The following is a 144,179-nucleotide window of genomic DNA, read 5'->3' on the forward strand; positions in this document are numbered from 1 at the left end:
AAGTACCTAATTTTTATGAGCTTCGAGAACATGATCACGTGACCCCTGTTTACGTTTAGAAGACGATATAACCTCTGTTTTAGAAAATTATTCTCAGTAGAAGCTGGGCTGTTAAACTGGAAGTTGTATGTTGTGCTGTTTGGAGTTATTTCAAATTATTTGGATTCAAAAGGATTAAATGTGGGCGAGGGAGGATTGTAAAGAAAATATTTGAGGGTGTGGATGGGCTTACGTAATAAAATGATTCGATTTTAAAAAAATGTGTTCAAGGTAATTAAATGTTGATAATTACAGACATGAATGAGCCATATCATTTTGATATTATTTATAATATTATGATCATGTTGGTAATCAACAATTAAACACTGGCATTTTCTTCAATGATGAGTATGTACATGAGATTGTGTGAGTAATAAACACAGCATACATAAATAGCATATGTTATCAACTACACAATATATTTTCTACAAAATGACATTTGTTATTAACTACACTGTCTATTTGCTACCTAATAACATCTGCTATCAACAACAGTCTATTTGCTATGTAATAACATCTGCTATCAGCTACACTGTCTATTTGCTACGTAATCACATGCATCAGCTACTTTTGTACAAATCGATTTCACCATCCACTTGCTTGAATTGACAAGTGTGTGCAACAGTGTAATCCTGCTTGACAACATCAAGAGAGGAAAATACAATCAAGAAAGTTTCATTACACTATTAAAGTGTAACTAAATATGTAAGCGCTCCTGAAACAACATATGACTCTGTTCGTGCATTAAAAGTATTCTGCAATTTGCAGGAGCCTGCGTAGAAGAAGTCACAGATTGACTTTGCTGTGGAGGATGCCGATTCTGATTTTTAATATTAATAAAATGTCAGAAATAAAGTGATGGTAAAGTATATGTTGAAGTGTTTTTCATCATACCCACGTGTCTCTTTTTAATTAAGCATTCTTACCATTTAATCTTTTAAAATTCCTATTCAGTTTTCCATCACAGTTAAATAAAAGTGCAGTCCATTTTTATATTTACGACTTTATATTAATTTGCGGGAGTCATCATGCATCACTGCCTTCCAAGAGCACAAACATGTATAATGCTGCATGATTTGTGCACTCGTGTGCCATGGCATCTTATCTCCACTCTTCTATATAGTCAAATGTCTGGTGATATTTGGTTTGTTCTTAATGAAAATGGTGCCGATCTGACATTGAATATGAGGACAATGGCATTCTTCTTGAAAATCCTGCTATTTCCTACTCTTCCTATATGGATCGTAATATTAACATTTTAAAAATGTTTAATTGCAGTTTTGGACTTTGTTGCCAGCAGTGGGGCACGTTTGTTTCAGTAACACAACCAGCTTTCATTCTTTACTTTTCAGTGTAGGTTTTAGATATTGTCAGAATGTTTATGAATGTTACTTTATCACGTTAAACATCAATGTTGTAGTAATATTCCAGCAAGTTCACTAAATCACATTCCCACAACGTTTATTTACAATGTTGCCACGACATTATTGCTACGTTATCTGGGATAGTCTGTATAACAACGAATTATTTTCTATATCGACCTACCAACGAGTTACTTAACTTGGCATGATCTTGAATGACGTAGTAAATCAGCACTTCAGGACACACGGAACTAATTATATGGAACAACAATGGGAACCAGCCTGGAAATGGGTGAACATAAAATAGAGTATATATGGGTTTGGCTGACCAGGATTGGTTAAAAATGTAAGTTATGTTTTATGAAAAAGAATCTTTTGAAAGCTTATCCTAGTTGTAAGTGAGAGAAAAAATAGAGACATTGTTTTACTGATGGAATTTCAGTCCTTTAACAGTCTTGAGTTTGGAACACTCCTTGCTAAAATTAGCAACTGACAATTTGGTGCGGAATTGAAAGCACATGTTTCAAACACATGAAGGTCCAGAAAATGCCGGGGCTCATATCCATTCGTCTACACAGAAGCTGACATCCAGGTTTCATCTATACTGATAAATAAAGGTTTGATCATGAGCGCTCAAAAATGTTAAGTTATTGAATTTTTAATATCATGATGTTTGCATAGATTTACTCTGGGAACTGAATTAGTACCATGAGTCCTTCACACCGATTTACAACTCTATACCTACTTTTACTCACATATCCGGGATGAACTGACATTGTTCATGACACAAATCTATAATCGGTAGTTCATGATGTATCGATTTACAGGCCTGGAGAGAAATTATATATTTTAATGTGCATCTGGAAGTAAGATTAACGTAGCAAAATTGTAAGGTTATTCCGCGAGAGAAAAAAAGCAAACGGAAAAATTCCCAGATAATTTCACAATTCCTTAATTATTATTTCCTTTCTCAGTAAAGGACTTCCAAAGATTTGAAGCGGTCCATTACTCTAATCTCATAAAATCAGACCCTGGGGAGAAAAGTGGGGGAAGTTCTTTTATCTGAGAGAACGTGCCTATGTCAAAAAGTAGTTCGGAAGGTATGCTATAAAGCATTGCTCCCTCCTTTCTATCAGTCTTGGCAACGTCTTGAATGAAATAGACGAGTTCGTGATAACACTTCATACTCCAGATCGGGTTTCAACAAGAAGCAAGAATGAGTTAGGTACCATTCTGTTTGTTTTCGGTTGCCAGAGGAACGCCGTTCAACTCGGTCTTTAATCACAATGTATATTTCTTTCGACAGCCTCAAATGAAAGATTGACTGACAATACACTAAGGTAGGTAATTATTTTTGCTTGCGCTTTTTGCAGAATATATGTAAATATGTGGGGAAAAAGAAACCAACTTTCACAGGTATTCAAGTTTACTTGGTAACGAAATTACAGAAATATGACGAGTACCGTTCTCTCGACACTTTTGAGCTGGCAACGCAGGCTCGGGCTAACAGTTCTAAAGTTTTAAGAGCCTTCAATTTAAATCGGAATTAAGCTAGATTCAAAGAGATATGAAACCCTGACTTGTTCTGTTCAACCACTTAATTTCAGTGATCTAACTTTACTGAGAGTATCGTATTTGATTTTGGGTTCTATTCTTAAGCACAGGTAAAATGTCAAATCTTTTCAGAACAGGGCTAAATGGCAATTTACACCGAGTATTTTATCGAGTACGTGCTGATGTAAATACCGATTCCGTGACTTCGAACTAATTTATCATGGGATGCAAAGTGACAATTATTAGTGAATTTTCTGAAGTAAAATTTCACCTATAATGCTGAGATCGTGCTTCTTTTAATTGGACAAGATGAAAGATTGTTTTGACTGGTCTCTGAAATAGTTCTCTGTTATCTGTCATTTTAAAGTTTTTCGTCGCTTCTAAAAATTGAATGTGCATAAAAGATTAAGTGAAACCAAAAGCTACCCTCGAAGTTAAAAAATATTACATTTTTTTATATTTTGTAAAAGTGTTTAAATCAGGCGGAGGCCATACCTTGCTACTGATTTGAAGATAATTGAACAAGGAAAAGGCCAGTCTCTCAGATTGATTGGAATTTGACATTATTCTGGTGGCATATTGGCAGCTAGACCAATTCAGCGTAGCTTTTCCACAAATAAAATATCAAACATCTGTTTTTGATGTCAAACTTAAAATCGCTTTTTTATTTGAAGAAAGAACGAAATTGTAAATATTTACTAATAAAAGTACATCCGCATACATTATTGGGTGGGGTGGGGTTAATGGACTTTACGCTGTAAAGGTAAGACTGGACAACAATATTTCAGGTTAATTAGTTAGCTAATTGGATTTGCGTGGTTTTCGTACTATTGTACATGTACCACGGGTTTATGACTGCACTGCAGCCTGATAATCAATTCTGGGGGAAGGAATAAGTACCTCATCCCCCAGGCGTGTATGTGCACACAGTGCACTGTTAATTTGCCTCAGCCGTGAGTCCAATTGGACCCTAACGGTCTGAATGTAGGGCTTACGTGAGTGGGACTGGACCCACGCACTTATGTACATTAAAGAATTATATTTACCAATCAGCTGGGTGTCAACCAATGCAACGTCAGTCGCGATTGGCCGGCGACTATGAAGTCACACTGGGACACCTTATTCTGGCCGGTGGAAATTATTCCTATCACCGCCTGTTCAACAATGAAACCAATCGGTGGGGTGTCAACCAAAGCAGTATGCAACATCAGTCGCGATTGGTCGGCGACTATGACGTCACATCGGAGCACCTATCTTTTAGCGGGTGGAAATCGTTCCACATCTCAGCTGATATGTACCAATGTCCTGAAGTGGAAGGGAGGAAAACGATCCGGCAAGAAGGCTATCCGCAGGCGAGTAACTGAACACCAGCCCGTACTTAATCAAATTTTTAGTCCAATAATTTTATGGACCCTAACATAACCAATAATGTGTAAGCCACCTGTGTAATTGAGTCAAATCCAAATAAGTCATGTAATTTTCCTATCTTCTAACTATTCCAATAATACTAGTACATAGTGTACACAGTAAATTGCCCTAACAATTCATTTAAATAATTGTCTAAGCGACAAAAAAAGAGTATAGTCACTGTTAGGTAATATGGTTTAAATTTTGATGCAGGCGACCGAAAAGATCAAGTCAGTTTTATTCTGGTTTGATCGAATTGGGAAATAAAGCCAAAATGTTTCCCTTAAATAAGAGGCAATTTGGATATTAGCCCTTACAAGGGCTGTTATTTATTTCTCCGCAGGAGGGAAGGTGTTTCAGTTTCAGGTGTAAAAGGTCAGGGACCTCAAATGTATTTGATACTCCAGCAACCACAAAAATTAATATGCTGACAAAACTTTCATTATTCGCATCTATCAGACAAATTCGTAATTATGAAACAAAATCCATGTAATATGGCAAAGAAATCATAAAAAAGGTTCTATGTTTTTGGCTTGAAGTTCAAGTTTTGTCACAAAACATTTTTGTCGGATTGTATTTGTGATGCATACAGTTTCATTTGTAGTGTGAAACATTTCTAAACGACAAACAACGTATTTCGTAGCTTGTCATCTTGGTCATTCGGTCATAAATCAAGTAGGAGCATTCGTATTTCGTAAATTGTTTTCTTAGCATTTAGGTCCATATATAAAGGAGGAGGGTCGATATTTCGTAGAGTGTCATATTAGCGTTTAGGTCGAATGATAAATGAGGAGGGTCCATATTTTGCTACATTTCAGTTCCCTAATAACATGTCATGTTAAATCTGGATAAACTGTTTGATGAAATATGGCAGAAGAAGAAGCAAACGCGAAATGAGCAACGAAAGATGGAATATGAGTGACTGTTTGCCACATTTTACAACCATTATCACATGCAAAACAACGACAATTCATACTTCACCTAATATATCAACGTCCCTTTCAACTTTATGTCTTCTGCAATACGTCTATGTTGTGTTGGCAATTTTACAATTGCTAGCTTCCTTAGAAATCATCTTGCTGACTCATTTTTGGATATATTTCAATGTGTCTGTGAAGTGGCAAATTTTATGTCGATCTAACAAGAATACATTAGCTGAGACCAGACAACCATTAATTAGATTTATGAAGACAGAGCGTATCATATCGCCATACTACCGTGTACGGTAATGTCCTTTAGAGGGAGAATTTCGTTCCTAATTAAACATTTGTTTATACAGCAGCCAGGCGGACAATTTAGGACAAGGAAAACTTCATTTTCATGGTAAAGTTGTCACAATTTAGAGAACGCAGAAACTCTGTTACTCAAACTACCAGGTCAAGCTGACCCTGACTTTGGCGCCTCTGGAAAAAGGCGGCAGAGATATTTGATTCTGATTGGTACGTTAAATGAGAGGGCGTGTTCCAACACAAAATTTCATAGGTTTTAATATCGCCCGCATCGAATTTTAATCAGTCTAAGCTTTTCCTACAAGTGGAAACCCAAAAAAGTACGACTCCGGGAATTTACAAGAAATTTCCGTAAAAACAACTGTTGTCCAATAAGGGGACGATTGTCAAAAGGAACCGACGAACTAATTTACCGATTAGAGGGAGGAACGTTGAAAGCAAAGGGAGAAAATAGCTCCAGAGACGTATGGGACGAATGAGGGATGTTATTCTGAGACCTATACGGAGAAGCATAGAGAAGAGTGCAGTGAGACGTATACTCCTGTGACGCAATCCTGCGACGTATTAATTTCTGAAGACTTATTCTGAGAGTGTCCTGAGACGGATGGTAGAAAGTATCATCCTGAGATCCAAGGGTCTGAACAGCGACAGAGGGAGCAAAAACAGACTGAGGACGAGCAGGTTATGAAATCGTACAAGACGTTGACTTCGACTGTTCACTCGATCCTATGATGAACTAAATCTATCAGTAAACAGATCGGCTATTTTATTTAAATCTATTTGCGTTTTCTTTGTATTTCGGTGAAAGTTAAATTTCTAAAGGCAGAGTACATTCCTGATATAATGAATTTTCACAGTGTTTGTATGTAATTGATTAAATTATTTGTTTACATGTACGGGGGCTCGTGTTGGTTTGTTCTATATACCTGCTCAGATCTCTATTTATTCCACCTATAAGTTTCACCACTTATATTTATATTTACTCGAACCGGGCAATAACATCGAGGGCAGTCAACAGCTAGATAACGAAAACCAAATACGGAGGGACATTCACCACCCCCACCCCCGTGTAACAGTGTCTGTCCTATACTTTGAACAGAAACGAATATAGTCTAAAATATGTTATTAATGCTATAGTTAGTGGCAATACTATTGTCATTGTACAGGTAAGAAACAATTAGATTTTGTAACTGTTTCAAGTTCACCTCTATTTTGTGTCAAATCAGCAATTTTTCAAACCTAGCTCTATAGAATGGATTTTAGCGAAGCACTCAGGGGAATGCATCCTACGTGGGGTAAATCTATGTTCCCTTCCACAAACTAAATGTCTCCTGTCTAAAATATTTTCATGTAATGTCTCTGTCGTGTTCCATTTACTCTAATACTAACACTCAGCATTACTCGAAATAATTGCTTAAACCATTATGTTGACTGAGACGTCGAAAAGCTAGAAAGAACAAAGAAGTCGATTAGAATGGGTGGGCCCTAAGTGCGTCGGGTTTACGAATATTTCCTTTATTTATGTATTCCATCATATGTGCTAACGTGTATTCCAGATTTCTTATTAGTGAAAGGCAAATTCATTCGTTTAATCAAATTACGTGGCTATAGATATGCTTTAAAAACTCTAAAATCTTTCACATTTGACATCACGTGTGTTTGCATTATCTTTTCATCGCAGCAAATGAGTTTATTGTTAAAAGTTCGAAGAAACTACAGAAGTTTAAATCGAATCTTTAAATATGTTTCCTACATGCATTATAATATAAATAAGATATATCGGTTAAGTTTCGAAAGAAAAGAAAAAATGCACGCCATCGAACATAAGGGAGAGTTGAGATACTAGTTAAAAATTTCTAGCCTCCCACCCCCTCGCCAAAGAAACCGAACAAACAAAAATGATGCCTTTTCAGCAATATTTTTGATATGGGTCATGCAGCGAATTAAAAAATATATTGCCAATACTTCTTTTATTTCCATGATTTTACCCTCTATTGCCATTGTACATACATTTAAATTCTTTAACTCTTTCAGCCTATGGAAATGTTAACTCAATCAGTTATTAGCTTAGTTTGCCCTTATCGATTTTCTTGAAGCATCACATACCAAATATATAAATAAACCGTTCACTAAGCTTATTTAGGGTTATCGGCCGCATTCGATAAGCTCTTTCCTCTTTCTCCCACGCTTCCCTTCCATTGACGCAAAGGTTTCCAGACTCTGGGAGTGTTCGATTCGTAGGTCGTCTGATAATAGTTCATCGTCTTCCGGTGACTGCTGTTCGAACCATCCTAAACTAGTTGTGTTAGTTTATTTCTGAATTAACTGTGGGATCCAGTTGGGGAGGATTATGTGGGATTTAAGGTTTTATTAACCTATGCAACCATATGTTCTTATGCCAACTTGGCAACTCCAGAACAAAACTTTCTCATGTTGGACCATACAGCAACGCAACGTTTCAACCAATTTAATTGTCACTTTGTTTAATTTACACAGTACCAAAGTAAATGTTGGCTGCCCTTTATGGCGTCCCTTTAAAATCATGTAAAACCTTTTATTTTGATTTTTTCATGAGAAAATTTTATTTAACCAAAAATTCCTCGAGAAGTGCGAATAGCTAAAAGAAGGTTTACAGGCGTAAAAAAAAAAGTTTCCGTTCATGTCGAACCCATCAGCCACAGTGTGACTGTTCAGTTCTTAAATTATTCCTGTTTTACATTTTCTTCAAAGCAAGTTATTTGTGGTAATTAATCAAATGTGCTTGTCATGATATCATTGTGTTTACAAAATATCACAACATGCAAATCCTGGCATCATGCAGTTAAAACGGCTTCTTAAACGTTTCAAATGACATTCGGATTAAAGGTATAGATAAAATTGTGTAATTTAACCATAACAGATCTTTGATGAGGTGACAATAAAATTGTATAAACAAGTAAACCCACCATATTTACTTTGGTGTCAGTAAATATGTTTTACTGTTTCATAAAACGGCATATTCTTCTTAATAATCGTCCATCATTAACCATGTTTATAACGGCGACGCCAGGCGGTCATTAGTTTCTAAGTTATTATTTGCCTCGCCTCACACACCCCACAAAAGATCCGTTTCAAAGCTGCAAATCTCAAGTCCATGAAAGATCTAACGATCTAAATATCTGTAAATCGTTTCATCAGAACACAGGAAATGAAGTTTCTATTTTAGAAGGCGAATAGAAAGTTGCAGAGTATTTCATGCATTTTTGTGCACGCACAGATTGAAAGGTTAAGACAACCTTCGTAAGTTCCTCTGCAGACACACTTTAGTATGTATGTGTGTGTGTATATATATATATATATATATATATATATATATATATATATATATATATATATATATATATATATATATATATATATATATATACACACACATATACATATATATATATATATATATATATATATATATATATATATATATATATATATATATATATATATATATATATATATATATATATATATATATAAGAAATATAAGCTTTATTTTACATAGTGAGCCTGCAGATCAGAAGAAGCTAGATAAACCAAGTCCTAAAATGATGGCTCAACTTACCATCAGTTTTAATTACAATGAGTAATGAATAAATGGTAGCCAATAGAGATCCTGTATTTCCTTTCTTCATATTTTATAATTCAAATTTGTTTCCTAATATATATACAGAAATAGATTAAATATTAGTAATGTTATTTTTTTTAAATAATTATTTTTTTAATAGATTCGAAAATATATAATAATCGCGATTCTTGTGTAGTTAGAATCTACAGCTGCTATGTACATATTATACAAAAGATGAATATATGTGGGAACATTCTATTGGTCAGATACTGTACTTTCTGGCGTCTGGCACGTGGGGGTACGTGTATTACTACATACTAAGTGATATATTTTAAAACCAATAGACAGTATAAGTATCTACACAGCGCTCAAGATGCTAAAACAGACGCTTGATGAATGTAATAAATGTGTTACTGCCAAAATATTTGACAAACAAAATGATAGGATAAGATTTTAACAAGGTCTGGCGAAGTCTTATCTGTATACACATTCATAGTTCAGAAGTCGTGGCATCATCCAATGTAAACGGTACCGTTCTGAACACATTATAGATCCAAGATAGCAATCTGTACAGGAGCTGCCGATACAAAAAAAAGCTGGACAAAATGTCGGTTTTTTATACATAAAACATGATAGAACTAGAAAAATTCGTTTTGCGATTTGAAAGTATTTTATCAAAGGATAAAATAAATGTCTTTATCGTATGTATCTACATTAAAAACATTAGAGTAAAACTGTCTTTAAAATTACACATATACTAATATTTAAGTCAAATAACAATACAGCGACGTACGTCTGTTTAATTTATCCCAAACAGTTCGTATCTGTCCATTAACTTAACAGTCTATTAAGTATTGTTGACGAGGTTTATTGTACTTTAGAATTGAAGTCGATAAGGACGGACAAAAGTCTCGAATCTATGCTGTTAATGTTGATAATGCAAAAACATTATTGAACAATGCTATAAATTCAAAACAAACACTGCAATTTGATTCAAATGTGTCGCTTTATCATCAGTCTTTAAACACGCATTGTTTTTATCACGTTCCTCAGGGACATTATTTTGTCTTATATCTACACCAGCTGATTCCAGAAGTAGACGACATCTATTGAAAATTGGAAAAGCCAGGTCAATACCGTTATTATACTCGTTCACCGATGTTAAATACAGAATATACCCACCATCCTTCTAAAACAAAGATAAGCATAAATGGGATAATCTTTATTATATGTTTCAGATCTAGTCAGGACGGATCTAGACATTATAGTAACGACAGATCCAGGCACTATAGTCAGGACAGATCTAGACATTATAGCCAAGGCACTGAAAGATCAGGACCTTATAGTCAGGACAGATCTAGGCATTATAGTCAGGACAGATCTAGGAACTATAGCCAGGACGAATCTAGATATTATAGCCAAGACACTGGCAGATCTAGACATTATAGTCAGGACAGATCTAGGCGTTATAGTCAGGACAGATCTAGGCATTATAGTCAGGACAGATCTAGGTATTATACTCAGGACAGAGCTAGGTATTATAGTCAGGAATTATCTAGGCATTATAGCCAGGACGGATCTAGATATTATAGCCAGGACAGATCTAAACATTATAGCCAGGACATATCTAGGCATTATAGCCAGGACAGATTTGACATTATAGCCAAAACAGATCTAGATATTAATTCAGGACGGATCGAGACATTATAGCCAGGACGGATCTAGATATTATAGCCAGGACAGATCTGCATGTTATAGCCAGGACAGATCTAGACATTATAATCAAGACATATATAGATATTTTTGCCAGGACAGATATAGACATTATAGCCAGGGTACTGACAGATCTAGACATTATAGTCAGGATAGATCTAGGCATTATACTCAGGACATATCTAGACATTATAGTAAGTACAGATCTAGACATTTCAGTCAGGACAGATCTAGGCATTATATTCAGGACAGATCTAGACATTATATCCAGAACAGATCTAGACATTATAGCCAGGACGGATTTAGATATTCTAGCCAAAGCAGATCCAGACATTATAGCTAGGACGGATCTAGGCATTATAATCAGGACATATCTAGGCATTATAGTCAGTACATATCTAGACATTATAGTCAGGACAGATCTAGGCATTATAATCAAGACAGATCTAGGCATTATAATCAAGACATATCTAGGCATTATAGTCAGTACAGATCTAGACGTCATATGACAGATCTAGGCATTATACTCAGGACAGATCTAGGCATTATAGCCAGAACAGATCTAGACATTGTAGCCAGGACAGATTTATACATTCTAGCCAGGACAGATCTAGTCATTATAGCCAGGAATGATCTAGACATTATAACCAGGACATATATAAACATTATAGCCAGAACAGATATGGGCATTATAGCCAGGACAGGTATGACATTATTGCCAGAACGGATCTAGACATTATAGCCAGGGCGGATCTAGACATTATAGCCAGGACAATCTAGACATTATATCCATGACAGATCTAGACATTATAGCAAGGATGGATCTAGACATTATAGCCAGGAGTGATCTAGACATTATAACCAGGACAGATCTAGACATTATAGCAAGGACAGATCTAGACATTATAGCCAAGACATATATATACATCATATCCATGACAGATTTGACATTATAGTCAGAACGGATCTAGACATTATAGCCAGGACGGATCCAGACAGTATAGCCAGGAAGGATCTAAACAGTAAAGCAAGGACGGATCTAACCATTATTTCCAGGACAGATCTAGATAGTATAGCCATGACAGATCTAGACATTATAGCCAGGAAGGATTGTGACATTATAGCCAGGACAGATCTAGACATTATAGCCATGACAGATCTAGACATTATAGCAAGGATGGATCTAGACATTATAGCAAGGAGAGATCTAGACATTATAGCCAGGACAGGTCTAGACATTATAGCAAGGATAGATCAAGACATTATAGCCAGGACAGATCTAGAACTTATAGCCAAGACAGGTCTACACATTATAGCCAGGACAGATATATATGCATTATAGCCAGGACAGATCTAAAAATTATAGCCAGGACAGATATAGCCTTTATATATGGATATTTTGCAAGATAAAAAGAGATGCAACACGTGCACAAAGCTGTTAATACCATAAATGGGTCATGGGGCGTACCTAAAATATTTGACACTCGGGAGCGAATCCTTCCTTTGTCACCCCCACAAATAATTTTAACATGTAAACACAGAGAAAAATATATTATGGTTGCAAGTAGATTTTTAAACAGTACGGTGCTGTCGTAAGCAAATTGCAATAACTTGTACTTTGGCGAATTTTTCACTTGGTTTGAAAACTTGTACTGGTATTTTAACTATCCAAATGGCACCCACCCCCTCCATCTCTTCTGTGTTTCACCGGAGGCGGACTGCCCCCCTCGAACCCCCTTTAGTACGTCACTGAATGGGTCATTACTTTTTTATTTTAACAATTACACAATCATCGTTCGAAATAAATGGCGTAATTGAAAGTTTCAAAATCTCAAGTCACTCACTGTGATTTATTGTATATACTCACTGATTTACTGTATATACACAATTTGATTTACTGTATATACTCACTTTGAGTTACTGCATACACTCAGTTTGATTTACTGTATACACTCAGTCTGATTTACTCTATATACTGTGATTTGCTGTATATACTCAATGTGATTTACTGTATATACTCAATGTGATTTACTGCATATACTCAATTTGATTTACTGCATACACTCAGTCTGATTTACTGTATATACTGTGATTTACTGTATATACTCAATGTGATTTACTGTATATAGTCAATGTGATTTACTGTATATACTCAATTTGATTTACTGTATACACTCAGTTTGATTTACTGTATATACTGTGATTTGCTGTATATACTCCATGTGATTTACTGTATATACTCAATGTGATTTACTGTATATACTCAATGTGATTTACTGTATATACTCAGTTTGATTTACTGTATATACTCAATTTGATTACTGTATATACTCACTGTGAGTTACTGTATATACTCACTGTGCTTTACTGTATATACTCAATTTGATTACTTTATATACTCACTGTGAGTTACTGTATATACTCAGTTTGTTAAAATGGTAATATTATTCTTTTCATTTAATATTGTTTAAATTGCTCTCTATTTTCTATATTGGCACTCACATTAGATCTGTATAAACTGTTTTTGTTACAATGACGACGACGACGATGATGATGACGATAACTGTTGTTTTTGTTGTTGCTTTCAGGACATGTAATATGTGTAGTTCTGATGTTGTTGTTGTTGTATGTTTTAACGCCATTTTTCAGCACAAGATAGGCTATACATGGCGGCCAGTATTAATGGTGGAGGAAGAACCCAGGAAATCCCCGGAAAGAACCACCGACCCTCGAGAAGCTACCGGCAAGCTTTCTCACATACCCACATTGGCCGAATCCGAGACTCGAACCTACGCAGACAGAGGTGAGATGGCAGTGATCCGTAACGGAGAGCGCTTTAAACCACTCGGCCACTCGGGGCCCCGTGTAGTTCTGAATGTTAGCTCAGACAGATACACAATGGTGGTTATCCCCGAACGTTTTTGTTTGAACATTCGGAGTAGATTTTGATCGGTGGGCATTTTGCGGTGGTATAACATTTAACACTGGGTACTAATATTTAGTCGCGGTATGCCCTTTCAAGTTGAAAATGTTTTCAACGATGCTGCACCACCATTTTCACATATTTAATACATTACGTTTTCCCTCTAATCCAAATTTCTCAGTACGTGATGAGATTAACATCGATGAGGCTAACTGTTATCGTTCCATGTCCCACTGGTCCACTCAGACATTTAAAGACATTACAATTCTGAAAAGCATAGTACCTGCTGATTTCAAGAGTCAACCTTCTTTTGCGAGGAAAATTAAGGCGTTCATTAAGGTCAATGATCATCGCTGCCTGAGTATAATTCAGACTCCACAGTCTGTCTCCGTGGCATAAGCTGATAATAATGCCGACTTCCCAACTCCTCCAAACCATATACATTTATCAATGTCGGAATCTTAATCTGATATTCAGCTGTTGGGGAATAACATGATTCAACCCCTTTGGCCAAACGTTTGCACGAATGTGTTGAGTGTGTCGACTTACATCCTGCGAGCTATTTTTTATTTTAATTAATATCTTTATCTCAGAAACTTTACAAGATTTGTTTCATCTAACTTTTTATATTTTATCCTAAACATTTTTTTTCACTCAGAAGGGGTTGTTTTCTTTTAGATCTGATCAGTTTCTGCCTTATACTTGTCACTATGTAGCCGGACCGCTCCGGTGGCCTAGTGGTTAGAGCGTCCACCTCGGATGCGGGATGTCGTGGGTTTGATCCCCGGCTGAGTCATACCGAAGGCTTACAAAAATAGTACTAACAGCTGCCTCGCTTGGCGCTCAGCATTAAGAGGTTAGTGTTAGGACTGGTCGGCCTAGTGTCAGGATAATGTGACTGGGTGGGACATCATGCTACATGTCTGCGGCATGATGCCCCAATGCTAGATATCACTTTAAACTGTCACACTGCAGACATCGTAGCAATGTGACTAAAAAATTGTTAAAGCTACGTTAAAAATCCAAATCACACACACACACACACACACACAGATACACACACACAAACGTCACTATGTAGCCAGAATTGTGCTGATGTGTCGTTAAGCCCTATACATATTCTATGCTTAGACGAACTAATTACTAGTATTGCATTGGAGATTGAGTGTCAACGTATTAGTCTGTCGTTCTGCTCGAAGCACTTACAGTTCTGCAAGAAAGGAACCATTACCGATTCAAAATCTGTGCGGGCCAGCTCTGGAAGAAAGGGACCATTACAGATTCAAATCTGTGCGGACCAGCCTGATACTGGTTATCACCATGAAACTTATAGAATTGATACCTGGAAATATTTTCTGTAAAAGTCGAGCCCAATATTTTTATTTTTTCCCAATTGGTTTGACATTATTGGTATGAGATGGTGGTGGCGGTGGTGGTGAAAGTCTGCAAGTTTTTGTTGTTTTGGGTTTAACAACATTTTCAGCACATGATGGGCTATACATGGTGGCCACTATATCTGGTGGAAAAAGAACCCGGAAACAATCAATGGAAGAAAGACCGATCCACGGGAAGCACTGGCAATCTTTCTCACATACCCACGCTGGCCGAGTATGAGACTCGAACAGAGACAAGATGTCGGTGATCTGTAAAGGCGATCGCCTTGGACCACTTGGTGACCCAGGGCCCCAAATGTGCAAGTAATTTTAATGACAATATCATAGTTATTGTCAAAAAATCTTTAATTTTGCATGTATCTATGTATTGAAAAATAATACCTTCATTTTTATGCATTTACAGACAAAGAACGCAATGTCACATAATTTAGTCATTTTCAGCCTACTTTTTCGTTTCATTGGAATTAAGATTGTGCGCTGTTGGACATCGTACAATATAACTAAAGCAACACATGTAACATATCTGTTCATGACAAGCTGACTGGTATCACCAACATATATTACACATCTGTTCATACCAAGCTGACTGGTATCACCATAATGTTTCATTTTCAAGACGATTACAATGATTCGAGTATATGTCCTCTTCTTAATTGTTACTAATGTTCCATTTCTTAAAGAGGCGAAGTTTGTTTTGGGGGAATTACCACTTGCTTGAGAGGATCCTGGTCAATCTAACACTTTGATTGTAGTATATCTTCACAGAAGGCCCGTTTCTTAAGATTTTGCAAGAAATATGCAAACATGATGCATCGCCTAAATCAAAGTAAAAATTCACATTATTACTTCGGTAATCCCCACGAGAAAACTTTTATAGGGTTTACTATACTAACCGTTCTAAAATAGAGCCTATACTGGTCACAGTGACTATAACTGGTTGATAATAAAAAGTAAGATTTCAGCAAAAAGAATTTTTGTTAGAGCTAATACTATTTGTTACCGAGAAAAGAGACAATGCTGAATTGATGCGATTTCAGTCTTTTTGCATACTTGATTTAGGACTACACAATACATAAAGTAGCACTGATTCTCTAGGTGTGGAAACTGAAAATACATATAGAAAAAAGAAAAATGCAGCGGCTCACCGTACGTCCTTCTAGCTGCCTCACTAATTTCATTATACGAGCCTTAATACCAATATTCCGAGCTCATTGAGGGCAATGAAGTCTAACAAGATAACAGGCACTTTATCTAGTAAAAACAATATCAAGACCCTTGTAAAAACTGGTTTCAGCAATGAAGGATGTTAGTGATTCATTCATAACAGGAGTTCATGCACCCACTGACCCCCCCCCTCTCTTTCTCTCTCTCTTTCATCTATTCCCCCGAGTCGGTCTTTTTTTCTTAAATAATTTTTAATACACTTCCGACTCTTGCTGACAGCTTTTAAGAAAAGCAACTTATGGCTCGTATTTCCCTTTTATATATTAAATTAGCTCAACGAAGGTGATAATATTTCTAACTATAGTTTATTCATTTAAAAATATGAAGTCTCTTACATTCGTGGTCGTTTCAAGTGAAATTTATTAAACGAGTCGATTAGACTATTGTATATCTTTTGCGAGCTTTGGCGAGCCAGAGATTTAAATAATTCGATATGTTTCACAGATTTTATTTGAAATGTGAGCATATATAAGATTCTCTTTATCACGCGACTAAATAAACTACAGATTGTGTTTAACGAAGCAGGAAAATAATAATATTTTTACACGCCTCAGGATAGTGCGCCTTAGCCTTAAATGACGTCATGAAATAAGTATGCTTGTTACATTTACAAATATTGTTACATAATACTCAAACACCTAATAATCTGAAAGTCATTTATCCATTCGTGTAATAATCTTTATAATTTTTTTTTCCATAAGATCACAAGTTCGCTTCCAAATTTCTTGAATTAAGAGAAGAAAACAATCACAGCTGTTGAAAGAAAGGAACCGCCACGATGTTATAATCATGGTGTGAGAAAATATTCTATTCTGCATATAAGAACCAGGAACAACTAGTTTTACTTCTGGCACAAAACGCAGGTTTAAAACAACAAAACAGAGACTGATTTGTAACTAGTTTTTGTTATTTATTTATTTTTACTCCATTCCTTCATGCCTGCCAGAAAACACGGCACACATCTTAACGTTAACGTAAGGAATGAGATGAAATGTAACATTAAATATAGCGCGTACATCTTTGCCAATGTGCCCCGTATCTACAAAGAAAAAGAAAAAATGACTGTCATTTCTTATTTCTTTAGCTAGAGTATCGCTATTTGAAGACAAATAGAAAAACCATTGACATGAAAAAGACACACACACACAAGGACACACGCACACACACATACACACATCCATCCATCCGTCCATATATATATATATATATATATATATATATATATATATATATATATATATATATATATATATATATATATATATATATATATATATATATATATATATATATATATATATATATATATATATATATATATATTGTAATTGTAAAATTCACTACACATATTTGATCTAATAGGGCCCCGCGCACACAGGGGCCCAGTGGGTTAGAAATTGTTTATTTTTAAAAATATATCTAATGAGAGATATTGTTTTAAAGTGATCGAAGAAAATTTAAAGTTCAATATCATAAAACTTGTTGCTGTTGCTGTTGTTGTTGTGGGGTTTAATGCCATTTTTCAGCACACGATAGGCTATGCAATGCGGCCGGTATTAATGGTGGAGGAAGAACCCGGGAAAACCCCGGGAAGAACCACCGACCCATGAGAAGCTACTGGCAAGCTTTCTCACATACACACATTGACCGAATCTTAGACTCGAACCGACGCAGACAGAGGTGAGATGGCAGTGATCCGTAATGGAGAGCGCTTTAGACCACTCGGCCACTCGGGGCCCCCTAAAACTTGTTGAAAGTGTACTTCCAAATGCCGTGCTCACAGGGGGCCCCGCGTACAAATCGAGGGGCCATATCGGGCCCCGCGTGTAAATCCAGGGGCCAAGTCGGGCCCCGCCTTTGCTAATGCCATTACTGGATACGTTTAGATCACAATATGCCTCCAAATCTCGATCTACTTCTCTAAGTGTGGATTACACCGAATACGTGGTCACAGTAGCCTACCGGTATCTCCATCCTGTTGAAAACTAGAGTATTGATTTTCTTCAAATTGCATGAACCGGAGAGATACGCCTGAATACTATCTCTTATCACCTGGCGATTTGGTCAGTGCAATTTAGACCAATAATTCTGATAAAGCGGATACCAAATGTGATGGATCAATGAAGATCCCATCTTCTTTCCGATCTGAGGCTGGTGCAACTGTCTAATAACATCCATGAATCATTACAGTATAGATATATCTAGATAACACTGTCAGTTTTATTGTGTCAGCTCATGTAGTAATACATGGGTGAGAAATGCTTTACTACTCTCTTCAGGATCGAATTATAATGTGACCGACCTTACCATTGTTTACCGAGATATTGTGTAAGGCAAACATTTGCTTGCTTTTTTAACATAGCATATGACGAACACATGTGGAATTTTCATGTCATGTTTAACCTTCCATGAGGGCAATTTTATTAAATACCAACAATTTGGACTGAGATTTGAGTCATCTGTCTTGGGCAAACTTGAAAAACAGTCGAACATCAGCGTGTCCGAGTTTTAAAAAAAAAAATAAAATAAAAATAAATTTAAAATCAACGACTGTTGCAGAAAGATATACAAAACTAGCATACCATCAATCAAGTTGGCATTAATATCTAAAAGTGATGTTGCAATTTCCTGTGATATTTATATAATCTACACTTTTTTTATGAACTCCAAAATCTTGGACTGGATCATGGAATACAAGTCATTGATTACATCTCTGGCAAGTTCGTGCGGTGCAGGAAATAAGTACGAGATGCGGCAGTTAGCAAATAAATTAAAACAAAATAGAAACAAGTCCATTAAAAGTGCACAATTATTGCATGTCATTAATATAGCAATTAGGAATTACATGAAATACTCTCCCGACAGACTGGGTCCTTATGAATGGATCAAGACTAGGATTATGATGTAAGTAAAAGTCATTCCTATATACGTTATTCACATACATCTTCCTATAGACTGGCTTAAAATCGCCGGGCTTGATCGGATGGATGTGCACTCTGCTATGTATATCAATGCTTTCACTTTATACAAACTACAAAATAGTCTGTGTCACTCAACACAGGCAGCATCGAATAAAATTAAAGAATTTCTACGTTTCAAATATATTTGGGCAAAACAGAAAATGAAGCGTTCATCAAAGAGATACGCATTCGCGCCATGCGCTTTTTCCGAGTGATACAAAAACGATGTTGATGCAAAAAATAGTAGATTGTAGACTATGTTCTACCCTAAATCTCGACCTTAGATATTTTATTATTGCTTATGTTGAGAAGATGCTGCTAACGATCCAGACATTAAACGTTTTCTCATAATTCACTACTATGAATAGCAAGATATATTCCCCTGACCGTCTGTCTTAGATGTCAAATCTATTATCGAAATGTAGAATCAAAATGTCAAGTCTATCAAGCTTTGATTAAATATCAAAGAAACTAAATTATCATAGTTTTGGGATAGGTAAATTTATCCAACTTATCAAACTGAAATACCATTTGTATTAATAAATGTAACTTCATCTTAGGGCATTACTCTCCAGCATGCAGACGGTATTTAGATAGGGCCTCTAAACAGCATTGTATTTGCGATTTAAAAAGTACTTCGTCATCATCAGCAGCAGTGGACGTGTCCCGTATACTTGCACTTCATGGAAAAGTTCTAAAACCCAGACTACAGTTGTTACGTTGACTAATGAAACGCATCTTTACTGATACACTTGACTGTCGAATGCGTAAATTATTGTGGATATTTTTGTTCATCCATAGGAAGCAGTGATTCTGAGTACAACTGTATACCACTCCGTAGAACACTAATATTTTGTAAATATTCCACGACAGGATGGTACTGGTAATGAGTCACATCCATGCGTCTGTATTTGGTGCATTTATGAGCTGCATACACGCTGCATTACGTTTAGATGTTTCATTGACACTGGCACTCAATATTAACTCTTTTCAGGCGAGAGCGCGAAGTTGATAGTGACACTATCAAGATAGCACGATGTGTTTGACAGTCAGTGAGCGGCAAGTACATATTAATGGAGCTAATTTATCGGCAAGAGCAGAAAGTACTTTTTCATTTAAAACAATAGCTTATGTGGACTCCAATGCAGAAAGAATATTAATTATTAAGTTAATTATATTTTGATTGTATATACAAATTTCTACTTTGCTTGTACCTGTTCGAATTCCAAATAAACCTCTATAGATAGATACGTTGTATTACAAATACACCTGTAATTTCTAAACGAATACAACTACTCATCATTATATAGAAGAAGACCAAGTATTTTATACCATGGTAGTCTGAAAACCTTCCTCGTATCCGACACACATATCGGGATCTCAGTCTCAGCTACTGACGATCGATTTGCAGTAGGTGTCAAACCAACGGGTTGCCAAATAGTGCGCGCGATAACTTCAAAAAGATATTGTTCATACTAAAGAATTCAATCCACTGTATTTGCATGACATTTTGGAATTACTTTCACCGATCAAGAGAAAGTAGTCTTACAACCCATAGATTTTAAACTACAAAATCAAATTTGTTTGGTGGGAGTGGGGGGAGGCAGGAAGAGTGTCAAGTTAGTGACATGTAATAACATTATTGTCTGTTAGACCAATACCTACGTCATTCGTGTGAAAAAGTAAATATATTGTTTGCACAGCATATAATCTACAATGGGAGATCGAAGTCTATGTTTTCCGCCTTGGATCCCTTATTACAAGCATTACATGCCGTAAGACACTAACAAGTGCCATTCCTGATGTCAAACACAATCATCTCATCGGCACGCCAGGAAGCATCGTACAGCACGGTTTTACTGCCTTCCTACCAGTCTCCCTACTCTCATGAATGAATCACATGAACAAGGTTATATATTCCTGACCCTTACACCTGCGTTTGTCTACATGTATGTATGCCTCAGAGATCACTAAGGTGACCGATACACAAGGATCTTGTACTTGCTTGAACTGCACACCGCATACAATTTTTGCCTCCCTCAGCGGTGTTTGCTCTTTAATGGCCTTAGTTTGTCCCGTGTACATGGAGATGTCTGTACTGTATGTCTGTCTGCCTTAAATGTGTTTGAAGGATTCATATACAAAGAAGTCGCCCTACTTCGACCCGTGCATCTGTACCTGTCCACGCGTTTGTCTGCTTTAGAAGTGTTTCATGGATTATTGAACAAGTAAGTGGCCCAGTTTATTCTGTGAATGAGTGTACATATTTGTGGAAATCGTTAAGTATCAAATTAACAGTTTTCAAAGAGCATATATTTGATGTGCGCCTCGTACTCAGTGTGTATTTTGAACAAAGTAATTTCATACAAGCATCTCTTTCTGAAATACTTTTATGCAATAAATGCTAACCAGTGCGTTCAACGAGGCGCCATAACGGACACAAGTGGGTCCAAGGAGTTAGTAGCTGTTAAAATTTCAATGTTATACGTCGAGAGTTCCACCTTCACATTTTGAATTTTAAATTTTCGCTGTTGAATTACATGGAGGTGGTTAAAATTCCATTTCCTGTGTTTAAGGTTTAAATTTTTCTGTTGATTTTACAGTGGTGTTTGAAATTGCAATGTTGTATGTTAAGAATTCCAACTTCAAATATGGAATCCAATTATTTGCGTTGAAAGTTAAATTTCATATGTTGAGTTTTTGAAATGTATTTGTTGAATAACACAGCGGTGGCTAAAATTCTATTTCTATGGCGATTTTGTTTTTTACTTTTGTATTACACATTAGAGGGTTGAATTTAAATTGTTTTTATCGACCATTCCAATTTCGCACATGGAATAAAATTATGTCAGTTGTTTTTATTACTTATTTTCAATTACACAGTGGTGGTGTAAAGTTCTATTTCCTTTGTCGAGCAATCCACATAGGCATGCAAAACATTGTTTTATGTTTACGCCTGTATTTACTTTTTAACCGATTTAGTATGTATGATATTACATTAAATGTATTTCGTATGGCTGTCATGGGACGGCTATCTAACCCATTTTGGGGCTAAATTACTGCCCACCCCCACTCACAGCCCGATAAAATGTCTAAACAAGTTCTCAAACGACTTTTATTATGTCAGTAATTTTCCCCTCAAATGTTATAGATGATATTCTTGCAGAAAATATATTAAGTGGTTCCAATTTAGCTTTTCGTTTAGGTCAGCTCCACAGGAACATTTACTAAAAGAGTAACGTAACCATTTTTGTAGATACATCTCGATGAACACTGTTGTCTTACTTTGTATGCAGATACATCTCGGTGAACACTGTTGTCTTACTTTGTATGTTGATACATCTCGGTGAACACTGTTGTCTTACTTTGTATGCAGATACATCACGGTGAACAGTTGTTTTACTTTGTATGCAGATACATCTCGGTGAACACTGTTGTCTTACTTTGTATGTTGATACATCTCGGTGAACACTGTTGTCTTACTTTGTATGCAGATACATCTCGATGAACACTGTTGTCTTACTTTGTATGCAGATACATCTTGGTGAACACTGTTGTCTTACTTTGTATGTTGATACATCTCGATGAACACTGTTGTCTTACTTTGTATGCAGATACATCTCGATAAACACTGTTGTCTTACTTTGTATACAGATACATCCCTCTGAACACTGTTGTCTTGTTTTGTATGTAGATACATCTCTATGAACACTGTTGTCTTACTTTCTATGTTGATACATCTCGATGAACACTGTTGTCTTACTTTGTATGCAGATACATCTCGATAAACACTGTTGTCTTACTTTGTATACAGATACATCCCTCTGAACACTGTTGTCTTGCTTTGTATGTAGATACATCTCGGTGAACACTGTTGTCTTACTTTGTATGTTCATACATCTCGGTGAACACTGTTGTCTTACTTTGTATGTTCATACATCTCGGTGAACACTGTTGTCTTACTTTATATGTTGATACATCTCGATGAACACTGTTGCCTTACTTTGTATGTAGAAACCTCACGGCGATTACTGGGATCTTCCTTTGTATGCAGATACATCTCGGTGAACAGTTGTTTTACTTTGTATGCAGATACATCTCGGTGAACACTGTTGTCTTACTTTGTATGTTGATACATCTCGATGAACACTGTTGTCTTACTTTGTATGTTGATACATCTCGATGAACACTGTTGCCTTACTTTGTATGTTGATACATCTCGATGAACACTGTTGTCTTACTTTGTATGTTGATACATCTCGATGAACACTGTTGTCTTACTTTGTATGCAGATACATCTCGGTGAACACTGTTGTCTTACTTTGTATGTTGATACATCTCGGTAAACACTGTTGTCTTACTTTGTATGCAGATACATCCCGGTGAACACTGTTGTCTTGCTTTGTATGCAAATACATCTCGGTGAACGTTATTGTCTTACTTTGCATGTTGATACATTTCGGTGAACACCGTTGTCTTACTTTGTATGTTGATACATCTCGGTGAACACTGAGATCTTACTTTGTATGCAAATACATCTCGGTGAACACTGTTGTCTTACTTTTTATGCAAATACATCTCGGTGAACACTGTTGTCTTACTTTCTATGTTGATACATCTCGATGAAAACTGTTGTCTTACTTTGTATGTTGATACATCTCGATGAACACTGTTGTCTTACTTTGTATGTTGATACATCTCGGTGAACACTGTTGTCTTACTTTGTATGTTGATACATCTCGATGAACACTGTTGTCTTACTTTGTATGTTGATACATCTCGGTGAACACTGTTGTCTTACTTTGTATGTTGATACATCTCGGTGAACACTGTTGTCTTACTTTCTATGTTGATACATCTCGGTGAACACTGTTGTCTTACTTTGTATGTTGATACATCTCGATGAACACTGTTGTCTTACTTTGTATGTTGATACATCTCGATGAACACTGTTGCCTTACTTTGTATGTTGATACATCTCGATGAACACTGTTGTCTTACTTTGTATGTTGATACATCTCGATGAACACTTGTCTTTGTATGTTGATACATCTCGATGAACACTGAGATCTTACTCTGTGAACACTGTGATCTTTGTAGACATCTCGGTGAATATTGTGATCTTAGTAGAGATATCTCGGTGAAGTCTTTGATCTTAATAGAGACATCTCGGTGAACACTGTGATCTTAGTAGAGATATCTCGGTGAATTCTTTGATCTTAGTAGATACATCTCGGTGAACTCTGATCTTTATATGTTGATACATCTCGGTGAACACTGTTGTCATACTTTGTATGCAGATACATCACGCTAAACATTGTGATCTGATTTCGTAGATACATCTCGGTGAACACTGTGATCTTAGTAGAGACATCTCAGTGATCTTTGTGATCTTTGTAGAGACATCTATGTGAACTCTGTGATCTGTGTCTGTAGATATATCACGGTAAACACTGTGATCTGACTTCGTAGATACATCTCAGTGAACTCTGACTTTTATATGGAGATACATCTCGTTGAATACTGTGATCTTACTTTGCATGTAGATTCATGTCTGTGAACACTGTGATCATACTTTAACTCCCCATAGCTTCACTGAGACCATGTTACTGGGAAGCGGGACCTAACTTTCACTTTTCCAACCGTGGCGTCTGAGCTGTCAACAGTTAATGTTATTGTTAACATTTTTACTTAGATTTCCTAAACCCCGTCTTAGATTCTCTTCATGCGTAGACGAAAAACAAATTGTGTGGTTATATGACTTAACTGACCTGTATAAACTGCCTTACAAACTATGTTTCATTACTATTTTAAATATATTTGATCGTTGCATGAAATATTAAATGCAGAAATGACTAAAATCATTTATGTCACATGTAATATGTCAAATAAAGATTCTGCTTTAATTGTCCCCAGTAATACTCCAAGTCGTGCAAAATTTAGCAAAACGTAATATTAAGCAGAAATAGTAACTGTTAAAATTGTATGGTCCATTGAAGAATTAACAATCACAAAACGTAAGGTGACGTACCTGTAGAAATATCAATGTCATTTTCATGTCACAGTGGAAGAGAAAGGACGAACGGTCCTTTCTTCGTGGCAGCAAACAGCAGATTACAATGCAGGTAATGCTTGCATATGATATTAAGGAGAGGACAATGCCAATTTGTCACGTTCTGCATTGTTAGCACTAAAATATTTTTACAGGTGTGCGCTCTGATTTTCTAGACGAATCAACAAATGATTAGAGGGGGCCCCGACTGGCCGAGTGGTCTAAAGCGCTCTTCGTTACGGATCACTGCCATCTCACCTCTGTCTGCGTGGGTTCGAGTCTCGGATTTGGCTAATGTGGGTATGTGAGAAAGCTTGCCGGTAGCTTCTCGTGGATCAATGGTTCTTTCTGGGGTTTTCCCCGAGTTATTCCACCACCATTAATACTGGCCGCCATGTATAGCCTATCGTGTACTGAAAATTGGCGTTAAACCTTACAACAACACCAACAACAAATGGTTAGAACAGTGAATGAATGAATATATGACTGCAAAGACAATACATACGACAACGACTTTACGACTGTTACATGACATTACAAGACCAAGCACAAGCGCAATCATTTTCTGGAAGAGAATGTTACTAAAGAAAGCAATTTCATTTAACGACATTCTGCCTCTAAAAAGTAGAAATTAATTTGTACTAGATTCGAATTAGAGTCAGTATGGAATAATTTCTTTTACAATTCTATAACATGCACAATCGCCCCTTTTACTCTTGGGTTGAAGTTAGCAGTATACGATCGCCTCTTTTGTCATTGGGTTGACGGTGAAAGAAAGCAATCGCCTCTTTAACACTTGAGTTGAAGCTAGCAGTACACAATCGCCTCTTTTACCCTTGGGCTGGATATTTACATAAAGGTTTTTGCTTGTTTTTCATTTATTAATATTTCCTAAACTTCTTGATGGATTTGTTTATAATAGTATGAGTCATGACAAAGATGAGACAATTAATATGTTGACGTGCACTTTTGCCCCTTTGACCTTAGAACATAAGGTCATGGTCAAAATCAAAGAACATCTGCGCTAAGTTTGTGTGAAAGTTCTTTTTTATTCGTAATCATTTCATAAACCCCTTGATGGGCTCTCGTCATACTTGAGGTGAATAATTATAACGCTACGATCATAATGCTACACCACGCACTCTCACCCCTTCGAGCTTTCGGTCGCAGTCCTATAGAAAATTTGCATTAAGGCTTTCCTTGAAGAGATTTTGTTCTGCATTTGTTTACATTTCCTAAAGACATTGATGGAATTCGTTGTATCACTGGATGGATCATCATGAAAGTCAGACATTTAATACAATAATTATTTACCAAATATGATCTTGTCTTATGAAAAGCTGTCGCAAAGTTGTGACAAACAAACCAGTGTTACAACTGTGCACAACTACATTGCGCACAATAGTGTGCAATGAGCAGCCTATCTCTTTCTTAAAGTCCCCCCCCCCCCAGGTCATTTTCCCAACATTTTGCTGTCTTCGGTTGTAAAATGCCCTTACGTGCTAGAATACACTTTTAATGAGTGTAAGCAGCAATGCGCGTGCTCAAAGTTTAGGCTATTAATTGCAGTTGATTAACACCAAATGAGGTCACTGTTTATCAGAATTGACTGCACCCGGTAACGTGTGCACTTAATCTGACATGTAGCAAAGAATACATAATCAAAGTGTGATTTGTGTTTTTAATGTAACTTTAACAACTTGAATCATATCGCTACGATATCTGCAGTGTGGCAGTTTACAGGGATGTCTAGCACTGGAGAATCTTCCCGCAGACATTTGGCATCATGTCCCACCAGTCATTTTGTCCTGGCTGACCAGTCATAACACTAACCTCTTAATGCTGAGCGACATGCAAGGCAGCTGCTGTACCATTTGTTTAAGACTCTGGTATGATTCGGCCGGGGTTAGAACATGCGACATTCGCGTCAGAGGCGGACGCTCTTGCCACTTAGGCCACTGGAACGGTCACAAACATAAATTGTCTTTGCAGGCAATGAAGTAAACATGAATCATTGGATATTTCAAATTTTACAAGTCAGCTGTTCCCATGGCATATTTCTTAATGTGATAATAGGCAACAATATTTATACTACTGTTGATACTACTACTACTACTACTACTACTACTACTACTAACAACAACAACAACAATAATAATAATAATAATAATAATAATAATAATAGCAACAATAATAATAATAACAACTGCAACAACAACAACAACAATAATAATAATAATAATAATAATAATAATAATAATAATAATAATTAAACCAAGAACAACAATTTATATTATACCAAGTTGCTCTTTTGATTTGAGATAGGCATTTAAAGTTCCCTTTGGGAGGATAATTATCGTGCTCTTATTAAATCCTGTGCCAAAGACTTTAGAGCAGTGCTGTCCAACCCGCGGCCCATGGGCTGATTTTAAATGGCCTGCCAGAGCTCGAGCAGCATATAGTCGTTGCTTTTCAGTTCTCTGCTGCGGACCACGGTTTCAAGAAAAGCATTTTTCAGTGCTCGGATTCGGCCAATGTGGGTATGTGAGAAAGCTTGCCAGTAGCTTCTCGAGGGTCGATGGTTCTTTCCGGGGATTTCCCGGGTTCTTCCCCCATCATTAATATTGGCCGCCATGTATATATCATGTGCTCAAAAATGGCGTTAAACCCAACAACAACAACATTTTTCAGTGGCCCATGGTGTCAAAAAGGTTGGACAGGACTGCTTTAGAGACACTCAAGTTCTTTCTATCTATAAGTGTTCAACAAAGTATAAACGTTTGCCACACGCATGCCAGAAAATTACTTGTATCCATTTTTACAATATTACAATCACTGTCCAGAGAAGCCAATAATGTTAATGTAACAGAAATATTTATAAAAAAAAAACCTAACTTATTCAATCATTTAAAAGAAACTTTTAGAAAGGTTCTTGATTTTTGGTGATAAAAATGAACTATCTAATGAATGCAAGAGGAAACTTTAATACTACTGCTGGAGGCTGAAGGTGTCAGTATCATGGAAACGATTCGAAGAAATTTGTTTTGCTAAAACAGTTGAGGAAGATGGTAGTAATTAAGTGTGCTTACATTTTGTGATATTTATTTGTGTTATGAGTATAATCAAGATCTGGAATATCATACTTTCTAGAAGGCATCTTGTTCTTATCTAGTCTTGACATTTATGGACGACAAAAATAGTGTTATTCAACAACATATATAGTCAGATGAATGGATGACAGACAATATCAACACAAACAATTTGATTAAAAACGGGAAATTGGAATTTCGACATTGGAAATGGAGCTTTCAACCACCGATGTGTAATTCAACAAATCAAATCTAAAACTTTGATATGAGGAATGGAACTCTTTTGATTACAAAATCTAAAACTCGACATTTTAACTGGGATTTTCTACACCAAGAATTTGATTCGTCATATTGGTCTGGAAGTTTACACATATAACATTGAAATTTCAACCAACGGTTTCATGTTTTTTCTGTACCTCTCTGTTTCATTATAGTACCCAATAGTATAATTTGGACATCCCAGTTATCTATTTATTTCTTAATTTGCAAAGAATTTGAAAAGGGAAATAATTATCACCAGAGATTTGGACTCTTTTGCAGTGATTGAATAAATTTTCAGTCCGTATGTCTAGCTGGATATATGTATATATTTTTATTTTCAATTTGGCGTATACATCTCCCATATATGTGCTATGTATTTACCTTTATATTCATACTTACTGGATGTTTTTTAAAAAAGAAACAGAAGAGATAAGCATAATTAATCACTATATTCATGTACAAAATGCATTCAGTTGGTAATTTCTAGCAAAAATATCTATATTGGATCAATTCATTCATGAAGCATATAAATTAAGATATAGATTTTTATTTGTCCAGCAACGTGTTGACAAGAGTGTGTATACTTGCCCGTCTTTTAATTTCCAGATTTTGTTGATTAAATTTTCTAAGTTTGTGTTTTAAAAAAGTTGTATATCATTTGATAAAGACGGAATATCATTAGTGTAGTCTCTATGAGCATGTACATGCTTATCAGAATAAACCATTAAATTAGACTGAATTATGCTGGAGCGAGCTGTCAAACATTAGCCAATTCTTCGCAGTGGCTTACCTTCCTTCTAAAGTATACCACTACGGCCATGGCATAAATTTTGTAGTAAAATGTCATTCGGAGAAAATTGCACGCTTCGATAACTGCGTTATGTTCAGTTGAAGTACCATTTTCTTTGTTGTTTTCTTTACAATGACTTGTGAAGAACGTGAAGATTTTGCCTAATACGGAGAAGGAAAAGGTAAGGAATTCATTACTTTCAAAAATGGAACACACGGCCGATGATATTACAAGGTGACACGCAACAGATGCCACATTATATCGATACGCATTACAATGAAGCACATCCGAACTGCATTACATAGTATGGTTCTTTATGTCTCGTTTATTATCAGATTTTAATCTGTGATTAGAGAAAGAAGGTAGCCTCGTATCCGATGGACGAAGGTTTGACCCAGTGGTCAAAGGTGTGTGTGTGTGTGTGTGTGTGTGTGTGTGAAAAGCAATTAGCAAACGTTTTAAAAAGTTCATTACTTCAAGTTTCTGGTAGTGTTTAACAAGCCTATCAAGAGAGCTCGTCTTTACTTCAAACCACTCGACAGTTAATGTGGCCCCAACAATGCTACCGAGTGTGCTAAGTGATCCTGTCATAATTAATACATTATATTTTAAGCAAAAATGCCACAGCAATGCTGCTAAACTAAGAACGATTTTGTATTATATAATATTAGTATATAGTATAATAAGCATGTCAATAAACTATTTTGAAAACAGATACGAGGTTGAGATTCATGAGTTTTGTGAAAATTCAGTTCAATTATTTCTGCTTCACATCCCTTTGTAACATTTTTTTACAATCATAAACGTTCATAATTGTTGACAATTGCGCTCAGATTTAACGCGAACACGCCATTTTTGAGATTTAAAACGTTTCAACATAGTCTCAGCCATATTGCACACATGCTGAAATTCCCATTGCTTGGTTTTTTAATAGTCTTACGAGACGAATGATTAATTTTACCGACATGGTCACTATTTATGCTTCTCACAGCTCATACTCTTTCATAATGTATCGCTGCCATAATGTTTTCTTGACCACTGCACCGCTCCGGTGGCCTAAGGAGTTAGAGCGTCCACCTCGGATGCGGGAGGTCGCGGATTCGAACCCTGGCTATGTCATACCAAAGACTTACAAAAATGGTACTAGCTGCTGCCTCGCACGGCGTTCAGCATTGGGTTGGTTTGTGTTAGGACTGATCGGCCTGGTATCAGGATATTATGTCTGGGTGGTACATGATGTAACATGCCTGCGCATGATACCCCAGTGCCAGACATCACTATAAAGGAGACTAGAAATCAAAATTTTCCTTTTACGTATGTAATTCTCTACATATTTTAATTCGACTGCAATGTTTATAAATTAAATATCGTAGCGATATGACTGAAAAATTGTTAAAGCTACGTTAAAAATTCAAATCACACGCACACACGTCTAAACCGGCACTGGACGAAATAATTAATATCATACAACAGGTTTTTTCTTCTTTTTTTCTTCTTCAGTAAATAGAACGTGAAGATTAAACATTATTCAAGTAAATTTCAGATTTTTTAAACAACTACAACAGTACTATTGTACTAAAAAAAATCAAAAGAATAAAACTGTCACCAATTAGCTTAAATGAATGATCACTTCGAAATTTTCTTTGCAAACAAAATCGCATCTCCATTTCCACCAAAGACACTCGGCCAGTTAACACCTGACATTCCTCTACCGTATATGAAAAGTTTAATTATCATGATTAAATTACAAGGAATAAAACAAAATATACCAAGCAGTATATGTGGCCCTAAAGAACTAATTCTGAATAAATATTTTATTCAGCAAACAGTGTTACATGCATTAAGGCTTAAACCTAAGGAATAAGGTGGGGCGTAAAACGTGAGAAAAACAGTTGCCACAAGTACGGTAACTTGTGACTGCAGATTTGAACTGTTAAAATTGAGTCCATGATATCGTAAGTAACAACAAAATAGGCATCGTTTATTTTGGTAATCATTTGCTGGTGCTTACGCATACACACACTGTCGAACATGGTTTCTTTGAAGTATGTCCGAAGGGCAGTCCTTTTCACAAGATCAATGCAAGGATAAGGATTATGTTCATTAGTCACACCGGCTTTATCGTTTGCGTACTTAAATCAAAACTTTAGCTATTTTGCAACTTAGCCAGAACTGACCAGAATATGCAAAAGGGGCTTGTCATGGGGGAATAATAAGGCGTATCACATGGAGAAAAGGCACGTCAAATGGGCGGTCGCACATTGGGACAATGGGGGAGGGTCAATAGTCCCCCCCAACTTTGACCTTTTATTTTTTAATCGCTGCTTTTTAAACTGCCCAATTAATAGTTTTTTTTTTATCAGTTCCAATTATTACAGATTACAGTTTATGCATACTACATGTATACAATGCATTTTTTTTTAATTTAAATTTTTTGTAAGATTACTGAAAATTGTGTTTTCTCGAAACACGACAGGTTTAGAATCTTATTTTTAGCAAAGTTTCCATTTGATTAAAATCAAATCTAAAATTCACCTAGGACAGTGGTGATTTGATTTAGATTGTGCCGTGTTAAGGCGTGCATGTCAACATCTTAAAAATACATTTACTCATTTCACCAGCGCAATCAAAGTTTCCTCAGGCAAACAATGTTTGTTTCGACAAGCCTGACGGGCACCTCACTTTGAATACAGGATGGGCTGGGCCGGAACTAAAACCAGAAGGGGCCCAGAGTGTCGGGCTATCAGATTTGTTTTTAGCACTGCTGTTTTTAGATAAAAGATGTGGATTGATTGTTGCATTTTGTGGTCACCTACTCGTCCTTCTGCCTGTTTTCGTAACTCACACATTTAACACTTTTTCCAGGATTTAAGATGTCCAAAGGTATGTCTGGAACAGCGCCAACTTTTAGTCTAGGCCTAGCATTTGCGTATCTTTGAGCTGCTATTTTTTCATGATCCCTCTCGTAACATTCCTTTGAAAAATGTAACGAGCACATAGTGCTGTATGGTGTTGCTTTGAAATCGACTCGTTTGTAATAATGTATCCATTCTTTCATTATGCCTTTATCTTTCGGAAAAGATTTTATTTTTATTTTTATGTCAACAGGCTTTTCTTAATGTTCTATTACACCCGTAAGCAACGCAAAACGGTATTGTCTTTTACTCTGGCAACTCCCACTTGGGCTACTGGAGTCGCTACTATGACGTCACATCCCGAAAGTAACCGAATAGGCGCGGAAATTTTGCATACGAGGTCACGGAAATTCAGCTCATTGAAGATAGGCCAACATTTAAATATTGGCATTACAGTCGCAGATGATACTTCAGAATAAGGTTTTCTGCTATAGTACTTTTATTATTATCCCATATTTCCATTGGTTTCTGGTCTCCTATAAACTGCCACACTGCAGACATCGTAGCGATATGACTGGAAAGTATTAAAGCTATGTTAAAAATCCAAATCACACACACACACACACACACGATCCAGGTGTGAACTATACAACCATATATGTGGTGCGAAACTTCCCAGAGGAGTAAATTACATATATTCGCGCAAGTAAAATTACTTTCATGAAAACTGACATCTCGTAAATACTTTTGGCTCGAGAAAAAGAAATCACCCAAGTTCTGACATGTTTATGCAGACAGACTTTTCCAATTCTTCCAGTTCTCTGTGTGTAAGTAGTAGTGGCGTCCCTGTCACTGCTTAATGGAATAATTTATTAATACCTTACTGTTCTTTCTCCACTTCTCTCAATGACCTAATGAGAGTGGCTCGAATGATTGTGAAAGAGGCCAAATTGATACTGGAGTGTGTTGAACACTTCTGGCCTAGTGTTACAACCTTGTAAACAATTAGCGAACATTAAAACAAGTCAAGGAGCGTGATAGGAGGTAATTGCCGTTTATTTTCTAGGTCCGTTCACACACTAAAACGCGCGCGCGTGTGTGTGCACCCCTATCACACATAGTAATCTATGTATATAAATATATAAACGAACAAAGCGAGATGGTAACTACTAATTCAGTTAATTTTAGAATAATTATTTTATATGAATAATTTTGAAAACGTCTACTTTAAAACGTTGTAAACGGACAATTGCAGTTTTTCTTAATTACACGTCGGCATTCATATTCCCATTGCTTTTCATGGCTTCCTATATGGATCAAATCAGTGTTTCGTTTAGTAAAAGAACCTATCTCCTGGCAAGCAAAGGCTTTATAATAGATTAATTACAAAGACCGATACATAGGCAAACTGATGTAAATACAGAATGGTATTTCTTTATCACTTCACGGAGATATGCATAGAATGACTTTGCAAAAACCTAATTAGAATCGGTCCATTCATCGCATAAGAGAATTCTCTGGTGTACCCGTACCAGAGTTAAAGCAAAATTTATTCACCGCACACGCGAATGCATAATGCAAGAACACGTGCAAGTCGAGGTGATTCGCATGTAAATAATACAAGAGCCTTTGCACTGGATCGTTAATCTTTAATTATTTTATTTTTTCTTTGTTCCGAAATCTTTACGAGTCATTATCCCTACGCTATGCATACTCAGTCGTACGTGCCTTTGATCATAATCTCACATTACGTTTTATATCATGTGAAACTTGTGAGCAGATTAGAATGATTTCAGTGTGGGTTTTTTCACTTTGGCGAGTAAACAGTAAAATTACTCATATAGTATGGTAAATGTCATATAAAGAACCAAACAAATAAAAGATTATATTCATCACTGATCAAAACTCGAAGATACTTTGCTTGGTAGACGACCGAAAGACGTCAAGTTGAGACTAACTAATGCAAATTCGAATGCCTTTGACATCCAGGTTCCTCATTTTGTTTTAAGTCAACACATTTGTATTACTGGTTCCGCTCTACATTATTGCAGTGTTCGATTTTTAAAGATACGGCGTTTCCCAGACATTCCTCTGAGTATCCCAGAATCGTAGTTATTTTTTTTTTTCTTCTTCAAAACAGATCATTCAGTCTTTGTTATTGTTGAAGAAGAACGTTTCTGTCTTTTATTTTGTTGTATGATTGATATGTGTACTTTGTTTGTTTTGGGTAGTATACAGATTGGTTCTCTTTATATGTGCTTCTGTCAAAAGACTCCCTCTTAAACATTGTTTCCTTGATTTCGGAGGTAAATTCAGAGGAAAATAAATCTAATGAATAACTTTTTTGTTTTCATTCATTTCACTTTCAGAAGAATGTTTGATCCACTCTGAAAAATTATTCTCCCTGTCTTATTAACTGCTCAAGCTAGTCTACATTGGAGTAATTCAAATTCATCTCTCAGTCACATGAAAGCGGCCATTACGATCAGATTTCTTCAGGCAATGCGTTATTCCCGCATTACCACACGGAACAGATTTCATTCACAGTACATGAAAGTAGCATACAGGCATGCCAACAGTCTATCCATTGTACTTGCTGTAAATACACACAACTTCACCTTATAAGTGTCCCTCTTTCAGAAGCACAGAATAACCGTGGAGTGGAAACATAACAACAACTTGAAAATAGGTTTATGAAAACTACAATAAAGATGTTCTGCACCAAAAAGTGTTATCATAATACAATCTGAATAGAGATTATTCGTAGGAGCTACTCACAATTTAAAACCAGGACTGCAATCTAAAAAAGGAAGTGGGAATAACTGCAGTGGTGGTGAAAGGAAGGAGGGGGTAGGGAGCACCTAGACCTAGTATAAATTCAGCTGCCATCAAGAGATATTTTCTCGACCAGGGCCAATTTCCTACTTAAGAAAAGATACAATCTCCATTTTTTTCAGTGCGCCCTCGTCCTTTCATGCATATATATATCGTGTTAAGTGTTTGTCTTGTATGTGTAAGTTGACTTTTCCCCAGACGAAAGCTTGTTTAGCCCGAAACGTTGGGAAACCGTTTTAAATTTGCGCAGTTATCAATTTTCGTGTATGTATGTATGTATGTATGTATGTATGTATAAACTGCTAATAGCCAAATTAGTCAAGCAGTTGGCACTTTGTTATATATATATATATATATATATATATATATATATATATATATATATATATAAACTGCTTGACTAATTTGACTATTAACAGCTTATATGTATATAGTGCCACTCTTTCTCTCCCTATCCATACTGGCCGTTTTTAAGTCCTGATCTTTAAAAGCTTGAAAGTGGGAAGCCAAAGTATGGCATTGGTCAGTATAGCTATAGCAACACAGAACTAACATTGCCTTAGGTACCGTGTGATGGTATTTCACAGTGAAAATACGGAACGCCAAAGTTCGCACATCATCTAAGTACAAAAACACAACATATAAAGAAGTTTATAAGTACAAATGCACATCATATAAAGAGGTTTCCACATCATATAATACAATTGTCGTCTTAAGACAGCTCTGGCGTTCCATAAGAAAATATCTATGCAGCTTTTATAAAAGGAAACAAGACAAGGCATTCACAGACACGTGTCTTTGTCAGATGGAGGAATAAGCAAATACAGCTCTAACTGCATTAACCAGGAACGTCTTGAGGGATATGTCTGAGCCCTTTAAGAAAAAGATCAGATACATTTCAGCAAAATGTCTGTATTCTTTTACGTACCATGTGATATTTAATTGGAAATCTATAACATTTTCAATTAAATCAAGTTTACTATGATATATATATATATATATATATATATATATATATATATATATATATATATATATATATATATATATATATGCTACTTTTGTATATAGGGGTGCAAGCTTGGTACAACTCGATCGTTGTATGGTAATTACATGATACGACTCAATAATCATTGGATTTAACGTACAATGCAACACTATATAACTCAGTCGTCACCGTATGTAAGGTACCTTACAACCTATCTCTGCAGCAGACTTCTTATCATCATATGACGTCATTAATACAATGTTTCTTTTATATGTTTCATAGTGTTGATACTGCACTTCGCATCATTGACTTACACAGGAGATAAGCGTGAAATGAAAGGCTTCCGAATGAATTAAGTTGCACATACACAATTTGAATCCATATTTAAAAGTAATGCAACAACGCTGTCTACGCGTATCCTTATTTTGTTTTCATTTTATATGAAATATAAACATTAGTAAATTTTATACCTTCTGTTTACGCTGTTCATTTGCATTTATATTTAGGTCGTACTTCCAACGTACTTTATCATAACAGGCGCAGCTCTTACTCACTGTAGTCAACCATAGGTCACATTTAAGTTCATACGATTTATACGTTTCTCCTTCCCCAGAATTTTTTCACAGCTCGATAAAACTTTACGTATAATTGACACCACTATCTATCTATATGCGAATGATGAACATCGTATTTATGGACCTTCCTAGCCCCTACCTTCAATGCATGGCAATACATATAAACATTTCTGCAACAGCTGTAATGATATATATCTACTATATCTTGCAGGGTAATCTCAGCTTTATGCTTTTTTTACGTAATTATTTTCTCTCCACCTCCTGTTCTTTTTTTTTCTTCTAAAATGAAGGCGTTACTTCTAGTCATAACCTACATGCTTTGAAACTGAGAAATGATTTATTTTCAGTCTTTATACAGATTCAAAATAATACGTATTAAAGTCATCCAATACATCCTTATACAGATTCAAAATAATACGTATTAAAGTCATCCAATACATCGTTATGCAGATTCAAAATAATACGCCCTGAAGTCATCCAATACATCCTTATACAGATTCAAAATAATACGCCCGAAAGTCGTTCAATACATAGTTATGCAGATTCAAAATAATACGCCCTAAAGTCGTCCAATACATCCTTATACAGATTCAAAATAATACGCCCTAAAGTCATCCAATACATCCTTATACAGATTCAGAATAATACGTCCTAAAGCCATCCAACACATCGTTATGCAGATTCAAAATAATACGCCCTAAAGTCGTCCAATACATCGTTATGCAGATTCAAAATAATACGCCCTAAAGTCGTCCAATGCATTGCTATGCAGATTCAAAATGATACGTCTTAAAGCCATCCAATACATCGTTATGCAGATTCAAAATAATACGCCCTAAAGTCGTCCAATACATCGTTATGCAGATTCAAAATAATACGCCCTAAAGTCGTCCAATACATCGTTATGCAGATTCAAAATAATACGCCCTAAAGTCGTCCAATACATCGTTATGCAGATTCAAAATAATACGCCCTAAAGTCGTCCAGTGCATTGCTATGCAGATTCAAAATGATACGTCTTAAAGCCATCCAATACATCGTTATGCAGATTCAAAATAATACGCCCTGAAGTCATCCAATACATCCTTATACAGATTCAAAATAATACGCCCTAAAGTCGTTCAATACATAGTTATGCAGATTCAAAATAATACGCCCTAAAGTCGTCCAATACATCCTTATACAGATTCAAAATAATACGCCCTAAAGTCATCCAATACATCCTTATACAGATTCAGAATAATACGTCCTAAAGCCATCCAATACATCGTTATGCAGATTCAAAATAATACGCCCTAAAGTCGTCCAATACATCGTTATGCAGATTCAAAATAATACGCCCTAAAGTCATCCAATACATCGTTATGCAGATTCAAAATAATACGCCCTAAAGTCATCCAATACATCGTTATGCAGATTCAAAATAATACGCCCTAAAGTCATCCAATACATCGTTATGCAGATTCAAAATAATACGTATTAAAGTCATCCAATACAATATTAATTAGCAGCACAATCTAGGTTGATTTTCTTTTTGTTATTGTTAGACGTACCGTCTGATCTTTAATAAAAGTGTTGCTACTATTTTTGCCATTTGTCATGCATCAATTTAAATTGAATTAAATTATTGAGAGTAAACAAGATATGAAATTCCCAGTCATAAAATAAAGTGTGTTAAAGATTGACACTCGTGGATTAAGCAGACAGTATTTCCATGAATGACATTTAGGAGCTATATGGAATACGACCATCGTCTCAGTTTAAAGTTGCTTAATGCTAAAAGGCAAAGTTTTTTGTTTGATTTCGCTGCTAAAATAGGCATGATATCCTATGATATGGCCACAAAAAGACCAACAACCCCAACTGTATTGCGTTATTGTACTCTTGTAAATATTAAGAATTATAATGAAAAGTATGTCAAAAAACATCTAATAAACAGTTGATACTGTTTTCTTGAAGCGTTCCATATGAAAAAAATATGGTTAAAAAATATAATGTGTATATTGTTTTAAAGAAAGAATCAAAATTACTTTTCTTTAACAAATTTGTTATCCTCGATTAGGTGTTAAGATGCAATCCGTGCGTGCGTGCGTGCGTACGTGCGTGAGTACTGATGTACTTACATACATATTTAATGTCCTTGAACTCTTCCTATACCGCTTGAGTTGGAGACCCGACACTTGGTCTAGTAATAGCCCAATGGGCGTAGATTGGACACCTGAAACTTGAACCAGTGATAACCCAGTCTGTGTAGATTGGACACCTGAAACTTGAACGAGTGATAACCCAGTCTGTGTAGATTGGACACCTGAAACTTGAACCAGTGATAACCCAGTCTGTGTAGATTGGACACCTGTAACTTGAACCAGTGATTACCCAATCTGTGTAGATTGGACACCTGTAACTTGAACCAGCGATAACCCAGTCTGTGTAGATTGGACACCTGAAACATGAACCAGTGATAACCCAGTCTGTGTAGATTGGACACCTGAAACTTGAACCAGTGATAACCCAGTCTGTGTAGATTGGACACCTGTAACTTGAACCAGTGATTACCCAATCTGTGTAGATTGGACACCTGTAACTTGAACCAGCGATAACCCAGTCTGTGTAGATTGGACACCTGAAACATGAACCAGTGATAACCCAGTCTGTGTAGATTGGACACCTGAAACTTGAACCAGCGATAACCCAGTCTGTGTAGACTGGACACCTGAAACATGAACCAGTGATAACCCAGTCTGTGTAGATTGGACACCTGAAACTTGAACCAGTGATAACCCAGTCTGTGTAGATTGGACACCGGAAACTTGAACCAGCGATAACCCAGTCTGTGTAGATTAGACACCTGAAACATGAACCAGTGATAACCCAGTCTGTGTAGATTGGACACCTGTAACTTGAACCAGCGATAACCCAGTCTGTGTAGATTGGACACCTGAAACATGAACCTGTGATAACCCAGTCCGTGTAGATTGGACACCTGAAACTTGAACCAGTGATAACCCAGTCTGTGTAGATTAGACACCTAAAACCTGTACTAAGGATATTCCTATAGGTGTTGATTGGACACCTGAAAACTAACCAGTGATAACCCTATGGATGCAGATTGTGAAATTACTTCAAGAATTGTTAATCACGTCTGTGTATGATGTAACATAAACTGAAACTGTCTTAATTTTTTAAAAATGTATATTGGTGATCAATGATCTAAATGTCAACACATGTCCGACTGGAGTCCCTGCTTGATGGCCTTGAGTCTTTAAGCTCCTGGGTCAACACATGTCCGACTGGAGTCCCTGCTTGATGGCCTTGAGTCTTTAAGCTCCTGGGTCAACACATGTCCTACTGGAGTCCCCGCTTGATTTCCTAGAGTCTTTTATCTCATGGGCCCTAACACTGAACTTTATGAGAGCCGAACGCTATTGCCATGTATACCATTGCTAATCACAAAAAGACAAATGTACATTTTGTTGGACACGAGAAGATAAATGTACATTTTACTGGACACGAAAAGATAAATGTACATTTTATTGGATACGAAAAGATAAATTCATACATGCAACTGGCATTAACTACGGAGTTCGTCTCAATCCTTAGTGACTTAAACCTTGAGTCATAGGTTGAAAACTGTTGGATCTCTTCCGGATTTTCATAAGGTTCTAAATTCATCCAGCTATTATAAGTACCAAAACATGAAGTTTATTTTGGAAACTACGGAACTCTCCACACCTGTTACTACTTGAATTTTGTAATAAACAAAGTAAAATCACGCAGGAAGTATAGATTTTTATCACTCGTAATTACCAAAAAAGTTTGAATTGACGTATTTCAGTGCTCTATGAAGTGTCACAGTTTGTCTTTTTAGTGTAATTCAAAGTGAACGGTTTAAACGTAAAAGAAATATTTTTCTGAAATAAATAATTTCCGATCCGAATCAAAATACAAATTTGAATACCGTTGGCCTTTTCAGTCAAGTCGAGACAGAAACCTCAGATATAATTCGCCACCATTAAGAATTATATTAGGAACAACTTTCGCATGGCACAGTATAGCGGCGGAAGGCGAGGTTTTATAATCTGTGTTAGGCATATTACAGTTAAATGGGTGAAACTTATACAGCGATCCATGGAGAAAAAGAACCATGATATAGTTATAACGCGTGAGGTTAATAATACCAAAATAGAATTCATAGCTTCGTCCATGTAACTTTGTATGTTTGCTTGTTTTTGTTTTTTTTTTTTTGTTTTTTTTTGTAATTGAACTTTTAACACATTATTGACTAGATCAAACATTGGAAATGGGGGCAAAGAGCCTTTTCGAGAAACACAACGATGCAACAGGACTCTCGACCCTTTGATTCCAAGTCCAACAATTGCCTACTGAGCTTCCTGTTCCTTTCTAATGAAAGACCTTACTGTTTAATTTTCGGTAAAATATACCTCTGAGAACAGACAGTGTATGATTTTCTCTCTGCGTCCTTGCTCAATTATGAAGCAAGTAAAACTATACAATGGATAAAAAAAAATTGTAAAGCACATTTGTAATATTTTGCGCGCATCAGACAGCTGATATTTCTTTTCAACGGAGAAGTAATTCACAACAAACTGCTAATGAGATTTCATCAAAATAATTACTGCATTTACATATGCTGTTACAAAATATTACACGAAATACATGTCCCAGAACTTACCATCTCCTTTCCAATCTTATTCAATCTCTACGTTTGCTTGAGCGTTTATGTGCAGCTTTTTTGTTTGCTTGGTCGTATATACTGTCATTAAACTGATGGTACCTTTAGGCAATGAAAGAACAGTATACCGTCTGTACTCGCTAACAAGATGAGTACAACTGCGAAAGACAAAGATCCTGATCAGCTATAGCATAACGTGCCTGCGGATCAGGGTCTATGTTGTTTGTTCTACTGATTACTCCTGACAAACTGCACATAATCAAATCGGTCGTGGCATAATGCGACGGCAGGTCTGGGTCTATGCAGTTTGCTGTTGGACTCGACTTATAAGCGAGTATAATCGGTACTTAGAGAATTATAATTTGCGTTCTGTGTGTGGCTCCTTAATATGGTAGTTATTTACTTACATCAGATATATTTTCTAAATTACATGTAGCATTGCCGTTAAAACAAAAGATATAAAAACAGACAAATAAATAACTCATAATAAAACAGATGGGTTACTTGTAGACTATAATGATTCAAACATGAGTGTTTGTTGTGTTTTTGTGTGTGTAGGAGATACTCTATTTTTATCTGATAGTTCTGTCGGACTAGCGCGTTCTGTATGCATTAGATTCGCAACGATTACAGCTTAGAACAAAATAGGATAGATACAGAAACAGACAAACAGACTGACTAACGCATTAACAAGAATTACTGCAAGAAAGCAGGAAGACAAGCAGATGTGTATATAGACGGATTAGATGAATGGCTGGACGGTTGGAATGATACATTTTTGCGACCAGAATTAAACCATTCATCTCTCTCTCTCTCCTTATATATATATATATATATATATATATATATATATATATATATATATATATATATATATATATATATATATATATATATATATATATGCAAGGTACGATGCTGGATTTTGCCCTATATTAATGTTAAGAGTTGAAAGTCACCGACTAGGTATGTATCTATTGGATTAACCTATTAATACGAGAATGGTCATTAGTTGTTACAAAAGGTCCATAGAAGATAATCATGCGTCTTTTCTGTGACCGCGCCGGTGGCCTAGTGGTTAGAGCGTCCGCATCGCGGGTGGCGGGTTCGAACCCCGGCCGAGTCGTACCAAAGACTTACAAAAATGGCACTTACAGCTGCCTCGCTTGGTGCTCATCTTTAAGAGGTTAATGTTAGGACTGGTCGGCCTGGTGTCAGGATAATATGACTGGGTGGGACATCATGCTACATGTCTGCGGCATGATGCACCAGTGCTAGACATCACTATAAACTGTCACACTGCAGTCATCGAAGCGATATGACTGAAAAGATTGTTAACGCTACGTTAAAAATCTAAATCGCTCACTCTTTTCTGTGACTTTAAGCGCCAAGGCTACTCTCCTCGCCCACTCTACAAATTTCGCACCAGGATTTCATTCGACATCAAATGTACTTCTTAATATCGCGGTGTTTAAAGGTGAATGCATATATAAAAATAATGCACAAGATTTGTTTACATGGTAGCCAAGACAAATTAACTTACAGTATTAGGGTATAATCCTATTCTAGATATAAGTATGATTTACGAGTTCTGCGATCATTTATATTCTCCTGACGAGACTTTAATTGACAGTTCATTCTTCATTATGGAATCAGAGCGGGCACCTGTTTTGTGATAAATTGATACAGCAGGAAGGAAGAGCTATGTGTGACGTAAATTGACCCAAATACCACAATGTACTTTCAGTTCTATCATATTATCTTGGCATACCCATTTTAATTATTTAGATAAAAAAGAAGCATCTTTCATACTCGATTTAGGAGCCAACGCTGTACACGTGTTGCCAGATAACATTGACATTGATCTCAGATTCTAACAAAAATATAACTGAATCTAATAAGGGCACTCTACAGAAAAACTTTTCTAAAACATTTTGATGATTTTTTAAATCTAGGATGGCGGTTATTTATTCGCAAACTTAATAATTGGCAATTTTTGTTTAATTAGGCCTACAAGGTAATTAAATTATGGCTAGATATTATTTTATTGATCATGGATCTATATTTGATATAATATTTGAGGTCGTACATTTTGACATGATCCATACTTGCGATCTCATTCGGATACCTTTAAACCTCTAAAATTTATCCATAGCTAAGACCTAGGGTTTTAAAGCGCTCACCGTTCCGGATCACTGCCATCTCACCTCTGCCTGCGTGGGTTCGAGTCTCAGGCTCTGCTAACCTGGGAACTTTAGAAAGCCTGTCAGTAGCTTCTCGTGGGTCGGTTGTTTTCCCTGGGGTTTTCAGCGTTCTTCCTTCACCAGTCATACTGGCCGTCATGTATAGCTTATCTTGTGCTGGAAATGGCATCAAACCCTACAACAACAACGACAATCCACAGCTAAGCATTTTTCTTATACGTTACGCATGGTTTCAGACGTGCATCAGAGTAATTCATCCTTCCAAAACTAATATTTGTCTCTATGGAATTTGCCCATAAAATACACCAACCACTTCAAAAAGTTCAATTAAAAAAGACTCCCACCAATCTTTTAAATAAAAAAAATAAAAAGGAAAGTAAAAAGAGTTAATTAAATGTCTTAATGTCTTATGAGAATAAACACCAAATCGGTCTTTATTTTCCTTGCAATTTTACAGTTAGAAAAGTACAAAAAGCAGAATATTGCAAATATTGCAAGACTCCAACAACAAATGAATGAAACCTGTTGCTCGATAATAACTACATGAAAGCCACTGAAGGAAGATATTAAAAGTAAATAAATGCAGCCATCGTAATTATACACTGATTGTAGCACTAATACCTTAAGATAGATACATGTACATAGAGAGGAATGAATACATACATGAGAGAGAGAGAGAGAGAGAGAGAGAGAGAGAGAGAGAGAGAGAGAGAGAGAGAGAGAGAGAAGGGGGTGGCCTGCTGGTGATCATTTAGTGTAGATCAGGTAAGATGAGAAATGCATTCAAATATAGGTAATACTTTGTCTTTAGAGCAACAGTTTCTAATCCCTTGTTTCAAATAAATGCGGTAGTTTGTATTTTTTTTACTTAAGATTTGAAATGAGACGATCGAAAATACAGTAAAAATAATTTGCCTAAATTACTACTCATACTGCTTCTGCCTTTCTACTTTTGTATGCAAATTCCTTCTGGAATTTAAAGCACATCACAGCAAAGACAAATGGTCCACATTATATATCGTTATTATTATTGGTGGTACCAGCAGCATACTATATTATTCATAGTTCATCTTCACAGAGATGTTTAAAGAGATAGTGACTACTTAAGTATTATTTTAAACAAGTAACTTCTGGTGTCAATGATCTGGACACAGAATTAGACTGCTTTATTTACCGATTAACCGCTGTTTGTATTGCAGATGATTTTGTAAAAGAAATCCGTGAACCAGTCTACGATGAACCTGTTGATGGTGCCAAATTTCCGCCAAGAAGAGGAATTGGCTGCATAAAAAATTGGTTCAGAGAGCGAAAGGTCAGTGTCATTGCTAAAAATATAAATTTAGCATGTATACATACACGCTTCTATATATTCATCACTCACTTTAGTTGATTGACCGGTGGTAGTACATTAGAAGGTATGTGAAAAGATAAAGCTTTGGAAAATAAACTGTGCAGTCTTAAAGCCTAAGTACTCTAACATGGTTGGAGTGTGGGATAATTCTTTTTGTATTCTACCATTTTGTGCCTTCCAACAGGTAAACTTTTTGTACTTTACCATTTTGTGCTTTCCAGTATTTAATTTTTTCTGTGACATGTGTGTGTATATATATATATATATATATATATATATATATATATATATATATATATATATATATATATATATATATATATATACATATATACACACACACATACATACATTGCTTGTAGCTGACTGCGATCTGCGATATTATATTAGTTTCTTTCTTCGTAAGCAGAGTAAATCTAAATCTGGCACAAACAAATTGGGCATTGTCGTACATATGCATCTATAACAACATGCGTTTGTACATTTTAATGCATATACGTGTGTGTTTTGTTATTCCATTAAGCATACTCGGTAATTATTTGTCATTCACAAGTGACTAATTTAACTGTACATATTTTTCATAAAACTCGTATTAAAGTAGGGGTCATGCCTTACTTATTTCAAATTTTCGGTCAAAAAACATATAACTACTATTTCAAGATAAAACCGTTTTGTTTTACTTTGTATTGCACATATATTACGATTCAGCTGTGATTAATGCATAGGGACTGTCTATAAACTGGAAATGGTTCTTGAAAGCGATATGTGCGTATTAATACGCTACAATTGTACATAACTCTAGGAAGAAGAATAAATAGGCTTTTACGATACGTATCACTTTCTTAGACCTGTTTTCATGCCAAAAAGTGTGCGAAAACAAAACAAGAGTAAAACACACTATTTGAAGCATCAGAATGTAACAAACAGAGGAACTAAACAAACAGTTGAAGATCACATACACACTTCGGTACACATATACATATATGAGGGCGCTCAATTTTTTTGTCGGTATATAGCCATTTCGTTGCTAATATACGTACGTTAACACGAATCCTATCATCACCTGGCTCTGTGGCTAAATGCGTCTATCCGATGATGTTAGGATCTTAAACCCACCATGGCATGTACCACCACGCCTTTGTACTTTGTGTAATTTTGTGATCAAGTCTATCTAGAATTTGCCGTATTTTATGTATGCTTAGATATGTATAATTCTGAGAGAGAGAGAGAGAGAGAGAGAGCGTATGTACTGTGGAAGCTACATATATTGACAAGAAGGGCAGCAAGGGAAAAAGAATGAAAATAAAAAACAGGTCAAATATTGCGTGTGGTCGTACATAACCTTCAGCTGGACCAGGAAGGATTTTTATCCGCTTGCTTTCCATACAAAACTGCTGTCTCGCGCTGGTTTATTTCTCTTTAAAATCAAGACCCTTGAGCATGATCAGTTTAATATTAAACAATACTGTGCAAATGGATTCGTGACCGGAGTGGGGTAAAGGAGGGGACATGGTTTGTAATAAATCAAATGCTAGGAACTGTTAACATCCCTTCTTTCATTTATAACCACATTCTTGAGAGTTTCGAATATTTTCTTTTTTGCTGTCCGGAGTTTTGTCACTTCATGCATATTTGATATTTTTTTCCGCGGGCGTTACAGTTACAGTTTAAAAATTCTGCCACATAGAAACTTTGTCCTCTAACTTTTTTTTGGTACTGAATTCATCTACTTGATTTGCCACTTATTTATTCACCGTCCGTGCAATTCAAACGCGCATAGTACTTTAGTACCTTTTTTTTTTTTTTTACAAAGGTGGTATAATTTGCAGAAAATTACCAAAGTCAAGATTCCTTTGATGAGTTTTAGCCTTGCGTCTGATATTTTGATAATGTACATCAAGCTCAACCTCACCGTTACAATATTACGTACTTTGCTTACTCTCCAAATGAAAATAAACTGATAATTAAGATACAGAGTTGTTGAGGTGGAATTAATATAGATATGAGGTTGTTAGATTGAATTATTAACTTACTCCTCAGTTTTATGATTTCAAAAAAGACAGCTGTCTTTAATTACATTTATCATTTAGCTCGCTTATTTACAACTATTATTTATGCTTTCATCGCAGAATCTCGTCCTTGATTCTTTCATTTTTTTTCCACATATGCAAACTGCGTATCGTGATTGAGATTGTCCAACAGATTAGTTTAATTTTAGATTAATTAACGGCAAAAACTTGTATTGCCAAAAAGGGTCACACTGTCTTCAAACTCAGTATCAAAATGTTAACATACACTTAAATAGACCTTCATTCATGCTTTACTCGTCGCTCCGATCGTGATCTTCATCTTAACATATAGTTCTTTAACAAAAAAAAGGCAGGCAGTAGGATTTTTTTCTTCATTATCAAAATCAAAGACCGATACGGATATAGAACAAGTTAATCACTTGCAGGAATGAGTCAGACAGTATTTTCCGATTGGCTGAACGCCAGTGACGACATCATAGTAAAACTATTTATTGAGATTTTCATGAAATAGAGTACACTTCATTTATTTTTCTTTTACTGTTTTATATATGATCATTCGCAAGCATTGCAAAATTGTACTTCACCCGAAACATTTTTTATTTTGTCCTGGAATGCTGGGCAAGTGAGTTTTCTGACCCTGATCTCGACAACCATAATGTAAGGCTGTGATACGGTAGCTGCTTCGTAACGTATAACAACTGATGGTAGGCAATGAAAATACGCAGAAGCACACGACTTCTCTTAGTGGAATCAAGATTATGCACTAATAGACTTAACACGCCACTGTACATCGTGTTCTTGACATATGCTAAGGTGTTTCTTTGGTGTGGATTAATTAACTACGTCTGATCATATTTCAAAACATTTCCCTGGGAAAGACTCCAACTTTTTACTGGTAACAACATATGCAGACATTGCAACATTGAGGCAATCAAATACAAGGTGGTAATTACGGTAAGTAGTATATTTGCAACTTAAGTTTGAAAACGACATCTCTTTTTCTCTTTCTCTCTCCCTCTCGCACATGTTTTAGTAGCTAAGCATTAACAGCTGATTGTGACTAAGAAACAAGATTCTAACGGAGATTAGCACACACATGATTTGAGAAACATTACCACGCTAAGACCCATGTCAGTGAGTACTGTTGACAGCATCAAATACCGTTATATCCGATATATAACAATCTGTTTTGTGACGGGTAGCCGGCCTGCATGAAGTTTGTTAGAATCTTTAGAATCACACTCAGCATTTTTTTTTATGTCATTCGAAAAATCTAATAAAAGTATGATGTACAGTAGTTAGAAGCCTTTGAATTAACAATAAGATCTGTATAAGTTCCGGAAATGGAGGCTTTGATTCGTAATTAGAAGGACGAGGGCTCGATTCCCACCATCAGAGCAGCCCTAATAGGCTTAAGTGGTTTGTCCTTGATGAAATAATATTTCTTGCCTCGTTACGATATAGCCTTAAATGTGCTGATGTGCAGTAAAAATAAATCAAATCATTACGTATTTTGAATAGACTCATCAGAATGGCTCATTTGATATCAAATTTTCAATACATAAGAAATATATGTATAAAATAGTTACCAATGTATATCCAACGAGAAGCAGTTTAAAAAATTTTTATTTACCACAAATGTGTCTGGCAGTTGTTAGAAATTGTCCAAATGAAACAAATATCATTACGTTCGGGCGTTATGATTCTTATTTATTTCCAAACATTCACATAGAAATACGATTTAACATTTGCACCATGTGTGTGCCAACTCTCTCTTTCTCTCTCTCTCTCTCTCTCTCTCTCTCTCTCTCTCTCACACACACACACACTATATATATATATGTATATATATATATATATATATATATATATATATATATATATATATATATATATATATATAATATTTTAGGGTGTATAAATGATTACAGTATGATATAAATGAAAACAAATGATTAGAAACACTTTCTTCTTGAGGAAAAGAATAAAATTATGATGATAATATAATAAACTGAACCATTCTAGAAATTTACGAATGATATTTAAGTACACACTTTCGACGAAATTTAAAGCAATATGCAACTTCAATTTCCCCGTTTATTCTTGTCTGATTTTTCTGTGCTTACAACTTTGTATGTTTTTGATAAAGTAAAATAACAGAAAATTCGAGCGGGAATATTATAATAAATCACCTGTGTTTGATAAAATACGTATTCGTTGACTGAAATATCACCCTGTGTTTGATCAAGAACGTATTCATTGACTGTATTTGAGCAAGTACGTATTCTTTGACTGAAATATCACCCTGTATTTGATCGAATACGTATTCATTGACTGGGAAAAAATACAATTGATTCTTCCTTTGCGCGATGAATATGGTACTTATTTAAACATTGTTTGTAGGAAAATATGAATTGTGCCTTTTTTTAAATAAAAAAATGAAATTATTGTGCCAATTTTAAATGTGAATTGACAGGAAGGATGTTTTGATTTTATTTAAAACAACTTCGATAAATTTCACCGTAAAATTCATGCAAAAGTATTTAGTCGGAAATCACCTAGCAGCTGTCAAGCGTACCTGAAGAAATTGGCTTCGAATCAATATGCATTCATCTACGATCTATGTTTACTCAGTAACCATTCCATTGGTTTAAATATAGGATAAACTATGCTGTATATTTAACGCAAGAATCATTGAATGTCTAAATATATCTCTGGAATGACCACTCCTTTGAAAACATCTGCACATTTTGCAAAATAGGATAGGGTATTCAATACATAAACCGTCAGGTTTTTGTGTGCATGTATTACATCTAAATATAAGCGAATAAGTCCGCATTAAGGCTGGTAGATATCCATTGACTGGTTCCCTGCTTTTTCCTTATTGATGCCACCCAGAACGCATCGGACGTTTCTACCTACAGAATGGGTGAGTGCATGATTTATTTCGATATTTAACATAGCTTTAACAATTTCAGTCATATCGATACGATGTATGCAGTGTAGCATTTTACAGTAATGCATATCAATGGGGAATCATGCCGCAGACACGTGGCATCATGTCCCACCCAGTTGCTTTCTCCTGACACCAGGCCGACCAGTGGTAACACTAACTTCTTAATGCTCGACGCCAAGCGAGGCAACTGTGTACCATTTTTATAAATCTTTAGTATGACTCGGCCAGGGTTCGAAACCGCACCCGAAGCGGACGCTCTAAACACTTAGGCCACCGGAGCGGTCTCTATGTACAGAAAGTACCTGGATGTAATTCTGTTGTCTACTCACATTTATATGGTGATTACAACAGATATACAGAGACTGTCGACATTTTGTTCTCGTTAGATAAAACTAGACTTGGGAAAAGATATCTTAGAATACCGGCGGCATACATTTCATTAGAACAATTTATCAAACAATTAGCAAAATGATACGCGTTAGGGAATAAAATGAATAATTTGTAATTTATAACTGAAGAATTCGTATGTAACCTAAATATAGCAAGCAACGCTCTAAGAAGATAAAACAATTAACTACAAGAATAAAACGCGTGAATTATTACAATCCTAAGATATTATTATAACAATGCATTGTGAACGGATGAACAGACAGAAATGGGAGGCGTGGTGACTCACTGGTTATGGTGCTTTGCTGCCGTGGTGTTGTCTTCACATTCTAGACTTGTTATTCCCGTTGTGCAACCAAAATTAACTAAAGCTATTAGGCCAAACACTTTCAAAGTGTTAGAGCCCAACCAAACTAGAAATTATTTGGTGCTTCTAAAGCTCGTAAACACTTTTGAAAATGAGACAATCACCGACGAAGCATTTGATTAGATGACGTGATTATAGAGATTTACAGCTGCAAGCTGTCACGCTGTCTTGCAAATAACGATCTGAAAGTCTTTGGACAATCGGGTTGTTTTCCTGATATTTGAATTTGCTGCAGTAGGAATACGTATCTTTTAGGAATTTGTCTAAGTGTATAATTTTCATTGCAGATAATTATTTCTAAGCAGATAATTATTTCTAAGAACTTTACCACATTTGAGATTCTGAAATATGACAGTTTTGATATGTGTGGTCAAAGACAGTTCAACAGGTACTAGTATTGTTCTGTCAAAGTGCCTGAAGCATTTGTCACCTGTTATCATGTTTATGGTATTATTTTATGGCATTTCATGTATATTGAATACCATTAATGATAAATTAGTTGAAATGTTTAGTTTTTGTGTTTTTGCTTATAATAAAAATTAAACAATATCCAAGCAGTTTTTTCTGAAACACTTCTCATAATAATTACTGATAGTGAACAAGTACATGATCATAGAGAGAGAAAAAAATAAAAATAAAAAGCAAACTATGATTTCAACACGCATGAAAACCTTATGATTCTGTAGACCACAAAATAAAGTTTCGTCTGTAAACTCTACTTTTAAAAATCTTGGATGATCGGTTATGAGCAAGAGACTACCGTAAACTCTACCTTTAAAAATCTTGGATGACTTCGGTTATGAGCAAGAGACTATGCATATTGATCATCTCATTATCTTGGGGGGGGGGGAATTTTGATCAGACTGTTGTAAAAACAATTGAAATCGACACGATGCTTACAATGTTACATCGTCTGTTGAGTCATGTTAGTCAGATGCCAGGGACAAGGTCGTCTGTTAAGTTATTTAAGCCTGGTGCCAGGGACAAGGATGTCTGTTAAGTTATTTAAGACAGGTGCCAGGAACAATGTCGTCTGTTAAGTTATAAAATCAAGGCGCCAGGGAAATTGTCATCTGTTAAATTATATAAGCCAGGCGCGAAGGACAAGGTCATCTGTTAATTTATTTAAGCCAAGTGCCAGGGAAATGGTCATCTCTTAAGTTATGTAATCCAGGTGCCAGGGACAAGGACATGTCTTAAGTTATGTAATCCTGGTGCCAGGGGCAAGGTCATCTGTTATGTAAGTCAGGTGCCAGGGACAAGGTCGTCTGTTAAGCTATGTATGCCAGGTGCCAGGGACAAGTTCATCTGTTAAATTATGTAATCCTGGTGCCAGGGACAAGGACATCTGTTAAGTTATGTAATCCTGGTGCCAGGGCAAGGTCATCTGTTAAGTTATGTAATCCTGGTGCCAGGGACAAGGACATCTGTTAAGTTATGTAATCCTGGTGCCAGGGACAAGGACATCTGTTAAGTTAAGTAATCCTGGTGCCAGGGGCAAGGTCATCTGTCAAGTTATGTAATCCTAGTGCCAGGGGCAAGGTCATCTGTTAAGTTATGTAATCCTGGTGCCTGGGGCAAGGTCATCTGTTAAGTTATGTAAGCCAGGTGCCAGGGACAAAGTCGTCTGTTAAGTTATGTAAGTCAGTGGCAAGGATTGCACATCAATGAGCCAGACTTTATTTGTTGTAAGTCCTGTATATAAGACAAATAGGGCGAGAAATACCATTCTTGTAAATCGTTTTCCAGGCAAATGTAAAGGACTGGACAGTCATGCTTTAATCATGTGTCGCTTAGCATAAGGTTCGTCATATTTGTAAAGGAGAACCACATATGTTCTAAGACGGCAGAGAAGTTAAACGAGAATGGAAAATAACACTACATTCTCTCACTGAAGTCACTTTTAGGTCCCTGGTATGACGAGTGATCTTAGGCGCTCGCCTTCACAGATCACTCACACATCTTACCTCTGTCCGCGTGAGTTCGAGCCTGGGCTTGACAAATGCGGATATGTGAGTAAGCATGCCAATGATTTCCTGTGGGTCGGTGGTTCTTCCCGCCGTTTTCCTCCACCAATATACTGGCCGCCATGTATATAGCCTATAAGTACGGTTGACCCTCTATTAATCGTATAGTATCCAACATACGTTGTAATTAGGTTTGCGAAAAAGACATTTCCTTAATAATTTTCTTAGTTGTTTTTAGCATTTTCTGTTACAGTTGATATGCAATTAGAGTTACAAGAATTACATGTAACAATGTCATAAAGGAAAAATAATTGCTAAGGAATGTTTTAAACACTTACGTTTTTATAAGCTAGATGTTTTAGCTAAAATCGGATGGGTATTATTAGTAATAACATTTAGTTCACTAAAGGAAAAGAAGACGCATATTTTATTGAAACATAGGTTCGACATAACGTTTTAAATATCTTTTGTATATAACCAGTACAATAGTATATTGACTTTAGCCCTTTCAATCTTCACATTTCGTTCTGATTAGCATTATTCAATACTATGGAAACTTAAATTTAGATTACAACCATAAGGACTAAAAGAGGGAGATAGTACCGATCATGAGCTAAAAAAGCTGTATATTGCTCAGACAATACATACATACATACATACATACATGCTTACGCTCACACTTTCAAATCCGAATTTGGCTAAAGAACAATTGCGCAAGTACTGTATGGAGGAATTCTTCTCTATTAAAGTTATTTAGTTGACCAATTGTACCATCGCTACATTCTCATGATTTCCTCATCCTCAAATTTTACAAAAGCTACATTAATACATTTAGAATAACGGAACTAAAAATAAGTAAGTTACAGTTTAGACAGTGTGCATAGCTTATTTACTGGTTTGGTTTTTGTTACTTCAGGCATTCCGTACAGTAGATGGATAATTGTCGCTTGAGACCTCCTGACCAATTCAGGTTTACAGGCCCTTAGACCCTTCCAGTTCGCCATATATTGTTCTCACTATAGATTTATTGTGTACGTGTGCATCTGTGATTGTAATCCCCATGTGGACGGCAAAGCCAGCAACATATTGATATACACTGACAACACACACATGATTTATTATTAGAAAATTGCAATGAGCTATAACATAATACCACTGGAAACCATAAAAGTTGACATATATAGGATTTATGAAAAAATTAACATCTGTGGCAGTTGCAAGAATTAAATGATCGGATCAATGGTTTGTTTGTAACGTCAAAAAAAATATTAAATTACTTTTTAGGTTGAATGCGTCAGATCAATTCGTCAAAGAGGCCCTAAAAGTAATAAATAATTTTTCAAAGACGTATTCAGAGCATCTAGATAAATTAACTTTGTTAGAGACTGAGTTGGAGTGAGTACGTGGAAAACTTTGGAAGAATATAATAGAACATTGGATTTATGCAGCATCGAGGAAACGGCCGTGGAGTTTCGTTGCCGTTTCCGTTTGCGATTCCTTTGTCATATATTTGGGTCTTGCATTGGTGTTCCAGACACTCAGTCATATTATACCGGAAAGGCAACAGCAATGATGGAATTTGGCATGATGATGGTGTAGCTGATGGCAAAGTTGTGTTGTCGAAATGACATTGTGTATGCCTGTGATAACCTCTTCGATGACTGCAGAAGCGTGACTGTTGATGATTTTGACTTCCTGAGGTACGCCAGCGTTATGACTTGTCACGGTAACCACAAACTCAACAGACCAACGAGTACAGCAGTTATCATGATAAATAAATTCCTAAGAAGGTGTCAGCGCACCAAGACACGTCATTTGTGGCGTTTCACACTTGAGTTCGAGTACATGGCATACAGCTCACTGGTACAATGATATTTGACCGTTTATGATTGTCTGAAGGTTCTTTGTGGTTAAACGGTCATCATAAGCCCTCGGAAGAGATCTTGTTTGACTTCACAAGCAGCCATATTGCACGTGCATGTCACAAACTGGTCATACATACACATGTTTGAAAACGTTGATACAGGTCTGCAGATTTCCCAGAAAGTGTGTGTGTGTGTGTGTGTGTGTGTGTGTGTGTGAGTTTGATTTTAACATAGCTTTAAAACAAATTTCAGTCATATCACTACAATGTTTGCAGTTTGCCTTTTTTTTTAGTGATGTCTAGCACTGGGGAATAATGCCGCAGACATGTATCATCATGTCCCACCCAGTCACATTGTCCTGTCACCAGGCCGACCAGTCCTAAAGCTAACCTTTTAATGTTGATCGCCAAGCGAGGTAGCTGCTAATACCATTTATATAAGTGTTTTGTATGACTCGACGGCGATTCGAACCTGCGACCTCCCGCATCCGAGGAGGACGCTTTCCCAGAAAGACTTTGCTACGTTGTACCAGGTTTACTACGTTTGGTTGGAACGCCTGACCTTGTTAACCGGTCGATATGGCTGTATGAGGGTCATTGAAGCCTCTGTAGAAAAGTAGCAACCATTTCTCATAATTGAATAGTACGATTAAAAATATTGTAAAATGACGAAGTTAAAGTTGGTCTTATTGAAAACCAGATCGAAAATTAAGAGCGCAATACGAAACTCTTTTATTTTTAAGAATGGGGCTTTCTCTGCCAAGATTAAGTGGAAATGACTCATTGTGGCACACGCAAATTCAACATAGCAAAAGAATACCTCAGTAACGTTAAAAATGTCAAAGTTTTTAGGTGACGCAGATGCTAAAAAGTGGTGAGATATTTCCGTTTGCAGCGGTGATGCCAACACTGTTGTCGGCTGAGGCTCCTTTGGTTGCAAAAACAGCTGCGTTAGAGGGCATTCAAACTGCATCCTAATGGCTCAGAAAAAGGAAGCTGGTGGACGTATAGCGTCTCGAGACCGCATAAAAGGAAAAGATCTTCGACTACCTGTGATAAGTCTCAAAATACACTCCGTAAAAGGTCTTTGATTGTGGACACGCCGTTGACGGCCATAAAAGCGCGTCAATTGACTAATTTTGATTTACGCACGATGACAAAGTGAGTCAAATATTTTGGATGTGTGTGCATGCGGTATGAACTTGTGTCAATGATCTCTTGCACGTGTGAAACCGGCATCGCGAATCCTGGATTTCCCAACAGGATCCGAAACGCATTGGGTAGGATACATAGTAACACCTCGACATCTTTTGTGTTTTGACTCGTACGGGCATGCAAGCGCAGCGACCTGGTGTACCACCAAAGCCTATTTGATAGAGTTGAGCGAACGGGTTATTGCTGACATTTTTTTGTTTTGAGCGAGTTAGTGATTTTCAAAGATCAAACTGGAAATCACCAAACATTTAACGCGGATATAATGGATGTTGTTTTCAAGCCGCGAGGAGCAATCGCAAAAACATGGCCGAAATGACTGGTAACCCGGGAGTCAGAGACTCCGGTGTATTGGTGGAATTTATTTAAAAACGTTATGCCCACGATGCTAATACTGTAACCAAACAGTGGCATCTGCTTTCATTGATACGTATGGTAACTTTATGGATCGTTGTTGTTGTTGTTGTTGTGGGGTTTAACGCCATTTTCAGCACACGATAGGCTATGGATGCGGCCAGTATTAATGGTGGAGGAAGAACCCGGGAAAACCCCGGGAAGAACCACCGACCCTCGAGAAGCTACTGGAAAGCTCTATGGAGCGTAGTTAAAGGAATATATTAATAAACGAAACGGAGGAAAAAACCGACGGCGTAGGAAATTGTCGACTTGTTGCGGTACTAAAGGGGATGGCTTTAATATGCATAAGCTGCCCATCTTAAAGATGCAGGAGTCAAGGATTGTATTTGTTCATTTTAACCGGATCTTAAACGGATCTAGAGGTGGAGGGGGCAGGGGTACAGTAACAATAGTGATAAATAATTATTGGTTTGTTGGTACAGTAGTATTATCAACAAGGATGCTGTTATAAAATCTTTCACATTATCGGGATTGTGTGTCGCCGGAGGTGAAATTTAGATAGAATGACTCAAGATCTGTCCGACGGGTACTTTACCTTATATGGTGTTTGTGTTTAAGATTTATCAATGCATATACTTAATGGATTTTAAATAGCCACGTGATGACGATTTCGCGGGTTTTACCGAGGGGCGGTGGAGCAGATGAGAGGGATAGCTAATACTGATGCGAATTTTGTTCCATTTTTCGACAAATATCTGCTTCAAAGTGGTCTTACCAGACTCTCATATAAACTCAGATGTAATCTACGCAAAGCCAGATCGTTGGAACTACAATGGTGTGTCAATACAAAGTAGAGGCCAGCTTGGAATCATTGCATTAGCACGCGTAAACGTCAAGATAGGTCACCGATGGGCGTGAAATCCTCCAGAGACTGTTCTTATGACGATGAAGTAAAATGCACCGAAGAACTCACACAGATTACATTTTCTAAAAGGTATGCCAGACCAATATTGAACCGGCGAGGAAAAGTAAGACCAAATAGGCTGATATTCACCAACGATGCACTTGTCAACGTAACAGTTATTGGACGAAAACGACCGTTAGAGGCACAAAACAAATGCGTAGTCGGTGTATTTCAAGGCGATCATGGTGCCAAGCCGCCGAAACACCATCATCGGGGACATGACGTAAAAGTGAAGAAAATAATTGGTTGGAAGTGCATGTGCGTCATCCACCTGGACAAGGCTAATTATAGACTAATTCTACTTCAAAGTGACAGACAGTATTAATAAAAGACCTGTAATGGACCATCAAAGCTACCAACGCGAACATAATCAAAGCGAACAAACAGAGAGATCAAATCACAGAGAAAACCATTTTACCTGTGAAATATAAACGTGTGTATGTTGTCGTGGACGCTGTTTGTGGACACTCCGCGACCTTGATGTTGCTGGAAATCCTACTACGGCATAGTTACATCAATTGAAATTGACGTCGGAGACAAAATAGATAGTAACCGTTGTGGCTAGCTGTACCAGAATTTTTTTTTTTTTTTTACGGTTACATTCGTCAATACCTGTCTATTCAGAAATTCTCGTGGTCGCCCGAAGTAGTCACAGCACAATTGCCAATCTGGACTCGGTTTCCATCAAAGATAATACATTTCCCATGGCTGCGGACTTCGAAATGGTGCTGGTCGAAATTAGAAAACCACCGACGTCTTCGCCGACAGATATGAAACCGGGGCGCTAGCGAGCCCAGATAGGTAAATGATTTACAGGCAGTAAAAGTCGAGTAAAATGTTGACAGCGTGTATCAATCTGTAGATGGATTTACCATCCCAACGCGTAGTATAATTACAGATGTACAAGTGTGCAACCGATCTTCGGTGAGTTAAGTTACGGCGAATTAGGTGTTGTGGGTCGGTAAACGAGAGCGTGTGAAATGCCCATAATACCTCTATTCGTATATAGTTATATAATGAGACTGTACCGTGAAGTTATATCATAGGACTTTACAGTGTAGTTATATAATGGGACTGTACCGTGTGACTTTTCTTTTCTCACGTAATATCTGGGTTTTTTTTTTCAGAACATGTAGGGTTACCCTTTATAAATAAGATAAGTCTTATGATAAACATGTGTGCACATAATGAATGCCCAATCCCTTATATGTACATAGAAAACGCTGATGAAATGGGACTCTAATAACAAGTACGACCTTATAAGTTCAATAACGTTTTTCTTGTAACTTTTGCAGCTTATAGACTAAATACTGATAAAACCTTTAGACCTGAAAAATTGTTCATACCCTACTATAGTTGATGTTCTCGTAAAGTGTAAATCACCTTTCTAACAGCTAACAGAACAGACCGTAATGGGGAATTAGGAATGTACAGTGATAATATAAAAATGTACTCGCTGCAATAATGGGATAATATAAAAATGTACTCGCTGCAATAATGGGTTTATGTCTATCTTTGTGAATCGTCATAGACGCCATGTAATAAAGCCAAAACGTTTGAATTTGGAGATTTATGGTAGAATTTTCCGATTTTGGCTTACATGTTGTACGTGACCCATCTTAAAATTGACATCTTATTGTAGCACGTTTCACTATGACGACAGCAACAAATTTTACATTTTCATACCCTATTTTATATTGACGCATTTCATAATGAAAAACGTGGCTTTCTTATTCTGATTACATGTCTCTTATGGTCAGGACGTATAACAGCTTTATTTTAATGGAGCATGCCGCATGTTTGATATTTTTTAAAATCTCTATGAATAATAAGGATGCTGTATGTTACCTTCCTCAGCAGAATAACGGTAGGAGCAAAGATGCACATTTTCTTTCCACAATTACATTTTTGAAGGCTATGGATCAGACGGACACATGAACAGAACGGTAGATCGTTTAGACAGAGAGACTGAAGCTAGTAAGGAAATGCATACGGTAATATGTCGATTATCCGGACTCATCCAGGGACACGGACGTTAACCTGATACCTGGTAATCCGAATGCCTGATAAAACTATACACAATAAATTGTGTTTCCCAAGGACACTTTTTTGATTCCTAGGATCGAAAAATCAAAACAAGTAGCGTTCGTGTCATTGACTCTACTGTGTACTATAAAGTAGATAGATAGATAGATATATAGGTAGGTAGATAGGTAGGTAGATAGATAGATAGATAGATAGATAAGTAGGTGGGTGGATGGATGGATGGATGGATTAGTTATTAGATGAGTTGATACATTTGGAAAATGACAAATTTCAATAAAATTTCTACGTATTTACAAGTGTATGGATGGATGAACGAAGAAAAAAATACCGTGTTTTATGATTTACAGCAGATGCAGTTTATTTCAGCAATTGTTTCTCAGTGAACTATTTGATAGATCTGTACCTTAGATTTTGACGATTATTATAAACAATAAGGAATAAACCAGTCTACAAGAAGAAATAAAGCAATGAGCACGAACTAACAAGTCATGGACCTACCACCTATAAAAATAGAAATACTATAGCACGCATTTGCATCGAGTCTCTTGCTCAAAACTTTCAAAATAATCATTTAGTCGTTTGTGTTGGGTTTCTTCTTCTTCTTTCAATTGCGTTGGGTTAGTAATAATTTTCAAATGATAAGATGGTAGACTGGTTTATTCCTTATTGTTTATAATAATCGTCAAAATAGTCCCGGACTTGGAAATGATAACTTGGAAATAATAACATGGTAGTCCATGACATGGAAATAATAACATGGCAGTCCATGACTTTGAAATAATAACATGGTAGTCCATGATTTGGAAATAATAACATGGTAGTCCATGACTTGGAAATAATAACATGGTAGTCCATGACTTTGAAATAATAACATGGTAGTCCATGATTTGGAAATAATAACATGGCAGTCCATGACTTTGAAATAATAACATGGTAGTCCATGATTTGGAAATAATAACATGGTAGTCCATGACATGGAAATAATAACATGGCAGTCCATGACTTCGAAATAATAACATGGTAGTCCATGATTTGGAAATAATAACATGGTAGTCCATGACTTGGAAATAATAACATGGTAGTCCATGACATGGAAATAATAACATGGTAGTCCATGATTTGGAAATAATAACATGGTAGTCCATGACTTGGAAATAATAACATAGTAGTCCATGATTTGGAAATAATAACATGGCAGTCCATGACTTTGAAATAATAACATGATAGTCCATGATTTGGAAAAAATAACATGGTAGTCCATGACATGGAAATAATAACATGGCAGTGCATGACTTTGAAATAATAACATGGTAGTCCATGATTTGGAAATAATAACATGGTAGTCCATGACTTGGAAATAATAACATGGTAGTCCATGACATGGAAATAATAACATGGTAGTCCATGATTTGGAAATAATAACATGGTAGTCCATGACATGGAAATAATAACATGGTAGTCCATGATTTGGAAATAATAACATGGTAGTCCATGACATGGAAATAATAACATGGTAGTCCATGACATGGAAATAATAACATGGCAGTCCATGACTTTGAAATAATAACATGGTAGTCCATGATTTGGAAATAATAACATGGTAGTCCATGACTTGGAAATAATAACATGGTAGTCCATGACTTGGAAATAATAACATGGTAGTCCATGACTTGGAAATAATAACATGTTAGTCCATGATTTGGAAATGAAAGGGACAAACTGTGCCGAAATGCTTTGTATCCTAACTTATTATAGCTACTGGCATATATCAACAGCACTTATCTTAGCGATAAATTACTGCACTTTATTTGAAGATACAGAAATTCTATACATCTTGAATTTTATTCAGATTATCATTGGCCATTGTCAGTTATATTTGTCTTTATTTTCTTCTTCCTACCTCTTTTCCGTTCATTTTGTCTGCTTGTCTGTCTTTCGTTTGTATGTAACCTATATGAATATCTAATGCAGTTGAAGAATACTTTTCAGAATATTATAGCATGGCAAAATTTACGCTCGGTAGAATCTGATATTATTACTGCGCAATAGTCTTCTTTCCACCCACCTCCACCCTCTCAATAATGTAGAAGATGACCTATGCGTCCATGTGCATGCCTTTTAGAACAGGAACTGTAGTGGTTGACGTGCCGGACTCGGGTCTTAATCCTATTTTCTAAAAAGCCCGTGTGCTTAAAAATGGCGTTAAACCCCACAACAACAACAACAACTGGTGGAGGAAGGACCCTGGAAAACCGCCGACACACGAGAAGCTACTGGCAAGCTTTCTCACGTACCCACGTTAGCCGAGCCTGAGACTCGAACCCACGCAGATAGAGGTGAGATGTCAGTGATCCGGAACGGTTAGCAATTTAGACTACTCGGCCACTCGGGGCCCCTATACATGTTCTTTGAAAGACAAACTGTTTATTATGACCGCGGTATTTTACGATCTGTACGACATCTTTGTAGCTTGATTAGCAGTCTTGATACACTGGGAAGGCTCTGACTAATTGATAGACATAAACTTTATCGTTTATTTATTTCTCGTAGATTCCATATTTACTTATTTGGTATGATACAAGACGGACGATAGATTCGAGTATGATTAAAAGTACAGTATTGTCATCCCATGCAACGTACATTTCAATTGGATAACGATGGCTGTGATAGTTATCCAATAGAAAGTTTTAAGTTACATGTGACATACTCTAACCTTCAAATTTGTAGTCGTACAAGGTTTTCATATAGCTGGATGAAAAAAAAAGTAATAGGATGCTATATGTAGCATGCATGCAGCCAGGCCAGGCCCTATGATGTGCGGGGCCCAAAGCAGCATCCGGGGCCCATGGCAGGAAGCGATGAGCGGGGCCCCAAGCCCCAAAAATTGCATTGTGGTGTTGATTTCCTGAAAGCGCGGGACCCAAGGCGATTGCCTCGTACGCCTTGCCTAGGGCCGGGCCAGCATGCAGCATTTTTATGTTTCTAAAATAGTGTTGGTCATAAACATTGGTGTATTTAAACAAAAGAGCAAAAAGAGAAATAGTACATTGAAAATACAACTATTATGTTGCCAGTAAATACGCTATTATGATCTGCAATGAATATGGGTGTGTATGGTTTGTATGCCCCCACCCTTTTCAGCTGACAAATGACAACCAAATCTTCTACCTTGATGACAATATGATATGAATTAAACCTTTGAAACACCGAGTACTAAGACTTGTTGGGACACATGGAGTTAATGATCAGAATACTGAGACTTGTTGGGACGCATGAAGCTTATGATCGAAATACCGAGACTTGTTGGAACACATGAAGATAATGATTGATAGGATACCGGCTGACAATAGATAAACCTGCATCACTCTAAGTTTCTGCTTTAATATATACGTGGATTATTATATCATTAGCGTAAAGTATAACATTTTCCCGATAACTATTTAATCACTGAAAGAAGCCTTGGTGGTTCAGTGGTTAGCGCACGAGATGTCAGAAGCAATGGATCGAATTGTGTCGAGAACAGCCACAGTTTGTTGCAGTTGTGTGTCTCTCAGGGCAAGGCACTTTAAGTTCGTTGCGTCGGTACTAACATTCATTTGTGTTGAACATCAGTCAGTCAAACAACAAAACAAATATATAATCACTGTCATGCCTTCTCTTGTCTATCAATGGTTCGTTAGGCTGATAAATTACTTATCAGATCGAAAATCAACTAATCAGTCTATTGTGCGGCAAGATCTAAGCACGCATGCATGCATTCATCTAAACACGCGGATTCACGGATTTATGTGTATATGTTTGCATGTAATTCAGCCATCCATTTCAGGGACATATGAACTTAAATATTTGAAAGTATGTATCTGTGCAATACAGAGAAAAATAAGTATTATTTTAAAAAGGAAGTGGTCATGCAGCATAAAAGCTACTAAAGTTGCCAGTATGGGTGGGGAAAATGATAAGAAAGGTTAAATGATAAAAAAAAATAGACAAATACATTTACAAATATAATTTTGGTATTTCACAATGTATTTGCATTATTCCAACTTATTTTAAATCAAATATCATTTATATGGTATTTAACAAGGTATTTGCATTATTCCAACTTATTTTAAATCAATTATCATTTATATCTTTCATTTGCTAATTTCGGTACATAAAAGGTAAATACTACATCATCATGAACTTTAGACGAGTGTTTAGATCATGGACAAGCATAGAAGTAAATACGGTAGATTGCGCAAGGAAAGACAGTTTTCAGAGCAACACTAACATGGACGTAAATACCCTAAACGGTGCAAGGCGTGTCCTCATTGGCTATATACAGCTAGTAAATGACCAATCAAATGCCAACTCGTGTCAGTACACAGGCTTTTCTTTCTTCAAAATTATTTGATGCACTGGTTGACAGTTGGTGGAATTTGGTTTGAGTGTATTTTCAGGGTCACGGGGTTACTTGGAATATGTTTTTATTTTTTTATGAATGTAATTGTCTGAGTAATTGCTTGTGCAATGAGCGTATTTAGACTATATATTCATTGTGTATTTAAAACTATTCATTGGGTATTTTGAACTATTCATTGAGTATTTTTACTATTCATTGGGTATTTAGATTATTCATTGGGTATTTTGAACTATTCATTGGGTATCTGGACTATTCATTGGGTATTTCGATTATTCGTTGGGTATTTAGACTATTCAGTGGGTATTTAAAGCTATTCATGGGGTATTTAGAAGTATTCATGTGGTATTTAGAGCTATTCATTGGGTATTTAGAGTAGTCCCTGGGTTGTCATTTAAAAACTTAATAGAATTCTAATTTGCAGTGGATGCACTGCGTGAAATCTAAGCGGTCGCTACATATATACATATGATATATGATACTATGCTTGTTCAGTAAATTAGGGAAATGGACCCATTTCATTTCGATCTTATAAATTATCTACATGTGTTCAAAGTGAGAGAGAACATGATAATCCATTTAAATCGTTCCAGTCAAATTTAAATAATTCCATTTCCTTTATTTTCCTCTCTTAATCTATGTTGCATATATATCTTGTTTGCAATGAGTTCTCTCACTCATGTGTTTAGATATTGCGTTTTCTTTACGTTTCTTTATATTTTTATATATATGTGTATGTGTGTATATATATATGTGTGTATGTATGTGCATATATGTATGTATATATGTATATGTGCATGTATGTGTGTATATATATATATTTTTGTATGTATGTATATGCATATGTGTATGTATGTGCGTGTATGCATGTTTACATGTGCATGTGTATTCATATGTTTATATTTGTGCATATGTGTATGTGTGTATGTATATGTATGTGTGTATATATGTATGTATGTATGTGTGTATGAATATGTTTATATATATGTGTATGTATGTGTGTATATGTGTGTATGTACTCATATATATGTATGTGCATATATGTATGTATATATATGTATATGTATATATATGTATATATATATATATAGTGTACTGTAAGTCCATTAATGTCAAGCTATGTTCCTATCTTTTCTGTATTAACGAAAAATGAACCGAATGAAATCTCTTCTGAAGAGGAAATAAAGAAAGTCAGTCAGTTAGTCATACATACATTGATACATACATACATACATACATACATACATACATACATACATACATACATACATACTGCATAGGTAAAAAGGTTTGTGCGTTTTGGTTAATATTGAGAGAGAGAGAGAGAGAGAGAGAGACTAATATCCCGTGTTCTTATATCTATACATGCTACTGGGAGCGCACCGCATAGTCATGTTGTCTGAAAAAGCTATCTATTTTTCTTTGATTCCTGCGATTATTTTTGTACATACATCCTTAGTTCTTATGCTTAACTAATATTCCGTTGCTTACGACATTCATATCTGTTTGATAACACATGAGGTTTCCCGCAGTGGCATGTTATAATTTTTATATTCTCCTCTCAAAATAATGTTTAATATCATAAGAAAGCGAGACTTATCACAAGACAAATCTTTCTTCTGTTTTGATAGTTATATGAACATCTATCGCTATATCAGCTTTTCAGGACTGACTTATCTAATATTTGGTACTGAATGGTTATTTCCAGCTATATTTTCTTATTTCGCTCTTTTTCAGAAGATGTTAGCCTTTGAGCTGGCGGAAATTACGTCACCGGCACGCGGAGAGCAGCAAACATTGGCAAGTGATTAGATGTTTTTTTCCCGTTATCATTGGTATCAGGGTGTTCACTAATATCAGAAGAAAACTGGCTGTTCCGGCCTTGAATCAGGTAGGGGTCGGACAATTTACATAGTATATATATATTGTCGAGATTATATCAGGCCCTCACAGATTGCTAATGAAAGCGATGGAAATAGTCACCGAAAGAACAGATTTATTCCTACCTAGAATGATTCTAACAGATGTGAAATCATGATGGAGCGAGAAGAGTTATAGCTTGTGACAAGTTAATAGCAGAAAACGCTTTCCAATACCTGATAACATCGAGAAAGTTGTACTTTTCTTTCCTCGACATGGCTAGTGGGAATAAATTAATGAAAGAAATCAGTGACCAATTCCTGCATTGTAAAATATGTCTGGAGTCCTATAAGGATCCCAAAACACTAGTGTGTCTACATACCTTCTGTAGTCATTGCCTACAACAGCACGTGGATTCGGATAGCAGCAGAAGTTCCCGCTTTATGATTTACAACAGATACATTACCTGTCCTCTCTGCCGAAGAAAGACCGAAATTCCTTCCGGTGGTATCAAACGTCTTCCAGATAATTTTCTTTTGTCTAGCCTGACAGATGCTGTCGACAGAAGACGACCCAGTAAAATCCCGCCTTGTGAAATTTGTATATCAGACAAGCGGCGTGGAAACGAGGCTTGTTCCAAGTGTCTTGACTGCGCCAAGCTGCTGTGTAAATCGTGTGTAGAATTACATTTAACAACTCGAGTCACTCAGAATCACAGCTTGATTGATATAGAAGGGGAGAAAGATATAGAGTGCAAGACTCATCCAGAGGAAATTGTTAGATTCTATTGCGAACCGTGTGATGAGTGTGTATGTGTCGTCTGCACATTTCAGGAACACAGGGACCATGAAATCTCTTCATTTAGTGATGGATTTTCGAAACACAAGAATACATTGGAGGCATTGCTCTCTCAGTGTAAAAATAGATTATCAGATGTGCAAGATTGCTTGTCTCTGATAAGAGACTGTGAAAGTGTTTTAAAGGACACACGAGAAAACATTCGGGATTTGGCTATCAATTATATTTCACAGGTGCGTTCGACTGAGAAGAGTCTAATTCAATACGTGGATGCTCATTTTGGTGGTGATGTTCTTAGTTTTCTACAAAATAAAGAATGGCTACAAGAAAACTTCGAGGGTTTGCAAAGTATTTGCAATCTCGGAGATATAATTATGAACGACAAGGGGATAGAAATTTTACTTTTGAAGAAAGAGTTACAGTCAAAATTATCTACACTTCTTGAACCATCCTTGCCTCCAATACCAGAAAATCTGGCACATAAAATTAAGTTTGTTCCAGGATCAGTAAAGCACGGATATCTAGCTGTCATGAATGGGAATATACACGAGCTAGAAACGGGTAACGAGAAGGGATCACAAGGAGACAAAAAACACTTGTATAAGATGATGGTCCCGACGCAGGAGATTGAAACACAAACGGAGTTTCCTCGTGATTCTGACTTGGTTATGGCGGAAACACAACTACTTGAATCACAACATATGAATGGAATAACCGAAAGTGGTAACAGTAAAACTGCACAAACTACCTACTTGCAACGAAGATCACTGTCAACCAGTGATGTCAGCGTCAACACGACAACCCTTGCATTGTTAGATAAAGGACTGCAAGTGTTTTCGGGTGCTGGAACTACTAGTTCTGGCATCTGTGTGAAATGCTGTGCTGAGCTTAAGAAGGAAGCAGACCTTAGTTCGATACCGGTTATTGATGGAGATCCGCCTAAAATTCAGGACATAATAATATTCGATTCTGGTGACAATAGTCGCAGACGACGGCGAAGTTTCATCCGGAGTAGACGTGTTCAAACAGACATGTCTTTGATCGACGACAGGAATGGGGATGAGACCTTACTGCGTGTGTCAAGTCATGACAGCTTGAGTTCGAGCAGAAGCCATAGCAGGAGCCCACTTCGTTCGGTTTCTGAACCCGTAGACGTAGCTGATGCTGCATGTGACCCAGTTGAATTTGAACCGATCCTCAAGAAACCTGAAATGTGCTCTAAAGCAACGTTAGCAAAGTATCCAATTCGATGTGTCAGGACGAATGATACAATGACAAATACAGACTCTATCCAGTTGGTTGACAGTGCCACAATAACATATCCACAGCTACGGGCGTTTGCGTCGCAGACAAATAGTTGTGTAACAGTAGAAAAAGGCATTGCCACAGATTATGCTGGGCAAAGAAACAAAGGAACTTCAACCCCACAAGTGACATATATCGATAATGAGACAACAATGCCCACATTAACATTTGAAAGTTTGGGGACATGGACAGATTTAATACAAACAACCGAGCGGTCTGTGATCACAGAATGTTGTGAAACTTATGACCGTGGGACAGACATGCCACAAAAGGTTTACTGTGAACAGGGCGTGATGGTTTTACCAGAAACCCGGACAGTGGATACCATCACACTGCCTATGGAGAAAGACATGCTCGCCAATTGTGCAGGCACAGACGCTGAAGTGACTCAGTCTGACATAGACAAAAAATCGAAGAAGGAGAAGGAGAAAGCCAAAAAGAAGGAGAAAGAGAAGGCCAAGAAGGAAAAGAAGAACAAAAAGGAAGCACTTAAGGTTACAAAAGTTGACGTTTCCACTGAAACTGAGGCAGTTAAACGATCCGATAAGGAAACTGGTACTATTCGAGCATTATTTAAGGACCAATGGACAGTCACCCCGCGACCGCAGATGATTAATACGGGTATTAGTCCGGCAAGGCCGGCCACGATGGAGGCGTCGGTCACAACCAACCCTGTAACTCAGATGGACCAGTCAACATACACAGAGTTCATACTGACGAAAGATAGTCAAACGGAGACTGTTATTGTTGTCGCAGATAATGAAACGCTGACGGAGAGAGTGAATTTCGAAGATGCGCAGACGTCTGTTGATATTACAATGGACACTAACGAGACTATGACGGAAGCTCAATGCTTCACAGAGACAGCCGTTGAAACAGACAACGATTTATTCACAATGCCATTACTCGGTTGCAAGTCTATTGCTGTAGGTCTGGATGGAACAGATACTTGCCAGATCTACGCCAACATGCCTCTTCGGGAACTGGTCAACAACGATACACTCTCTATATTCGGGTCACCTTTTATCATGTCAGACAAAATATTTACGGATAGGGCGACGTCGCCATCCCCACCGGAAACTAAAGATTGTGGAACAATGGCCCATGGTTTAACAAAAGAAAGGAACTTAATGGATCGTAACACTCAAACGTCTTTGGTTGCGATGTACGATAAATGTATAGCAACGTCTGGTGAATTTGAAGAAGATACCGAATATAAAGGCCCTGTCTACACAGAAGCAGCAACAATGACAGACACTCAGCCATATATTGGATTATTAAGTGAAATGGACGTTGACGAAATATTTCTTGTCCCTGAAATAGCTCTAGACTTCTCCAACTATTCTGCATATGGAGCATTGAGAACTTTCGAGGAAAACTTTGTTGAGGAAATGATGACTGTGTGTGAGGCGGGAACGCAGACGTTAGTATCGTCTGCACTGATTGATATTGACTCACTGCTTGTTCAAGATCTTGAAGAAGGACTTGTACTGTGTAAACCTAGGGAGGGTAACTTGGTTGACGTGGCTGTGAATACGGTGCCAAAGTTAACTTTCGAGAAAGAAACATCAACCCCAATCAGACATATGTTCTCAACCAGCACAATGACTATGCATTTTCCTAAAACGGATAAATCTACCAACACTGGCCATATGAAAGCTTATGCGGAGGCTATGTTTGGTGAGAAACAAAACTCAGCAAAGTCACCAAGAACAAGTCGCGCCCCTTTATGTAATCGGCCTGAAATGAAGGATATGGCAGTTGTTACTGATTCGTCTTTATTGGACGAAAAAATGCTTGCCTGTATAAACAAACTGAAGAATGTATCAGAAAGACTTCATAGTCCAACTTCCAAATCTCTACCAGAGCCTCTGCCATGGAACAAAAACGTTGACACAGAGCCTGGCAGAAGTTCCGAGTCTACCATTAACAAAACAACCGAAGAAGAGCGTCGTAAAAATGTCATGGAACTTCTGCAGCAAACCAGTGCCCTTCTTAAGCAAAAAGATGGCACGTCTGAAGGCGGCTCAGGTCGAAAGGCACAACCGATAACAACACTGAAAGGAAAAGGCGCTATCAGTCCCAACGAACACGAGAGTCTTAAATCCAAGGTCGGAAATCAGGCAAATAACGAGAGTCGTCTACCTCATTCTAGGCATTCTTCTGCTCCAGGTCGCATTGCAACTGTACCAGCTCAGATGATGAGGAAATCGGGACAGCAGTCACCTAAGGTCCAGAGTAAAATCCCAGTGAGCAATAAGTCACCACCATCACCGGAATCACCAGAATTCTACTCAACTGTGCCAAAAACAAGACATCATAAACGTCCACTGCCTGCAATTACCGAAACAAGGACCCCATCTTCTTGTTCAGACTCCTCAAATTCGTCATTTGTTTCAGCAAAGTCTGCAAACTCTAACTCGTCCTCCGATAAAGCGATGGACTTCAGTTCCCTCAAAATAAAGGTTCCACCTGCACGGCAAAGCAATCAAGGAGGAAAATCACCACCTGCAATTTTAACAACTGTAGAGGTTATTCCTACCATAGATGTTGTACCAGACACGCCAGATCGTGAACGAAAATCAAGTTCTTCGTCTGAACAGCTTGAAACTGCCGAACCACAACAAAAGAAGGGTTTCATCGAAAAGTTGTTTTCGAAGAAAAAGAAACCTCAGGAATCGAGACCTAGGTCTCCGAGCAAATCACCAAAACCGGCCAGAAAGGCCCAATCTCCAGACGACTCTCCAAAGGAGGCTAAGAAAACTGAAAAGCCAAAACCGTTTGTATATATGCGGTCTAGGATCTTCTCTATTCAACAGGACAACGAGGACCAATTCAAGAAACAGACCGTCAGCAAGTACTGCCTGCCTCAACCATCACAAGACCCTCCATTGGAGTTCGCCACAAGTTATCTCAAGAAATGAAAACTTGGTGTAAAGGACCAAATTCATTAAAGGGTTTTCGATTTGTGTAGAATGCATGAAGAAATATGTGTCACTAGGTGAAAAGTATAAGATATAGATTATGTATCATTCATTATCCAGTGTTTGAAATTTTAGTGAAGAATTCAGTGTTCGAGAAGAATGATCGAATAGATAAAACTGTTCAACTGTATTCAGTCTAGCCTCATTTGCATATCATGTAAAGTCTGGAACTAATTATACGAATACAGGGAAATCAGGACCTAAGAATCTATGTAAGATAGGCAAATCTGAACCTAATCATAGTTGTAGCACAGACAAATCAGGATCTATTCATCCATATAATACAGGCAAATCAAAACCTAATCATTTATGTATCATAGGCCAATCTGGGCCTAGCCACCCATGTAATACGGGAAATCAAGACCTAATCATTTATGTATCATAGGCCAATCTGGGCCTAGCCATCCATGTAATATGGGCAACATCAAAACCTTGTCATATATGCATCATAGGCCAATCTGGGCCTAGTAATCTTTGTAAAATTGTAAATCTATGTGCAAGCAGGCTAATTTTACTATCTTGAAACCTTCGCCAGGAAAGGTTATTAACAAATTTCAAACCCGTAAATGGTATATACACCAATAAATGAAATAAGGAAAATGTAAAACAGTTGTGAAATCTGTAAATACTATAAGTTTGCTATATTTGTGGTTCTTACATTGATGGGGATTTATGAAAATTACCGGGTAAAAAACATCAGTACTGTATTAGATCGTATTATTCGTCTATTTTTGTGTCCATACTCCCAGGTAAAATTTAAATTGTTGATGAGGCGCTTGATAAAGATGTTTATCTATTTGATTTGTTTATTCAAAATCATCACATTAGCAGTGGCGGCTAGAGGAGACGGATGAGAGGGGCAATATCCCCTGGGCGCAATGCTAAAGTGGTAACTTCGGGAGTTTTTTTTAACCTGAAATTTTCATAGTATTTCACCTTAAACTTAGTTTAACGTGGGCAATACTTCATAAATCATATTTTTGTGGTGGGTGGGTCGTTCGTTGTAACTGACTTCTCTGTAGCAAAGTACAGGTTCCACCTAAGAATACTGCCCCCCCCCCTCCGCACCACCACTGCTTATTACACAAGCAATATTGGCACTATACTATTGAAATAATGAAGATTTCAAGAACTTTTTTCAAACGAGAGGGGAAAGTATAAATACAGTTAACAATATGCATTATTGATAAGAAATAAGATACGTTCTGTGATTTAGCGACTTCAAATTTTTTATTGTGCAAATTGACGTGTTTAACCACCAAGAATAACACTATTACGATGCCACAAATATTTGGTCAATTCAGTTGGTAGATTTGTTTATTGAAAAGTTCTTCAGTAGTTTACATGTTTCAGAATAATAGATATCATTTTGTTATTGTTTGATGATAATTTCCTTATTTCATATCCAAAATGACACTTTTGGATTGAATCTCAATAAACGTACCAATAATAATAATAATAATAATAATAATAAATCAACAGGTAATCTCACTCAGACGAGACTGAAACTATTCGACTCGATTTAAAAATAATATTTTCGAATGAGTATTAATTTAAGATTGCGAAATAATTGTTTTCTTGACCAAACGGCAGAACAGTGAAGTGAAATGTCTCTCATCAAACATTCTTGTAATTCGGTCATTATGCCTTTGTCGTACATTACGTCATGACGTGATATTTGGAGACATGAGGTGTTATTACGAATGTTCAAACTGCTCCCTAGGTGGCACTAACACTTTTGTTGAAACGCTACTGCCACAAGTTGATATTTGCAACTTTCTAGCATAAACTTTTTAATTGTTGCTTAATTTCCAAAGGCAGAAAATATAAGAAAATTTAGAAATTGTTAGTCATGAGTCAATAACTCTGCCACTGTTTTTTTTCTTCACTTTTCATCATTTTTTCCCTCTACAATTTAAAGTAGAAATAAATAAAACGATAAATCAGAACGAGGTTTACTCCGGGGTCATGTAGTGTGCTGGCAATGGCAATGTTCACCTACGTCAATGGAGAGCAGTTTGAATCGTGTTAGAAATAAGTTATGATATTTATGATATAGATGTTTTAATTAATAAGACAGTAGTCATGCCATGTATTCTAGTTTTTGACTGAATTCGATACAAAATTTGCTTCGTTTACAACCTTAATATCTATCTTCTCAGCATGGACTCGTAAACTGTGTGTGTGAACTTGGAAACATCAAGATGTGCCTGCATGCTATTTAATTTGCTCAAAGATAATTCGTTATCAAGGATAAAAGAGATGCAAATGATTCTTTGGCCGAGCTGTATGGAGCTTAGCACGGGATTCACCATGCACAGACTATTTGTGTAAAGGCCTATCCTACGTGCCTGTGGCTAATACCAAATCCAGATAATGTCTGCATGGTCTCGATATTTTTGTGCTAATATATGTATATAAGAACAATACAGGTTTTGCAAAATTTGTATTGTTTTCATTGTATGTTTGAATAGTCTTTAGTAGTTAAAAAGATGTAGTAGAATATATACTGGGAATGATATAATATAGTGAGTATTTTGAATACTGTCTGCATAATACGAGTACTTTGAATACTGTATGAACAATACGAGTATTTTGAATAATGCATGGACAAGACATGTTGGTACTTTGAATACTGTATAGACAATACAAGTGAGTACTTTGAATACTGTATGAACAATATGAGTATTTTTAATAATTTATGGACAATACAAGTTGATACTTTGAATACTGTACAGACCAGTACAAGTGAGTACTTTGAATACTGATTGGTCAACAGGAGTATTTTGAATACTGTATGGACAATACAAGTTGTTACTTTGAATACTATATGGACAGTACACGAGATTACTTTGAATCATGTATAGACAATACAAATGAGTACTTTGAATAATGTCAGGGATTACAAGTGAGTACTGTTGGAATACTGTATGGACAATACAAGTGAGTACTTTCAATAATGCATAGACAATACAAATGAGTACTTTGAATACTGTATATATAATACAGGTGAGTACTTTAATTACTGTATGGACAGTACAAGTTTTTTTCCGGGTTCGCTCACTTGAAATTTGATGGTAATATTTTATTTCAAAGTTCAAAAACTGGATATAAACTGGATGCATCATTATGACGAATTTTTTTAATGAAAGACTATTTCAAACTTGTGACTAAGCTTATCCATTTACTTTCACCAATACATTGTTTGGTACGGTATCGCTCACGTCATAAGTCACGGTGTATTTGTCTTCTGCTGCTCAGGCTTGGAAAGTGAATTGTTACCTAAATTCTGGAATCATCTGTATTTGTGTGTGTGTTTGCCGTATACATCGGTATATAAAAGTCACCGAATTGACTGAATTGCAACAGTATATTTTTATATGCCGTCGTCTAGAGCGCAGACATGTGATGGTATAAATTATACGTAATTGTAGGTAGAACAAGTAACATATATTACATTATGGGTGTGGGTTGAGGAGGGCGGATCTATGTCTACTGTGTTTACCGCTGACTGCGTGTAATACTCAAGTACCTGCTGCACATCACTGCTGTTGCTAATCCTTGTAAGAATTTAACATGAGCGCAGTGTACACTGTTGACTGTATTAATGATCTGTGAAACTATAATCTAAAAAGTCTTGACATATGGTTTCTGACATGAGCTGCATTTTATGGCATCTGCTGGAAAGGAGTCCTGGTACATAATTTATATATTTTTCCCCTTGTGATTTTTTATATTCAGATTCACTCCTCTATTTTCGACACCAAGACATGATTTCAACTCTTTGTTACTATGTCAGTATTTGATGGTTGGAGGGTTTTCTGGACAGACCATTAATATGTCAGTCTAGGAATGCAAGAAATGTCAGCTCTAATAATCGATGCTCTTGAGAAGTAAATATTTATTGCCTGACAAACGAATTGGCAAACCAGTTTGTAAAATGTATGTATTAGAAAATGGTTTGAACCTGTCTAGGAGATCATAACAATCCAAACTTCGGAGTAATGGTTACTTTCTACTCTTAGCCAATCAAAATGTCTCTTCAGTGTATTTGGGAACACTGTTTACCATTTTGGTCAATAAAATGTTGTTTGTTTTCACAAGCATCAACCTAAAGACTTGAAGTAGATTATCGATCTTACGACAAGTTATCGTACCTTGCTTATCCAAACGGGATTAACCATGCGCATATATGACTGAATTTTAAAATGATCGATTGTTAGGCCTATCAGACTTCCAAAAAGTGTTAAGGAGACACAGGGAACAGACTGATTCACCCAATGTTAGTCATTTTATTTCTTTTCGTGCTCTTAACCATGACCGCAACTACAAAAAAATCTTTTTCAAGTCAAGAACCATGCTTATTCTTCTTCCCCTTGATTAACCCCAAAACTGCTTTCGTCGTCTTAGCTTCCATCTTCTCAGCAGGATATAACCAATAATGTGTTAAAAGTGCCGTTAAAACCCACAAAAACCAAGAAAACAAAACGAAATGTTTTTTCCGTCTTCATGGCTTGGAGAGTCTTATGATAAAATACGAACTTTATTCATTCTTTGTTACATAAGGTAAATTTCACAATTCTTTTGGATAACTTTGGTGGAATGACAGTCGCTATACACAGAACCTACCTATGTTGTCATGTAAGGGTTAAGCTGTTACGTCAGTTTGAAGTCGTATATGCAATTGCCAATGAATGTATATATCTCATTTAAGGAGTGTGCTCATTATTATTATTATTGTTATTATTATAGTATTGTATATCTGAGTATATAACTGAACATAGAATAAGACTGTGATATACCATGTACCTCTTTGCATATATTTAATTGTATTGGATTTATAGTGTTTATTTACAATGTGAAAAAATACGGTATTGCTTGGTGAATGGCGCCTCATTATCTTTGCATAGTTTTAAGTCTCGTTTATGCTTAAATACTTTTTGAATTGCTTCTCATAACAGCATGCATATGACCTCTGTAAAACAAAAATACACCTCGTACAAGGAACAATATGGATCGTGATTCACTAACAGGAAATTCTTTTCAGCTAGAAACGGTTTTAATCCAGAAGGCAAGAGTTGGTTGTAATAAATGTTTACCGACTTCGCTGTGCATTTTGTTTGAACACTTTTAGTCAATGAAATAACGTTGCTAATTTGCATTTCCAATTTCTGACTGTAAATAACTAATCATAGTACAAATAACTCGATGCAAAATCGAGTTGTGTAAGCCTTCGAACATTGGGGAGAGGTTCATTTCATTCGGTATTTTATAAACAAGATAAACAAGATTTTATTTCTAAATGGATCGAATGGAATGATATTATTAATACAAATCTGGGATATATATATATATATATATATATATATATATATATATATATATATATATATATATATATATATATATATATATATATAGAAACATTATAAAAGATCATCTATTTTACGTGGTATTTAGGTTTTATTACAATATTAACTACGACCAAACTCATTTTAGAAGTGATGGAAAATATATATATATATATATATATATATATATATATATATATATATATATATATATATATATATATATATATATATATATATATATATATATCCCATCGATATGTGAATACGATCTGTGAGGCCATTCACCTCGAACGTGGCATCTCCGTATTTTTTCGTAATTATTAGAATATTATTACTGTATTTTCGCGTGATAAGCCGCATCATACATTTGGCCAGTATTGTTGCATAAATACAGTACATGCCTGCACGTTCGGTTTACATAGATCTGGGTCCAATTTTTTGGGTTATTTTAATGACTTGCCATTTAAATATTAGCGCACTTAGTTTTTTTAAATAAAGGGTTTTGGTTGTTGATGGCTCTAGTAGGATCTGAGTCTCTAAAACTGAGTGAGTTTTCAAAGTTTTAATACAAGATAATTTTGATTGGTGATAAAACAAATCATCATCTGATATGATTCGTATAAATGGATAATTGCTTCCTTACTTGAAATGTTTTATTTTCTATATTTTTTAAAATCAAAATAAAGGCACATCATCTTTTTTTTCTGGCAATTGCCGTAGAATATCTGTCAATGAAGGAATTTGTTGGCTTGAGCTTTATTTCTGACTCAATATGTCCTCAGCAATGTTCCAAGCTTTATTTTTGCATTCTGGCACCGGCTTAAATGTGAATAATCACGGTATTGTATTCTTGTTTCGATGTAAACGGTCAAGGGAAGTTTCTCTTGACAACTTCATCCGGAGATTCCAATGGAATGTAAATAAATATAGATATATGAATAACAAATACATATTATTTATGCAATAATGTCTCGTTTTGTCTTTAATACTAATTTTGTGAGTGGGTCACAATTGTACACACATGACTTTACAATATGTTGAATAGTATGGTTAATATATTAGATCATTTCAGCATGGACACCATAGATATTGAGATATTCATCATAACTAACAACGGCGGTAACAGCCGTAACAATAGAAACAGTAGTTGTAACAGTGGAAGTGGTGTTGGTGTTGGCTAAGGTGTGGTGGCGGAGGAGGTGGAAGTAGTAGAAGTAATTGTAGTTCTAGTAAAAGGGATAGTAGTAACATCAGTACTTGTTGGTGTGGAGGTGGTGGTGGTATTAAAGCTTGTAGTAGAAGAATTCATATTCTGTATCATTGTTAAAGCCTCGCTTATTCCTAATATTCTGTACCATTGTGATAGCCTGTATGTATGCATGTATGTATGTATGTATGTATGTATGTATGTATGTGTGTGTGTGTGTGTGTGTGTGTGTGTGTGCGTGCGTGCGTGCGTGCATGTATGTATGTATGCATATATTTGTTCTTTCCTCTGTCTTTCTGTTTATCGATTTCATTCGTACGGAGTCAATCATTATATTAAGTACAAAGAGGTTTCTAGTAGGTTAAAATAGCAGAACGTTTTAATAAAATTGGCAGAGAGTATGGTTCAGGACAAGACCCCTCAGTGGACGGAGTCACAGAGGCTAGATCGATTGGTAGACGGAGTATCATGGGCGAGACCCATTAGAGGACATAGTTGAAGGGGTGAGACTCATTAGTAGACATAGTCGCAGAGTTAGACCCCTTGGTGGACAGTCGCAGCGGCGAGACCCCTTCGTGGATGGAGTCGCAGGAGCGAGACGCTTTAGAGGACGTTGTCGCAGGGGCGAGACCCATAGTAGCGAAAGTGATTTATAGTTACCATCGTAGTTTTGAGGTCTCTCAGAAAGATGAAATGATGAATTCCAAAACTCATCCTTTGACTAGAGGTATGGGTTTAAATAGCTTGTAAATAAAATCGCGCAAAAATGAAATATGAACGCGCGATCGCAGCGAAATATCAGCTACGGGATACATGCTCCCAGCATTGTTTTCGAAAACGATAGGGTTAACAGGGATGGAATAAGACTAACTGAGTATTTATTCAACAGAAATAGAAATCTTTTTTTTATTTTAAAAAAACAATAACATTTGTATCGGCATGAAACGGTAAGCGTAACATCCCATTCTCGTTCAGTTACACGAACTTGCGCCCGATTCTAAACTCACATATGCCAACAACGCTGAATTTATGGAATACTTGGCCACTCCTTCATCATAAGTAGCCCTTAGTATGAATTTTGACAGTTATTGCTTTTCCCTGCTGAGTTTGTAAGAGATAATATATGGAAGTTTCCTCTCTATCCAAGAGTGTATCACCATTTTTGTAGATAAAAGCCAGTGTAACTGTGCATATGGGAACCATCTTTCCAGAAATGCCACACCGTATGATATCTGCTATAAGCAAAACACCATTCATAAAGAAGCATTATTTAAGTGCATGCAGAACATTACCTGAAATATTTGTAAGGCAGATCTGTAACTCCGTCCTCACCCACACACCGCCAGTCCTAATTTCATCAGATCTTTGCCACCCTGTCCTCATCCACAGACAACCAGTCCTAATTTCATCAGACCTTCGCCACCTTACCCTCACCCACACGCCACTAATCCTAATCTCATCAAACCTTTGCCACCCTGTCCTCATCCAAACACCACCAGCCCTAATCTCATCAGACCTTTGCCACCCTGTCCTAAATATCTGAACTATTACGGGGTAGAATGTCAAAGTGTAACACCTATATAAAAAGGGGAATTTCCTGACAACATATGACATCGGCAATAGGTAGTCATTTTACTCAAGGGCTAGAAAACGTACGTGACCTTTTGTATCAAACCCTATCTATTTGAATAATCTGGTATAGGAGCTGATTGTTCAGTTTTTACACATAGATCAACGATCAGTAGTGCTTAGTCACATAATCGGCAAATCTAGCAGACTACGTAATCGTATTATATTCGGATGTCTCTTTTTGTATTTATTTTTGTATCACGTAATCGTTTGACCTCTTACGTAAAGAAATAATTAACCCGCTAGATTCTACATCACGTGACCATGTAAAACGAGAAATGGACAAGTTAGAGGTCCGATTTGTAAACACTAGTTCTTGTTCGTTTGTCGTCTTACTAAAGCGACAAAATGTGTTTTAACTGCTATGAATCAGAAGCCAAGTTATCTATTTATCGTTTTTAGGCAGGTGGTGTTTAATACACGGGCGTCCAATTTTTCTGTATGAGCAAAATTCTGGTCCGCGGGCCGTATGTTGGATAACCCTAACTTAATACAAAGTCATATATCTTCGTTTGTACCAGAGTAAAGTACGTAACATATGCCGCTACCACATGGACTCTGCGAATTCCACGTTTCCATAGGTTGTGCGCTCCGATCTTCCACTCCATCACGATCAGTATAGTGAATATGAATGGGAAAGTTCAGAGGCAACTTGGACACTGGAAACAACCCTAGCCCCCTCCCCACCCAGAAAAAAAACACCTCTCGTAGACACATGTATACATGTAAATGCAAACGAACGGAAAGTTCTTACATGTATATACTTGGAGAAACAAATATGCAATAGAACTGCCTTCATTTAAATCCCTGTGACAAAAGACGTTGCATCAAGTACGAAAAGTACAGTGACAAAGTTAGTGCTCTGAGTTGTCTCCCTTTCCAACACTACAAGAGGACTTTCTCGATTACGTATCTTTCATAAGGAAATGCGTACGTCTTTCCTGTATACGAATGGACGACATAATTAAACCTGTCGTATAGATCATTAGTGCCCCTAAAACTTGATAAAATCGTAGATTAGTTACTTCTCCATCACAAAATGTAGTCGGTACATGTATTTTATACGATTGCCAAACACTGACTATCTCACATCACGTTTAAAAATAGTTAAATATTAACTATTTATGAAAGAGCATACAATGAATTTCGTTTCGTGCTCGTGTGTGTGTGTGTGTGTGTGTGTGTGTGTGTGATAGCTATTCACAGATTGTACTGGTTCTGAATCATATTTCATTGTGAAGATTTTGAATTGCATTCCTAGACTACGTCATCGATAACTACGATGATGCATTTGTCTAATTATCTCATAACAAATGACAGTCAAGCTTGCGGTCAAGCAGATAAGACATTTCTTTCATTCAGATAAGGGTTGAAATATTGCATAGTTCATAGATGTTATCTTACCGCACACAGCGAGAAAAAAATATTCATGGCAGATAACAATTACACATGCCCAGTAATGATTATCATTATCATACAGGTTAAAGGATTTTAATTCGAACTCGACAGAAATGCGAACCTGGGTAAGCTGGTAAACGGCACGCATCGCCTTGCCTGTAAGCATCGGCTTCAATACCATCCCGACTATGCGAACATCGCCAAAAATTATATTATGGTGTCGGTGGTACAGGCATCCATGCATAGCAGACACACCCAAAAGTCCAAGACAAAAATCAAGGTATATAGAAATAATTGTAGAGGATTTCAAATATATTTACGAGTTTGGGGTATATTTGTAAAAAAAATAATGATTATAAAAAAAGCTCTTCTCCCTCTCTCTCTCTCTCTCTCTCTCTCTCTCTCTCAAACTCAGACTTCTAACGTAAGATTTTAATTATGACCCAATAAGGGACCTTTATTTAAATAAAACTAGATATAATTGCTAATGCTACAAGTAAAATACAATTCAGATGAATAAATAAACATCATCTGCTTGCAGCTTTTGATGGGAAGTGATGGCGGTACTGTGCGAAATTCGTCAGTATGTGTGCGTGTTTGTGCGCGTGTGTGTGTGTGATACCGTTACAATATGGACATTTAAAATATGTTCTGTAGAATCATATAAAATAAGAAGATAAGAGTCAGCAAAACAATATGTCCCACAGGGGGATTGAATCCAGGACCTTCGCGTTATTAGCACGACTCTTTAATCAACTGAATTATGCATATGTCACTTGACATATGTGGTATTAGAAAATGTTAAAAGTTAATATAGTATAGTCTGTTTACAGAGTTTATGTATACATCTTCATGTAAGGATCGACTGGGTTTTTTTACGAAACAAATTAGATTCACATAAAAACCATGTTAGCGTCTAACATCTTCAAGTTGATCAGAGTTGTGTATTGACGTCAGCTTTTCTCTGATTGCCTGTATATAGATCATTAGTTTCAATGTTCTGTATTACTGCGCTCTATTGAATGAAATTTAAAATATGATTAAATAAAAGAATGTTATTAAATTATGAGTTTATTTAAATGTGTATGCTGTTGAATCTAATAACAGGGATTACCTGTTTATCTTTTTAAATTCAGCGAAGTTTGAACGGAAAAAAGATGTGCAAACCTTTTCACTCAATGTTAGTCCTCTCAAAGTAGCTACAATTTTATATTCAACATCATTATTTTTTATTTTCATTCTAATTTCTTCTTCTGCTTCTTCTCTTCTTCTTGTATTATTATTATTACTATTATTATTATTATTATTATTATTATTATTATTATTATTATTATCTCTTCTAATCAGTACAGTTTAAATTTTAAAAACAATATATTGCAGAAATGATTTTAAATTTGATTTTAAAAACCATAGAAATAAAATTCCGTTAAATGAAATAAACACATAATGGACAGCCACGTCCTAAGATATTTCATGACGTTACGACTCTATTAAGTAACAGACAGAATCAAAACCAACAAGTTTTGTAATACTTAACAAACAATTTAACTATCACTCTTATCAAATGAAAATTTAAGAGGAACTTACAGCCTTATGAATTGAATCCAAATAATCCTGAATTAAAGTCCAAAAGAATGAAATGTTCCGTATAAACTTCATATCCAAAAATATACCGGTGTACCAACAGTCCTGACATGTCAAAATGGCATTGTCAAGAACTCCTTTGAGTAATTCACAGTAGTTCCAAAAAAGTAGTATAGTCCAATGAACATTTTCTATTTCCACTGAAATATTTTTTCTCTCAAAAATGATATCAAAATACAACATAAAATACGTCTGCTGACTTGATGTTATAACAGGAACACAATAAATAAGAATCCAAGATAGGAATGAATCCAAAATAAGAATTAATCTGATCGCTCAGTTCTCTCCTTGTATACACCTTCAAGAGTCTATTGCGATATATGTCGCAATATACCCCACTCGACAGATCTTACTAATCAATCTAATATTTTAAAATACCTATTCATGTGATCTAACCCATCCAACAATTATATGTTCTGCAATCATGATTTGCCATGAGCTATGCCGTGTAATGATTTTCAAAACTTGCTTGTGTAACCTTTTGCAAAGCCACTTTCCCTCATTACGTAAAGCATCCTTTATTTGTGTTTAGCGGCATAGCATACAAATTAGGTTATTCAGTGTCGAGGCAATCACCGTAAAGTGTCCTGCCTAATGACACCTCACAATTGCCGACCCAGACGTTGCAATAGTAGCGTTCGAACCCGCATCCTTTTTGTCGCGAGACCAGTAAGCATATCACTGAGCCACCGGCTCCTAATGAAGAAGAGGAGATAGTGGTGGCTGTGGTAGCTGTGGCGATAGTTCTGAGGAGAAGATCCAAAAGGGAAGAACTAAAGTAGGTGGAATGCTAGAATAATCTCAACGCACTGAGCTCAACACGGTTTTGCTCATGAATAGGTTGTAAGGTTTCCTTGCATTCAAAGTAATAGTAATATTGGTTTTCTTTTCAGTAAATAACGTAAACATCTTTGTTTAAAGTATCTTAGTAAATATAGATTGTACCCTTACATTTGTCATTAAAAATAGATAGCACACCCCATAACGGGCGCGTCTTCAGGTGAAACACGCGAGGCCTGAATTAGATTGTTTTCGATTGTTATTTCATACCTACGGTGCGTACAAACCTCGGATGACAGCACTATCTCAGTGCAGAATCAGTTAGTAATAAATAATACACTGCATAATTGTATATTGACCACGTAAGTTAACATACTTTTTTTGTGGTCAATCCTTCAACTTTCGTGATATTCTGGGATGATTAAGCAATCCGCAGGTTTCCGTATAGACGAATGTTACAAGTATCAAATAACTATGGGACGTGTGATGCAAATTCAAGGATGTAAGAAACAGAGACTGTGAAAACAGTGTCATAGTCATCGTCATCATAGGGGCTTCAATGATACAAACAGTTGTTGAATATTTTGTTAGGTTTTAGTCAAACTATTTTTTAATCTTTATTTAAATCTAGATTATTAGCACTTTGCATGATGTATCGATGTAGGGTAGTAAAAGTCGGGATTCGGAAACAGAATTTTGAGTCAGACAAGCCTGATCGGTGGATTGTCCTATCCAACACCAATGCCTAACGAAGGATTATTTTTTTCTCACATTTCTCAACAAAAAGTGACGGTGCGATTCACAATGGCGTATTGCGAATATTAATGTAAATTGCAAACAGCAAATTTTCTCAGTGCTATTTCTTCCCCATAAGACAGCGATTGGAAAATTATGTGAAGCTACTCATATGCGTGTCATTAAAAGACGCATCAGCGTCCAGTTCACATTATCCGAGACAGTCGAAGTAGTGCCAACATACAGCAACATAACTGTTTATTGAAGATGGCTATTGATATTGAAACAAACTCGGCACATAACTAGAGCAATGAATTTTCGTTTACTTCATCGTATATGCCGTATCATCTTAATTATACTGAATTTGGAAAGATATTAGCCCTAAACATCGCTGGGTTCCATTAAAACCAAATATTATCGACGTTTCATCACATTATGAACCATGCAATGTCTCCCTCGAAATGAGAAAGCCGGCCATTTTTTCATATGTGTACGAAATAAGCCGACGTTGATTGGCGACGTCCGTGGATCAAACCATTTTAGTCGAAAAGCTGGTAGACAAGATTTGATGACGTCACAGTTTTAAACATAAGTAGCCAACACCACGCAATGTTGGATATTGTAAGTGATCCTTACGTGATACGCTGTTCTCATTTTGCGCTTGATATGGTGCAGCACCAGGCATAGCGGTCTAGCATTTACGAGTAATTTTTTTCTCTTTAAACCACAACTACTATAAACTATTTTTTACTACTCCGCGTTGTATGCTTACCAATTAATATGGAAATCCGCAACTGCTGAGTTTCTCTTCAGCCTTAGTTTGACCTTCAAATTATTCTAGCGCTCTAACTGATCACCAATATTCACGCGAGTTTGTATATAATGCACGCGTTTTCTTCTCAGATCCGCTTTTATAATAAAAAAGCGGGTCTGCCTCCTTTCATTTCGACTAGTATCAGTTTGTCCGCCACGTGCGAATGTTGTTGTTATTAGATTAGTCACCAACAGAATTTGTCGAATGAATCACATCACTACTTTTGGAGCAACTCGAAGAAGAATAGAATTACGAGCGACTTCGGTGACTGAATTAAGGGGTGGAACCTCTTAATTCTAAACTAAATATTTGAACGTTGTTTAAACCTAATATTCTGATTATTGCAAAGAACGGTTTACGTCAGATAGCTTTGTGAACAAATCATTTCCTTACTTCCAAATTTAGTTAGTTAGAATGGTGAAATTTATGAAAAAATACGGAACTGGGGCTTTAAATATTTGGAGCATCCGACAAAAAACATAATTAATTGGAAAGCTTAGCTGAGGATTTTTCAGTCCTATGCTTTAGTGCAACACGTTTAAATTCTGGTATCCCTATGGATAGTCTAAAACTCAATGTCTTTAAAGAACCTTTTAGAAAAGACATAAACTGTCACGAAGATGGCATCATGATAGAAGTTTCTGATAAACTATTTTGCAAAAGCATGAACGAATCAAACTTTGGCTCTCATGATAGTAGTAAAGGGGGATACATTAGCGACAATGGGAATTAGCATTACAGACCCCCCTGGGACAGATTAGCGACAAGGGAAATTTAACATGGAGAAAAATCGTGGGTCAGATTAGCGACAAGGGAAATTAACATGGAGAAAAATCGTGGGTCAGATTAGCGTCAAGGGAAATTAACATGGAGAAAAATCGTGGGACTGTTGAGCGTCAAGGGGAATTGAACATGGGAATAGAGTGTGGGTCTATCTAGGGACTAGGGGAATTTAACATATGGAAATTGAACATGGTGGGTCTGTATAGCGTCAAGGGGAATTGAACATGGTGGGATTGTCTAGGGACAATGATGGTAGAGGGTCAAACACAACAGAGACAGAAACATACATACACTAGTACAAGCGTGAGATTTATATATAAAGCATTACCAAGACCTGAAATCTTGCTGGGGTGTTCAAAAATTTGCATAATTGTAATGATGCTATAAATAGCTATAATCAAGGAAATGCTCAACGACAAAATGGATGTGACTAAAAGTAACGCTAAAATGACGAAATTGTCCCAGAATTTAAAGGAAAATAAACATATCCCCGAAAATTAAGTTACAATGGTTTAGACTAAAATGGATAAAATTAGTAACTACTTACAATATCAACTTCTGTGACGATCGTGAATAAATACCTATGTATCTATAATCAGCTGAAATTCCTATGAAATCCCACTATCTATTTATAGCTCCAACTTGTGGGTTTTTCCTTTGGAAAATCCCACTATCTTTTTATAGCCTCAGCTTGAGTGACGTTCCTGTTTATGAATTCTAATATATATGTAAAGCTACAAAATGTGGAAATCCCCAAGTCGATATTTATAGTCTCAAAATTTCCAGCCTCAGTGACGTCACTGTACTGAACACTAGGGGATAAATGGCAACAGTGTTGCAAGTGGCTGACCTGAATACGCGCTACTGTAGGTAGGTAGGTAGAGTGTATCTGATAGGGAAAAAGTGAGTTTTATAGGGACAAACAGAGACCAATACACACACACACACACAGAGAAGAGGAAAAAACAAACCCCAAATATACTATCCACACTCGGGAGGAAGAAAAAAAAAACAACCAAATATATGATCTACACAACGTACGCGAACACACACACACACACACACACACACACACACACACACACAGAGGGAAGAGGATAAAACAAAATCCAAATATACTATCAACACAGAAGGGAGATAATACAAACCCCAAATAAACTATCCACACAAACGTACGCGAACGCATACAAACCCCAAATAAACTATCCACACAAACGTACGCGAACGCATACAAACCCCAAATATACTATCCACACTCGGGAGGAAGAAGAAAAAACAACCAAATATACGATCTACACAACGTACGCTAACACACACACACACACACAGAAGAGGAAAAAACAAACCCCAAATATACTATCCACACTCGGGAGGAAGAAAAAAAAACAACCAAATATACGATCTACACAACGTACGCGAACACACACACACACACACACACACACACACACACACACAGAGGGAAGAGGAAAAAACAAAATCCAAATATACTATCAACACAGAAGGGAGATAATACAAACCCCAAATAAACTATCCACACAAACGTACGCGAACGCATACAAACCCCAAATATACTATCCACACTCGGGAGGAAGAAGAAAAAACAACCAAATATACGATCTACACAACGTACGCTAACACACACACACACACACACACACACACACACACACACACACACACACAGAGAAGAGGAAAAAACAAACCCCAAATATACTATCCACACTCGGGAGGAAGAAAAAAAAACAACCAAATATACGATCTACACAACGTACGCGAACACACACACACACACACACACAGGGAAGAGGAAAAAACAAAATCCAAATATACTATCAACACAGAAGGGAGATAATACAAACCCCAAATAAACTATCCACACAAACGTACGCGAACGCATACAAACCCCAAATAAACTATCCACACAAACGTACGCGAACGCATGCAAACCCCAAATATACCATCCACACTCGGGAGGAAGAAGAAAAAACAACCAAATATACGATCTACACAACGTACGCTAACACACACACACACACACGCACACCACAGAGGGAAGAAGAAAACCATTATACACTATCCACACGGAGTGAAGAAATAACCCTTTATATATATATATACTATCAACAGAGAGTGAAGAAAATAACCCATTATATTCCATCAACACAGAGTGAAGAAGAAAAAGATTTTTGAAAGCACCTAAGCCCTCACCTGCAATGACCAACTCTGCCAAACACCTACACCCCACCCCACCCCCCACTCCCAACACTACAAAACCCATTAAACCGGTTATTTTATGGCATCAGTGTGTGCTTTAGGAAACATCAAGACACAAAATGATGGATGAATAGACTGACTATTGTTTACGGACTTGCATGCCTAAAGAGCGTGCGTGAAGGAAAACATCCTTCCATTTCAATTCTAACTAAAACATGATCCAGAGGGATAGAGAGGTGAAAGAGCACAATTTCATAAAGTGTGAGTAAAAACAAAACACGCCATCCTTATTATACAATGTCAAGACCAAGAGACACTTACGTTTTCTTTCTGGTCTATACTCTTTTAGAAGGTAGTATGAAATTTCACATCAGGGCCAACGCATCGGCTCACATTGTCAATTTTTCCATTTCCATGTCTTTACTGGCACAAGTTCTTCATCATCTTCAATTTCTTCTTCTTCTTCTTCTGAATCCCTCTTCTCTGTTTCGTCTTGTTTTTTTTTTCTTCTCTTTTCTCGTAGGGCACTCTGAATTCCAGTGTCCTTTCCCCTGACAACGATATTAGGTATCTTGACTTTTGTCTCTCTTTCTTAGACGAAGCAGGTATTTTGGAGACAAATACCCATTTACCTTTGCAGATATAGCAAACTTAGCACACACTTTCACACTGACAACGATATTAGGTATCTTGGCTTTTGTCTCTCTTTCTTAGACGAAGCAGGTATTTTGGAGACAAATACCCATTTACCTTTGCAGATATAGCAAACTTAGCACACACTTTCGTATGACTCTCATCAAATCAACGACCAAAAGAGTAAGTTTTGTTGCCACTTTCGCCTGTGAATTATGCTTTCGTATGACTTTTAGCAAATATTTGACCAGCAGGTCGATCTGTGCTGACTCTTCCATCTTCGTGATCGTTTGAGAGCGGAATGAATACTCTGACGCTAAGACACTCTCCTTATATACAGGGACCTGCTGCGTATGAAACCTAGTCAAATGTAATTTTGCAATAAGATGAAACGATTTCATTGAGGAAGTAAAAGACAATGATGTACCGTATCGCCTCACACAAAACCTGAAGTGTTAGCTTAGATCCGTGTCAGCAATTTCGAAGACATAACTGAGCTTTCATCAATGCTCTCCATTTACACCACAAAACCACGAGTCCTGATTCACGCCAAAAGAAATTTCGTTCGGTCCATAAAAAATAGTATCACATCCGAGAAACGCAAAACCGAACTTCCAGAAAACTGAGAACGACGGCTTACACCTACAACGTGAAATGTATGAGTTCAAGTAGTGCGTAAAACTTAGGCAAATTAAATTTTTATAGTCAAGACGAAACGATCTCTTTTCGAAGAAGAAAGCAGACACCAAGCGACAATGGCGATCCGTGTCACACAACACTTTTCAAAATGTATATGATCAGAGGTTTGTTCTAGCGATCTGCACGGTTAAATTAAATGTTGATGTATTTTGCAATAAGACGGACACAATTTCCATGGGATCGCCCATGGAACCATTGTTCGTGCATTAGTTTAATTTTTTAAAATATTTTTTATATAAATCGCCTATAGGATAGACCCAGTAAAACATGGCCATTCTCGTCACTGTGTGAATAGCTACTCAAGTCAATTCGAAGTGAACGCGGTAAGAAAATAAGTATAGCCAATGAAATGGCTTACAACGGGTGATGCATTGTTTTGTTCTAGGACTGTGTGGCATAATAATCCCTATGTTCTTGCGTTGTTACCATTACAGTGCAGACAGACTGAAATGTGAACTTACAAGCCCTCTTTGTGTGTGTGTGTTGTACCATTTCTTCTTACCACATCAAAATACTGAGCGTCACAGTATTGGTTCGCGTTTTCAAGCTGACCATTTTTTTTTATATCTCACTTAAACATTTTAACATAAACACTCACACTCACATCGGTAGAGTCAGAACAGACGTGTTACAGTACTGAGGGGCATGTTATCTTTTTTTTTTTTTGTTTTTTGTTTTTTTTTCAAACTAATAAATTGGGGGTTTGTATGAAGTAAAGAACCGAAAGTACAGTGAAACTCAAGGATGATGACCCAATCTGTCTGTCTATTGATGCGTGTATTTACTTAAGAAGAAATATGACCTCTAAAACACAAAGAGATACGGCAAGCATGATTAGAATGAACATAACGATGTTTTCCTTCACGCCCGTGTAATTTAGAGCTTCAATCCTCTTTGAAGACAAACTTGGTCTCCTTTTGTAGGGCTTGAAATAATAAAAAATCTGAAAAAATCTTAAACACTTTGCTATAGATAATTTCATCAACAGACTAAACAACATAAATACCGTTACAACACTAGAAAGCCTTAAATCTTCTATCAAAAAGAAATGCATAAAAAAATTAAAGATTAACGATAACTAACCAATGAAACCGAATTTAACAAAGGCAGTGACATGTGAAGAAATGGCTCTCACTTTGGAAAGGTAGGCGAACGTACTCTGTCATGCACCATCAACTTGAAAAAAAATTATAAACAGAGAGAAACCTGAATTCAAAATTCAGTTTGTTTTCTTCAAAATTGTTTCGTTTCTTTTTTCTTTCTTTTGGAACAAATCTAAGCACTAATATAGAGTGGAAAAGGGAAAATGCACATACAAGCTTTGATATTTCTTTAAAAAAATGAGGGGATATTCCTAACGTTCATAATCACCTATATATGCTTGGACTTGTCTGTGACTTATCCACAAAACAAGATGTACATATTTCTGGTCAAGCTGCAAGTGTGTGCGTGTTTTTGAAAATGGTAAAAATTGGATATACAATTTTCTCGTGACACTTATAAAGTGAAGAGTCTGTGCAAGTGTCAAAAGCCAAAGTCATATAAGTTTTGTATTTTGTACGGCTTGTAAAGATTTCCACTTTAGAAAATGTGAAGTATCACAAGTTATTATCACAAACAGAAGTGGAACATAGGGGATTGCAAGAAAGAAAATAACCCAGACAGTTGGTGTCATCAAGAGTGCTAGAGACGGTACCCGAACTTGCTTGCCTGCTTACATCTCCTATTCTGGCGACCTCCTCTGACGACAGGCTTTCTCACAGGATAAGGTCGCCATCTTATAACCTAAGCGACCGCCATAGCTTCAAGTTCAAAAAAAAAAAAATTCAGGGCTACCCCATGCTCTCGAAAAGAAATAACATTCCATTGCCTATGATATGTTAGTCAGTTAGAAGAAAAAATACAGAAGTGAGTCTATCAGCACATGATTTCTTTATCTTGGTTAGAAAGTGCGTCTCTAAGTCCTTCGTTTCCGTCGCTTATCAAAATTTTAAAAAATAGTAATGTTCTGTAAAAAAAAGTGAGTGAGTGTTTCTTTTAGGTTTGTGCGTTTTTTTTTTTTTGTTGGTGATAATATGGATAATGTAAGTTCGGTTACAACGAAATTAAAAGAATTAGGCCCAGAACTCGGTGTGGAGGGAAGAAATATACGCAACAGTAGCGGGAGCAAGAAATGCAGACCTAGCCAGTTAGCAATCCACCCACCTCGAGAACACAAATAACATCTAGTCAACATCCGACTATACCTAACAAACAACCTGCCCCGGAAAGAGTGGTGGCAAAACAAAGGGCCAATTATGTTAGACAAACGGTATGGCAAACTCAAATGTAATTATCGGAGGCACTACGTTCTTTTCTGGGGCCCCGAGTGGCCGAGTGGTCTAAAGCGCTCTCCGTTACGGATCACTGTCATCTCACCTTTGTCTGCGTGGGTTCGAGTCTCGGATTCGGCTAATGTGGGTATGTGAGAAAGCTTGCCAGTAGCTTCTCGTGGGTCGGTGGTTCTTTCCGGGTTTTTCCCGGGTTCTTCCTCCACCATTAATACTGGCCGCCATGTATAGCCTATCGCGTGCTGAAAAATGGCGTTAAACACTACAACAACAACAACGTTCTTTTCTCACTCCGATACTGCAGGCAATCTCAGCTGAAAGAACAACCACAACAACAATAACAGCGACAGACACCATAGCAGCAGACTTGAAACTATCTACCTCAACTAAAGAATTAGTATCAGAACCAGAAGAGGAAATTGAGGCGGTTGAGGAGGAGGAGGGGGACGCTGACACTCGTTGAGAAGTACACCGAAATGGGACTAGATCAAGCATTGTATGACGTCAACAAAGCAGGGTAGTTTATTAGAGTCATACAATACGTTGCCTACAAATCTCTAGACACCTTTAAACCAAGACCTTCTCAATGGGGATTAGGGTCAGAGTTCTTCCCAATTCTACAAACAAACCTACGCTGGATACCCCCTCAGTCAACTGGTAGAAGCCGCTGCTTACATTGCCGCCCATCATGGCTACGCATTTCCTGATATCAAGAATCATGAGACTAGGGGTGCGAGAAAGAACGTGAAAGCAAAAGAGAGACGTGTTACCTTCTAACAGAAAAAAAACAGCCTTTTTTAGGGCTCCAAAAGATTGCTTTTTATTAACTAGGGAACCATATTTGGCTTGGTATCCCTCCTTGACTAAACTATTCTCGAAACAAACTTGACCCATTGGAACACCGCAACAAACTTAACTTTTTAAACCTAACAGTGACCAAACTGGTATATGTCTCTTAGACATAATAATTTAAATAAGATCAGTATGGCTATTTTTATGTACACTACACTAAGTACTAATATTAGATAGATATGTTAGGAAGTAGGAAATTTAACAGACTCGTTAGATTTGAACTAATTGCACAAGTGGTTAACACATTATTGGTACTTTTTACTGTCTATTAGCAAAAACGGGACTTGATTTGAAATAAGTACGGGCTAGCGTTCTGTTGAGTACTTAACACCCATGGCTGTCTTTTTGAGCACCTTTTTTCCTCCTTTACCACGCTCGGACAGAAAAATGAGTGTGTGGTGAGACTATTCCCACTCATGTTTAAAGCCTTTCAGTCAGGTTGTTAAGGACTAGTTAGTCCTACACCTGAGTGGCTAAATTTAAAAGTAGTCTGTGAGTACATAAAAGCCTGGGGATGAGGCTCTCTTTCCTTCCCCAGGAGTAATTAAAAATCACGCGGTGCGTTATTAAACCAGTGATATATGCTCCATTAGAGCGAAAATCACTTTAATTCAAGTAAGCAGGCAAGCAAGTTCGGGTACCGTCTCTAGCACTCTTGATGACACCAACTGTCTGGGTTATTTTCTTTCTTGCAATCCCCTATGTTCCACTTCTGTTTGTGATAATAACTTGTGATACTTCACATTTTCTAAAGTGGAAATCTTTACAAGCCGTACAAAATACAAAACTTATATGACTTTGGCTTTTGACACTTGCACAGACTCTTCACTTTATAAGTGTCACGAGAAAATTGTATATCCAATTTTTACCATTTTCAAAAACACGCACACACTTGCAGCTTGACCAGAAATATGTACATCTTGTTTTGTGGATAAGTCACAGACAAGTCCAAGCATATATAGGTGATTATGAACGTTAGGAATATCCCCTCATTTTTTTAAAGAAATATCAAAGCTTGTATGTGCATTTTCCCTTTTCCACTCTATATTAGTGCTTAGATTTGTTCCAAAAGAAAGAAAAAAGAAACGAAACAATTTTGAAGAAAACAAACTGAATTTTGAATTCAGGTTTCTCTCTGTTTATAATTTTTTTTCAAGTTGATGGTGCATGACAGAGTACGTTCGCCTACCTTTCCAAAGTGAGAGCCATTTCTTCACATGTCACTGCCTTTGTTAAATTCGGTTTCATTGGTTAGTTATCGTTAATCTTTAATTTTTTTATGCATTTCTTTTTGATAGAAGATTTAAGGCTTTCTAGTGTTGTAACGGTATTTATGTTGTTTAGTCTGTTGATGAAATTATCTATAGCAAAGTGTTTAAGATTTTTTCAGATTTTTTATTATTTCAAGCCCTACAAAAGGAGACCAAGTTTGTCTTCAAAGAGGATTGAAGCTCTAAATTACACGGGCGTGAAGGAAAACATCGTTATGTTCATTCTAATCATGCTTGCCGTATCTCTTTGTGTTTTAGAGGTCATATTTCTTCTTAAGTAAATACACGCATCAATAGACAGACAGATTGGGTCATCATCCTTGAGTTTCACTGTACTTTCGGTTCTTTACTTCATACAAACCCCCAATTTATTAGTTTGAAAAAAAAACAAAAAAAAAAAAAAAAAAAAAAAGATAACATGCCCCTCAGTACTGTAACACGTCTGTTCTGACTCTACCGATGTGAGTGTGAGTGTTTATGTTAAAATGTTTAAGTGAGATATAAAAAAAAATGGTCAGCTTGAAAACGCGAACCAATACTGTGACGCTCAGTATTTTGATGTGGTAAGAAGAAATGGTACAACACACACACACAAAGAGGGCTTGTAAGTTCACATTTCAGTCTGTCTGCACTGTAATGGTAACAACGCAAGAACATAGGGATTATTATGCCACACAGTCCTAGAACAAAACAATGCATCACCCGTTGTAAGCCATTTCATTGGCTATACTTATTTTCTTACCGCGTTCACTTCGAATTGACTTGAGTAGCTATTCACACAGTGACGAGAATGGCCATGTTTTACTGGGTCTATCCTATAGGCGATTTATATAAAAAATATTTTAAAAAATTAAACTAATGCACGAACAATGGTTCCATGGGCGATCCCATGGAAATTGTGTCCGTCTTATTGCAAAATACATCAACATTTAATTTAACCGTGCAGATCGCTAGAACAAACCTCTGATCATATACATTTTGAAAAGTGTTGTGTGACACGGATCGCCATTGTCGCTTGGTGTCTGCTTTCTTCTTCGAAAAGAGATCGTTTCGTCTTGACTATAAAAATTTAATTTGCCTAAGTTTTACGCACTACTTGAACTCATACATTTCACGTTGTAGGTGTAAGCCGTCGTTCTCAGTTTTCTGGAAGTTCGGTTTTGCGTTTCTCGGATGTGATACTATTTTTTATGGACCGAACGAAATTTCTTTTGGCGTGAATCAGGACTCGTGGTTTTGTGGTGTAAATGGAGAGCATTGATGAAAGCTCAGTTATGTCTTCGAAATTGCTGACACGGATCTAAGCTAACACTTCAGGTTTTGTGTGAGGCGATACGGTACATCATTGTCTTTTACTTCCTCAATGAAATCGTTTCATCTTATTGCAAAATTACATTTGACTAGGTTTCATACGCAGCAGGTCCCTGTATATAAGGAGAGTGTCTTAGCGTCAGAGTATTCATTCCGCTCTCAAACGATCACGAAGATGGAAGAGTCAGCACAGATCGACCTGCTGGTCAAATATTTGCTAAAAGTCATACGAAAGCATAATTCACAGGCGAAAGTGGCAACAAAACTTACTCTTTTGGTCGTTGATTTGATGAGAGTCATACAGTGACGTCACTGAGGCTGGAAATTTTGAGACTATAAATATCGACTTGGGGATTTCCACATTTTGTAGCTTTACATATATATTAGAATTCATAAACAGGAACGTCACTCAAGCTGAGGCTATAAAAAGATAGTGGGATTTTCCAAAGGAAAAACCCACAAGTTGGAGCTATAAATAGATAGTGGGATTTCATAGGAATTTCAGCTGATTATAGATACATAGGTATTTATTCACGATCGTCACAGAAGTTGATATTGTAAGTAGTTACTAATTTTATCCATTTTAGTCTAAACCATTGTAACTTAATTTTCGGGGATATGTTTATTTTCCTTTAAATTCTGGGACAATTTCGTCATTTTAGCGTTACTTTTAGTCACATCCATTTTGTCGTTGAGCATTTCCTTGATTATAGCTATTTATAGCATCATTACAATTATGCAAATTTTTGAACACCCCAGCAAGATTTCAGGTCTTGGTAATGCTTTATATATAAATCTCACGCTTGTACTAGTGTATGTATGTTTCTGTCTCTGTTGTGTTTGACCCTCTACCATCATTGTCCCTAGACAATCCCACCATGTTCAATTCCCCTTGACGCTATACAGACCCACCATGTTCAATTTCCATATGTTAAATTCCCCTAGTCCCTAGATAGACCCACACTCTATTCCCATGTTCAATTCCCCTTGACGCTCAACAGTCCCACGATTTTTCTCCATGTTAATTTCCCTTGACGCTAATCTGACCCACGATTTTTCTCCATGTTAATTTCCCTTGTCGCTAATCTGACCCACGATTTTTCTCCATGTTAAATTTCCCTTGTCGCTAATCTGTCCCAGGGGGGTCTGTAATGCTAATTCCCATTGTCGCTAATGTATCCCCCTTTACTACTCATGATGTTCAACTTATGTGAGTTGGGATTACGTTACCGTCGTATAAAAGTAACCTTTGAAATGGCCTATATCTCAAACTACTCTCCTACCAATTTCTGGGAACATTTTGAAACTTCACTTAATATCATTAGTGACACGTAGATGCTTATTTTTATTAGTATTAGGTACTATAAGACTGATTTGCTTAGACATATTTCTGCAAACTTAATCGATGTTATTTCAAAATATAGTCTACGAAATGTAATAACAAACCCTACTCAGTTTACGTCTGCTACCGAAACCTTGCTTGATCCAATCTTTGTACATAGTGGTACAACTATACTTCACACTGACATTTTAAAAATTACAGAGAATTTAGCGACTATGATGCTCCTAATACAGTAATCAGTGATAACGGGCACTTCTATGCGGCCTATACCACCGTGTCTGGATTTACAGCAAAGCTGATTTCAACAAATTCAACGCTATGATAACATGAACTAAGCGGGCAGATCGTTGATAATAACATGAAATACTGATGTCACGTGATCTATTCGCAACCAAATTATTGGAATTCTCAACTTTGTGTATTCCTTGTAAGACAGTAACAGTTCGCCCAACTGATAAACCGTGGTTTGATTTTCAATTAAGAAAAATGATACTAAAAAGGGATGAGAGCACGCAAATTTTCCCTCCGTTGTTGCAGGACAATGGACTGGAATAATTTCGAGCAAATCAGGAATAAAGTTAAGAAAACGAAACAGTACGCTAAAGAACACTATATGATAATATTGATGTACATCTGTCAGATTCAGAGAAAAATGATAGCAAAACGTTTTGCAAAATTGCAAAATCACCTTTGAAAGAGATTAATCCTTCAAATTCTTTTCCACCTTTTAAATGTACCATAAATACTGCTTCGTTTTGCATTTATAATTGATGAAAAAGCTAACTTATTAAATGATTATTGTACTTCCATATCACCTACTGATGATAACAATGTTTCCCTCACTAATTGTTTTCAAAACAATACTCTCTGATACTCTGAACAAAAATTACTATATCAATAAAGACATCAAAAATTATCGTTAATTCTGTTTCTGTTAATAAAGACTATATCAATAAAGAAATCAAAATGTATCGTTATTTCTGTTAATAAAGTCTCTGGGCTTGATGGCGTAAGTCACCGAATGCTTAAAGACACCAGTAAAACAATAAGAGCACCACTAACAATTCTTTTAATCGATCGTTGAAGGAAAATAAATTCCCAGATAAATGGAAACTTGCGTACTTTCTTCCTATCCGTAACGAGGTGATTTATACGAGGTCGACAAAAATGGACCAATCTCTCCACTTAGCTGTGTCGCAAAAAGTTTTGAGAGATGTATTCTTAAAGAAGTATAATTATTTTTATTTTTATTTTTAAACTGCATTTTTTAAAAAGTATTGATAGGGTTTCCGTCCTAGTCACTCGACTATTTTTCAGCTTATTGAAACCTATCTTACTACATGCAAGTTGCTGCAACAATCTCAGAATGATTGCATTGTATTGTGTGATCTATCAAAACGCCTTCGATCGGGTCTAGCGCGAAGGCTTGTTATTTAAATTAAACGAATTGTTCAACTTGTGGACACCCATTTTCGTTCCTGCTGTGAGGCTGAAACCACCGTGCATTTCTTCATGTTATGTCTCAATGTAGAACAACAACGAACTAAGCTGATGAGAAAATTTCTATAAGTTTCCACATCCAGCTATTAGCTTAGAGTTACTGTTCTGAACCAAGGGCTATGCCAGTAAAAAAACACAATAGAATTCAACAATATGTCTGGAAATATATAACCGATACCGGACGATTTTGACAAGTTACTCGAAATCGTGATTGCTGTCATTGTGTCATCTCTCTCTCTCTCTCTCTCTCTCTCTCTCCAATCAGTTTTCATTATTAGTCACTGTTGTCACGTTGGAATATGTCGTAAAACTTGTATTATGTAGGGAAAGGGATAATTTTATTTGTTAGAACTTGTGCCCAATCCCTTTGTATCATATTGTGACAATACAATATGTTTAAACTAATTGACTGAAATGAAAACAGCAAGGATGGCTTATCTCATACCTGTTAATAAAAGTCCGATTTAAAGCAGTTTGTGTTAATTCCTTGTCTGTCTACTTACAGCGGGACGTGACTGAAGAGCTTATATATAAACTTTTGGTTACAATAATCAAGCCTTTGTTTATAAAAAAAAGCAATAAAGAAAACTGACACTCAACATTTTACCATCCCACTTATCAGCATGAGCTCGAATTCGTTCCTGTACAGGTGTATGATGTACCTGTTAACTTCGTTTAGCGTCATCCATGGAAAGTAACTGAAACCCCGTACTTAACTGACATGTCCAAAATGACATTTGAGACCAATAAGGACCGTGCAATTTCTATAGCATCGACTGAAATCGCACTGTAAGTAAGGTCAGTAGTCATGGGGCCCACTGCGGTTACGTGAATTGAATATTACTGTTGTGTAGGGATGCAGATATGGCAATTTAGCATTGTGGGTTGCAATGGGGATCTAAGACACTTAATGATAATCCAATTGAAGATATACCAGGTCCAAGATAATTTAGGCCATGACCACATTAGAGGTTATGCCGTATCCTCAACAATTAGTAAATCTGGGATCTTCGCATCACATGTATTTGCGAATTGTCACTCCCACTGATACACTCAATGATGTCTAGTAGATATATGCATATATCTTAGATTTATATGCAAACCGTTACTTCAGATTATGACGGCCATGCAGGTTAATTTGCATATATTGCACTGATGCTATAAATACCCGTAATAAATCAAACCAACTCATAAAGTCGCTTAAATTATGAAACTGGCACGAATTAAGGCGAAGATTAAAACAAGGAATATATTATTAAAATGGCTTAGAGTAAAAGTCGTAATAAATTTCAGAAACGTAAACGGAACTTAACTGACACATCGAAAACCATTAATTTTATTAAAATGGCCACGGCTAAAAGAAATACAAACTTGCAAATGTACACCGAATTAAACCAACTAAGAAAACCTTGGAATATTTCCTGTACATGGCCTATCCTGTAAGTAGTTCGAAAAGTCCAAAACTGACCAGGAATTTAGCTGAGACATAAAAGAAACCGATCCACACACGTTTGTACATAAAAACTACAATAGGTGTGAAGGATCTTCCAATATCCCCATTTCCTGCTCTGATCTGTTGTCAAGTGTGTGTTTCATTGTAAGAGTGTCTGAATGTTTGTCCATAAGTAGGTTTGAGAGACTCTTGACTATCCACATTCCCTCTGTTTTACATGTATGTGTGGGTATGTTATATTAATAGCGTGTTTTTGCTTGTTTATCATTAGATGTAAGTTACCCTCAACTATATCTTATTCTTCTTTGTATGGAATTGTATGTTTGATTGCAAGAGTGCGATCGCTTGTCCATAAGTAGGTGTGATTTACATTCACTTATCTCCTTTCCACTCATCTGTTTTGTTTGTAGGTGTAGTGTTGGAAAGTAATGGTCTGTGTTTGCTTGTCCATAAAGAGGATGTGTAATCCTAAACTATCCCTTCTCTATTTTCTGCCTTGTTTGAAATCGTGTTCTTGATTTCAGCAGTATGTAATTATGTGTCCATAACTAAGTGCGAATGATCTGAATCTATATCCTTTCCATCCGTTGTTTTATTTGTTAAGGTTGGCATTGAATTGTAATCATGTGTATTAGTAACCATCACATAATTTCCGTTTCCATCATGCGTTCTTTTCTTTTATTTGGGTGGGTGTTGGATGGCAAAGATGATCATGTATAATATTGGCCATCACACAAATCTTCTTTCCCTTTTCTGTTTATTTGCATGTGAGTGTTTGTCTTCAAGAACATGTGTAAGTCTGTATGAATAGGTATTTATCCTCCGAACTCGACACATAAATTACACCTCCATTGCATGATAGTTTTTATGTGAGTGCGACTGTTGGAAGTAAGTGTAATTAAGGATTTGTGTTGGTCATTTAAGACGCATGTTGGTCAAAAAATGTGTGCGTTGATCAATAAGACTTTATTCATCAATTAAGATATATTTTGGGCAGGTAAGGTTAGTGCTGCTTTTTACATTTTAATTGGTTTGAAAAATATTTCTTAACTCTTTCCTTTTTGTTTTAAAAATTTTATTTTAAATTTGTCTATTTTTATTCTTGAATTTATATGTTTAATTCTGTAACAATATTTTGTTTTTTATTTCTTGCAATTTTTTGAAAAATAACATCCCAACATTTATTCTATATTGAATAAAAATATTGGGATTTTATTGAAATTTAAATTTTGGTGGCGATCTGCAGTTTAACATCTTGCACAGGGTTAGATTTTGAAAGAAATAGGATTTCACAGGCTTTCTTAAATGGTCATACTGGCTATTTAAAACGAAATCTTATACACCTTAGATATTATTAAAGAACTTTTAATTCTCTTTATTTGGGTGTATGATTGATGTATGTGATTTGGGTTACAGAGTATACGACCAGGCCTTACTTTAAATATGCATCTACCAAGAATCCGCTATCTCCGCTTGGACATTTTCACTTCCTAGACTTCAAAGGTAAATTGTATAAAGAGGCAATATTTTTCTTTTTGCAGTTTACGTATTTTTTTAAATTCATTCACTGTATTTTCAGAAGCTAGTATTGTCTAGTCAGACAAAATTCGTTTATCCTGTTTTAATAATTCGTAAAGATAGTGTACTTGAGACTAAATCAGGCTACTTTTTCTAGCACACGGGGGCAGTCACTTTGGTTAGCTGTGTGCTTAGGACATGTACAATTTCCACAGTACAATATCCAAAGAAATTGCAGCCACAATACATGAAAGTAACATAAAAGTATGCCAACATTCTCTCTACTGTGCATGTTGCAAATGCAAACAACTTCGTCCTACACCTGTCACTCTCTCTGAAGTTATTAATATCTCTTGAGCGCCCCCCCCCCCCAATAAAGACCACATAGGTGTTATTATCATGTTTTACTATCATTTGTATAGCTGAAACATTGAAGTGTCAAGCATCAAAACAGTCCTTTTAAATAATTCTCATGTTTTCCAAAAGAACAGTATTCATTATTAGCAAGTCCTACACAAACACAGCCCCCTCTCCTATGATGAAAAGTGAGCAATTTTAAAATTGCACATTGCATTATCTCAGTATAATAACCAATGCCATGCTGAAAGAGAGGAACATGAAACTTCCGCAATTATTCCTAAATGTTGAAATGGGATTGAACAGATCCGGTTCATGGAGTTCAAAGGTCAAAGGGTAAACTCTTTGCTCATTCTTTTAACACTATTTAATTTAAGAAACCGAATTTGCTTTGCTATCGTTTATTTCTTAATTTCATTGCAAATGAATGGAAAGGAACATTTTCGCTACACATTTCTTTCACTTAAGTTTTAAATTTAAGCTCACTTCACTCCTGTGTTCTAAGACTTCTGATTTCTCCATAATTAAGGTCATTGCAAAAACAATACTGCCACAAGGAATAGTGTGTAAGCATGAGCAAAATAAGCATAATGAGTATTTTTCGTGCATAACATGAATCTTGATGTATCCTTTTGTTGAGAACATCATACTCGTCCTAATGTTAGGATCTTGATGTATCCTTTTGTTGAGAACATCATACTCGTCCTAATGTTAGGATCTTGATGCATATGCTGCACAAATTATAAATTGATTTTAAAACTGGATGCTACTTCAGTGGCTTTCATTGTGTTACATGTACCCTCCAACAACATAAACTTTTCTTTGAGAATTAAAACAATGCAATAAATCAGCGCCAGGATTGTCGGTGAGAGTGGGCACACCAACATGAGCATGAAAGTACATGCAGACCACACCAGGGGTCACCAGAAAAAGTAATAAATCGTGTTTAAGTCAACAGCTGTCAATTGCGAAAGCCGCCATATTTTGACTCTTATTTGCTACCGTCGATTCGATAGTTTGCTTCCTGACAAATATGGTAATCATGTTGTCAGATTCTTGCATATATATTTAAAAAAAAAAAAATTGACATTACCAGACTGGTTAGCCGATTCGTTACAGTGATATCGATATTAACGAGATATAGATATGTTTTGAAAAAATTAATTTCATGGGTATATTTTTAAAATAGTGTACGAGTCACGTATCGTCATCCAATGTATATAAGATTAGTACACAATAGGTGGTACTATGCAGAAACGTACTTAAAGTCTCGAAAACCGCTACACCAAAGAACATGCGATATCGACAAAGCTACCACCACCAGCCCACCTACTAGCGACTGATATATATATATATATATATATATATATATATATATATATATATATATATATATATATAGAGAGAGAGAGAGAGAGAGAGAGATTGGAACAGATTGAGGGTTATGAGATGATAACGTTTGTAAAGGTAATTACAAATTTAAAGAAATGCTCAAAGTCAGGACATTTTTATACTTGATTATGAAATTGTGATAAGATGCTTAGTAAAGGAAATATAACTAAGCATGAATGTATGTGTTTGATTACGTGTAACATATACAATACAGACATGCTATAAAATGTTAGCCTTCATAACAATAACGTTATTATTCAGTGAGAAATGGATGACCCACAGAGTAAGTTTTTTGAAAGTTAGCCCTAAATTCTTAGTGTGACTGGATATAGCTGCTTTATTTAATATGGCACAGTATTACTTTTATATTAAACCGGAATCAGTAGCTGTGAATTGAATTTTTTTTTAATTGAATTGGTTTCTATTGTTGTACTATATGTGTAATTCCAGTATATTTTTGAGAATAAAGAAATTAAAAGTTGTTGACTTGTCTTATTTGTATACGTATCTATGAGCTTCTTAATGTCATTGAATAAATTTGTAATTATAACTACCTCAATACAGTGTTCTTTTTATTTGGTGAAGATATGTAGATAGAAGCGCTAATTTTGACAGCTATCTGCCAAATTTAGAATTTCGCTCCTCTTTATACTCTTCGAAAAATAGTCATGTGACGTAAATTTAACCAATCGCTGCTTGTCCGGGACGCCGAACAGATCGGATGGTGCCCTAAAGATACCCTACAACCAGTGACACAGACCGAGGGTTTGCTGTTTTTGTTGTAATTTATTGATTAATCATAATTACTCATCCGACCACTGCGGAGGCATCATCCGGGAACAACATTTTACATCAGAAGAATTGGTTTAGCATTACAACGAATGCTGGATCCTTTTTAAGCCAGAGGCTTAAAGCGTCAGTGTACAAGGGTAATGTGTAACCTGTACAAGGGAAGATAATTTGTAACCTGTACAAGTGAATATAATTTGTAAACAGTACAAGGAATATAGTCTGTAACATATGCAAGTGAATATAATTTGTAACTTTTACAAGGAATACAATTTGTAACCTGAACAAGGGAATACAATCTGTAACCAAAAGAACGAATATAATTAGTAACATGTACAAGGAATATAATTTGTAACCTTAGGATCAGAAAATTATAACACCATAGAAGATTGCCTTTAAAGCTCAGAGGGAATTACTTTAGATGCTTAAATGTACAAACTTGTTCCTGCTGGTATGACGCATGCTCTTTAGCTTTTAGAAAATTTTGATTTAGTACATATTCACTTTCTTCTTTATATGATTCCTTCGTTACAAGGTAATTTGAAATAACTTTTTCATTAAGTACTTGCTCAATATAAAAAAGATGATGCACAAATCGCTTCATTCAAACACTACCAATGTAGGTAATCGATAAAATCAGCTATTAAGATTTCATTTATCGAGGAACTCTAGTGTACAGTATAGTGTGAACATATACATGGGTCCAATAAAGAGCTAACGATGTATCTGAATCTATAATTGTAATTCCAAAATGATAATTCCTCTTTCACTCAGTCTTAATAACTACCCCTTGTCTCGTTGAAATAAGTGTTTAAATTTACATACATGTGCAACAGAACCCGTGTATAGCCATCAAAGAGTTCCACCTTGAAGTGGTTTTATTTACAGTTGGTAAAATATGCATTGACGTTTCTATAAATATTGACACACAAGCCTAACAGATGTATTGTCGTTAAGTGCTGGGGGGTTGCTATAGCAAGTTTGAATATATTTAATTGCTTGCATATCCTATGCAATAGTTCTATTGTTGCAATTATTTGCATTCAAATTGTGCCCTTTTCACGTTAAATACGACTAAAATTTTAACCCATTTTTATATTTTTAATCCCGATCATGGGCAATTTTCAAGACTCTGAGATACTACATTATTTAAGTGGAAATATGAAAAGGATATTTTGATTATTCAAAGAAAGAATATGATATCCTATATTTACCTATGTGTTTTGATTACAGTAAGAAAAGATGGAAATTCTTACATCTAACCGTTGTTGAAGACAATAAATTAGACTTTGAGAGGTGCCGCTGTAGACGACTAGACAAACCAACCGAATGACCTGGTGACGTATAGAGGAAAGGAAGTGATAATAGCCTGGAATAATACTTTACACATCACTCATCAAAGCCTATTAAAGATGAAATTATTACTCACCATTCAAATTAAACGTTTCTGAATTATGTCATGTAAATACTGGGGTGTACATAAATAGGCATGCACACCTCTCACACCTGGATGGTAAGCAGACGACAAAATTACAATGCCGATTTTATGAACTGGTAAGTAAATATATGCAAGTAGATAATATGATATGGTAATAGAAGTGTTCGCAGTGTGTCAAGAAGATCGCTTGAATCCTGCTGAGTTATGATACGTTGAGAATCCATAACACTGACCTCTACCTGGGCTGGCGGGTTTTAACCAAACGTTTGGGACATTCAAACGATAGTTTCAAGATTGTTAAAAATACGCAATGAACATGAATATCGGTCAAAATGTTTGTGTACGTCTTCAAAAGATACTATGGTTTGGATGCTTGATGCATTTTGTTGGATATTGTCTTGGACTCCCTCTGCAACGTATGGAATTTCAAAGTTCAGCTAGTGCTACTGAAGATGCAAGCACCAATCTGACCAACACCCACTTGCCAAACACCAGCATGATAAACACGAACCTGTCAAATCCATGGAATCAGATACTTGTTCACATACGGAAGAGGACGACGAGATATTGGGAACCGTGGGAACTCAACTTGAGTAAGTATTGCGATACAGAATTAGCATTGAAGTAATGCCGGTGCTTATGGGTCGATCTTTAGTAATTCAAAATGTAAACTGCTTCATTCTACTATCAGCATTTAACTCTAGTAAATCTAAGAGATAATCTCCTCATGAACTTAAAGCACTCAAAAATCTATATAAAAATATTTTCACAGACATATTTCTCTGGCTTGTACGTGCTCTTATTAGTGAAGGCAGCACGCATGGCTTGTCGTAATTTTCTCATATAGCAAAGAGCCGTCAATGGCGGAAAGCTGTTATCATTTATGGATAGATGCATGATAATATGAAATGTACCGACGATGGATTCATTCATGAGACGTGAAAATATCTATTTTCAACCAAAGACTGTTTCTTTCAATCAAACGCTAGTCGATAATAATCATTTATAAAGTCTGTGGGAAATTTCTTCGGTTAGGAATATTTTTTGCAACATAAAAAGACAAAGTTTGATCTGTTCAAAGATAGATCAGAATCGGATGAAGGCGAGTTATTCCGAAGCATAACAAAGTTACTCTCTTTCAGGAATTTAAATGATATTAGTGCCACGACAAGATTGAATAAATTAGTCCCCGCCCCCACCTACCCACCACTCCAGCGCAATTTTATGTTTGCTTATGATTTTTATTGATTTAAAAGTGAACGTGTGGCGAATAAAAAATGAGTTTAACATTTGCAATAGAAGAGAATGTGAGTGAACAATAGCCACCAAGATCATCCAGCATATATATATATATATATATATATATATATATATATATATATATATATATATATATATATATATATATATATATATATACTGTATGAAACAAGAAACCTAATTCATATATCAAATACTGCAATTAATTAGATTTTTGTCAGCAATTTAAATAGGTCCATAAATCATAAGTGTCATCGGATGAATAAACAGATGAGAATTTCTAGTAAACTCATTGAGTGCCATGTATGATAACTGTGACAATTAGGACACGAAACACTTATTTCCACCATGAGTATGAAGTGTATGGGTGAAATCAGTTATGATATATAATAGCCGTATCATAATTCATGTTTGGTATTTTAAAAAAGTCGCATTTTGGTATTTGTGGATGATAGACACATCTATGCAAAGCGTTCTCTGGCATACTGAATTAAACCGTATGATACTAACAGAACTGTACTTGGGGAATTACCAATGCTTATATTAAAAATATATATGACAATAAACTATGTTCACCTTAAAACTGTATACAATCTGAGATAAAGAATTGATTTTTCCTCGCTCAGTGGCTGAAACTGTCAAAATTAAAAGCAGTTATATCGTTTTTTCAATGTTCCTGTCAGATCGGCGACTCATACATAACAACGCAATAATACACCCTAACAAATTTGTGTAATTTTTACAGAGAATGATTAATCTTTTCAACTGTATCGTAAATCCGAATAATCATGAGAAGATAGTATCTACTTTTATTGCAAACATTTCTTAGGTCCGTCAGTATATTACCTTTGTACAAACGAGGCTTCTTAGGTCAGTCAATACGTTACCTTTGTATAAAAGAGACTTCGTGGGCCCGTCAATTAATTTCCTTTCTATAAAAGAGACTTCTTAGGTCCGTCAATACATTTCCTTTCTATAAAAGAGACTTCTTAGGTCCGTTAATACGTTACCGTTGTATAAAAGAGACATTGACACTGTTTAATCCCTATCAGCATTGTAAGGTTGAAGAAAGATATCAAGCAGAGTAAATGTTGGCAATACTGTATTCGTAAATAGAAAGAAAGAGTGATACTGGTTTTGTTTATTAGGAATGTTAGTATGGAGTAGACACTTTTTGGAGACAGTGGTAGCAGCCATATTGTACATACATAAGGAACACGTCGTTGCAGAATAAAACCTCTCTGTCGATACAATGTCTGTGGATATTTCCACACTAATTAAGTTCCTTTTATGATTCCTTCATTTTTATACATTTTATCCAGTGCATTAGTATATGTTCAGACCCAGCAAACCCATCTTTGCTTGCACTGTTAAGACAGTTTCATTCATCCATATGAAAATCACTGTAAGTATATTTCCTTTCTTCCCTCGAGGAAATGAACTATTTTTTAGATTAAAAAACGCAGTAAGCGTTTTGCTTCATGAAAACCGGACTTCTTTTAAGTTCACCTTTTCCTCAGTTACGTTTCGATTCTGCAGGCTCAGCTTCTTTCAGTAATATAGCCATATCACCGTCATCTACTTTGAAACCATCCACACAATCATCTTTATTAGTTTTCATTTTCATGTTCTACATCTGTAAAAAAAAAAAAAAGAACCAAAAAGTTATACCTGATTTTCTGGATTCACTCTTTTCTATCATATTACTTTACATACATTATTTGACTTGCAGTCCTTGCTGGTACTTAAATATGTTTTGTATTGTTTTTTTACGATTTTGTTGACGTTCATTGATTCTTTGTTATTTGCTTTATGCGTATATAACGTTTGAATGAGATTTGGAACAAGTCATTATAATTATTTACAGTTTATCTTCTAGAAAACATTGTTAATGGGAACAATGCTATGCCGAAGAGGATACAGAGTCTAATCATTAATGCAACTTAGACGTCCTCTCATTGCATTCAGAGCGAAATCTAAAGACATTTGAGAACGAATATAAATGCAAATGTATATATTAGAAAGAAAGAAAGAAAGAAGAAAGCATAAAGATATTATACTGCTATGTGGCCGACGTGTCTAATACATCCCTTTGAACATTAACCTCTGGTTCAGAATTCAAAGTGATACAATGTTTTTCTTTATGTTTTCCACCTCTCCAGTTAAATCTGGAATGGGCTTATGATATGGACACGATGGAATTGCGATTTTATTTACGTCGGGATCAAAGTGTACTTGTTACTTTGACTTAAGTTGGAGTCTGCTTTCGTGAGCAAATATATGCTGTCTAAATCATCCACAAAAATATCATGGTGCATATTAATTTCATTACAACCACTCTTAGATACACAAATTACACGTTCAACGTACACAAATGTCTAAAAGACAAACATTTCAGTTTTATAACTCACGATCCTTTACAATCAACGCAAAAAGGAAAAATAAACCAACGAAATAACATCAGATGCCGCCTCTCCCGAATCCTGAGAGAGAGAGAGAGAGAGAGAGAGAGGAAACCAACCTATCAATCACCAACCGATCAATCACCAACCGATCAATCACCAACAAAAGCATTTCTAATCAAGTTAACAAATCCTACAAGGAACGAGGGAACACGTTAACAAAGCAGCTAACTGGCAAAAATAAAGTTTATATTTTAACTTTCAATCACAAACTCATTGTCGGTGAGACTGTATCACACGCTATTGAAATATTTTAAAGCATTCTTCAGGTAAAATATATCACTAAAACTTGTATCTAAGGAAAGTTAAAATGATATATGAAGATAAGCACATAGAAGAGTGAAAGTGCAACCTATATTTAAAAGATTTCGAGTGAATAAATTGATTTTAAAAATTAATAGAAATAAGTAAAATTATAGCTTGTCAGTTTTGACAGCAAAAATCTTCAGTCGACATCGACATGCAATAGCGGCTTACTAACACTGGAGAGTTCAAATGCGCTGATTATGCCCATAATACATAAGAGTTATGCTTTCTCCAGTGTAATAATGCATCCTTGATCTACTTCATAAATCTTTTCGATTCAGGTTTCAGGATAAGATTATTGCCAAACCCAGGTTCATGAATGGAGAATGGTAGGCGTATTGTAATAATTCTCTATGTCCGGGACATCGAAAAAGGAGCTCACAATTCAGCTATGTTTAGAGGTGAACTAAGAAAACTAAATCCTTTCATTCTGTACTTTTATACGGCGGAAATTGAAGTATTTCAGAATATGATTTAGGGATATTGAAATAGGAGCTTAAAGTGAACCGAATATTGACCTTCATGAAGAAAATTAGATATTTCGATTATAAAAATTAGTAGGGAATTTATACATGAAACATGCATAAATGCCCATAAGACGGAGGATAAATGAATACACAATGCGGTGTCACATTTCATATTTTGTTCCAAATCTTGCTTAGTTTCGAAATAAAAGAGAAGCATGTGCACCACAAAAGACAGAATCCCTTTTTATTTAGCTCGACCAACGTGGATATGTGAGAAAACTTGGCAGTATCGTCACGTGGGTCGGTGATTCTATTCGGGATCTTCCTCCGCCAAAATATACTGACCACCTTGCATAGCCTATCATGTGCTGAAAATGGCGTTAAACCAAGTCAATCTTTTGACCATCTGCCTGACTGCTTGTTTGTCAACCTGTATGTAAGTAGTTTGTAGGCTGCATTAAACGTACACAAGCACATATGTATGTATGTATGTATGTATGTATGTATGTATGTATGTATGTATGTATGTATGTATGTATGTATATATGTATGTGTGTAGGTAGGTAGGTAGGTAGGTAGGTAGGTAGGTGTTAAACAAGAACAAATTATAATGTATTTAATATAAACGTTGATATATGTTTGCATATCTTTGTCCACCGTCACTATGCACATCCTCAGACAGCGGAAGTTCGAGGCCCCGTGGGAAAGGTTTGTAAGAAGTTAATATTACCCAGGGCCGGATGGGGCTGATAGTTTGTCCTTGTTTCCGGATCCCTCGGCTAAGAAAAACGTACACTTAAAAGGAGAGTCACTGGCCAGTTAAAAATTGACTATGGTTTTATCCTTATTATTGGGTATTATACAACTCTTGAGTAAACAGACACATATATTTATGATTTTGGTACCCTTTCAAGGAATGTCAGGCCACTTTTTGAACTTTGGACACAGCCCACCCTCAATACTTGACCTGATCCGGCCAAATCACCTATACTAAACTTTTGCAAATCTAATTCCTCCATAGTTAGTCAGTACATCTTCGTGCACATTGCTAGTCATCAATGTCAAAAGTACTTGTGTACTCGGACACTAAAATTTCGTTTGGACCGAATCACCTATGCAATCATTGTCAATGCTCTCTAATTTATGATTTATGCACTGTATGTTCTATTTTCTTAAAGGTCATACGAAAAATGGAGAGTTCGAAAAATACAGGTTCCAAACGAAAGCTATAAAGATACAATTCGAGGCAATAAAATCGGTCCTAATGAAATGATACTGAAACAGTGAATAAAGATATAGACCAGAATTATACCAAATTTTTACCACAAGCCCTCATATAGACATGTATATGCTATAATCATAGTGGTTGCTTGATATTTCTTTATGTTTTTGTAAACTTACATCTTTATTATGGCTACAAATTTCGCGTTTTCAAATATTGAACAATTTCACGACAAATTAACTTTGTAGATTGTCGTTTTTATTTCCCAAGACAGGACATCACGAGGATATTTAACTTGATTTGATCCTGACGCTCAACTCCGTGAAAGTAGATATGCCTCGAACAAGAAGTGTTGTATTTTTTTTATTTTATTTTTTAAAAATATTTTTTTTCTTTATTTTTTATTTTTTTCTAATGTGAAAATTACCATAAACATTACATATAGAGCGAGTGTTGAGTAGTAACATTTGATGGAAACCTTAATTTGTTAAGACTAATCGACACTTTTTGAAGGTATGAAAATCGACATTTTATCTGATCTGTGTTCCTTGCAGCTGGAACTGTGTTTTATAATGGTGACATTGTATTATACAGCGGCATGGAGAGAGTCATATACGGTAAGACCAACAACAGGTACAAGAGAGCAACAATGAGGAAGAGGTCTCGAATCTGGAAGCGGGGTATCGTTTCTTACACATTTGCGGATGACATTTGTAAGTTGTAATTTTTATTTTTTCTTTTGTTTTACTTTCTAGTTTTTATGCATCATATTTGTTCACTTGTTATCATTCATTGTCTTTCAATGAGAAATGCTCACTTTATAACAGATACTTTTGATATTCGTGAAAGAATTAAAATGCATCAACTCGAATTTATTTCTGCTGCCTTTTTTCAGAAATGCTTAAAATGCCAAAATGGCATTTTTGGGAAATATATTCATTGAATACATATGATTGTGTTGTTGAATAATGCGTTCATATCAAACGGTTAGAAACAATTCGCACCCCCTTCCCTCCCAAAAAACCAAAACGGCAACAGAAGCAACAACAACAAAAACAATAAGTATTGACAAAGTCAGAGGTATTCTTGGCCTGTTGACCGATCTAGAAAGAGACCATACAGGTATTGAATGATAATAACAATATATTTAAGGTCTGAATATTTTATAAATTGAAAACGTAAATCGACCCAAAACTGTGACAAGTACGAAAAGGTACATATGGTTGTAATAACTGAATAGAACGTCTATCTATACCGAGAGAAAGTTTTTTTTTTTGAACTTACTTGGAAACAGTTGGTAAATGACAGTTTATCTTTTACTATGCAGACCTCATAATTCACTTTTTTTTGTTCATGCAACATTTAAAAATTCTTATTCAGGGGTCAGGTGAACAAAAGATTAACTAACACCTCTTTAATAATGGAATCATGTATTATCTTTAGACATACATTAGGTCAACGGAGGTCACAAACGTTCTTGAATATTTCGCAATGTTTCCAACTCACCAGTTTCTGGCGTTGTTTTGTGACAACATGAAGGGGATTACATTTTATGATGGTGTTTTATGGCAACAAGAAGGTGAATACAGTAAAACAATTTCGAAATGCAATGCAATCCGTATTAGAGTAATAGGTTCTATTTCTACCTCTACGATCACACTCATTGAGATTAGGTCACGAGATCCCGATTACATTAGCGTCTGTGCGTATCTTATATGGCTGTACTTTTAATTTTATGAACGACTCGGTGATTTTTCGATTTGGAAAGATCTTTAATTGCGAAAATTTCCAGTAGTGCTGAATACAGTCGAAATAAAGAGCATGAAGTAAGTACCAGGAAAAAAGAAACAATAATGTTTTAAAAAGATTTACTTTGTAAAATTAAAGTCTAATTATATGGAAAATTAGAATTTCTTGCTTACATCGTTATGATGATATATCTACTTTACATAAACTGAGAGAGAGAGAGAGAGAGAGAGAGAGAGAGAGAGGCGTAATTATTGCTCAGTGACATGAACATCTTTGAGACAGAATGTTTCTTAGTGATGAGTCACAAACTCCGACAGGACAAACCTTTCTTCGTGGTGGTCAACCGCAGAATACACGGCATTTCGGAGTGAGAATAGGTTCGGTTTGTGTAAACTAACAATTCCAATAAAGATAACTATATAAAATGAAGTTATTTGGTGGGATAAAGCCGCAAATAAAAGTACTAAATTAACGTCTAGAATCATCGTCCCCTGGGTCTCGATGGTATTCAGATAGAACACATATGCACTACATATATTTCATTTTATGCATATTTTACTTATGGTCATATACAATGATAAAATGCAGACAGATAGATACATGTCGACAAAATTGATCTTTAAATGCAAAAGATTTATCAGCAAATCAGGGTAGGATTTTAGTAAATAAACAAAAATCCTCACAAATATGGCAATAGCTGTATAAGAACAATTTTCTATTTTCCTTGGAGGACTGTATACATGCAATCTTTATTTTAATTTAGGTTAAATTCTTAATCTGAGTTTTCGTTGTTCACTCGCTCACTAATATTTAGTCATTGTACCTTTAAATATGAAAAGATTTGCAGAATGTTTGTTAAAAGAAAAAATAGGTGATAATTTGACATGCTGAGAATAAAGTTATTCAGAGAATTTGTACAGTCTAGAATTGATTTACTCAGAAGGGGGTGAGATATAAATTTTGTCTCCAAAGTTTGCCGAAGGTGTTCCAGTGATCTGTATTCAATTCAAAAGAGATTACACAATGCTAGTAGTTGTGATTATTTTGGTTCTTGCTTACACTAAAAGATTAGTTGAAGGCCGTGATTTCTTGGAAATGATTCAATCAACGTAAATTAAATGTTCTGTACTTCTAATCTCTTCTCCTTCGCAACTCATTTTTGTCTTTGTTTTAAATTTTGTATACAACGCTTTGTATGAATGTGAATCTTTTTCCTTCCTTGAAAATTACTTGTCGTACACGTATACAGATCTATTACAATGGAACTTATCGTAAGAGACAAACCTATGGGAATCCCAAACTGCTCCCTGAAGACAGACGGTGGTGCAGTAGGGGTTACTAAAATGTATAATAACTAGAATCAATTCTCATGGTCCCATAAGACAGGTATCTCATCAGAGATGGTCCTCAATACAGGTTCGAGTGAATATTTCCATTTTTGATACAATACTTAGTTAAAAACAATTTCATTCGTTTCAGATGTTGGTCCAACATTGGCCGGCTTGGAGGAGAGCAGAGAATATCCCTAGGTCGAGGCTGTGAACAGCTAGGTATCGCTATCCATGAAATTACACACGCCCTCGGATTTTGGCATGAGCAAGTAAGTGTTCTGATTGCGATACTACAACATGTAGCTACTTCCAATGGCACAAATCTGCTTTATATTGAAAGCATTGTCGTTTTGTTTTCATGAATAAATACTGCTTTGGAAAAGAAAGAATCTAAAATGAGGCATTCATTGGTAGGACATTTTATCTCTGAATGTTACTTAGATTTTTTAAACTTAATAGGTGGGGAGGATGCTCATATATATTGCCGAAGTTGGATATGCCTAATTACCCAAATTTGTTTGAAATCTCCTTTGATTTCCTTCTAAACAGTTGCCTTACTTACTCATTAACAGTTTTGTTATTATTATTATTATTATTATTATTATTAGTTACCCCCACCCGATATATATATATATATATATATATATATATATATATATATATATATATATATATATATATATATATATATATATATATATATATATATATATATATATATATATATAATCGTTTCAGCACTGTAGACCAAAAACTGTGGTTAAAAATGAAAATAGCTTACACGTATGTTAATTTTCTACTATCTTATTTCGATTTATCAACGAATCCTGCTACATAAGACTTTAGATCAATATCACAAATCTTACTCCACACAAGTTTTAGGGTTACCCTTAAATCCGTTTATTTGATTACTGTGCAGTAAATACTTGTATCTCAACCAATTCGAAAAACGCAATCATGGTTACTTTCATGTATACTAGTTTTTATAAATACGATGTTCTTTTCTTACGCACTACAACATATTTTGGGCACCGCAAGATGTATGGATATGTATCATGGGCAAGTGGCCTATATTACAAATAAACACAATTATTATTATTTGTTATATATATATATATATATATATATATATATATATATATATATATATATATATATATATATATATATATATATATATATATATCGGTTTTCTTACAAAGATCAGTCGGTCGTAGTGAGGTAATGGTTGAAACAGGGGATATCGAATAGCTGAAAGTGAGAAAGAACGAACTGAAATTTAACTAATTGTAGCTGGAAATATACCAAAAGAAAATTATACTGAATTAATAGATTATATGCTTACTAATGATAATAAATGAATACGAAAACTTTTACATTTTGACACACACACACACAGATATATATATATATATATATATATATATATATATATATATATATATATATATATTCCTTTGCTTAATAAATTACATTAATTCTGATAATTACGCATGCGCGTGTTTATAGTTTTCCTGCATTCCTAAAGATAAAACGGAAATATGTGTAAAGGTTTATCTTTGTAATTCAAACTCTATAGTAAGGAGTTTTTTTTTAAATATAGATAAAAGGTCTCTCGTGTAAGTAAAGCCTGTAAATATAAGTGAAAAACATTGTAAGAAACGGGATATGCGGGAGGCCACGCCTGATATGTCGAATATACAATCAAGAGGTCTCGATCCAGTGCCAGCAGTTCAGTTGGCCCTTGTAGATATCGTCACCCTCGTCTTGATTAAGCTAAAGATTTAAACCAGCAATATATTCACAATTCTAATGATTCTCTCTACTCATCGGCGTGTCCTGTTCGATTACTCCATTTAGGTCCACGTCAGCAAATGTTTTGGCTGCCAGCGACACCACCACACTAATATTAACATTCACCCACACCCCACCTCCTACACTAAGGTGGTTTCTTGGGTTCGCATGATGGACTGTTTAAAAATGTCAGGAGACAAATCCTTGCCTATTTTACTCGTACCGACCTACAGTACAGAATCAAACAAGACAATATACTGTGCCATAAATGAGGTAGCCATACTTGCTGAGAAAATATACTGTGCCATACACGATGTAGCCATACTTGATGAACCATATTTCTAGGAGCTGTAGGCGAGGTTGTTGAACTCAAGTTCACGAGACAAATGGTTCACGAGATGATTGGTCCCGTTTCAGAATTTTGAAAAAGCCTGACGAATGCATTAGTCGAAAGTACAGGACTGAAAAATGTCGACACGATCTACAATGCCGCAATATCTGGAATAAGATCGTGTTTTCTTTTTAGAGGTTTTGGAAATCAAAAATAAAGGAGAAAAAAACCGTGAAGCTTTATTCAGAGAATCCATTAGAAAGATATTACAAATTATTTATCAGATTATTAATTTGAACGTGCTCAGCGATTCAAGCTGAGGAGGACAGAAATTTCTTAACAGTCGAAACGAACAAAATGTTGTAAGACCTTTGAGATGAAACAAAAAAAAAAAAAAAAAACCCATCAACACACGCACAATCATTACCAGATTTTTACAGCTTAAGATCCGGAGTTGGTGAGTCGTGCAAGATCCCGACAACCCGACAAGCTTCGGCTTTGGCGTCAGTGAACATTGTTACCACCCCCCATTAGTTACGGATGAAACGAAAGTACTATATCCATTATATCGAACTGCAAAATTTTACTCCAACAAAGATGTCCGTTCGAGAGTGGACAATCTCTACATCATTTACAGACAGACTTCAGTTGATGAAGCCAAGCGGTATACATTTCAAAAAAGGTTTTTGGGTACATACCCTTGAGTCTTAAAATTAGTGTGAGAAAAATAGTTTCTCAGATTTGGAGTTAGAAATAATCGCAAAACTGAGTGAATCAACATTTATATATTTTTTGTTGAATTTAACGCTTGGAAGGTTGTTTAGATGTTTTTGTTGTTAATATCTATTCTTTCTTGTTTGATGATGTGGGGATTCATCATACTGTTTATTCATGTGTACGTCTTACTGAATGTCTGCAATGCTAATTAAACGAATTAGTCTTGACCGATTCAAAATAAATTGCAGTTAATTATTGCAGATTGTTCAAAATAACAACATTATATAGCTAAAGCGTTATACATTATATCTAATCACTGACAATTGATCTTTAATAAATGATGTTGACATATTTGATTTTCCTCTGTTGCATCGTGTGTACGTAATGCATTGTAATTTTCAATGAATTTCAAATTTTGTCGTTGTCTTGGCACAGTCAAATAATATATATATATATATATATATATATATATATATATATATATATATATATATATATATATATATATATATATATATATATATATATATATATATATATATATATATATATATATATATATTTCCAGATAGAATCCAAATAATCTCCATAGATTACACTGATGGACCTATTCGGATAGAATACACGGTGCTTGAAAGCGCAAATAAAAAGGAAGCTATAAATACATAGTTGATTAAATCAAGTCGGTTATCTTTAAGAGTGTAGATTTATCTTTGACGCATACGTTTTACGCTACATAAAATCTACATACCTACCTTGGTTCGTTGAAGAATATAGAGTTGCGAGAAAAACAAATTTCACTCAGCCAAAAAACGTCGAATCATTAGTACGAAATGCAAACTGTAGACATGTTATGCCTCAAGTCAGCATGCTATGTTAATCTTTCACGAGACAACACTTTTCTCACGACATACGTAATCTATTTGACCAAAGAAAAATACAAAAGACGCAAACAAAGGATCCTAAATTATCTTGAAGACATGTACACAAAATCAGTGACAAAATAAAGAAATTCCAGTATCTTTAGACACGATGTATACTCATTATTAAACCAATCTCAACAATTCTAACGATTCTGATACTTTCTTTAATTTTTCTTCTATGCCAGTTTCTGAGAGCTACCGCAAAGTCGGTAACATGCTGAAATGTGTTATGTCGAACTGGTTTCTTAAAACTTGGTCAAAACCCCCAAATCCGCCTCATGGGAATCAAACAAAATGTGATTGCAAATGAAAATTCCGTCACTTACTAATGAGAGCGATTTATCCATCAGTCCACTCCACAATAATATTTCCATATAGATTATAATTGCACTAGTAATAGCAACACTTGCCATATTTCCAAGACAGCAAATGTATATCTCCAAGAAACCATGAATTAGAAATCTCCTCACTTTATCTATACGCTTTGTTAAAACTTTACTCTTGCCTCCCAGAGAACGTTGTCAAAATTAGAACTGATGAAAGTTAAGCGTTAAACGTATAGAAGATATTAATTACTTATTGTTATTTTCATATGACATACATCGACTAAATGTGATAATACAGTAACAATGTCATGTTAAGTTTCTATTTTCTCTTGTGTAGAACTTGTGTACTTAGGGTTGACAGATCACTAAATTGCCCTCATTAAAATATTCGTATTAATGCGCGGACGCTCACCGTACAATACGTAAAACGCATAAGAATAATAACTTTCTTCTTGAGTTTTTCTTCTTATATAAGAACGGCATATACACCTAATTTGTATTTAGATAATTCTTAAGATTTTCATAAACGAGTACAAGACCTGACGACCTTTATAAAAAGTGAGAGGCCATAATAGTAGCTGATTAATACTGTATGTGTTGAATCTGTTAACAATATTAAAAAATGCAGGGTTATTTTAATTTAAATGGAAAATTGGTGAGAAAAATAATCTATGTCGGTGTTTGTACCAAGTCTAGGAAATTCCAGCGGCGGGGTTACACAGCTGGTCTCCCCTCTCAACAGAGCCTCGCGGGGAGACAAATAATGGAACCCCGCGACTGGGATTTCTTTGTCACGGTACAAACCCCAAGATAGATTCCACTACGCATGGGTCATTAGTCACGGTTACATAGATGTACGTAAAACGAATTTGACTGACAGTAACGCTTGGTGAAACTGGATAAAATTAAGTTAGAAAAGCTGTACAAAATCGATTTGAACGTTGACTAAACTAGATGTGAACATTCTGTGAACAATCAAGATTTAAAATAAGGTTAGAAAGTAATTATTTCATTGGACCCTATGATTTAGTATTAGTGTACACGAAGTAATTGTATATTAAATTGAAAATTCAGCACAAACTGGACGATTGATTTGATAAATGTGACCGCTAAGGGTAAAAAACGGAAAACCCTCGTCTCTTGCCGATGCAAGTCGAATAACCTCTACTAACTGAAAGAGATTTGGGGTATTCGTAGTGAGGCTTTCCAAATTGGTAAGGTTTTGGTTGACTAGCATACATCTATTTGGTTCCAGACCCATATTCTACAAACGTTCATTTGTACATATTTTTTAAATTTCTATTCTATTTTCTTATTTGTTCTTCAAATTTTCGACATCAGGTGCAATTATACATACTTTTGTGCCAAAAAACATAACCCTTGGTAATTGCCATTAGTTGTGTCAATGTTAAGCTAATCTTGCGGCCAAACACAAGCCTTTATCCATCCAAGTTTCTGCTACCTTTCGGGAATTGTATAAATCGAACTCCTTCATTTAGACGAGCAGGATATCGACTGTTAGAATCACAAAGCTACCGTTGACTCTTTTTCCTCATTGTCCAGACAGTTAGTCCGATAATTCAGACACCCAAATCTGTGTTGATACTGATGAACGCTATGTGGGACTGATAACACCTGTTTATTAAAATATACCATTTTGCCTGCATGCAAATCTCTCCGGAACACACCTGCGCGCAGTTTAGACACTTGTCAGTATTTGGTAACAGCTCACCATACAGTTGGGATACATAATTTGAGCGGCAACCATTAGCAGCATTTGAACCTGTCTCTATGGATTTCGTACGTACAATCGTGATGAAGAGTGCACCAAAGTCATGTGAACTTGATCCAATTCCAACATCACTGTTGCTTGAGTGCTTAGATCCAGTATTGCCTTCACTAACTGATGTTATTAATACCTCTCTCTCATCCGGGGAATTCCCATCATTTTTCTAAACTGCCATTGTAAAGCCTCTACTGAAGAAACCAACACTAGACCATAACGATTTAAAGAACTACCACCCAGTTTCTAATCTCCCATTCATATAAAAAATCTTAGAAAAGGTTGTTCTATCCCCGCTTGTATCTCATCTAAATTCAAACAGTCTTTTTAGCAATGTACAATCTGCATATCGTCCTTGCCAAAGTACTGAAACTACTCTTCTAAAAGTAGTTAATGACATTCTTTCTGCGTTGGATAGCGAAAAGATTACAGTTCTCACCCTCCTTGATTTGTCTGCAACATTTGACACAATAAACCATGATATATTACTTCACCGTTTCCAGCATGTATTTGGCATTCATAATACAGCCTTACTGTGGTTCAAGTCCTACTTGGTGAACAAGACACAAATTGTATCTGCAAATGGAATACACTCCAGCCCAGTTGATCTATGTTGTGGTGTTCCACATGGGTCTGTTCTTGGACCTGTTCTCTTCATTCTGTACACTCAGTCGCTCTCAAGTGTCATAGATCATCGTCCAGTGTCTCACCAATTGTACGCTGATGACACCCAAATATACAAATCTAGCCACCCAACTGAACTTGATGCTACCATCCAAGGTGTAGAGAGGTGCATTTCTGATGTGAAATCATAGATGACATGTAACAAGCTGCAGATGAATGATGATAAAACTGAGGCCATTCTGATCACAACACAAAGACTTTCTCATTCACATCCTTTACCTCAAACAATAAATATCAGCAACGCCAACATTAAATTCACACAATCAGTACGAAACCTAGGTGTTACTCTGGACAGTACTCTCACATTGCACCGACATTTCATGAACATATGCAAGGCTGCATATCTTGAGCTGAGACGCATCAGCTCAATTCGCAAATATCTTTCAGTTGATGCCACTAAAACACTTGTGTGTTTATTATTACTTTCAAGACTGGACTATTGTAACTCAATTCTGTCTGGTTCATCTCAATATCTACTCCAGAAACTTCAAAAAAGTTCAAAACACAGCTGCTCGGATCATACTTAGAGTACCACGATCAGAGCACACCTCCCCGATGCTCTGTACCCTATACTGGTTATCCATTCGATCCAGAATCAAACACAAAATTTGTTCTCTGTGCTACGTTTCACTGTCGGACTCTAGTCCAACATATCAATCTGACCTCACCCATGTGTACACACCAGCAAGATACTTACGCTTCTCTTCTGATAATCGTATACTCATTATTCCCACTATGAAAACAAAGTCATATGGACAGCGTTCTTTTGCACACCAGGGCCCAGCAACCTGGAATGAATTGCCCACTGAACTTAGACACAAAGACACAGTGATCCCATTCAAGAGGGATCTCAAAACTCACTTCGACTGCAAGAACAACTTAAAGACCTAATAATGTTTCCTACCTAAAATATTCTCGCATGTTTTTAATTTTTATTTTTTAATGTTTTTCTAATTTCATGGTGTTTGTTTTTGTAATAATATTATTATATGTTTTTATCTTATAGGTGTTGTCTAATGTTGTAAAGCGCTTAGAGCTTCTAAAGATTAGGCACTATACAAAGTCCTCATTATTATTATTATTATTATTATTATTATTATTTAGATCGAAGTTCAAAATGGCAACATGGCAGAGGGCTGTGCTATTCCAAGTCGCCAACCACAGGAGTTTATCCATCCGGAAATAGTATGTAGATATCGCAAAAAGAAATCTTCAGCCGACGATAGTTCAGCGGCCGCGAGAAAAACCGGTAAGTTTATAAAATGATCACCAATTTGTGCAGACAAGAGTGTCTTCAGAATTTTGCAGGTTTTAATGCATAGGCGATATCAGCCCCTACTAGTCAATATTAGACTGATGTATCGGTCTACGCAAGAGTCAGCTTGTCAGAGAAAAATGGCTGACGTCAACGATGTGTGGAGGTGTTTCTATTTTACACTTGCTGGCTGGGTAATCGAACATCGTGATTGACAAGTGGTAATAGGTCAATTTCCGCGGAATCACAAACTATTTTTAAGCACAATTGGCGACCGATACAAAACTGTTTATGATCTTAGTCCTTATTTTAGCATTCTGATTCTATTTGTAACTGAACAACATTATTGTTAAGCTGACGAGATACTGGGGAAATTTGAATGACAGGATAGTTCTGTTATCGTTATTCGAACATTAAAGGGTCTCCGTAGTGGAGATAACTGCTAATATGGTTAATCTGTTTTATTACGATGCTAACTTTAAATATTTTCTGCGGTGTAAGGATGTCTTTTCGGTTGTTGAAAAATATTAATTTCCCTTTCACAAGAAATACTTTGCTCCTCCTGTTCGTTAATATATGCAAATTATTTGGTGACAAACTATGCGTCTTTGATAGGTGACAAAAATATTTTGGTGCGCTGGAAAGTACAAAAATATTTCCCACGTGACGCTGTCAATTCTTTCGATACGCCACAGGCACCACAAGGTCATTTACACAAGAGTCTTGCAGAAGCGCTTTAATGTATTTTTAACATTTTTTAGAACTAGAAATTATATTTTTTACAAGACTACTTTACAATTACTCCCGTATCAGCCTTTTGTCATCGTGATGCAGCACAGCAATGACTTCAATGGTAGTTCAAAAGGAATCTATCTCCCTGGTCGAACAGTCTCTGCAGACAGTGGCCATTCGACTTTGTTTTTAGTCGTTCGTACCGTTGTTCACAAACGTCAACTTAGGAGCAGTGTAGGATAATACCAGCCCCAACTCCATTTCAGTTACCAGTGTTTAATATATTTGGATGAGAAAGATTTGAATCTCATTGCAAAAGTTTGAAAAACAAAGGATCTGTCAAAGGATAAGAGTCCGAAGAAGGCACACTGCTAATGCATCGTTTCGATTCGCGAGAACGGCTATAAATTTGCTGAGAATATACAGGGAGACATAATTCTGTACGATCTTTACTAAGACTGGATCTTAATTATTGAAATAATAACAAGCAACGTTGCCTAATTTTATATGGTATATGACATTTTCCATCACAAACTATATACGACATATATTAACAGGAAAGTGACAGTTTTCAAAGACCGTCAAAACCCCTCATGCAATCATTGCTAAACAATTGCAAAGGCAAAACACCTTAGGTCTCACTGGATAGTTTCGTATCTTGACCCCCCCCCCCCGCCCAATTTTTAAGGTAGAAGGCATGAACCTAATTATCACAAGCCTAGCATGTATAAATTCACACATAAGCTAAATCTATAATGTGGTTTAGATTTACTTTGAGTTAGGCTTGTAAATAGGTAGGTTGGCTTGTTGGTGACTGCCTGTCACAGTTAGATGAGCATTGGAGATCAAATGCGTAACTTGGGCTGCAAATGAGCTGCCGACTTGACTTTCGTATTTATGTGTGTCTGCTACAGAGGTAAATATCAAAAAATCTAGATGGTTGAGGGGTGATGAAAAGTATGCTAATTTGTTATAGTACTAGTGAACTGTATTCATGCATAAGGCACATACTGATTCTTTTAGCTACCTTGTCACAGACAAATATTCAAAATAGCTATTTCTTGTCAAAAATGAACGTAAAATTTAAGGGTTGGTGGCAGTGTTGGTTCAGTATAAAAACTACCAGTTGCATCAGGAATTAACCTGATTACTGCAGTCAAAATCTCACATGTATGCTTTCTACAAAAAGCATTTGTTTTTATTTGTATCTTCAGTGTAAAATTATTCTCATTTTCTGTGATTGGTCAGATGAAAATTCACCAGACAAACTATCCAGTGAGACCTTAATAGATTCGATCGATTGAATCTTGCTGGATGATGCGTATGACCAGTGGAGTTGTTTCCCTTTAAATAATGACCGCTCTAAACACGTCCTTTAGGAAGAATGTATATGCACCTGGCATTGTATTTATTACAAGGTTAATGAAAACGTGCTTTTTTGACATTAATACTTAAAGTTTTGACTCTGTGCACCAACGAATAGGCTCAGAAAACTAATGGTGTTGTTGTTGATATGGGGTTTAACGCCATTTTTCAGATACAATATATGCCATTCATGCCGGCCAATATAACTTGTGGAGGAAGAATCCGGGGAAAATACGGGACGCTACTGGGAAGATTTCTCACGAGACTCGAACCCACGCAGTTTCGGGTCCCCGGACTAATGTTAAGTATACGTTTAAGTAACGTACGAAATGTGCGTGTACTAATGCCATATAGAGAGATCACGGGCCCTGAGGTAAGAAACACACGGGCCTCTCCTTGGTCTTGTTCAAACAAAATCTTTCTTTTATAAACTTAAAAAGTGTTGTTAAGCCTGGGCCCCCTTACGGGCCCGGGCCCCGGGGATATATCCCCAGTCAGACTCCTCTTGTTGTCGGCCCTGCGTGAGCTAATTACCACATGTTCTTGATTGATAGTCCAGTTCAACTGCGAATTGCACAGACCGAGATATGTCGTTGCATAGTGCACATGCCGATATGTGTATTTGTTTGTTAGAAGTAATCAGAGGAACAAACCGTAAAGTCCCCGATCTGTCGGCGCGCCATGCGACGGCAGATCAGGATCTATGTTTGCTTGCAGCTGAACCTAACATATAAATGAGTATATACGGTAACTGTTTGCAAATATTTTTATTTTATTCATACGAATTACTGTAATTATATGGTAATTGTGTAAGGAATTCACGTGTCACATCCAGGATAATTTATTGTTATAATGAATCTCACTTAATCATCTATATCTCTCAGATTATTGAAATAGGCAAGAAATTGAAGCTTGAAATAGGACAGAGGAGGGGGCTGAGTAATAATAATAATAATAATAATGAGGACTTTGTATAGCGCCTAATTTTTAGAAGCTCTAAACGCTTTACAACATTAGACAACACCTATAAGATAAAAAACATATAATAATATCACTGGACAACAAATTTTTACAAAAGTCATGTTACTGAAATAAAATTAGTCAATTCTTATCAATTTTTATGTGCTGAACACGAATATGACAGTCAAATTGCAAAATTGGCTCTAGTTTTTTTGTAATCTGCAAGAAATTAATGTTTACATAACGAAATGCATTCCAATAGTAAAAGGTCAACTGTAATAGCCTACCTATAAAAAATCAAGTCATTGACTACATCTTAGATTTCTTCGCCTGTCTCTTGTACAGCTGTTCGGGAGCATCTCTGAGGAGTGTCCAGCAGTAGTCAGCCAGCATTGTAGTGGACCATTTTCCCTGGTATCTTTGTTCCATTGTTGCGATATCTTGATGAAAACGTTCGCCGTGTTCATCACTAACAATACCACAGTTGCTAGGAAAGAAATCCAAATGGGAATGAAGGAAGTGAATCTTTAGAGACATATTGCAGCCAAGTTTCTTATACTTCATCAACATGTCTTCTACTAGTTCCTTATAGTTTTCTGCCCTAACATTTCCGAGGAAGTTTGTAGAAACTAGGCGAAAAGCATTCCATGCTTGTTTCGCGTCACCTTCCAGCAAGTTGTTGAACCGGTCATCTTTGAAAAGCTCTCGAATCTGAGGACCCACAAAAACTCCCTCTTTAATCTTTGCTTCGCTGAGTCGAGGGAATTTTTCATGCAGGTATCGGAATGCTGGCAAAGTCCGGTCAATGGCTTTCACGAAGTTCTTCATCAAACCTAGTTTGATGTGAAGGGGTGGTAGCAAGATTTTCTGAGCCTCAACCAGAGCTGGGTGTTGGATATTCTTCTCTCCAATGGCTACATTCTGCCTGTGAGTCCATTCCTTCCTCATGTAGTGCATTTCCCTTGCTTGGCTATCCCACTCGCATAAGAAACACATGTATTTTGTATATCCTTGCTGCAGTCCCATTAAAAGGGCAACTACCTTCAAATCACCACAGAGGTGCCAGCTGTACTTGTTATACTCAATGGAATTCAGTAGCTGCCTTAAGTTATCGTATGTCTCTTTCATGTGGACAGCATACGCTACTGGAATAGATGGAAGAATGTTTCCATTGTGCAAAAGCACAGCCTTGAGACTCAGTTTCGAAGAGTCCACAAATAGTCTCCATTCTTGTGGGTCATGAGTGATTTTTAAAGCATTCATGAGGCCCTCAATATCGGAACAGAATATCAGATTACTTTCCTTTCTGAAGAAAGGCTCCAATTGCTGGTGGCGCTTTCGATATGCAGTAATTGTGACATCTTCTTCTAGAAGATTCCATTGTTGGAGTCTTGATCCTAGCAATTCTGCCTTGTTCTTTGATAAGTCCAAATCACGAATCAGGTCATTTAGTTCTTCCTGTGTTATTCTGTGTGGGGTTGATGATGCACCACAGTGAAAATCTGGATCACTGCATGCTGATGGACCAGGAGAAGAACAGGTCGACTCACCTTTGTCTTCGTCAGATGAATCAAGAGAATATTCTGCTGGAGGTTCTGGAATAGGAAGTCCCTCACCATGTGGAACTGGTCTCAATGCAGACGGAATGTTTGGGTAGACTATTCTCGACTTCTTTCGCTTCGTTATTCCGCCGGAAAGAGGAGGAACCAAGCAGAAGTAACAGTCATTTAGGTGGTTGCTTGGCTCTCTCCACACCATTGGGACTGCAAACGGCATTGATGACCTTTTGCAATTCAACCACTGTGAAAGCTGTGTTGTACATGTAGCACAGCATATATGCGGAGCCCAAGGCTTGTCTTGGTCACCAACCTTGCATCCGAAGTAAAGATGATATGCCTTCTTCACTTGAGAATTGATACTTTTCTTCTGGTTGGCAAATGTCACTTCCCCACAAATATAGCAAAAATTGTCCGCGGTATTAACACACTTTCGAGGCATTACTGTTCTTTATTGTACGTAAATGGATAAAATAATAAGTTTTATGTAACAGTAGCTTGAACTGTCTCGCACAACGTCTAAAATATTTTAAATGCTGAACCTGTCTGATTGGGCTTTATATAGTACACTGCTTACGTCAGCTTCAGCAGCCGCCTGGCATTAGTATAATAGGCCTACACATGTATAGTACACTGCTGACGTCAACTTACTTCAGCAGCCGCATGGCATTAGTATTGCATTGCATCAGAAAATGATGCAATCAACTGTGGATGATGTGAGCATGATGGTATTATGCAATGTTACATCATTATTCCGGATGTTGCTGCAGTCCTACTGGAGAAATTTACACAGTGAAACATAGAAAATGAGGTATATGAATATCTTCAAAACGAGAGCCAATACAAATTTTTCACGGTTATATTCGTGTTCGGCACACCAAAATACTACAGATTAGGGCCTTTTCAAGTCAGTAATGATTTCACTGTTGACCAGTGTATTATTTCAAAAACAAACACCACCATGAAATTAGAAAATATAAAAAAAACATGCTGAGAATATTTAAGGTAGGAAACATTATTAGGTCTTTAAGTTTGTTCTTGCAGTCGAAATAAGTGCGTTTTGAGAGCACTCTTGAATGTGATCACTGTGTCTTTGTGTCTAAGTTGAGTGGGCAATTCACTCCACGTTGCTGGGCCCTGGTATACAAAAGAACGCTGTCCATATGACTTTGTATTCATAGTGGGGATAATGAGTATGCGATTGTCAGACGAGTAGCGTAAGTATCTTGCTGGTGTGTACACATGGGTGAGGTCGGATAGGTATGTTGGACTAGAGTCCGACAGTGAAACGTAGCACAGAGAACAAATTTTGTGATTCTGGATCGAATGGATAGCAGTGTAGGGTACAGAGCAGCGGGGAGGTGTGCTCTGATCGTGGTACTCTTCAATGGAATTTTGATGGAGAAGCCGCGAAATAAGTGAATAAACGCCATTTAAAGGTATTTGTAATCAAATTCTCCAAAATGGCATATATAGCTGCAAAAAAGTGGCTTAGACCGCGTACATGAGCCATCTGACAATAGGAAAGAAATAGTTTTAGTTATTATTTATTCATCTGAATGATATTATAATATGTTGCTGTGTCATAACTGAATATGCGTCAGGATTTGTATAACTATTTTCTCAAGCTGCTACAAAATAAAGCCAAGTAATCCATCAAATATTAATTTCTCTTCTTTTTTTAAATATATGTTTGTTGATACGGGTTTCATACCATATATGAAATAACGCACGTACAGTTAATTTGCATATTTCTATTTTCGAGCACTTCTGTATTATAATACTGTGCGCATTAATAAATCAAGTCGCGGACCAAATCTTCATTGGTGCATGTAATGAAGGCACTAGTTTCCCAATGCATTTTAGTTAGTAGAAATTAGTAAATTTTTCCGCGTATAATCATCTCAAAATTCAATACACACGGTGTACTTATGCACGCGTGAAATAACTTCGAAAATGTTTTTGCAGGAATAATACTCGGAAAAAAACATCAATTTGTCTGCCAGGTATATTTTAATTAAAGAAAGCAATAAGCAGATCCTTCTTGCACACTCGGTCATTGCATAGTGTCACTTCACTCGAGATTCGAAGTATGCCATGTGAGCCAATTCTGAAAACAATAAATAAGATGGGCACATTGATACCTGCTTGCTATAAACATTTATTTTATTGAAAGGTATCGACTATGTACCATAAATACCTTCTCCGAACTTTAACCTTAGGCTTAGGTCGCAAGTTGACTTGGCACAAGAAAGACAAGTAGTGTGAAAGAAGGAGGATCCAAAATTTCCAGAGAAGGGGCTCAAATTACTGTGTTTTATTACACACACACACATATACACCCGTTGACGACTGATGCACACCTTTCAGTCCCCATCCCGACAGACTGATCTAAAACAATGCATGCTCAGCCGAGCATTATCTCCCCAAAGTCGGTCAAGAAGGAGTTTGAAATGCAGTCTTTCATCTCACGAGGGGTGTAGTTGGGTTCTCGGCAAATGATATGACATGATGGGGATAAATTGGTAACAACAAATGAAACGAAAATGCGATAGAATGTATACCGCGATGTTATAGACACAAAAATAGATAGCATATATACCTGAAGGTGGCACATGTGTGAGTGTGTTGGTTTCATGTATGAACGAATGCTACAAGTTTCACAGACAAATCATGAGAAGGGGCCGATTCAGCTAGTGCCATGCAATGGCTGTTAAATTGGAACATATTCAGGAACATAGCGTAATTGGCAAGGCAAGGAGGGAAATGGTAAGTAACAAAACATAAAAAGAGGGCTAGGTTTTCAAGCTAGTAATGAAGGTCCTGGAAGTGCACATGCCAGAATATTGGTCGAAACTGGAATACGATGAGATTCTCATCCTATATCAGCTAAATTAGCAGGCACGCTGCCAACTATTTCTGTAACGCGAATTTTTCGGGTTTACATAAACATATGTTATGTTAGAGTCAGTCGTATCGAGACATATAATACTGATTGATTATAAGCCTTAAATAATGCTTACCATCACTCGCTTGAATGAGCTCTTCCAAAGAGGACATATTGCCCAAAGTAAATACGATGGCGCACTGGATGCACTGGCGGGCGAGACTTTTCAGCCAGTCCCAAAACCAGTTGCATCCTAAAAGGCCAATCCCGGCACCTAGGCACAGGGTTGAGCGTCTTGTTCTACTCTAGCTGCTAGTTCAGGCTCCAAGGCCCAGGACTCATCCTCCAGCCATGCCAGGTTTTGTAGAGCGGCAGGAAAGACCATCCGCGATTGTATAGGGTTACAGCACAACTGTGCTAGAAATCACGGGCTCGAATTAGACGAATTGGCATTTCTTTATGCCATGGTGACCTGAGCGTGGAATATCATTAACATGAAGCAAAGAGAACTTGCCGGCTTGACGTTTAGTCACCTATTGATGGCACCGCTAAAGAAAGCTCCACAGCCCAGCAGAAAGTCTTCGATAAAAAATGCCGAATCAGAAAGAAAAACCAAAGGGACGACCTTTATCCAGACCAGCACTGCGCAGTCATTCGAACTGACAAGCCGCTCCGGTGGCCTAGTGGTTAGAGCGTCCGCCTCGGATGCGGGAGGTCGTGGGTTCGATCCCCGGCCGAGTCATACCAGAGACTTAAAAAATGGTACTAACAGCTACCTCGCTTGACGTTCAGCATTAAGAGGTTAGTGTTAGGACTGGTCGGCCCGGTGTCAGGATAATGTGACTGGGTGGGACATCATGCTACATGTCTGCGGCATGATGCCCCAGTGCTAGACATCACTATAAACTGGCACATTGCAGACATCGTAGCGATATGACTGAAAAATTGTTAAAGCTACGTTAAAAATCAAAATCACATCACATCACATCACATCGAACTGACAAGTTAGTCGCCCAAGCCAACTCCACAATTCAACGATGCATCGAAGAGTACATGTGCGATGGATATGGATTGTCTTTCGTTAGGCGCGAGACATTCCATGTAAGTTGCAATACAACATGCTTTGATGTCGGAGCTATATTCCGACACATATATTCATTCCGACTCTATCTATTATAGACGTAAGAAACAACGACTATCGCTATTGTGTGTGTGTGTCATTCTGTCGGATCAACATTCAGACTGGATATGCATGTATCGTCAGCATATGGGCGAACTAAGCTTTACCGGCATTGACTTTACCGTTAAGGTAAGCGAAATTGGAATGTTGAAACTTCGCAACCTGGAAACTGCAGATAGCGTCTTTGACACTGAAAATGGTCTGTACCCGCTACGCATTAGAGAGGACGAAACACCACACTGCGTATATATAGGTGCTGACTTAGTCACTATGTTTGGGTAAGAAACCTAAGCCACATAATATTTATTCCCAAATGCAAGAATAAGAAACACGTCTGCTACCGATCCTCGACACCTTTAGCCGAGGCAGTTTGCTGAAAGCCCACATGAAATATTGTCGTGATATAGATAGAAAGCCTTAGCGCGTGACCGTACTGGAGCTAAAGAAACATATTCTGTCGTTCTAGAACCACCACCGCCAGATGAATGTTCCACACATCATATATATGGATGTCGATGCACTAAACGTACCAGTAGAAGCCTCAGCTGCCATACATAACAGATGCATCTTAGTTAGCATGCAAGAAGCTGGTGTTAAACCGTGGAAATGAAGCACTCGCCACTTTCATCTAGATCCTCAAGCGTGAGATGCTGTCAAACTGGGGCATGGTCCGTTATCCGGCCGAAATCTTTATGGAGAGAGACTAACGTAAACACCATCCCAAACAATATGGAAAGGTATATGTCATATTCACAGAGGCAGTAGCAGTTTATTGACAACCTCCATAAGCTGGCATCCAGCATGCCCAAGGAAGTATTTGGCACGATAACACAGTTCACTGAGTAAGATATTTACTTTTTGCTTCGCAAGGGCGTCTAGCCGTACGGATATATCAGCAGTTGGGATAGGTTTGAAGAAGCCCAGCTCCCACTTATAGAGGCTTACTACAACCAACTTAGCGGTGCCAACATAACAGGAAAGGAATATGAACACGCGCCGATAGTGTGGGAGATATTCAGCTGCCCAAACCTGGAGAACTATCACGACCTTAACCTAAAGATGAATGAACATGTGCTGACCGATGTGTCTGATGCATTTCGGGACACAGCTTTAAAAAGCAAAGACTACACCAGTCAATTGCTATAGCTCCCCAGGTTTGAAATGAAACGCCCTTTTTAAAAAGACAGAGGCCAAGCTCGAGCCAATAACGGATACTGACATGCACCTATTTACTGAACCGGCATCTGCGGAGGAGTTTCAATGGTTAGTCTGTACCACACCAAAGCCAAGAATCCGATGTGCTCAGACTATGATGTCAACATACTGGTGACCGGGATAATCTACCACTGCTCCAGCAATCTTGAAGGCTTGGCAACGATGCAGAGCCTGCCGATAAGCGCAGTGAGATAGCCAATGCTTGGCCAATGCAGATTTTCCAAAGGGAAACATTCCAGAAGTGGATCCCGAGTACCCAGCGGAGCTTTATTACGTGAACAGCGGCTACCCGCTGACTCTAGAGACATTGTGCATCTCGGAGAACTGGCTGAGAACTATCAGCACAGTCTGGCGAAGGAACTTAAGGGTGAGAGGTGGGGGTTTATTTATTGAAAAGACTAAGCTAATCCACATCATGAAATAAAAGGAGTATCTAGTCCATTGTCGGAACCTCAAGCTTGGGATCCGCGGCACCAAAGTTTAGTGGGCAGTTTCGGTAGCGGAATCATTTGGACCTGACAAGGCCGGAAGGCGAGGAAGACCTTCTTCAGTGGCAACCTTAAGCTCATCCGCTTGATTTATTCCAGGATGTCGAAACTAGAATTTAATAAGCATCTATGTTATGACATTTATATTGGCCAGATAAAATCCCTCTACGGGAGTGAGGCAGCTCTCTTTGACACAGGCACAGACAGCCTGCTGCTGTCTATTGAAGCAGATGACCTATACTACGACATGATTAGAGAAGTATATTTATAAGATATGATTATCTACCCAAGAGACCACCCGCTATTCAGCACCACTAATAAAAATGTTGTCGGTAAGCGTAAGGATGAGTGCGCAGGGGTTACGAGTGTGGCATTTATGGGATTGTACATGAAGGTGTACAACATCCTGAAGGCAGATGAGCTGGAAATCCGCAAGCTAAAGGAGTCTACAAGGCAGTCGTTAAAAACGACTTGAGGTACGATCTATACCTAATACCTAAGAGCTCTCATCGAGGAGTTCATCAGTACATGGTGGCCTTGCGCAGCGACCACCACAAAGTGGGGTCTAACGAATAAGCAATACCAGCCTCTCGCCACTGGACATGAAAATGTGGATATACTGGACGGAGTCAACACGCCATCATACGGTTACAACTACACAGCCCAAGAGCAGTACGTATCGGTGTTCGCGCCTACGCTGCGAAAGCATATAGGCCAGGAACGCCGTCGCCCAATTTCTAGAGTAGTTTTGAGTTTTGCCGCCTCTCTTCGAGGTATCTTTTACCAAAGTTGGAAAGCTTTCGAAGCGGTTATTTCGCCTTATAAGTGGCGGCGACAAAGGCAACACCATGCAACGCCCTCTGTACTTCAATTTCATCACTAGGTAGCTGGCTATATCAGGTTCGTAAAAAAAAAAACAACAACAGCGAACATACAGGCAACGTTTGTCATAAATAGTTATAAGCGACGAAGGATGAGGTTGAGAGAGCTATTTTCTCTAAGTAACAACCCGCTGAGGTAGTCCTTTCTCGCCCATCCTAAGAAAGAAGGAGTGCCTCAGCGTTCTTTTTGGCCCGAACCAAGAATTTCATCAGGCACAATTTGTATTTCTTCGCGGAAGAAGCTTCTACGTGGAGAATTAATTCCAAAATGATCGTATATAGATAGCTAGCATGAGAGTTTTAGGGCAGGCGTTATTTTTTCTAACCAAACGACCGACCTACAAACGCTGCAGACTTTGCTGACCGCGCAGACGTGGCATCTAATTATATCAGGAGGCCGTATAACTGTAATATGTGTTACCTGATCGTTTTGGAGTCACAACAATGGCATCTAGTTGTCGAACCCCCTCATTACTATGTTGTGCAGATTCGCTTTTGTAAAACAGCATATCTTGGGTTACTGAAGCATCAAAACAGCCATTCAGCTAGAGTACGGTCGAATATTTCAACAATGCCCTGCGTACGGTTGACACTTGCCCGTTTTGATTCGCCATGAACTGCAACACAGCGCTCATACCCCTGTTCGAGGTCAACCTGCAACAGTGAGCCCATACTTGGAGATACGTGCCAACTCGTCGATGACATTGGAAGCCTCCTTTTTGGTCAAGGGTTCGGCCTCCTTTTAACCACTGGCGACATCCACGTTGAGCGCATTATTGCACGTGTTTCACCCCATCTTGTCGTGCAGCAGAAATAATAGGTTGGCATAGTAGACTAATTAGGGTCTGGAACATCTAATCATGGTGCTGTGCGAATATTTTATTCTGCCATATGATTACCTTCTTGAGAGATTTTAAGCAAGATGTTTTGAGACTTTGACGGCTTCTTCTAGCTCTTTGCTGCTACGTCCTCAAATAACCTTACAGGCTGTAGTATATCGCCGAGAGGTTAGTACCAATCGCGTTTTAACGGTCGTTTCGCCAGTTATTCTTCTGCAACTTCAACTACCATTGCAATTTATCAGCGCCAAAAATATTTATAGAGCACAACGCCGATAGTGGCGATATCCTACCTACTCCCGCCACTAACATCAATCAATAAACATGGAATCGTATTGCTGTTGATCAAGGCTAGGTCCGAAAGGTTCTGCTCGCCGCCCATCTGTTCATGGTCACCGTATCTTCCACCTGTGAGCGGGAAGATCTTTCATTTAGTTTCTACGACTCTCTGTGAAGTCTCTTTAGCCAGTAGTTCTTCTTATTTTCTTTGACTGACACCTGTTGTACTTACTTTGGAACCCAGCCTGCGCAGTTTGCAATTACTTCATTACCTGGTATAAGTGTGCACGATTTTCATCGGATCATAAAAATGTAGTGAACAGAAGTGATAGTTGAACACATAAAACGGAAGGGCGTTAACGACTGCTTTGCCAACCAGTTGCCGTGGCCGTCAGACGGCTGTGATGATGTTAGCAGAAATGCTGCCTTGTTTAATTAGCATACCTTGCTTCAAGGGTTCAGTGCTGTCAAGGTTACAGCCTTTACTGCGTATTCCAAGTCTAGGTGGCCAAAGTTGGGCAGATTCGTTTCTGAAAAGCGTTTGGCAATCACCATATCGCTAGATGGTGATCGTTATATACCGCTCGATTTTAAAGGAGGCATCGGATGTCTTTGGCGAACGGAGATGTAGGCATTACACTAAAATTACATAGCAAATGGGTCGGTTTCATGTATAATGTTGGCTGCTGAAACCTTCAGCGTTTGTCGTTTTTCCGACGCTCTGGGCGTGGTGACACGTGGGAAAAGGTGTATGAGAGACTAACCGCCAAAGCTGGGTCGACCCAGAAACATAAGATAGCATAGTACTATTTGTACTAATGGAACTGGAGCGGCCTATCATCCCGACGTTGTTTCGACATCGTAACATATATTTTGCCAGAAGCAACTCTACGTGGGTTTGAACCTTAGTAAGTTGCATTACTTCCTAAGATGGTAGCACTGACGGTTCTAACTTTGGTACAGTTGACAGTTACCACGTTGGTACTGCTTTTGATTCTGACTTCAGTACCGTTGACGGCTTCGTATTCCGTTCCGCTGTCACTCAAGATGTATGTAATTTATCATACCAGATGCAACTGTTAATAGTACCGGGACGTACCTGAAACAGAGGTGAATTTTGATCATTGTCATAGACGCCGGGATAAGCGGATCATTTTTCAAATCCCTCTCAAGCCTCTCGCAGAAAGTGGCTTACGACAACGCTGTACTGGCTACGCAAAGACTGCCTTAGCGAAGCAGTCGTTAAGGGCCTCAGTTTAGAATCGTATACTGTATAGACTTTGCAACCTTTTCATCACTCATCGCTTTTAGGTCAACGAAGGAAAGAGGCAGACTTATACATTCTTTCGCCGCTCCAAAACCCACTGAGTAATACAGGCGGTCACGATGATGTGCTAGAGTTTCACTAGTGGTCGTAGTTGTGCCTTCAGGTAACTAGCCTTTGTAGCATCTTATGTAGTGATTGACATGAGGGGGTAAACATAGGATCTAACTATACGAGGTTCTGTGAGCGGTGGACACAACAATCAAGGAGTAAGTGGCACCGGAGCTCGAAAGTCGCACGTTTCTGGAGATCTTGGAACTCAGCAAGGCACTGTCAACACACACAGTCCGCTTGCAAATAATGCAGCCTAAACCCGTAAAATCAGAAATGACATAAACGGGCTAAAGAGCGGTTACTGGATGGATTTTCCTAAAATGCTGACACTCTACGGGAAAGGCTTCGCAACAACGTAAATCGCTTAAGAGAGGTTAGAGGTTATAAACCAAGATATAACCCTTGGCGAAAAACGGCGAAAATTCTCTCTGATTTTGTTACTTTTCGAGCAGAGCCGTTATCGAACAAATTTGTACGCAAGGCTACAGAACACGTTGAAGAGTACAACTAGATCCTCTTCATCAAAAAGAAAGCTAGAGATGAGGATTACATCAGATTTATTTGGCAATCAGGATCGATTATACGAAATTTTAAACAACAGAACAAGAATAACAAACAACAACAAATTGTCAATAATATGACAAGGATCAAAGAGTCTAACCTTCCTTTGGAGAAGTATCCACTTAAAGATCTTATAATTTCAGACCTCTTACAAAAAGTCTCCATTTTTACGATGAATTTACTAAGTGCACTTAGAGACTAAATTAGTAACTGTACCAGCACGGTATGAAAGCTAAACAACGATTTTCTGTTCGAATAATGGTTTGGCACAAAATCTGTGTTTATATAAACATTAGATTTGAAGAGATCTGTCTGACGCTTTATTAAAGAGAATAAACGTGATCATAGCATTTTATATTGAGAAGAAGATGATTTAAAGAAACTTTCGCCTCAAAGTGTATCGGTATTTTTAACAGCAGTTTTCTCTAAGTCCAGCGTGCAGTAGTAAAAAAATAAATAATGCCACAATTTTGTGCTACTTTTGCTTATGCAGATCTCGCTGAAACTAAAAAGGAATTGAAGTGCAAACTTTTTTGAAAACAAAATCAATATATTTAAACCAGTGGTACCCTAATCTATGGGTTTTCGACCCCCCCGGGGGTATCCGCGGGGTAATTCAAAGTGGTGTATATTGTATTTGATACAGCTCCCCGTTTTAAGGAGTTCTTAGATTTTTGTGATTACTTGTTTGATTATTGGAATTCGTTCCTTTGTTATTAGCCCGAAATAATTAACTAATTCCATGGAGCAAACATCACGGAGTGAAGTGTTAGTGAGTTTGCTTGATGCCATGTTTTATTTTTGGTGAATTCAGGTCAGAGCCGCATGAGTGTCCCTGAGTTCCATAGTCCCTATTAAAATCTGGTACTTTACATTGGTTGTGTGAGTGCAGGTGCAGTATTTATAGTGTGTGTATGTGTGTGTGTGTGTGATTTGGATTCTTAACGTAGCTTTAACAATGTTTCAGTCATTTCGCTACGATGTCTGCAGTGTGACAGTTTATGGTGATGTCTAGCACTGGGGCATCATGCCGGTGACATGTAGCATGATGTTCCACTCAGTCACATTATTCTGACACCAGACCGACCACACCTATCACTAACCTTTTAATGCTTAGCGCCAAGCGAGACAGCTGTTAGTGCCATTTTTGTAAGTCTTTAGTATGACTCGGCCGGGGATTGAACCCACGACCTCCCGCATCCGAGGCGGACGCTCTAACCACTAGACCACCGGAGCGGTCAGTGTTTATAGTTGGAGAATGTTAAATTACACAATGGAATAAACAAGAAGGAACTGTTCCGTAGTCGGCAAATACCATTTATGTCGCCATGGTGGCAAATGTGATGCAATTTTACAGGCGAAATGTGGCTCGAAACCATGATTTGATTGGCCTAAGGTGGCGTAGTAAAAATAGTTTCCTGTGTTAGGGAAAGTTATATAGTTTTACGGAGTGAAATGCTGACGGTACGGAAAGTTGATGAAGAGAGACTGTACAGATGTGCGGTTGAGAGACAATTGGAAAGTTGTGAGATCTGTGGTCTTGTATTGATTAGAGTAAAATTATTTATAGGATGGACACGTTGGACGTCCTAATTTACAACAGAAGTGGGATGGAAGTCTGTGAATTAGGGTAAACTTATGACTTCTAGCAGAATCGCGCCAGGGTTTGACACCGCTTGGTCAAAGCAAATACCCCAGGTTTGTAACAATATTTTCACAATTAATGGAGTCTAAAAGAACATCTATTAGCATGTGGTGGATTGTGAAATGTTTTGAAGTTAAGAAGGCTTGGAACCAATGAATTTAACTACTGTCACACTTATCTTCTTCCCTCACCCTCTAATTTTATTTTGGATAAAGAGAATGCTTCACATAAGCATAGCTTGTTTTCCTTCTTTGTACATGAATTTTAGTTATACGTTTGTGGATGTTATTACAGTTATACATGTCTTAAGAGAACCCCAAAGATGGTCTTGTAGTACAGGTTCTTGTACATGTAAATAACCAAGCCAGAATAAAATCTCATTATCTCATAAGTTAAGTACTTTTTAATAAGTGCTTTTTAATATGAGTTCGACTGAATGATTCTTTTCTTCCACTTCCTTTCAATTCCCCATAGTTTCTTTTGTGTGTTTTATTTGGTGCAATCATTTTAAAAAAATACCATAGCGCAGTTGTTTGTCTAACATATGCCCGCTAGAGATATAGCAGAGGGTATCTCTAAATGGGATGCTTTGCTCGGCTAGGAAAATGAAAATGAACACGTCTTCTGGTTTTTGCATGAGCAAGTCAGCGCTTTGAATGCGACTTAAGAAAATATAGTTACATAAGATAGCACAAATCTGCTTTATATTGACAACATCGCAATGTTATTCACTTGACCGGGTCTGATTTGTGGCGTAGGACTATCAAGCAGCAAGCAAATCTGGCTCGATGCACCCCTTATAAAATACACTCTATGTACCAAATGAGTCGAATTTTCCTTATGACTTTGAGATTCAAACTTTGACATTCTTTATGTCTATCAATATATTATATTTGCCTTCTTTAATATTATAAACGAATCGAAAAATAGAAAAGGTTCTTTTTAATATTAACTACTTTGATTTATAGGTGATGCAAGATTGCATTTTAAGCGAGTTATTCAGTTGTACAACCCAACCCCCCAAAAATAAATTAACAGAAACCGAAAATAAAACTGGAAGAAGACATCGGAAACACTGTTGTATATCGGAAAATTAGACGATACAAAATAGGTAACGTTCATATATTTGTTCAACGAATTTTATAAATGTAACATTAAATCATTACCCATTTGTGATTATGTTTATAACAGTTTTTATTTCAGTTTAAATCGTTTGAATAGATAGAACAGGTGATTTTCGGCAGTTCATTAACTTCTGGTTACGACGTTGCACCTTTCAAAATCAATATACCATTGGCACGTTCAACGTCGTTTTTCAACACTGGATCTCAAGTGGAAATTTCTGTGTGATATAGTTCTTTCTGCCAGGCCTGCGGGAGTAGATAACGCTCCATATACAGATGGATTTCAATGAAGCTGTTTACAACGTTCCACCGAAAAGTGTGTATATTCCATGATGGACATTCACCACATATGTAGTATTGGATACGGCAGATAAAAAGTAGTTTTGCACTTGTAAGATATTCGTGTGAAGGGATTATTACTGGATGCAGAAGCTTTACCAAATGTAACCAATAAAGGTGTTGCTGCATATAATAGTGATTCAAGATTTAATATTTTGTGACCAGATATTTGCAATATTTGAATTAGTACTGTGTTTGGATAACTTTCTGTCTATGGGAGACTAGCATTCGTCGACATTCTTTTCGTAAGATATGTGAGTTTATGGACCCGTTAGGTTGACATTTAAACCACGCTTGTCCTGGATGTTGGGTACAATGTACTCATATTATAGTTTTACATTCGGAGAATTCCATGTAGGGTAAATTGACTGTATTCAGACATGAGAAACAAATGCTGTGCGTTTATGTGATAGTCAACTGTTTTCCCGATGTCCGTTTGGCATTCCATTAGAAAGATGGCTGCAGTATTATTCAGGGTAATAGTTTTCACAAAATTGGTTCCAGAAGGCGGGGTAATGAAATATTCCCACGGCGGCAGGAAATAATCAATAATGAGAATACTCCACAAGAATTTCAAGGGCATGTTTGGATCAACCAGATTCACACATAAAGATATGTTAACGTGTTGACATATTAACAATATTAATCTGCAAACACTGTATGTAAAGTGTACCGATTGTATCATAGGAAATTTTATCAAATGTATGTTTATCTACTATTGTATCGTGAAACAAAATAGGCACCAAGCGCTAACATGGAGAGGAACATCAATATGGAATAAGTTTTTATGTCTTTTTATCAGTTATTAGGTGACCACATCAGTGGATTCTTCCACAAACTGCCGATTTTTCGGCAAGTATCGGATTTGCTGCGGAACTAGCAATTTTGTTCTAATTTGATGGCTGTGCTAAAAGAGGATTGTATTATTGTGTGCTCCGGGACATTTAAAAAAAGATGCTACGGCATGCAGCAAAATGTACGATTTTTTAAAATTTAATTTCTGGATTATAGCGGATCTTTTGATGGGATTTGTCGATGTTAGTAGTTAAGTGGGGCACCCTAGCGTCAATGGGAATTAGCATTACAGAGAGGGTCCCGGCACTTTGGCGTCAAGGGGAATGTAACATAGAAAATTCAACTAAGCATATTGGACCTTTTTAGCGTCAGTGGGAATTATCATTACAAAACTCACTTATTTGGTATCAAGGGGGCAAAGATTGATATAACACAGACAAGAGACAAACACTGATACAACATGAAACAAATTTTTTTTGGGTGGGGGGGTAGGCAAGAAAGCAATTTCTTTTCGAGGCCTATGAGTGGCCCTGAAAAGGGCTTTTGGCTTCTTCGCTTCTTCTACTTTCTCCATTTCTACATCCATTTCATCACTTTCCCAATTATTCCTTTCTTCGTCTTTTCCGACTCTGGAATCCAGTCTGGATAGCCCATTGCTCTAAATCTCTCCTGGACGTTCATCCAGTTGTTGTTGAGTTGTTCAAATCTTTCTTTTGTCTTTATATTCTCTTCTTCTTTCCTCTCCTTTGTCCACTTTACTTTATCTTCTTTACCTCTTCTGTCAGCACCTTTCTAGTCAGTTCCTCTGCTTTTATAGGTTGGTCTAAGCCCCACTTCACAAATGACCATTCACTCCATTCCAAAATATCTTCTAGAAAGCACATGACTCTCGTGACATGATCAAGGGCTTCCTTCAAGCTACCTACTCTCACATACTGAGGGGCAATGAATCTTCCTCGCTTTTTTACTTCCTCTTCTATCATGCCCTGGAGAAGATCAATGGCTACTTTGATACTAGTCACTTGTCTTGTCACAAAATCCTTGGTAAGTTGATACCTCCATTCCTTCTCAAGCCTTTCCACTACGTATTTCCCATCCACTATCCAATACCAACAGAGCTTTAGTTCATGGAACAGCTGTATGCTCATCTTCTTTGCTTATTCCGTTGAATGGCAGGAACTACGGACGCTTTGACTTTTATTTCTAAAGCATGGACGTGAAGGAAAACATCCTTTACAATCAGTTTTCATTTTTTATATTATCCACACAGAGGTGAGGAGCCCCCCAAAAAACTAACCATAAAAATATAATATCCACACACGCTGAGAAGCATAACAAACCGAAAATATACTATCCACTCACGCGAAGAAGCAACATCATAACAATAATCTACTATCCACACACTCCAAGAAGCAGAAACATAACCAAAATATAATATCCACACACGCGAAGAAGCATAAACAAACCAATAATCTACTATCCACTCAGAAGGGAAGTTTAAACAAACCACACCCTCTACTATCAACACAAACGTACGTGAGCGCTTACAAACCCCAATAATCTACTATCCACACCCGCGAAGAAGCAAAATCAAACCCAAACTATTCTATCCAAACACGCGAAGAAGCAAAATCATAACCATAATCTACTATCCACACACGCCAGGAAGCAAAAACATAACCTCAATATACTATCACACACGCCAAGAAGCAAAACAAACCAAAACTATACTATCCACACACACGAAGAAGCAAAAACATAACCATAATATACTATATACACCCACGAAGAAGCAAAATCATAACCATAATCTATTATCCACACACGCCAAGAAGCAAAAACATAACCTCAATATACTATCCACACACGCGAGGAAGCAAAACAAACCTGAAATATACTATCCACAAACACGAAAAAAACAACCATAACCATAATATACTCTCCACACACACGAAGAAGCAAAAACATAACCATACTATACTATCCACACACACGAAGAAGCAAAACCAAAACCAAAATCTACTATCCACACAGAAGGTAAGTTTAAACAAACCACACACTCTACTATACACAAACGTACGTGAGCTCTTACACACACACACACACACACACACACACATACACACACACACACACACACATAATATCATTACTAAAGGAGTGAGTGCTTATAATCCCACTACTCCACATTCACACATTCAATAGTCTCTTTTCAAGAGCTTTGGTTAGCCCTGAAAAGGGCTGTTTTATGGAACTTCACATGCACCTGTTAGTGATGTCACCTTCCCGATCTTGCTCCACAAACACATCTTCTGCTCCAGTCATTATCCCAGTTGACTGTAGCAGATGGTAGTGCAGAGGATTGATGGTTTGCCTTAGCACCCCAATCTTCTGCCTCTTGGATAGTGATAACTTCCCACTGTCTTCTTCTTCTTCTATCCCGCATCCTAGGATGCTTTCCTTGTCTTTGTTCCCGTTCTCTCTCTGGTGAACCAATAGTCTTTGTACTGGTTGTGGTTGTTGTTGACGTTGTTGTTGTGGTCGTGGTACTGGTACTAGCTTTGGAGGGGACAATGGCTTCACCTCATGCACTGGTCTTATCATAAGATGAGGTAGGATCGTTCTTTTTCTTTCCTTCTCCTCTTCCTTCTTCCTTTTATTCTCTTCTTCTTTAATTCTACCTTTTTCTACAATGGCGTCCGCTGCTAGCTCATTCAGGAGGCGCCTGGCGTATTCCCGGTGCATCTGGAGTTCCAAGAGATTTGCGAGTCTTCTGCTCATTCTTCAATCTTGTCTCGTTGACAATGGGTAGCCAGACTGGTTGGTTGGTTAGTTGGATTATAGTGGTTTTCGTTCTTTTGAACATGTACCACTTGTTTATTCACGCACTGCGTTATTTTTAATTACACCAGGGGGAAGGAAAAGGAGCCTCATCCCCCACGCTTTTATGTACTCACAGAGTACTTTTTAATTTAGCCACTCAGGTGTAGGACTAACTAGTCCTTAACAACCTGACTGAAAGGCTAATAAACATGAGTGGGAATATTCACACCACACACTCATGTTTCTTAGTTGGATTGAAATGCCCCAGGTGTCAACCCAAGCAGTATGTGACGCCCGCTGTGTCAGTCTGTGAACCTACGAGACCTAGCAGGCCGTCATAATTCCCAAATTGTGATTTTTTAATATTCGTCCTTAACTGGTTTTTATTATTCGGGCTATGGACGCCTGTGTCAGTGTGTGAACCCACGAGACCTAGCAGGCCGTCATAATTCCCAAACAGTGATTTTTTTTATTTTTAAAAATTGTTTTTTTGATTAGATTCGTCCTTAACTAGTTTTTATTATTCGGGCTATGAACCGCTGTGTCAGTCTGTGAACCCACGAGACCTAGCAGGCCGTCATAATTCCCAAACAGTGATTTGTAATATTTTTGACTGGTCTTTGATTTACTTTCTTAGATTTTTTTGATTAGATTGGATTCGTGTATAAAGCTTATGATATGTTTGAATGTTAGATTAATATTCGGGGTTGTGTTCATCAAGAATTCTGGGTATGTTGCAGGGGACCCAATATTATGCTGTTTAACTTTAAACTTAGCTGAGCGTTTCCTATAAATATTTTAAGCACGGACGTGAAGGAAAACATCCCCATATACCCAAACTTACATTACCCATATTATCACAAAAAAACGCGCGGACCTAAAAGAAAAACTGACTTTTTTGTACTGACAATCACTCATTAACCATTTATGACAAGCGACGGAAACGAAGCTGCTTAGAGTCACACTTTCTAACTCAGATAAACAAATATTGGGCTTATAGACGCACTTCTGTATTGTTTTGCTAACTGTCTAATAGATCATAGGCAATGGAATGAGTATTTCTTTTCTAGAGTATTGGGTGGCCCTGAAAAGGGCATCTTTTGTGAACAAGGAGTGATGGCAATCATGGTCTAAGATTGCGGCCTCATCTGGTGACTTTCTCACAGGATAAGACCTGCTTCTTCGGAAAGAGAAGTAGAACTCTTTGGTGTCGACACGGCAGTCGACAAAACCTCTGTTAGGTTCCTGTTGCTGATGCTGTTGCTGCTGCTCTCTCTGTTCTCTCTGTTGTTTCTGAAGTCTGTACTTCTCCGTCCATTCTTCTTTTTCCCTGTTAATTTCCTCTCTGAAGACCTCTTCTATCAGGTCTTCAGTGAATTTTAACATTTCGACATTCTCTATCTCTTCAGGCTTCGGTATCAGACTTTGTCTGATACGATGCAAATTCACGTACACTTCGTTGAGCTTGGCTAATCTTGAGCATATCTTCGTAGGAGGATGAGTCGACAATGGATGGTCAGACTGGAGACAACTCTGATTTCATGGTAAAAGCGCGAACGCGAAGGAAAACATCCCTACACGGTTTCGAGTCGGAACGCTAAAATAGTTTGATGTGAGGGATAGAGAGAAGTCAATTAGCATGGTTCATGATACCAATGGCAAAACAAATGACAAACGCATTTATTTCTTCAAAACACAACATTTTTTTTATTCAAATAACTCACAAATAACAATTAACAAATTTTCTAAAGTTAACAATTCAGTTCAACAACAAATATTTATTTTAATAAACTATCTATTTTGGACAAGGTTGACAACGTTGTGAATTAAATTGAGATTTCCACTGTTGGAAGTAATTGGGCCATTGATGTACACTATGTTTCCTAGCTAGAGACAAAATATAACCATAATGGTCACAAAACCGTCGATCTACTTTCTCATCGTTTCTAGAAGAATGATGATCAATGTTCTAAAGAAAAACCAAGACTGCGTTGATGCAGAAAATACACACAATATTGTCCACACACCAATGAATCGGTGCGTTGTAATTTCACATTATTGAATAGTGTTGTCTAAGCATTTCTTCTCATAAAGTCAATGATATCGTCTTCCAAAGGGGGCAATCCATACGAATAAAAATATTCCACACATCTTTCTTGAGGAAAGTAGATGGGTACCCAGTGAGTTCCTGGGAGATGACAGTCGTCCGTGTTGATCACATAAGCTTGATGGTCTTGAGGTTTGCGATGAGGCAGTTCATCTTTAGCGCACACGACAGGATTCCAAGAAGCAGTGTACGAAATGTGGTTCAAAACGTAATAAAGTTTCCAGGTTTCCATTTTTGGGTTGTTTTTCTTTTTCGTTTTTTCGTTTTTTCTTCACAGGTGATAATAAGTGATCAATTCAATCCGGACTTTCTGTTTGAATTTGTCTGACAAGTAACCTTTTCTTCGCCTCGTCTCCCAACTCTGAGCTAAGACAG

At 36.8% G+C, this 144,179-nt stretch overlaps 2 protein-coding genes across 4 annotated transcripts; one reads left to right on the forward strand and one right to left on the reverse strand.

Moving 5' to 3' along the window:
• The first annotated feature begins 2,554 nt into the window (after positions 1 to 2,554).
• On the forward strand, positions 2,555 to 76,915 carry LOC149793595 (uncharacterized). Of its 3 annotated transcripts, XM_089967556.1 has the most exons (3): positions 2,555 to 2,740; positions 44,947 to 45,059; positions 65,385 to 76,915. In XM_089967556.1, the coding sequence occupies exon 3, from the start codon at positions 65,783 to 65,785 to the stop codon at positions 70,532 to 70,534; it is 4,752 nt and encodes a 1,583-aa protein (XP_089823682.1). In that variant the 5' UTR covers positions 2,555 to 2,740; positions 44,947 to 45,059; positions 65,385 to 65,782; the 3' UTR covers positions 70,535 to 76,915. The 3 variants fall into 3 exon arrangements, with proteins under 3 accessions (XP_089823682.1, XP_089823684.1, XP_089823685.1); XM_089967558.1 differs by lacking the exons at positions 2,555 to 2,740; positions 44,947 to 45,059 and adding an exon at positions 45,170 to 45,282; XM_089967559.1 differs by lacking the exons at positions 2,555 to 2,740; positions 44,947 to 45,059 and adding an exon at positions 47,886 to 48,082.
• On the reverse strand, positions 17,270 to 66,101 carry LOC149793596 (uncharacterized). Its single transcript, XM_089967560.1, has 3 exons — positions 65,974 to 66,101; positions 43,727 to 43,922; positions 17,270 to 17,484 (listed from the first exon to the last, which is right to left on the reverse strand). Exons 2-3 carry the CDS (start codon positions 43,914 to 43,916, stop codon positions 17,366 to 17,368), a joined length of 309 nt encoding a protein of 102 aa, XP_089823686.1. The 5' UTR covers positions 43,917 to 43,922; positions 65,974 to 66,101; the 3' UTR covers positions 17,270 to 17,365.
• Positions 76,916 to 144,179: the final 67,264 nt, after the last annotated feature.

The sequence above is a fragment of the Sinohyriopsis cumingii genome, chromosome 8 (genome assembly GCF_028554795.1).
Source record: "Sinohyriopsis cumingii isolate HCF-2022 chromosome 8, ASM2855479v2, whole genome shotgun sequence".
NCBI classification, from domain to species: domain Eukaryota; kingdom Metazoa; phylum Mollusca; class Bivalvia; order Unionida; family Unionidae; genus Sinohyriopsis; species Sinohyriopsis cumingii.

Coding starts and splice junctions, on each gene's coding strand:
- LOC149793596 (XM_089967560.1), bottom strand. CDS start 43,916: ATGCCATTTCCAGCACAAGATAAGCTATACATGACGGCCAGTATGACT. Junction 17,485..43,726: donor GATGGCAGTGATCCGGAACG/GTGAGCGCTTTA, acceptor TTTTCTTTGTAG/ATACGGGGCACATTGGCAAA.
- LOC149793595 (XM_089967556.1), top strand. CDS start 65,783: ATGGCTAGTGGGAATAAATTAATGAAAGAAATCAGTGACCAATTCCTG.